The 144,179-nt window shown below is 42.0% G+C and overlaps 1 protein-coding gene across 1 annotated transcript; it reads right to left on the reverse strand.

Moving 5' to 3' along the window:
- Positions 1–11,731: 11,731 nt before the first annotated feature.
- On the reverse strand, positions 11,732–94,680 carry LOC145393812 (uncharacterized). The gene is made up of 6 exons (XM_080267857.1): positions 94,643–94,680; positions 73,149–73,293; positions 27,821–27,981; positions 27,542–27,701; positions 26,097–26,362; positions 11,732–11,735 (listed from the first exon to the last, which is right to left on the reverse strand). The coding sequence occupies exons 1-6, from the start codon at positions 94,678–94,680 to the stop codon at positions 11,732–11,734; spliced, it is 774 nt and encodes a 257-aa protein (XP_080123983.1).
- Positions 94,681–144,179: the final 49,499 nt, after the last annotated feature.

Consider the following 144,179-nt stretch of genomic DNA (forward strand, 5'->3'; position numbering starts at 1 on the left):
GAATCAAGTTCAGGAACACGAGAGCAAGATAAGTCATTGTGTATATATACACAACAGCCACCTTTAGCTTTGAAATGAGTACAGGGAAAGAAGGAGGAAAAAGAAAAGGGTTTGGTGTCAGTTGCCTCAGACAGCTGAGTCTCTGTCAGGAAGAGAAGGTGAAGTTTAGAGGAGGAGAGGTAATGTTCGACAGAAAGAAGTTTAGGGGAAGGGCCGCGAGTGTTACAGAAATGAAGTGAGTAAGGCAGTGGCTCCTGGCATCTCGATGAATCGTTACCGGGAGAGGGGCGGATGGGGGCATTTATGGTCCCCCCCCCCCTGGAGAGGCCTGATTATTGTGTGCCTTTTTTTTTTTCTTTTTTTTTTGATAAGGAAGTGTAGTGTGTACTGTGTATGTAGATAGGTGCTGACAGTTAGAGAAACATGTACTGGAGAGCATGCTGGCCTACTCTCTGTGTTACTGAAACACTGAAATAGTTCAGCAAAGGGGGATGGTCAGGAACTAGACCCGAGGGCTGATGAAACGGGAGCTCCAGCTCTGTCATCAGCTTTCCATCCACCTTGGAAGTACTGCCCTACTCGACTGACGATACAGTCTAATATATATATATATATATATATATATATATATATATATATATATATATATATATATATATCCATCATCCAATCCTACATTGCCCCATGAGGATCGTAGGAGCCCGAGACTAAGCAGTTGGTCCCAACATTAAAGTTGAGAGTGAATATAAATATATATATATATATATATATATATATATATATATATATATATATATATATATATATATATATATATATATATATACACACACACACACACACACACACACACACACGCACACACACACACACACACCTACCAACAAAGCCCCAGGCCCAGATGGAATTCCTCCAGTTGCTTTGAAAAAGTGTTCCCCAGAACTTGCCTCACTTCTAGCTATTATTCAGACTATGCATACGTACTTCTTCATTCCCTAATTCATGGATAGAAGCCAATATCCACCCAATTCTAAAGAAAGGAAGTTCCTCTGACCCCTCTGATTACAGACCAATAGCTGTCACGTCTTCTCTTTGTAAAGTATTTGAAATTTTAATTAATAAGCACATAGTTAAACATCTTGAATCCAACAACTTAATTAGTCATAGACTAGACAATATGGTTTTCTCCACGAAAGATGCACTATTGACATATTCAATCTCCTAACTCATACCATCCATCAATCAATCGACCTACACAGAGAAACTCATGCAGTAGCCCTTGATATTTTTAAAGCTTTCGATAGAGTATGACACAGTTCCCTGCTATCCAAACTCCCTTGCTATTGAGTAACATCTTTTGCTCCTCTGCTTTCCTTGTATCTCAGCGACAGAAAAATAAAGAGTAGAAGTAAATGATGTATACTCCAATTTCCACTCAAATAGTGCCGGAATGCCACAGGGATCAGTTCTGGCACCAACCCTGTTCCTCGCTCATATTAATAATCTGTTTTCTCTCACCCACACTCCCATCCATTCATATGCAGATGACTCAACACATCATAGTTCCTTCACACTCAGACTTAGTACAGCCATCTCCATAAATCGTCTTATCTACAATCAATGAATGGGGACAAAACAACCTTGTCTCAATTAATGCTAGTAAAACCAAATACAGTAGGCTCTCGATCTTCGATTAATTGCTTTGATATTTCGTACTTCGATGGGACTCGCCTGCTCCTCCGAAATTCGTGCTTCAATTTCAAAAGTTGTGCTTCGATCAATCAGACCGGGTTGTGAGCACAAGTCGATGCTCATCTGTTCATTTGTCATGCCACCTACCGGCCACTTGGTGAAGCTTGCTCTCCTTCACACGTTTGAAATCTTTTTTGTGACTGCAGTACCTGTTCTTCGCTTGCTTTCATCGAAGGTACAGTGGAAGCTACGACCAGTGGGGGTCGCCAGGGTGGTGGTGGGAAAGGGGCTGGTCACAGATAATAGCCTGAGCCCTTTAAGACTAAAGCGAAGGGACAAAAAAGGGAGTATCAGAAAGGAGTGAAGCACAACAAGTATACAGCTGAAGATAAGAGTGAGTTTTGGATTTTCTGGAAAAGGGACACAAGGTGAGTGAAATTAAGTGTCTAACAGATTTACCCCAGAGCACCATTTCTACAATGAAAAGTAAGCAGGCTGAGATTAAGAAGAACATTGTGACTGCTAAGAAATTGTTTAGTGGGAATGAGCTTGGGCAACGCAGGTTGATTTATAACTCGTCCTTTCGCAATCGACTAGTGGCCACAATGGAACATTATTTAGACAAATGGGTGCAGTGGCAAGCTAAGGAGGTAGCTAGTGTAAATGGGCCTCAACTCCATGAGCAAGCAAATATATTTTACAAGGCTGTCTGTGATAATAAGAAAATTGCTGACCTCCCACTATTCACAGCTTCTGTTGGATGGCTCCAAAAATTCAAGAAGAGGTGTGGGATACAATATGTACAATAACAGGGAGAAATTTCCTCTGCTTATAGTGAAGCAGCCGACATCTATCCAGTTTATGCCAAGCAGCTGATCGAAGAAGGTGGATATAGCCTTCATCAAATATACAAGTGTGGTGAGACTGTGTTATTTTGGCGTCATTCCCCTAAGACAACTTTTATCAAGAAAACAGAAAAACAAGCACAGGGAGTCAAGTTGTCCAAAGACAGGACAAGCTTGTTGTTTACCTATAACGCCAGCAGATCCTACAGAATGAAACCCTTAGTCATTCATAAATATAAAAAACCCAGAGCATACAAACATCAAGACATGACAAAGCTAAATGTTTATTGGATGACAAGTGCTTCAGCTTACATAACTTCTGCCCTATCAGTTGAATGTTCGACACCTGCTTTGTCCCAGATGCACAAAAGAAATGTCGCGAGCTGAACTTAGACTTCAAAGTGCTACTTTTTTTAGATAATGCCCCTGGGCATGCTAAGTTTTTGGTTGGCTGGCACCCCAGTGTCCAGGTTGTCTTCCTGCCCCCCAACACTACCTCAAAAATTCAGCCCCTTGATCAAGAATTAATAGCCAATGTGAAGCTCCTATATTACAAGCATTAGCACGACAAAGTGCGCCATGAGACCGACAATGAGCAAGAAATTGCTGATAATGCAACCCAAGAAAGTGAAAGTGACACCGACAACAAGGCAGACGAACCAGCGCCCTCCACCCCTCCACCCCCCATTTCCACCAGCCCCTCTACCAGTTCCTCTGTCACTATACAGCTCCTCTACCGACTAAGGACGTTATTTCAGTCAAGGATTTCTGGAAGATATTCACAATTAAGAACGCTGTGGACTTTACTGTTACTGCCTGGAATAATATTACACAAGCTACAATTAACCATGCATGGGAAAAACTACTGAAGCCAGAAAAACAGACAGAAACAGAAGGAGCAACAGAAATCCAACGCCAGGCAGACCTGCTCGCTGACACCATAGTGTCTATTAATCAGGCACCTGGATTCTCGAGTGTGGATGAGAGCCAAGTTTTGAGGGAACTGGTTGGTACTGAAAGTGGTGAAGGATCGAGCGCTGTTGAAGATCTCATCAGACAAGAAGAGGATAACGAAGAGACTGACATGCCCCTACCGGACCCTAAACCTGCCCCACTCACTGTCCAATAACTCTCTGAGGCTCTAGGACACCTGGCGAAGGCCATGGATATTGTCGATGGCAGGATGGACACCACCCAGATCAATAAACACCTTGACTTCGTCAGTGCACATATCATGGAGGTCTACAACACCAAGGTGAACTGACAGAGGCGACAAAAATCACCAACTTCTTCAAAGCTAGACAGAGAGTGGCCCAGGCAATAGAAAACATTGATGAGGCTGAAACAGGACAGGTTAACCCCGATGACTTAGACACCGACCTGCCTGATGTTCTCGACTTTGAGGGGTTCGATTGTGATGATGGAGGCAGTGAAAGCATCAACAGCAGTGATCATGGTGACTGGGACAAGGACAAGGAAGCTAGTGTTCAATCAAGCGAAGTTGGGGCGAGCGCGAGTGATTCCAGCGAGGGTGGCAGTGATGGCTGGCAACAGTGATTCAACCTCCGCCTCGGAACCACCACTGAACCACATAAGCTTCATTCTTTCTATTTTAAAGCTAGTGCAGCCTGTATTTCCTGCTTTTCATGCTAATAGTAAGTAAATATGTACTAAATTTAAGCAAATATATGGTTGTGTTATGATTTTGGGTTGGTATAAATGTATACATAAAAGTTGATGTAGGTTTGTCGGCGACACGCCGGACCCATTTATTTATTTTCCATAAGTTTATCAATTCACACTTCAATATAACACACTTCGATCGGTTTTTTTGGTCCCAAAACCGATCGAAGATCGAGAGCCTTCTGTTTATACAATTTACTAATAGACAGATATTGCCAAATTCGTATATTATCTTCAATGCTACTAATATTTCCATCTCCAAAAGTATTGAAATCCTCAGCATGTCCCTTAACAATGCCCTCAGCTGGACCTCTCATATCGGATCACTTGCCAAAACCTCCTCAGAGAAACTTGGATTATCGTACAGAGTCCATAACTTCTTCACTGACGAGCAGTTAGCTATAATTTATAAGAGTCATATGTGCTTTCAGCTTGAATATTGCTCTCCCTTGTGGAATGAATGTGGAGAGGTTGCATTAAAACAACTAGACAAAATTCAGAACAAAGCTGCTGGAATTATTAACCCCTACACCGCGGGCTTGTTTACCAATGACTTGCGTGTCCCGTGGGGTTATTTGGGCTCCGACAGACTCTCAAAAAATATTTGCTAAAAATCAGTTATTAGTCCTAGAATAATAAATTATATATGCTTATAGCACATACCTTCAGCTTTCTCCTGGAATGATTGTTGAGCCTTCGTCGTTTCCGTAGGACTTGTGGAGACCTCTGAAGTAGGGTAACTAAGTCTCCACTTTACACTTCCCGACAACCCGTTATATGATTACCACAGCCAGATACAAACACTATAAACACTATTCTACCATTTTCAAGTAGTTTGGGATCCATACTAAAAAAAAAAACAGTGTGAAAGCAATGGAAATTACGAGCGCGTCTGATCGCCGCACTTGCGCTAGTTCGCTCTAGGCACTCTGTCATTTATTATTCATAAAACCCCTCACACTTTATGTTTCTATTACTATATCACACTTATATATATCTGGAGTCTTTCTCCATAAGTTTCCTTCAGTCGTATTATTTTATTGTCACTGAAGTCATTCTAATTTTCAGTCAGTAAAATACGTAGAGAGCCACGGATTCACTTTCACTGTTATAACATAAATTATTTGTACTCATATTCTTATATTACTAATTACTTACATTACTATTTACATTTTCTATTCTATTTTCAATATTTACCCTTCTATTTTACTTACAATATGTTATTCACTGTCACTTTCAGTAAGATAAAACTATAATACACTGTTCAATCATATGAACTGAACATCCATTGCTTTCACCTGCTATTTACACATTATTTACACATTATTTCCAAATAATTCTGCTTCCACACTTGCACTGTTAGAACTGCTTCTGGCTGTGATAATCGAAGAAGTAGGTTACACAGAGGGGAACCTGGCATTCAGCTCACTGCCAAGAGGTGCGTTTATGCCCAGGTGTGCGGCGTGTGGTATGCGCACATACCTGACACCTGCGAATCGCAGCCTTCCTTTTCCCTGTGGCAGGCATTAGCTCAAGTCTGTGCCGATCCATATACGCCCTCTGCTCAAGTCGGTCGGGAAGTGTAACTGGATGGCGCCTTGGAGTTGCTGCTGTCACCCTACCATATTTTTCCAGCAGCTGCTGGACACAAATCCTGGCGAACAACCTCAGGGAGAAGGACTTGGGTGGCTTGACCTTCATCTTGTACAGGATGAAGGTGTTCAGCATCGTCATATCTATGAGATGCAGAAAAACTTTCCTGTACCACCTAGTATTCTTCCTGAGGCAGTCGATCTCACCAATCATCATGTCGGACTTGTCCACCAGCCGCATGTTTATATTATAGTCCAACACAGCATCAGGTTTCATCACAGGTTCGCCTGTCCTACGGTCGACCTTCCCACTGTCTCTCATCTCCCCCTTATGTACAGTGGTGAGCATGTGCACGACTCTCTTGTCATGCCACCGTATTGCCAGCATCTTCTTAGACTTGCTTAGGTGCACGTCTCCTTGCTGCGAGTTTCCCGCCTCTGGGAATTTGAGGAAGTTGGCACGATTACTTTTGACAGTGCCGCAGGAGCCAATGCCGTGCTCAGAAAGGTATTTGGCAAGTTTCGGTCCTGTATAGTAGTTGTCTGTATACAGCACATGATTCCCACCAAAATACTTTTCTAGGAGCACTTTCACTACACAGCCTGAGAAGCCAGGAGGGTGTGTTTTATCCAGATCGACAGTGCTGGCTGAATATATGACGAAATCAAGGATGTACCCCGTCTTACAGTCGCACAGTACAAAGAACTTAATTCCAAAGCGATGGCATTTGCTTGGAATGTACTGGACAAACCGAAGACGTCCTCTGAACAGAACCAAGGACTCATCAATGACAACCTTCTGAAATGGGTGGAAGAATGACATGAACTTATCCTTCATTCTGTTCAGAATCTCCCGGATCTTCCAGAGTGGGTCGGTTTGGAAGGTACATCATTATCGGCAAAGTGCAGGTTTCCCATGATGTTCCGGAAGCGATCTCTGGCCATGTACTTGTTGAAGGTCGGTGAGGGTAGTAAGGGGTCCATGGACCAGTATTCTTCCAACTCATGCTTCTTGGAGTGTGGCATAAGAAGCATGAGGGCAAAGAACACATACAGCTCCTGCACTCCCAGCATGGTCCACTGTTGCATCTTGGCTGCACCTGTACCACTAGCAGCACGTTGTGATTCGAACCTGTTGGTCTCATCACATATGTGCTGCATGACTTCGTCATCTAGGAAGGCCAAAAGGTAGTCGACACACTCAGCATTTTCGTCCATAGTGAAGGCAGGCTGAACTCCTGACGAGCTCTCATCGAAAACCAGGTTTTCGGGGACAAAATCTGACCCTTCCGTCCACGCGAAGACGTCCAGGATTCCCTGGCGTGGCGGTGGAGGGATGGTGGTGGTGGTGGTGGTGGAGGTTGGCTGAGAGGGAGGCTTATCTCTGTCAAGGTCACTCGCACTGACCCTAGGTTGCCGTACAGCACTAGCAGCCCTTACCCTACTAGCTACACTACTTTTCACTTTCTTAGATCTACCTCTACCTCTACGGCCGGCCTTCACTGTTGATGCTGGTGGTCACTGTTGATGCTGGTGGTGACTCCGACGACGAAGACTCCGGAGATAACTCAGCCGACGATGATGACGAGATGAGTAAAGCGGGGCTTGGGGAACGGGGAGGTGAATGCTCTCGTGACTCATGGCGGGCTTGGTCACGTGGGGGCATTGTTCTGGGGCTAACACGCCGCCTTTTCACTCCCTTCCCAAATTCTTGTCCTTCCTGCACTAAAGGCTCCTTTCCCTTGGAGCTAGACACAGATTCACTGGTAGGAGCACTTGTTGTCGCTGTTTCTGGCGCGATAACTTCACCCGGCTCATCACACAATTCACCGGAATCGTCAAAATCGCTGTCCATTATTATCATGGACAATTCAGCAAGTTCTCGTGCCACTGCAGAGTCACTGAGGCCTTTCCTGCTTGCCTCAACACTTTTCTTGGGGGTAGAGGTCACGGGGCCCTTTGCAATGGGCGCAGAAGTGGCAGGAATGGTGGGGCGTGAGTGCAACATGTTGTCTCTGCAGTGGAGGACAAGGAACTAAATGCCGCGGCTTATCTGAGAAGGGAAGGGTTGACAATGACACTTTAGGCTGACTGCTGCTAACTTACGGGCTAATTTTTTATAGGTAGAAAATCTCGGCAATAAATAAAGAAATAGGTAGTTCCAGGTGAATGTAAATGTCAATTAGGATTCTCCCTTCCTTTCTGATATATATTTTTATTACAGACATCGATTACAAGGCATAAATCAAAGGGGAAATTACCGTGGTAATGTAGTGAATGAATGCACGTGAGGTTTTGTCAGGTGATACTTAGGCAATTTCTGGAGTATAACACTATCACTTACCTGTTTTTTTTTTGGTATATATTATTGGGTAAAGATATTGGGCATAGGGCTTATTTCAATGGATGAAATCTGTGGAAAAAGAAGGGGGAAATTTCCGTAGCGCAGCGCGGCGTGGGAGGTGAGAGGAGAGGGTAATGGAGGGCAGGTAGGGAGGGGAGTCACGAAGGGGGTAAATTATCTGAGAAGGGAAGGGTTGACAATGACACTTTAGGCTTCCTGCTGCTAACTTACATGCTAATTTTTTATAGGTAGAAAATCTCGGCAATAAATAAAGAAATAGGTAGTTCCAGGTGAATGTAAATGTCAATTAGGATTCTCCCTTCCTTTCTGATATATATTTTTATTACAGACATCGATTACAAGGCATAAATCAAAGGGGAAATTACCGTGGTAATGTAGCGAATGAATGCACGTGAGGTGTTGTCAGGTGATAATTAGCCAATTTATGGAGTTTAACACTATCACTTACCTTTTTTTTTTTGGTATATATTATTGGGTAAAAATATAGGGCATAGGGCTTATTTCAATGGATGAAATCTGTGGAAAGAGAAGGGGGAAATTTCCGTAGCGCAGCGCGGCGTGGGAGGTGAGAGGAGAGGGTAATGGAGGGCAGGTAGGGAGGGGAGTCACGAAGGGGGTAAAATAGCTAAAATGTCAACAATGGATGGGAGTACAGATGAGATTTGGAGTGCTGACTAGTGTTGGACACTGGCAGTACTGATATATGATACAAGCCACCACTTGAGAGCCCGGGATAATTCAAAATAACGCAGAATCACAAAAGTGACGCCCCGCGGTATGATCCATTGTAGCCGAGCGTCACGAAAGTGACGCCTCGCGGTTAAGGGGTTAATAACTCTGCTACTATAAATAAACTACCTTCCCTACAGTTAAGAAGGAAAGTTGCCTCCCTTGCATAATTTTACAGATATTATTACTGCAAATGCTCAGCCGAAGTTGTGTCCATTGTGCCACCTCTCCATGCCTTCCCTCATGCTATATGGGCACCTGATAGCGCTCATGACTGGAATGTCATTCAGCCGTGTTGCAGAACTTCTGGATATCAGAAATCTTTCATTCCTTGAACTGACACTCTATGGAACTTGCTTCCCCAGGGTTGTTTCCCTCCAAACTTCAACCTACAGCTGTTCAAGTCCAAATGTTACAGATATTTTATAAATGGAGGACACCAGTAATCTGGTAAATGGATTATTTTTTTTATTCATATGTTTTTCCTTCCTCTGTTCTGTATTTGAATTATATATATATATATATATATATATATATATATATATATATATATATCCTTACAACTAATCCTTCTGCTTACACTGTTAATCTTTTCTCTCCGTTGAGCTCCTCCGATCACAACCTTATCACCATAACCTGTCCTATCGCTCAGGTACGGCCTGTGGACCCCCCAAAGAAACGTCATCTGTGGCACTTTTGAGCTGCTGATTGGGAGGCCCTCAGGCGGTACTTCTTTGATTTTCCCTGGAATGATTATTTCTTCCATGGCAGGGAGCCATCTGGGTGTGCCTTGCGCATTACGGAGGTTATTCTCTCGGGCATGGAAGCATACATTCCTTTCTCATATCCTTTGACTTAAGCACAACAGCCTTGGTTTAATCACGCTTGTTCTTATGCTGTCCACAACAAAGAGAGGGCCTATAAAAGGTACCGGAGCCAACCCACCCCTGAATCACATCTTTTATACAATTCTGCCCGGAATCATGCTAAGTCTGTTCTTCGCTCTACTAGAAATAATTTCATCCGTACAAAATGCTCTCAACTCTCTAACTCGAATTTTTCCCGCTCTTTCTGGCACCTTGCCAAAAACCTTTCTAACAACTTTACCTCATCATCCTTCCCTCCTCTTTTCTACTCTGATGGCTCTGTAGCTATTTCCTCTACTGATAAAGCAGATCTCTTCGCTCAGACTTTCTCCTCCAATTCCCCCTTAGACGATTCCAGTGCTGTTCCTCCATCACTTCCCCCCTCTGACTTCCTCATGGCTAACATTAAAATTTCTTCAGCTGATGTATTTTCTGCCATCACAGGCCTCAATACTAATAAGGCATATGGGCCTGATGGAGTCCCTCCTATTGTTCTCAAAAACTGTGCTTCTTTGCTAACACCCTGCCCAGGCAAACTCTTTCGCCTTTGTCTATCAACTTGTACCTTTCCTTCTTGCTGGAAGTTTGCTCTCATTCAGCCAGTCCTAAAGAAGGGTCACCATTCCCAACCCTCTAACTATCGTCCAATTGCTTTAACATCCTGTATCTCAAAAGATTTCGAGTCTGTTCTTAATAGAAAAATTTTAAAGCATCTTTCCTATCACAACCTTCTTTCTGATCGTCAGTATGTGTTCCATCAGCGACGCTCCACAGGCAATCTTTTCACCTACCTTTCAGACTCCTGGTCATCCTCCTTTTGGGACTTTGGCGAAAGCTTTGCCATTGCACTTGACATCTCAAAGGCTTTCGATCAAGTCTGGCATTAATCTTTAATTTCCAAACTGCCCTCTTACGGTTTCTATCCTTCCATCTGTGCCTTCATCTCTAGGTTCCTTTCTGGTCGTTCTATAACTGCTGTTATAGACAGCCATCTTTCTTCTCCTAGATCTAATAACAGTGGTGTTCCTCAGGGCTCTTTCCTATCACCAACTCCTTTCCTTTTATTCACCAATGACCTTCTAAGCTGTACATCTAACCCTATCCACTCATACGCTGATGACTCCACCCTTCACCTTTCCATTCGATTCCAGCAACGTCCATCTCACCAGTTACTTCAACAAACAAGGGATGAGGCTATGGCACATCTAATGTCTGACTTGGCTCGTATCTCTGACTGGGGTAAAAATAATCTGGTTGTTTTTAATGCATCAAAGACTCAGTTTTTGCACCTGTGAACCCGACAAAATCTTCCACAGGTATACCCACTAATATTTAATAATATTCAGCTTAATCCTGCATCATCCTTGAACATTCTTGGGGTTTCATTTACTCGGGACTTATCTCGGAAAGATCATAATACATCTCTTGTAAAATCTGCTTCTAAGAGATTAGGTGTGCTAAGCTGACTCCGTTGCTTCTTTAGCTCTGCAAAATTGTTGAATCTATACAGTGGTGTTATCCACCCCTGTGTGGAGTACAACTCTCATGTGTGGGGAGGCTCCCCACATACAGCTCTTCTCAATAGGGTGGAGTCAAAGGCTTTTCGTCTCATTAACTCTCCCCGTCTTACTGACCTGCTTTGTTTGTAACCTTTTTGTAGATATTATATAGTATGTAAATATAGTATGTAAGTAGTTGTAAGTAATTGTAAGTAGTTGTAAGTAGGATCCAAGTAGGGGTCAACGCCCAGTGTTATGTTTAGGATGAGCGGATTATTGTGTCTATCTTGAGTGATTCATGCCTCTGTGATCGGGACTACCGCCCTAGCCGGATGAGAGCCGACGATCAGTAGCTGTCTATATGGGTCTGGGGAAGAACACGGAGTTGTCCGGTGTCACTGTATATTGATTCAAGACAGTGTTTAATATACTGCCAGAAAACTACTACAAGACTTTGCATTCACCTGCAAGTGATGTAAAGGGGTCATTGACAGTTTTAACATTTGGTGGAAAACGAGTGGGATAATAGTGAATTACATCTTCTGTGGGCTGGTTTAGCTGTGTCTATCTTCCCACGCTACTGTCGCTGCTGTTCTTCCCATGACGACACACAGCCTATCTCCGCCCTAGCCTCGAGCCCTGTTTGCAGTCTTGGTTTGGAATCGTTCTGGCAGTTTTGAGGTAATTTTGGGAATTTCCTCCACATCAACGCCCCACCTATCACCACGCCACAACAACCAGTGAACCACATAAGGCTCCTGCTCCTATCAACCTACAACCTGCCTTTGCCTGCCTGTGTTCCTGTCCAGCCTGTTGTAACGGTTAGTTTCAGCCCCCACAAACTCCACCCCAGACCCCACTCCAGGAAGTAGCCCCCAACCGCCGCCCGACGCCATTACGTCATCGTTTTCCCCACCCACCACACACACTGACGTCACCCAGGGAGTGTGGCCAGTCACACCGAGCTACGTCACAGTCTCCTGCTCCTATCAGCTTCTCGTTTTCCCCAGTGGAGAGCCACACCCAGTGACGTCACAGACACTTCCACCCAATCACGAGGAGACAAGAGCCTCACTTTTTCTTCAGCCTTGGGACAGACCGCATCTCACTACAAAGTATTTCCTAGCTGCATTTTCATGCAATTCCTCATTCCATCACATTGATTAATTCCTTTCTACAGAGAAGCCAAGCTGTCTCTATAGATTGTGATATTTTCACCATTTACTCTCATCCATTCATTGCATTTTTGTCCCTTATTTTTCATTCTGTCAGAATTTTTCGTTCACTCACTCCTACTTCATCCCATTTTCTCCCACTCATACTCAGCTGTAAATAATGCATTCATTTTCACTCATATTGATTGTATATAAATCATTTCTTCACAGATTACAAATATTTTTATTTATTTATTCTCATTTATTCATCCATTTGTTCATTTAGTTTTATTTGCTACTTCCTACTCTGTTAATGTCCTTTTTTAAAATGGTAGATCTCTCACCAACTGAACCTGACGGTAACACAGATAACGCTGTATGTAGTGATAATGTAAATCTTCGCAGTGGCAGATCTTATACCAAACCAACCGTAAGTTCCCTACCTGTTTCTACTACACCTGTTACTCCTACCCTAAATCCAGATATATTAACTCCAGATACTCTATCATCTTCTCCAACTGATTCTCCTGAAACCACTCAGTCTTCTCCACAGTCTTTATTCCTTCCTACTACTACACATACACACACCACTACCGCCACGGCACTTCCCACACACCGTCTCAGTTCACTACCGTGCCTACTTCCTCACTTTCGCGGTCTCACCCTCTTCTTACGATGGCGACTCAGAACCCTCCACCTCCACAATCCATATATTTAGATGATGTGAATAGACCCAAATTTACAGAAGATAGTACTGTTTAGATTTACGATTTCCTCAGAGAGGTCGAAACCAACCTTCATAATCGCCAGATTGTAACTGAACCCTTGAAAGTTTCATATCTTCTCAGTCGACTCCATCATGGCAGATCATTAATAGGAGCTGCTATTCATGTGGGGCACTTCGAAGATTGTCAAACGTTTGACACGTTTAGCCAACGGCTTATTCAATACTGTTGCCAACATTCCAATTCTGCATCCCTTATAGGATTAACTAATCTCCTCAAGCAAATGCAGGAAGACATGAAGGTACCTCCCCAACACGCAAAAGTAATTGAGGCAGCCGCAACTATGAGGGCGACGAGTTCAGAGTTGCGCCAATTATTCAGTGGTACTCAATGGGTAACAGAACACAACGGGGAGATCATGATTACATTAAATAATTTTGCAGACTTGTTCGGTTACTTTAGATTTCTCAATTGGCTTTCGGACTCCCAAAAACAAATAGCACTACAAATTGGCTTTAAACCAGGAGACAAAATAATAGATGTTAGTAAAACAATCATTGAGAGGTCAGGAACAGACTTCACTCGCCAGGTCGATTCTTACAGTTCACCCTCTCCCTCTGCAGGTGGTACTGCAAGAGTACTACACACCAGCATCACTTCATCTGATTCCTCTCGTTCACGGCCAACTACAAGAACCAAACCTAGTAATCGGTCTCACTCACAATATCGTTCACCTTCTAGTGGTCATGAGAATTCAAGTCTGCAGAAAACAATTCTCAACTGTGTCCTGGCACTGCGGTAATGTAGGTCATAGAGAGTCTAGCTGTGCATGCAAAGAAAGACGTTTTCGCTCACGGGAACGTCCGCGTGAACCTTTGCATTCCCGACGTCTAACTTGCAAGTACCATAAGGATAGCACAACTCACTCCACAGACGAGTGTCGTTACCTTAAGAGCCGTCAGTCGGAGGAAGACGAGCGCTCAGATAGGAGAAATGTAACCTAACAGTAGAAGATCCGCTGGTGTCTGAAAATAAGGTAACAGAAAATCGACTCCCCATTCGTCAGGTAGGACCTGTAACATCTTCAGGCTTAGTCATTCTAGGATAGAGCAAAGGGGTACAAAGCTCTTTCCTTATGGACAGCGGATCTATGGTAAATCTAATCTCAGATACGTCTTTAAACAACATTAGGAAAATAACTAAAAGAGTTAGGCTCCTCGAACCACCTGACATTCGCCTATGCGGTGTGGATGGCTCAGAATTTCAGGTCAAAGGAAAGATCACACTAGAAGAATAATTTGATAAAGCCTTAAGACCTTTTGACGTAGAGTTTCATGTCACTAATGATCTTAGGTATCCAGCGGACACTCTCATTGGTTTTTCGACAATGACCCAAGAAGCCATTGCTCTCCTCCCTGCTTCTCGTTGTGTACATGTCAATGGTTTCCCAATATCTAGTATGGCATATCCACGTCCGGTACTTTCCCAAACCGACTCAGTTATTAAGTCTCATATGATTCCAACAGTAGTCAAGAGTAACCAAATACACACGCCGTTACCTGAACAGCCAGGTACACTACCATCTAGTACTACATCCTCTGAGTATTCAATTATAGATCGTATCAACCCATCTGACAGTAGCACACTCACCGACTCAGACACGTCTCATTTAACTACCTCAGATAGTGTGATTGATGTTTTACAACATGCAGAGATAAGACGTGCAGTAACAAATCAGTTCACAATTTTGTTGCCGCACAATTTTACCAAAGTCTCTGTTCGTGTTGTGGGTGCGAAAGCAGGAGTTGATGTACTAACCTCACCTGAGACGTGTTTTGATTGAATGGCTTAGCTTATGAGTCAGCACTGTGTTCGTTGCTGGAGGATGGTTTATGCTACTTGTATATTGCAAACACAACAAACGCCACTTACATCTTACGAACGGGAACTCAGATTGGCGATTTCTTAGAATACCCAGCAGCCGTACATGTGTGCCAGGACTTCCCATACCCTGTTGCTGATGTGTGCTCAGTTGCTCAGTCCACCAATATTCCATCTAATCTTGAATCTCATGTGAAACAAAGTTATTTCCCAGAACACCGACATCAATTAATTAATCTCTTGCGAGACTATCGCGAAGTAGTAACCCTACCTGGTGAGAATATGGGCAAGACAAATTTGGTAAAGTATAATATTACATTACAGCCAGGTGCTCAACCAGTATATATACCTGCCTACCGTTTATCACATAGCCAACGTCAACAAGCCGATCGTCTTATTCAGGACATGTTGGATAATGAGGTCATTGAACACTCTGATAGCCCGTGGAACAGCCCACTATTTCTGGTTCCAAAGAAAGGTGTTGAGTTACGACCAATCATAGACTACAGACGCGTGAATGCACTGACTGTCCGGGACAGATTTCCAATTTCTGTACTCATTAATTTACTGGAATCCTTAGGCGAAAACAATTGTGTTTTTTCCTCTCTAGATCTTTTAAGTGGTTATTGGCAAGTCGAGATGGAAGAATCATCTCGTCCTATCACTGCCTTCAGTACTCCATCCGGTCATTACCAATTCCGTAGACTTCCATTCGGTTTGAGAAATGCACCTTCATCATTCATGAGACTAATTCATACAGTTTTCGCCGGCATGATAGGTCACTCAGTTTTTGCTTATCTAGATGATGTCATAATCGCTAGTCACTCGGTGGAGGAACACTTAGAAAAGTTAGCCGAAGTGTTCACTAGACTCAAACAAGCTGGACTTAAGATCAAATTATCAAAGTGTGACTTTTTACGTAAGAAACTCCAATTCCTAGGACATGTTGACGCTCACAGAATTCACACATTGGATGACAAGGTTAGAGCCGTGACGAATTTCCCAACTCCAACCAACACCGACGCTGTACACAGTTTCCTCGGTCTCAGTGGGTATTATAGAAGGTTCATAAAAGGGTACTCCAAGATAGCTGCGCCGTTAACAAAATTACTAAAGAAGGATGCGTCTTTTGTGTGGGCAGATGAACAGGCAACCGCATTCACAACACTGAAGAATCATCTGCTCTAGCACAATCACCAGTTTTGGCATTCCTTGCTTATTCTAAACCATTTCTTCTCTGTACCGATGCTTCCGGAGTAGGCCTAGGTGCTGTTCTCATGCAATATGACTCCGAAGGAAAGAAACGTGTCATTGCCTATGCTAGCCGTGTGCTAAACTCCGCGGAGAAGAATTACAGTGTAACTCACTGGGAAGCCCTTGCCGTGGTCTGGTCCCTAAAACATTTCCGCGACATCATCTACGGATATTCTGTTCACATCCAAACAGACCATCTTCCCTTATGTGACTTGTTTCGGGGACGTAACCTTACCGGTCGACTTGCACGTTGGGCGGTCACTGTGACTGACTATAATCCGACATTTGAATACGTTCCTGGAAAATTCAATGTTGTAGCCGATGCCCTCTCGCGGCATGTTGCCACAGTCTCAACCGGTTGCGACATAAACTTAGCGTTCAATTATGACACACTACGTAGGTTCCAGCATGAGGACCCCGTATGGTCACAGGTCATATATTTCCTAGAGTCAGGTGATGATTCTTCTCTGCCAAAGTTACCAGTCCCTGTATCTGATTTCTTCCTCAACAATGAATTGCTCTATAAAAACTCAGTACTGAAAGGTAACAACGTACCTCATTGCGACGTTAAGCAACTACTCATTCCAACAGACTTAATTCCTGCTGCCCTCCATTTAATCCACGACACCCCTCATGCATCACACCCTGGCAAAGACAGAAGCTTACGGCAAGCACGACTGTCATATTATTGGCCCACTATGCAAAAGGATATAGAAGCACACTGCGATGCATGTTTATCATGTGCCCGTCACATGGGGACAACCAGTCAACCTGCTCCTATATTGCAGTACCCAGTACCATCAAAACCTTGGCAAACTCTCTCTCTCGATCTTCTGAAGCTGCCTCGTACAGAATCTGGCTTCGTTTATCTGTTAATGGCAGTCGATCATTTCTCTAGATTTGTTATCTTAGTTCCATTGCATGAAAAGTCTGCTAACGCAGTAGCACATGCCTTTATTAATTCAGTTATTTGCCCTTTCACAACACCAGAAGTAATTTTAACTGAAAACGGGTCAGAGTTCAATAATTCAGTTCTGGAAGAAATTTGTCTTCGATACAGAATTAAGAAATGCAATATAGTGGCCCATCATCCAGCCTCGAATGGCCTAGTAGAGTGCCAGAATAGAAAGATATTGGAGAGTCTGCATCACATAGTGGGAGATCAGACTTCCACCTGGGATGAGTGGATTCTGCAGGTAGCTGCTTCAATTTATTCATCCATCAATAAGTCAATTGGAGAAACACCATTCTTCCTCATATATGGCTTTGACAAAAGGCTACCTTATTCACTGTCGCAATCCAAACCTGATCCGATCTACGAGTACGATAACTATGTGTGAGTAAACCTTTCCAACTTCCAGAAAATTCATAAATATGTTCAGGATAATCTGGTCCTTACAAATGAGGAGATGGTACGTAACCAACATGCCGCTGCCACAGTTGTTACCATCAAAGTAGGTGACTTAGTTTTTGCTCTAGATCATGACAGAGAATCAAAACTAAACAGTAAATTCTTGGGTCACTTCCGTGTCATATCTCGTAAAGGTAATAAATTCGAATTAAGAGATCTGCACAAGGCAGAGACGACATGGGTGCATGCAGATCATCTCAAATGTGCATCAAAACGCATAGTCTTGGAGGAACCACTAAGAGAGACCACATCCCCACAGCAAATTCCTACTCACTCTTCTTCCTCTTCTCTAACCTTCCTTCTGACATTACTATTCAGCCTTCCCCTACTGTTAATGACTATCGTGCCAAGTTGCGTTCTGCCACTAGGTCTCTTGCATAACGTTATCATCTCATATTGTCGTTAACATCTGTATCAACATCACCTCTAAGATCACCTCATTTTATAGGAAAGATGCTGTGGGTCTACGTGCTGACAGTGCTGACTCTGGTTGAGTCTGGATCGGGTGAGGACGATGGTGCCGTACGGCCCGGGGCCTTGGTTGGTGCAGGAGGCGAGGTTATGGTGGTCAGAGACATCGTCTCTTTGCGCTATGACCTAGAGCCACTGGCTACCGTGACCAACGCCCTGCCTGACCTTGCACGTCAGCTAGACGACCTGCAGGAATTCTTGTCAGAAATTAGAAATCGACATCCCAATGACACATTTTTGTACGCACTCTACCTACCTATCTGCCAGAAATTAGATTATATTCGTTATCAGATCAACCATCTTCAAGATTCCTTCCCTCACCAAACGCCTGTGGGTCGCTCACGAGTGAAACGTGGACTTTTTGACCTTGGAGGAGAAATCCTCAGTGGATTATTTGGTGTAGCGACTAACCGTGAGCTTTCTGGTTAGAAACAGGACTTAATCCAATGCCATCGAATCCCAAGAAAAGGTGTTCCGTGTTCAACATTTTATGTTGCAACAGATGAGTCACCATTTACATGATGTTATTAATACTTTAAATAATTTTACGATTGTTCTTAAGCGTGAAGTATCACAGACTAATATTATTTCAGAGCTGATGTATGTTAAATTACATGTTGATAATTTGCAGGTTTCTCTGGACTCTCTTGTCTCCCAAGTTTCTACTGTAATTCGTATTTTAGTAAATGCTGTTGATAGTCGTGTGACCCTAGATTTAGTTTCTCTCTCTGACCTTCGTTCTACTTTGGAATGGGCTCACTCAACATTCGGCTTGTCTCCTATGATTCCATTTTCCTCTTTAGAACATACTACCCAATACTAGAAGCCACATTCCTTACTAAAGATATAGTTGTTCATATTCCTCTTCGTTCTTCCATTATACTCGATCTCTTTCACATCATTCCTTTTCCCTTCTGGTACAATAACTCCCTGGTACAAGCCTCTGTCTCTTCATAGTACTTTCTTCTCTCCCATGATCATCTCTATATTGCCTTCCTCTCCTCAAGTGACCTCGGTAATGTGCCCTTCTCACACCCAACTTTCGTGTTTGTGCTGCGTACCTCCTAACAAATTTTCCTGGCAGTGTTGCTCCTTACGAATCTGCCTTAGTCCGTACCTTCTCAGTACAACCTGTCTGTACCTTTGTTCTGGCTCCCAAAGGCCAGGTACACCATGCTCGTCTAAATCACATCGGCTATTTCTTCTTTAGTGTTTCAACTCCTGTCAGTCTTATTTGTCCAGGGACCCCTGTCCGTTCACTATCCGCAATTGGTTTATATAAGGCCTCTGATTACTGTACAGTAAAGTCTGAGTCTATAATAGCCCATGCCACACATTATCACTTCGCACTCCGCTCCCACAAGTATGACATCTTCAAACCTATTAATACTACCTTTCATCTACCAACAGGCAATCTTTCTATCACATTAGAAAACCTACGTATGTTGAACTATTTAAACAATTCTGGTTTTATTATGAACCAGTTCTCTTCAGCTTTTAACTTCTCCTGGTCACATCCAGTCTTTGTATTTCCTCCGGTTGTCTTATGTTTTCTAGGTTTTATTGCAATTGTTTGTATCCTGTATTGTTGTCTCAAGCGAATGGACAAAAGGTTGCATGAGATCCGTGTAGCAACAAGGTTAGTGCGACAACCAAAAGACCTGGAAAATGATAGTTCTGAGTAAAACTCATTTTGTGATTACATATATATATTTGTAAATTGACCAAACCTATATGTTTATGCTATTTTTCCAACATGGCCATGTACTGTAAATATATTAATCCTTTCTTACATCCAGCTTTGTGAATTATGTAGTAATATCTCATTTATTATTGTACTCCAATGTAGTCCTGGTTCACTGTATACTCAGACCACTTGCATTCTTGCCATATTATGACTTGATGCCCCACCACTGTGTCAGGAGACACTTTTTGATGAAGGGGAAAATTGTTTGTAATCTTTTTGTAGATATTATATAGTATGTAAATATAGTATGTAAGTAGTTGTAAGTAGGATCCAAGTAGGGCATCAACGCCCAGTGTTATGTCTAGGATGAGCGGATTATTGTGTCTACCTTGAGTAATTCATGCCTCTGTGATCGGGACTACCGCCCTAGCCGGATGAGAGCCGGCGATCAGTAGCTGTCTATATGGGTCTGGGGAAGGACACGGAGTTGTCTGGTGTCGCTGTATATTGATTCAAGACGGTGTTTAATATATTGTCAGAAATCTACTACAAGACTTTGCATTCACCTGCAAGTGATGTAAAGGGGGCCATCAACAGCTTTAACACCTTCAACCTCTGTCTCTTCGTCGCACTGTTGCATCTTTATCTTTTTTCAATCGCTACTTCAACGGTCACTGTTCCTCTGAACTGTCTGCATGCATTCCTCCACCTCTACAACTGGTGCATAGCACCCATCTTGCAGCAAACTCCCACCCCTTTTCTGTCCAACTCTCTAATGCAAGAATGAACCGTTACTCCCAGTCCTTCATTTATGCAACAGGTCAACACTGGAACCGTCTCCCTCTGTCTGTATTTCCTGCTTTCTATGATCTCCAGTCTTTCAAACGCAGTGTGTTCAGGCATCTCGAAATAAATGAATCTTGAATTTGGCTCTCTCTTGTATTTTGTTTTTCGTTTGGAAGGAACAGTTCTTCCGGGCTCGTTGCCTTTGGTTCATTCTTCCTCATATATATATATATATATATATATATATATGTATATAAGTAATCCCTCCACTATCCGACGTAAAAGAGCCAAAGGCATGTCCGGAAAGTGGTCCTGTCCGGATAGTGGGCACCAGCCTCCTGGACTTGTACTTATGGACACTAACTCAGAAAAACACCTATACAACTCCCTCTGGACATGCATAGCACCTATTTAAGACCCAAATCTCACCAATAAGGGACATAAAAGACTGAAATAGATGCAAAAGAACCATGAAATGAGGCTTCTGAGGTAGGTTTATACAATATTAAACATTCTGGGTACTTACAAGTCCCTGGCTCCTGGACTGGTAGTTATGGACCCTAACATAGCCTAACTCAGAAAAACACCTCCCTACTGCTCATGCATAGCACCTAAGACACTACATATTCACACCAATAAGGGACATAAAAGAGTGAAATGAGGTGTTAGAGGTAAGTACAGTATGGAAAATACAGTACAATACAGTATGAAACATTCTGTGTACTTACAGCAAGTCCCTGGCCATCTCGATGAATAACCGCCTCCTCTCAGACTCTGACAGTAAGAAGGATTTCCTAAAGCACTTGCAGTACACTGTTCACGAAGTCTTGCACTTAACTTAGTCATTCGCACTCAGAAGTCCATTCTCTTTACACTGTGCACTCTTGTCTTACTTAGCTCCATTGTAACTTAATAAGTGTTGCACTGTGCACTTTAAGTCTTTCCACTCATAAAACCTTTTTCTAAACAAAACACAATCAAGTTAATTTACCTTAAATTTACAGTCCAAAAATTATTTGTCTTTTCACACAGAATTCTAATTTCTTAACAATACTGTATGCACTGTTTTTCTTTCACTGCACAACACTAAATTCCCGTGTGGTCTAGTGGAGACGTTCTTGCTGTTTAATCACTGTCAGAGTCTGAGAGTAGCACGGGGAGGTGACCTAGGGGTGCGTCTCTGGGTCATGGTGATGGCGTACCCACTGCAGACGACTCTGAAGATAGGCACAAACTCACGTCAAGCGTTGACTCCACCGTGGCTGATGTGCTGGGCTGTGGCTTGGAGCATCAGGGCCTGTCTTGGGGAGGGAACGGAGTGGAGCCAGGGCTGGGCACAGCGGGGGTCACGGGCCTGAAAAAAATGTTAATCGTTCATTGACGCAAGGAACGACGATTTTGACGATTACTGCCTGAAAGCACGCACTTCCTCCACAAGTCCCAAAGGCCCCATCTCCCTGTAGCAGTCCGGGTGTTCCAGGTAGTCCAGGACGAACTCTAGGTATTCCCGGAGTGTGCTCAGCTTGGGGATGGCTGGAGTAGTGTCATGCTGAGAGGAGTCTGCATCATCGTCGCCGTCCTTGTTGGAATCTTCAAGCTGGGTACTGACACCTGCAACTGAAGATGCGATCTCGATATCAGACAGGGTCTGATACCCAGGATCGCCCTCGTCGTCATCCAACCACTCACGCACTTTGTCCACATCAACATCGTCCCCACGCGCATGTAGACATACATGGAAGTCATCCACGTCGAAACGTAGGAAATCGTGCTCCACATCTGTTCCAAGAAGCAGACGAGACCAACCATTTTCTAGAGTCTTGACAGGGACTTCCTTCTATGCACTGGACCAGTATTAAATGGCACACTTGATGTTGTAGCGGTGAAGGTTTTCCAGAGTCCATTGGCCTCGCGTGTCCCGTCCCTCCCTGCACTCGTCCTCGTCCTCAAGAACAACCATCACCTCGTCCAGGAACTTCCGTCGGTATGGCCGCTCCATTGCCACGATAACTCCTTGGTCCATTGGTTGGATGAGAGCAGTAGTATTAGGTGGCAGAAACATGTACCTAATGCAGCCATTCTCAGCCACCAAGTCCTAGTTGCGCGGGTGGGCAGGTGCATTGTCGAGGAGAAGGAAGGCCTTTACCTGGTTGCATGGGATTCTCAGTTTCTCCGTCTGGTAATATATGACCTCCTTGACGAAATGGCGGTGGAACTAGTCTTTGAAGATGCTGCCTGTGAACCATGCCTTCAAGGAATGGTACCAGATGACAGGAAGGACATCCATCACCCCACGAAGACACCAAGGCTGCTTTGCACGCTCAATAATAACGGGCTTAAGCCGGTGCATGCCGTTAGCATTAGCACAACACAAAGCAGATATCCTTTGCTTGGAGAGCTTGCAGTCAGGTACACGCTTCTCCGTCTCCTCGGCTAGAGTGTTCATAGGCAAAGAGCGATAGAATAAACCAGTTTCATCAGCGTTGTAGACTTGACCGAGAGTGAGGCACTCCCTGTCGATCAAGCCCTTCACCTTGTGCCAAAACTCCTCTACTCCCTCCTCATTAGCATCCAAAGCTTCGCCATGAGACTTACTGTTGGTAAGGCCATGTCGTAACTTGAACGCAAAGAGCCAACCCTCGGATGCCTTGAAGTCAAGGGCATTGTGAAGCCTTGCTAACATCTCAGCAGCAGCCTTCAGCTCCGTACCACGTACCATCACACCAGCAGCACGTTGCTGTCGATATCAAATCAACGTGGAGCGGTCGACTTCAGCAAACTTGGGAGTAAACATCATATTCCTCTCCATGTTGCGTTTGCTTTTCGACAAGAAGTCAGCCGTGTACTGCATGAGTTTGTCTCGGAATCTCTTGATATCAAACAAAGTAGATCGGGCCAGGTTGAACTCACAAAGGATGCGTGATGAAGACCATCCCGCATCTACTCTCTCCAATATCTCCCTCTTCTTCTCCAGAGTCAAAACCACTCTCTTCCTCTTCTCAGGCGGCGGGGCCATCATCACACACACGAAGGAGAAGCACGAGAGCAGCAGGAGAGCCTGCAGCCAGTTAGGCACCACCACCTAAACGAGCACGTTGGCAGCCATGACGACAAGCGTACACTCACGACAAGAGACGGGTGGAAAGTGGGGAGGATGCAGGGGCGCTCTAGCGGACATCGGAGGAATGACTCACCAAAACAAAGCTGTCCCACGCCGCGTGTGCCGAGTTCAAATTACGGGCGGGAAAAAGTCAGGTTTTTTTCTTTTTTTTTGTTTTTTTCAGACCATTTTGGGAAAATTGGATCCCGGGACGATTATGTCCAGTAAGTGGGGATGTCCGGAAAGTGGGCGTCTGGATAGTACAGGGGTTACTGTATATATATATATATATATATATATATATATATATATATATATACACATATGTATAAATATGTATGCACACTAATGCCTTTTATTAGAATATCGACAGCATGCACACAAACAGGAGACATGTATTAAAATTGTATATTGTAAACTAAAATCAAAGTTTAATTAAAATGCATTTCTCTGTTTTCATAGATCCTCAGTTAAAAATAGTGGCCCAGGAAGAGGTGTGCTTCCTACAAGTGATTGATAGCCACTGATATTTGGTATGAATTGTCCACTGTTGTTAGTTTCATTTCGAGTTGTGTGAAGCTTCAGTTGCCCCATTTTCATAATTCGGAAAAAGGTTTGTTTTTTGAAGCTGTAATTGGGTCAGTGTCTCATAGATGTCTGTTCAGTAATGGTTTAAATTTGCTTGTGAAATATTTTTCCTTTGATTTTCTTAATATTGGATCATCATTTTTTACTTTATAGAAGGGCATAATATTGAAGTTTGGAGAATATATATATATATATATATATATATATATATATATATATATATATATATATATATATATAAAATGGTGAACTTCAGTTCCATATCTGTTGTAGTATAACGAGTATTGCTCTTTGGAAGGAAAATGCAGGTGAGTGTCATCTCCATCCTTATTTGTCTTTAACCCGTCCCGTCCCGTCGATGTATGGGTACGTTGCAACATTTTGCATTTGCCAGTCCCGGCAACGTACTGGTACGTGGTGCAATTGGAAGGTCCCTAATTTGACAATTTTCAATTTTTGCCCGTGATTTTTCGTACGTATACACAGGACACCTTCCTCTATTCCTCTACAAGATGCCAAGCAAGGACAATGCCTTACACCGCATATCCTCCCCCCTCCCCCCCTCACGCCATTGTCTCGGCAATTCACTTGTTACCAGTGACCTGACCAGTAAAGACATTCAGGGCCAGTGATTCCCCAATCGATGACAATGTGGAGGACAAAGTTTACATAGCATTGGAGGAAGAAACAGTCAGAAATAATGATCAGGTAATGTGGCAAAAGAAGGTCAGGTATGGTGATGATCTAGTGAGTGAAACAATGCTTATAATGCCTATATTACTGTTTGATAACCAATATACTCTCGTACCACATATAAATTCGTACCAAGTAAATAAATAAATACCGTTTATGAGTGTTGTGAAATAGTTACCCTCCCATAGAACTCGTTTTCTTTGGTGCCAGCCTGTTAGAAAACCCAGTCAGGTAAGGAGGTAATGGTACCAGGATCGAGTATTTTAAACCTCAGGTGAGCGATTTCTCTATGAATTTTCGATGTTTCTCACCAAAAGTGGAGGGTTTAGCCAAAATTTTTTTTTTCAAAAATACCTCGGGACTGGGGGGCATCAGAGGTGCGAAATACCTCGGGACGTGACGGGTTAATGGATGTTATATGGCCATTGCTGATTACTATCTCTCTCTCTCTCTCTCTCTCTCTCTCTCTCTCTCTCTATATATATATATATATATATATATATATATATATATATATATATATTATTACTATGTTGAATTTGTGTATCTAGTGATTTCATGATATCTCTTGTCAATTTTTTAAATGATTATGAATTGGAACGGATTAATTTAGTCCTGGTTTATTGAGGGTGGTGTTTCATTAGACTGCAATAATCTAGGTTAAACTTAGGGTAGGTCTAGCAATGTTAGTCTGGTTTGGTTAGGTTAGGCTAATTTAAATGAATGATAATGCTATGCATTCATCAAAAGTTACATAACCTAACGTAACTAATGTAACTTATCCTAATCTCAGCTTATCCTAGATTATCACAGCCCAAGCGATGCGCAGCCTACATTAACCTACCGTAAATTAATCCATCCCAATTCACACTTATTTCACGAATAGAAGGGGGCTTTTATGAAATAACTGGTTTGACAAATTCACTGTAACATGCATATTGATATAGATAAGTATATAGATATAGCTTTGTTTCAGACAAAACATCCCAAACTGTTTCTGTGGGATTTACTTCTTCACTCACTGGCACTACCCTGCATGCTCTCACCCTACACCACAGCCCTACACACACCTCACCTTTCCACTGCTTTGAGCAGCTCCTCAGCAGTTTGAGGTGTTGGTGGCAGCAAGGGAATATTGAGAGAAGCGATGAGGCTGCCGCGATATGCCGTGCCCATCACTACACCAAACATGAGCCATGACCCCACCAGGATGTAGTTAGACCGACTGGATGAGTGGCCGTCAAACAGCCCCTGACCCAGAAAGCTGCCCACCATCTCCACCACCACTGACCCAGAGCTCAGTCGTCCGTGTTTACTTCGCCAAATCTCTGTCCTGGTAATCTGGATGAGAAGAAATGATGTTGTAGTTTTTATGACATCTGTAGTGTTACTTCAGACAATCGTACTACAGCATGGAGAAGGTAATTCTAATGTTCATTCTCTTTACATAGAAGAGGTCCGATCCTACCTAATGTGGATTCATCAGATAGTGTTATTAATCTCTCCAGTACGAGAATGTAGTTTTTATTTGGAAACTTATTGCCATCTGCATTGTGCATAAAATGTGATGTGTCAGTACCCGACCGTGGCTTTTTGGGAAGGTTTATGGTTTCTTAAATAATCTACCCAACTTTTTCTGTAGGTAAAAAGACAAATTAATTTGGCCCTGATTTTCATCCTCTTCCAGCTTATTACACGCAACACAGTCACGGAATAAAACAATATTACGTTTCTGCAATATTTCCATAGCACTTCTTCGTGACTAGCGCAACGTTCCCTTGTTAATTTCTTGCAATAGCTCAGCATTTACGATGGAGAAGTGTCAGTTTTTGGACAAGTTAATGTGAAAGGAGTTTAGTGAACCTAATGATCAGGATGACTTTGGTGTTTTACGCGAAATGGATTGACACACGTCTTTACTTACTGAAACGGTTGACGAACGGCTTGAGAATGATCTCCAGTCACTCCTGATTGATGTATATGCCCGCTGTTATTATCAAAACCAAGCAAAGCGTGAACTTTAAACAACATATGAAGTAAACCGTCATTCAGAACGATTTCCCTTTCGAAAACAACGCAAACAGCAACTAAGCTCATTGTGACCACGATAAGCTGTGTTTTTTGGGGGGATCGTATGTACAACATATTACTTATCATGAACTGTGTATATATCTATATCTAAAGACCTATCTGTCTATTTATCCATCTATCTATATCTGTCCATCTATCTCCATGTATGTATGTATGTATGTATGTATGTATGTACCTATCTATCTATCTATATCTACCTATATCTATATCTATTTCTCTCTCTCTCTCTCTCTCTCTCTCTCTCTCTCTCTCTCTCTCTCTCTAATTATTTTTATTTATTTATTTATGTGCAGTAGAATATAGGAAGGAAAAGAAATTAAAAAAAAATCCATACACCATATTACAAGTGCCCTCCATTCATTAAGAATTTGTGACAGACTTGAATTGCTGTAGGTTGAAGTTTGGTGGTGCCATGAACCCCATACTCACCCAGACCAATGTGAAGCAGATGGCCAGCGTGGAGGTGAACACTCCTGCCCACACCTGGTTGCCCAGAGGATAGTAAAAACTGAGCCAGTTGGGCTTTAACACGGGTTTGGCCATAGCGAAACTCAAAGCGTCCTGGTCAACTGAATATGTGAAGTCCACCCTGTAACATATCAGTGTGCAGATTACGTGATGTACAACTGGCCACAAATGAACCTAAGACAGGGTCTGTGGGAAGTGGATGTATAGCTACAATTTCTGACGTTCATGGATCACAGCTACTTGGTCATCTCGGCTAATATTTGACACCTCCGAACATTCATGTCAGTGCCACCAACAAATGTCATTAAGTCAAGGTTGTCAAGTGTACTAAATGCCATACCTCTGCTACACACTGATGTTGTCCCAGGTTCGTATGTTGCAAGATGTACGTGTTGTCCCAACTGTAACATATTGCACAAATTACGTACAAAATGATACTAACCGGCCATATCCAAAAATAATTTGCAAAGGAAGAGGTGTTTGGGAGATTCTGAATCCGACGAGAACGCGGAGTTTATGGACGGAGCCCAAGTGTCATTGTTAACTGTTACTGGAGCAGGTTAGCCAGGCTTCTAACTATCATTCTAACACTGGCTAACAGGCTATCCTTCACTGTGATACCCTGGACATGACTTCTATCCGATCTGCTGCACGATTAGTGGGTGAGCAAATCCCCCGGCTCACGATTGCACTATCTGATACTCATTAATTCACTGAAAATATACATTTGACATTGTTAAGAAAGTTTCTAGAGGTGTATGTAACTTTACTGATCTCGGTACAGAATGGTTAGATCGACGTCCTGCTTATTTCTCAAGACGGGTAAATATGGCCACATAAAGGAAAAGAGGTTAGTTAGTCTGCGTTAGTGTCAGTGAATCATAGTATAACCCTCAAAAGCAGAAGAACGGCTGATCTAACTGTTAGGCTTCAATTTTCAACTGAAATATAGTGGTCCTTTCTCCTTTTCTCGAGATGAAAGGGTAAGGATACGCAAAAAAGGAAACTTAATCTATATTATCATGCAGCATCACTCTTGTCCACCCTATTATAAAATAAATTACTGCCAAAGAATTGTTGATCTAACTTAGGTGGACAGTTCAAGATGGTAACACAGAAGTCTTGCTTACATCTCGAGATAATTGGATACGACCGGGTAGAAGATGCTGACAACAAAGGACTGCCTGACATGCACCTGACGAGTTATACCTGTGGAAGGTAAATGAAACTGTTTGAACTTGGCATATAGTCCCCTTCCACCGAGGATGCGTCTTACTGGCTAAGAAAATAAACCCCTGAGTTATTTCCTGATTTATCCTTGCTTCTGCCACATAAATATATTAACTGTAGGTTAGGAAAGATTTTTGGACATTATATGGCTAAGTATAGGCATAATAAACGTCTTCACTACGAGAGGCCCTCGCTAAATAATGCAAAGTATTCTGGAGATAATAAAAGTAAAATGCGCCATAAGAATAAGGGAATCAAGCAAAATTGAGATTCCCTTTAATTACTTCATACCACTTTCCCTTTAGGTTGTCCTATGTAATTTTGCATTTTAGGTTATTTGTTTGTGGTCACCCCTTATGGGGCTAATGCATATGGCAATCGATAGGAAAATAGACAGGATATTATGTGTAATACGGCACTGAAGCCACCTCAGAAATTCCACCCCTGAGAAAAATAGATGTCCCTTTACCTTTCAGGCCAATCTAGGGAATTTGATCATACTGTTATATGTAAGTGGTGACATGTGGAGGTGTAGGAGGACTACTGGGCCTTGGGATAGGTCAGTGCCCCCAAGCAATAGGCTCTGAAGCCTCTGCCCAGAGTCGGACACATAAAAAAAAAAAAAAAAAAAAATATATATATATATATATATATATATATATATATATATATATATATATATAGCCTTGTTCTCATTACTAAAGAATATATATTCAGTCTTGTATTTCAGGCTGACATTGCTCTTTGTAGCAGAAAGCGTTTTGTTGCATAAAATGTTTTGCTGCATACAACGTTTTGCAATAGCTTATATATATATATATATATATATATATATATATATATATATATATATATATATATATATATATCATCATCAATCATCATCATCACCAATCATCATCATCATCAATCATCATCATCACCAATCATCGTCATCATCAGTCATCATCATCATCAGTCATCATCATCATCAGTCATCATCATCATCATCAATCATCAACATCATCATCATCAATCATCATCATCATCAATCATCAACATCATCAGTCATCATCATTAGTCATCAATCATCATCATCATCAGTCATCATCATCATCAGTCATCATCATCATCATTATCATCATCAATCATCATCATCATCATCATCAATCATCATCATCATCAATCATCATCATCATCAATCATCATCATCAATCATCACCAATCAATCATCATCATCATCAATCATCATCAATCATCATCATCATCAATCATCATCATCAGTCATCATCATCATCAGTCATCATCATCATCAATCATCATCATCAATCATCATCAATCAATCATCATCATCATCAATCATCATCATCAATCATCATCTTCATCATCATCAATCATCATCATCATCATCTATCATCATCATCAATCAACATCAATCAATCATCATCAATCAATCATCATCAATCAATCAACATCAATCATTCATCATCAATCAATCATCATCAATCAATCAACATCAATCAATCATCATCAATCAATCATCATCAATTAATCATCATCATCATCAATCATCATCATCATCAAACATCATCATCATCAATCATCATCATCATCATCAATTATCATCATCATCATCTCATCATATCATCAATCATCATCATCATCTCATCATATCAATCATCATCAATCATCATCATGATCATCATCATCATGATCATCATCATCATGATCATCATCTTCATGATCATCATCTTCATGATCATCATCATGATCATCACGTTCAAATTTCGCTTTCACCAACATCAGACTCGATGACACCCCCTTCCACTGAATCACACACTGCTGTACTTCCGGACTCACTAACAAGGCCACACCTTCGCATACCCTTCCTCTATCAACATCTGACAATCTTCCATTCACACTTCCAAACATAGTCTCACCGTTCACTTTCATCTTCGTTTCACTCAAAGCTAACACATCTAACTTTGTTCTCACAAACTTTCTCCCATTCTCTTCCCTTTTGGCCTCAATCGTACTACATCCACGCACATTCATAGACTCAATCTTCAAGGTATGGGGATAACTCAATCTCCAATCCCTTTCTCTGGCCTGTCTCTTTATAGGAACTAAAAAACAGAGGAGGGGGTCCCTAGTCAGCACACCCTGCCCCTTTCAGTCGCCTTTTATGACACGCAGGGAATACTGTGGCAGTATTCTTCCTAACACAACCTTGCCGCAGAGTAGTAGTAGTACCACCCCATAGTGCGGCCAGATTGAGTCTTCCCCGCCACAGGGGGACGATATATATATATATATATATATATATATATATATATATATATATATATATATATATATATATATATATATATCATTTCCTGTGGCACCCCACGGGATGCATAGGGCCTCAATGAACTCTCTCCACCAATATTTGTCTCTTGCCATCTCCTTCAGGTCCCACCAACACTCCTCTCCTGCTTCTTTTTTCATTGTCCTCAACCAGGTTTCCCTCGGCTTACCTCTACCTCTTCTTCCTCTCCTGGGGCCTTACAATTCTTTAACTCCTTTATAGATTTTGCTACCTCTTCCAAAGTTATATCCCGTTTCTATCTGCAAATCTCTCTCGGCTGGCAAAATGTCCTCTTCGGCTGGGATTGGTCTATTTAGAACAGATTCAAAGTGCTCTTTCCATCTTCCTTTTATATCCAAATCTTTAGTCATCAAATTACCATTTCTATCTCGTACAGGTATTTCCTTCCTTCTCTTTTCAGTCCCAGTTAACTCCTTTATGGCCTGATACGCTGCTCTTGTGCTCTGACCGTCATTTTTACTTAATTTAATTTCTGTCTCTGTCGCCTTTGCATCATATAGTCTCCTCTTATCACGTCTAAAGAGTCTTTTTACTTCAGAATGTAAACTCCAGTAAGTTGCTCAAAGTACTTCAACTACCTGGCCATCAACATGTTGTTCTTCACTTCTTAACTTAGCCTCTTTCCTTTTCTGAATTGCATTCCATGTTTCATCTGACATCCACTTTTTCCTTCTCGCTTTTCCCTTTTTCGTAATAGTAACCTTAGCACTCACATGCAAAACCTCTTTTACCTCTCTCCACATTTGATTAATATCATTGTCTTCAGATTCCACCAAAGTCTGCAGGACTAGAAACCTGTTCCTACATTCCCACCGAAACTTTTCCTTCGTGCTCTCATCACTTCTCAGCTCATCAAAATCAAAATTATTACCTCCTGTACAATTACCATTAACGTTTCTCTTAAGTTTTATTTTAATCTTTGACACAACAAGTTGATGATCACTACCTATATCTGTCCCTCTCCTTAAGCAAACATCTCGCAAATAACTCCTATGCATTCTGCTAATTGCAATGTGGTAAATCTGGTTACAATATTTACCACATGGTGAAATCCAAGTAGTCTTATGTATTTTTCTATGCTCAAAGATAGTTCCACCAATTATAAGGTCATTTGCCAATCAAAAGTTTCCAAGTCGCACCCCATTTTCGTTTCTTAACCCGCCCCGTCCCGACCACTTTTTCACCACTGGTACCCCCCAATCCCGACCATTTTTCGACGCTTTTTTTTTTTTTTGTTAAAACTTTCGCTTTTGGTCAGAAACAATGGTCAGTGACAAAGAAACTGTTCCCCGGGGTCCATAATTACCCTAACCAAGTATGCCTTGGTCCCACCTGACCCCGTGTTCTCCGTAGGCGGTCTGAGCCTCTAACGTTTTCTATGGTATTATAAGTCTGGGAAACCAATGAAAGTAAGTAGATATGTATTTATTACAAACATAAAAACATGTGATAAAAGAATATATTGGATTTTATACAAAAATAGAGCAGAAATAAGCATTGTACCATCGTGCGAAACGAGCAAAATCGGGCAACTTGGTCGCGATGAATCGCTAACATTCGAAAATCATGATACATATCATTTTTTTTACTTACATAATACTTCTACAATAACATTATACCATTTTACATTTTATTGAACTGTTTTTACGTATTCACAGGCTTTTTGATAACATTTACCGTAATGTTAGCGCTTATTTACGTAGTGAGTGAACTCGCTGTGACTGTTGTTTCAACTCGTATTGTGTTTTTTCTACTTACATAATACTTTTCTAATAACATTATACACTTTTCAACTTTATAGAACTGTTTTGAGATAATTTCAGGCCTTACGTAAATATATAGCGTAATAATAGAGCATAATAACACACACGGTGAAGTCGCTATGACTACTATTTCAACTTACAACCTATTTTTGTACTTATATAATAATTCTCCACTAACATTGCACATGTTTACACTTGACAATTGATATCATATAATTTCAGAACTTACGATGCAACTGAGCGTCATATTAGCGTGTACTTACACAGGGAGTGTTATCACGATATCATTTGTTTCATCTTACTCTAGTATTCAACTTATAAAATACCTTACTACTAACATTACAACAAATTCCACTTTATATAATTCCTATCACATACTTACTGTCCAGAATGTGGGTGTACTCGTGACATCAATTATTACATCTTACACTATTGTTCAACTTATACGTTTTATTCATGCTAACATTACACCCGTTTCCACTTTATATTCTTGCTATCACATATTTACTGACCAGAGTGTTATACTGAGCGTCATATTTTCGCAGGTTTACACAGTGGGTGTACTCATGACATCAGTTATTACAACTTACACTATTTTTCAACTTATACGTTTTATTCATGCTAACATTACACCCGTTTCCACTTTAAATTCTTGCTATCACATATTTACCAGAGTGTTATAATGAGCGTCATATTTTCGCAGATTTATACAGTGGGTGTAGTTTTCATATCACTTCGTTCAACTTACACTATTTCTCAACTTATACATTACTTTCCTGCAAACATTACACCCGTTTCAAGTTTATATAAGACTTGGCACATACTGACTGGCCTTACCATTATACTGAGCGTCATATCGCTATCCCACACAGTTTCAGTAGTGTAGGAAGTTATGGTACTCTCTGAAACATGGCTGAAGGCACAACGCAACATTGGTGGTGGTGGGGGAGGTGGAGAGCGGCGCCTTTCATCACTCGCACTTCTCTTCCCTCTCCCTTTTCCTTTACCCTTTCCCTTCTCTTTCCTTCCTTTCCCCACATCCTGGGGCTGTGTGGAGGAAGTTTGGGAATATTGTATGGCGAAAGACGTACTGGGGAGTGGCTCCACCTCCTCTCCCCTAGGCCTACGTGCACCACGTGCTCGTGATGCCTCCCTCACACCACTTCCCTTTCACCCCGCACTCCCACCACACCACTTTCGCCTTCCCCAGACAAAACACTAGGCCATACTTTATTTGCCTTCTCGCCCCACCTTCTGATCCTCGGGGTGAGATTTTTTCCTTTCCCAACCACGAGGCAACATCACGTCCTAAGCCGCCGTCATCGTCCTCATCCTCATCCTCATCAGAATCTCTCTCTAGGGGATGGAGAGAGGTCCATGCAGGTGTTTTGGGTGCAGACTGGCCTTCCCTTGCCTTACGATACGTGACATGCCGTTTTTTCCGGGGCGAAGGGACCTCCTCATCACTGCTTGTTATTTCCTCCTCAGGCTGCACATAATCTTGATCCACCACATCATCATCAAGTGGAGAATCACTATCTCCAGTGAAGGCATCCAGGGTGGATTGTATTTCGTCGTCTGAGAGACCTTTACGCGCCATGTCTGACCTGGGTCACTGCTAAAAAGTGAGGACCGAGACAAGGGCGAGCGCAGGTCACACAGGGTCTGGGATGCTGCCTGCTTGGGGGCAGGTAGGGGAGGCTTGGGTACGTGGGCGAATCGAAAATCTTGTGCGAATTTTGAAAATTGTGGAAATTATGAACCTTGCAATTGCAGGACGTTGAAGTACGTCAACGGGATTGGCAGTGACATAACGTGAGGACGTGGAAGTACATCGAAGGGACGCCGCGGGTTAAACACCCTCCTTACCCATACAATCTTCAAAGCCATCCCTACTACTGCCAACAATCGCATTAAAATCACCAATGCAAACTAACACATCATGTCTTGCCACTCTATTCACTACATCCTGCAGCTTCTCATAAAAGTCATCCTTCATTTCATCAGCAGCCTCATTTGTCGGAGCGTACCCTACAACCATACTGACATTACCATGGTCAGATTTTAAACGAGCATAAAGCAAGCGCTCATTAATTGGTTCAAACTCACATACTGCCTTACAAGCATCTCTACTCAGCAGTAAGCCTACTCCTTGGTAATGATTTCCATCACTCCTACCAAAAACCAACATAGTAATACCATCTTCCAAATTCATTTTTATCAACTCCAAGCAACCTCGTTTCTGTAGGAGCACAAATATCCATCTTGTATTCCTTGAACACTGAAATAAGCTCTTCCATTTTACCAGCCTGATTGAGAGTTCGAACATTCCAGTTTCCTATTCTTAAGGTTCTTTTTGGATATATAAACTTATTTCTACACCGTGGGATTCTTAGCACCCCCTGCCCACTTAACCCCTTAACCGCGGGGCGTCACTTTCGTGACGCTTGGGAGCAAGGGATCATACCGCGGGGCGTCGCTTTTGTGATTCTGTGTTATTTTGAATTCACCCGGGCTTTCCAGTGGGGGCTTGTATCATCTATCAGTACTGACAATGTCCAACACTAGTCAGCACTCCTAATCTCATCTGTACTCCCATCCATTGTTGACAATTTAGCCATTTCTCCCCGTTCTTGACTCCCCTCCCTACCCCCCCTCCATTACCCTATGCTCTCGCCTGCCCGGCCATGCTACGCTAAGTAAATCTTCCCTGGAATTTTTCACTGATTTCATCCATTGAAATAAGCCCTATGTCGTATTCTTATACCAAATAATATATACAAGTAAGAAATCAGGCAAGTGAGAGTGCCATACACCTGGAATTGGCTAATTATCACCTGACAACACCTCACGTGCACTCGTTCGCTAATTTTCGCTGTTTTCCCCTTGAAATATGCCGTATAATCTATTTTCGTAATAAATATACATGTAAGGAGAGAAGGGAGAAGCCTAAATGATATTTACATTCACCTGGAACTACCTAATTTATAATGTATTGTCTAGATTTCCTGCCAATCATATCAGTGCTACACAAAGCTGTTTCAAGATTTAACATTGGTAGCTCTGATTATATATCTCCTAAGTAGGCCTCTAATCTATTTTCGTAATAAATATACATGTAAGGAGGGAAGGGAGAATATTTACATTCACCTGGAACTACCAGATTTATAATGTATTGTCTAGATTTCCTGCCAATCATATCAGTGCTAGACTTAGCTGTTTCAAGAAGTAATATTGGTAACTCTGAATAACCCCTAAAGCAGGCCTCTAGGCTGCCCCTGCGTTATCAGTGTACTCTCATCTTCCGAAGTGAGAGGACGTACGTTTCATCTTGCTGACTTCAAGGCCTTTTTTTCACCCCCATGCAAATGGCTCTGTGACCTTTACCCCCTACTAAACCTCGTGTGGAAAGAGGTAAAGGGCTGACAATTGATAAAAGAGTGACTATGATCTTTCTATTGAGTAAAACAGTGCAAGTGGAATTGTAAATAATGTGTAAATAATGTGTAAACAGGAAGTGAAAGTAATGAATGTAAATATACGTGAACAATGGAAAATAGTTTTATAAGTTATTTCAAGTGACAGTGCACAACACAGTGTAAATAAAATAGAAATGTAAATAACGTAAATAAAATAGAGAACGTAAATAGAAATGTAAATGAGTAGTATTATAAGATTACGAGTATATACCCTAGGAGTAATGAAAGTGAAAGTTTCACTCTAGCATGTCTGAATGCTATGAGTTATGAGAGTGAAGATGAAAGTGACATTCACTCTCAATGCCAGTATACAGGACGAGAAAGTGAATGCTACGTATTTTACTGAAAGAAATTGAATCCCTACAGTGACAATAAACTAATACTACTGAAGGAAACTTATGGATAAAGACTGTAGATATATATAAGTGTTATATAGTAATAGAAATATAAAGTGTGAGGGGTTTTATGAATAATAAATGACAGGCTACCATGAGCGAACTAGTGCCAGTGCGACGATCAGACGCGCTCGTAATTTCCATTGCTTTCACAGTGTTTTTTTTTTTAGTATGGATCCCAAACTACTTGAAAATTGTAGAATAGTGTTTATAGTGTTTGTATCTGGCTGTGGTAATCATATTACGGGTTGTCGGGAAGTGTAAAGTGGAGACTTCGTTACCCTACTTCAGAGGTCTCCACAAGTCCTACGGTAACGACGAAGGCTCAACAATCATTCCAGGAGAAAGCTGAAGGTATGTGCCATAAGCATATGTAATTTTATTATTCTAGGACTAATAACTGATTTTTGGCAAATATTTTTTGAGAGTCTGTCGGAGCCCAAATAACCCCGCGGCACACGCAAGTTATTGGTAAACAAGCCCGCGGTGTAGGGGTTAAGGGCTGCACGGAACTGAGAGCCATTGCTTCGTCATCAGAGTTCATCAAGATTCCTTAGGCAGAAAAATATTTTACCCTGGAGCCAATGCCAGTGACTCGCAGGAACCAGACAGTGGAGAGAGGAAATTAACTAAATGAAAGTAAAATGCAGAGGGTTTGGACAGACAAAGTACAAGGGAAAGAAAGAGCAAAAAGAATGTAGATAAAAGTGTCCCTTTTAGTCGCCTCTTACGACAAGCAGGGAATACTGGGGAAGTATTCTATCCCTCTTTCATATATATATATATATATATATATATATATATATATATATATATATATATATATATGTTATATATCAATCAATCAATCAATCATTTCCTGTGGCACCCTCGGGGATGCATAGGGCCTCGATGAACTCACACCACCACATCCTATCTTGTGCTAACTCCTCAAGATCTCCCCAACACTCATCTCCAGCTTCCCGTCTCATTGTCCTCACCCACGTCTCTTTTGGCCTTCCTCTACCTCTCCTACCAAGTGCCACCCACCCTGGTGTACCTCGTACTATTCCCTGTCTCCTATACACATGTCCTAGCCACTTCCATCGTGAGAACCTAACATATTCATCGACCGGCTGCACTCCCGTTATTTCTCTAAATCTACTATTTGGTATCCTTTCCCACCACTTAACTCCTAATATTCTTCTAAGTGCTTTGTTTTCAAACACCAAGAATTTATTTTCCATAGTCACTGTGCTGTACCAAGACTCGTGTCCATAAATTAAGATACTCCTAACCATTACCTTATAAAGTTTGATTTTTCTATGCACAGAAAAATTGTTATTATTCCAAATATTTTTAAGCATTCCCATTGCCTGATTAGCCTTCTTTAACCTATCGTCGAATTCAAAGTTTAAAGAACCATCCTTGGCTAAATAAGTACCTAAATATTTAAACCTATCAACTTGCTTTACAACCATACCTCCAATTACACATTCCTGCGCATTTTCCATATTCATATTGATTATTTCAGTTTTTCCACAATTAATAACCAAACCCACCTTGCGACCTTCACTCACCAAACAGTCCAACACTCTCTGGATCTCTTCTGGCCCATCACAAATCAAAACTATATCATCTGCATAATCTAAATCCAAAAGTTTCCTGTTCTCTCCCCAAAGTATACCTGCACCGGTTTCTGTTCCAACGCGTTTCATAATGTAAACAATGACCAATATAAATAGTAAAGGCGATAGAACACCACCTTGAATTACTCCGGACTTGACTTCAAACATATATATATATATAGAAACATATATATATATATATATATATATATATACATATACATATATATCTATATCTATATATATTTATATATATAAATCTCTCTCTCTCTCTCTCTCTCTCTCTCTCTATATATATATATATATATATATATATTATCTCTCTCTCTCTCTCTCTCTCTCTCTCTCTCATATATATATATTGTTACGGAACAGAGAAAGATAATGTACACTTTAAGTGAGAATACTAAAAATCACTACAGTCCCGTAAAGTTCCAGGTTCAAAACAAAAGAGTTAGGTAAAATTACAAGTTAAAGTTTAATGCTCAAACTAACAACAAAACATTCAGGACTCATAAGGATAATGTAATGGCAAAAAAAAGGTTAAATATATGGTTAACTGCAATAGCCTCTATTAACACGAAATTAGCATGAGTAAATTTATCTAAGTCAGCCCTGTTAAAATGAAAATACACTGGGTAATGCTCAGTAAATGTAAGATAAATTATTACAGATACAAAATATTATTAATGATGACTGACATAAAGAACCCTACATGAATTACAAAAACTTCACTAGGCCTACAAATTAAACTTATGCTATACAGTACAAGAACAAAATGCAACAACACTTATACTCAAATTACACAGCTGCTAGATGGTTGGAGACTTCCTGAGCACTCAATAATAACTGTACAGGGGAGGACAGAGATGTGAACAAAATGAGGAGCAGATCTAAGTGGCAATGATGCAGAGACTGAGCTCATTATATAGGGGCCAGCAGAGCTTGATACAACTTGTAAGAAGGACGCGCAAATGAAGCCATGGGGACAAAGAGTTGACAATCCCGCACTGAACAACAGAAAGGACGACTTACTCTACTATAACGGTAGAAGGGGGGGACTGAGGCAGAACACGCTCGTGATCAAACATGCAGCATACTGTGCGTTAAAATTACACAAAGGATGATGAAATCATAGGCTATGTAACACCTCCCCACAAAGAAAAAGAAATTTACGAAGGAAATTTCTTATTACTCTAAAACAATCTGTCTAAAGTCTAGATAAGCAATCTGCAATAACATTTTCTTTCCCCTTGACATGTTGTATGTCTAATGAATACTCCTGAAGAAGTAGACTCCATCTTGTCAATCTCTGATTTTTATCTTTAAACTTACTAAGGAATTTCAGTGGGTTATGATCGGTATAAATGACTATGGGGTCAAAACCAGAACACAAATAAAATGAAAAATGCTGTAAACCCAAAATCAAGGCCAAAAGCTCTTTCTCAATAGTTGAGTAGTTCTTTTGAGGTGGAGTGAACTTCTTACTGTAATACGATACAGGGTGTTCAATACCCTGATCATCCTCTTGCAGCAAAACAGCCCTAGCTCCTGTATCACTTGCATCAACAGCCATCTTAAAAGGCTTAGCAAAATTTGGAGTAGCGAGCACTGGCTGACTTAATAGGATAGCTTTAAGTTTGTTGAAAGAGGATTCACAGTTATCGGTCCATACAAATTCAACTCCCTTTTTCAGTAGGTCTGTAAGTGGTGATACAAGAATAGAAAAGTTAAGAACAAATCTCCTGTAATAACCTACCATTCCCAAAAATCTTTGTAGCTCTTTCCTACTTTTAGGTCTGGGAAGATCACTTATAACCTGAACCTTAGCTCCTGGTGGTGCAACATGTCCATCACCAATTACATACCCAAGGTACTGAACTTTAGCTTGACCAAACTCACACTTTGATAAATTAGCTACAAGATTAGCCTGAACTAAACGCTCAAGAAATTTACTGACATGGCATAGGTGATCTTTCCAGTTGTCACTGAAGATTAATACATCATCAGTATAAACAACACACCCTGCCAAACCCTCTGTTACAACATTCATGAGCTTCTGAAATGTGGCTGGTGCATTCTTCATACCATATGGCATTACAGAACATGCAAAAGTCTTTCCTAGTGTTACAAAACATGAGATCTCCCTAGCACGTTCAGTCATAGGTACTTGCCAGTATCCCTTTAACAAATCAAACTTACTTATGTACCTAGCCTTTCCGATCTTGTCTATGCAATCTTCCACGCGAGGGAGAGGGTAAGTGTCTGTTTTGGTTATCTGATTAACACGTCTGTAGTCGATGCAAAGCCGCTGTGACCCACCTGGCTTAGGGACTAGAGTGACAGGAGAACTCCACTCGCTCTGGCAGGGCTCAATCATCTTGTGGTCCAACAGGTAGCCAAGCTCCTTCTGGATGAGAGGAACTTTCACTGGGTTCACACGGTAAGGAGGCAATTTAATTGGCTTTGCGTCTCCAATATCGACATCATGCATCAACACAGTGGTTCTTCCTGGAGTGGCACGGAACACTTGCGGGTACTCCTGCAGTAATGCCGAAAACTCCTGCCATTCCTCGGGAGCTAGATGAGAAAGCTTAGTCTGTAGATCATTCATGATATCAGGATTCTTCCCCAAACTATCACTCAGGCTCATACTGCATGGGAGAGCTTCACTTGCAGACTCGGGTGGAACAGCTACAGTGCAGACTGGATTATTTTCGTCCCGCCTGTGATATAACTTTAGCATGTTGATGTGACAAAGTTGCTTGTTCTTTCTACGATCTGGTGTGGCGATGACATAGTTGACATCACTGAGTTTCGTCTCCACGAAATAAGGACCACTAAACTTGGCTTGAAGAGGTTACCGATGAACCAGTAGCAGAATCAAAACCTGATCTCCTGGCTGAAAGTGGCGTAACCTGGACTTCTTATCATACCAAGTCTTCATCTTCTCCTGAGCAGCTCCTAAATTCTCTCTCGCCAGCTGTAAAGCAGTGGACAGCCGTTCTTTGAACTTCATCACATACTCCAGTAGGTTAACGTTATCTTCCTCCGACAGCCAGCATTCCTTGAGTAACTTAAGGGGTCCTCTTCATGGCCAAACAGTAGTTCAAAAGGTGAGAAGCCCAGTGATTCATTTGGAGATTCTCTTGCGGCAAATACGACGAATGGAAGACTTTATCCCAGTCTTTCTGATGTTCCAAACAGTATTTCTTGAGCATCGATTTGAGTGTTTGATGATATCTCTCCAACGCTCCTTGGGTCTGGGGATGGCAAGCTGAAGACGTGATCTGGGTGATGCCCAACTCTTTCAGAGACTGCTTGAAAACATTTGACATGAAATTACTTCCCCGGTCTGACTGTACCTCCTTGGGCAGACCAAACTTTGTGAAGAACCCCAGCATTTCCTTAACCACGTTCTTTGCTGAGATATTTCTAAGTGGAATGGCTTCAGGATAACGAGTAGCCATATCAATCAGGGTCAACACATAAGAAAATCCTGAAGAAGTCTTAGGAAGAGGGCCCACAATATCCACCAACACACGGGTGAATGGCGCCTCAAAAGGAGGAATGGGAACTAGAGGTGCAACCTTTTCGGTCTGATTACACTTCCCCACAACTTGACAAGTGTGACAAGACTTACAATACCAGGAAACATCCCTGAAGATACCTGGCCAGTAGAAGTGTTTCAAAATGCGTGCCACAGTCTTCCTCACTCCAAGGTGTCCTGCCAAACTGGAATCATGAGCCACTCTAATGATATCCTGCCTACAAACACGAGGGATGACAACCTGATGTACAACCTCCCATTCACAGTCGGCTGATGCTGTTGGGGGTCTCCACTTCCTCATAAGTACTCCTGACTTTATATAATAACAAGTAGAAGCACCAGCTGACTCTTCCTCACTGCAAGCAGAGTTAGCTAGACCTTTCAACTCAGTGTCAGCAACCTGCAACTCAACCAACTCTTGACGAGACAAATTATCAACACTACAGGGTACTGCCTCATCTGGTGAGTGGTCCAAATTAGCAAGAAAAGTGTCAGCTAGGATAACATCATCATCATCATTATCCTCTAAATCACCAGTAACTTTAGACTTAGCCCTAGTGACAGCACATGCAGGGAACACATCAGGGACATCGCAATCCCGGGTCGCAGCCACTGGCTCACTAGACAACTGAGGAGCTGGACACACTTGACATCCACCAATATCATTTCCAAGTAAGAAAGTTACACCTGACATTGCGAGTGTCTCAACCAACCCAACCACAACGGAACCATTAGCAAAACCAGACTCTAAATTCACTCTGCACAGAGGGACAGAGAAGTAATTATTCCCTACAACTTGTAAGATTACAGTTTCATCAGAGGAATTAACATTAGAGCCTAGAACACTGGTCAGCATAAGGGATTGGCAAGCACCTGTATCACGATATATTTTAACTGATTTCCTGTCATTACTGTCCAGAGGACTGACAAAACCATCAGACAGGAAATTAGCACATGAACTCTTGAGAGTGTCACCCACGTTACTGCTCAAAAGAGGAGCTCCATCATAAGAATTTAAGTTACCCCTCAAAGCAGGTTCAGTTAACTCAGTTAAAGAATTCTGGGAACTCTCAAGAGTGGACACTAGACCAATTGACTGAATATTTAAAGACTCCTTTTTGTTCACATCACGCTGTGTCCTGAAACATTTCTCCGTAGTATGACCAAGCTTACTACAATAAGTACATTTACTTTTCTGAAATCTAGAGGTGGAGCTGGTATTTACTTCCTGAGAAACATCATCTTTATTCTCTTTCCTGTTACCTGTACTCTGAGTAGAGGCAACGTACTTACTCTCAGCTTTCCCTTTTTCTCTAGAATATCTCTTGTGAGTGAGAATATATTCATCAGCTAAAACTGCAGCATCAGACAAATTATCTATTCTTTTCTCATCAAGATATAGGCTTACATCTTTATAAATACACCTTTTGAAATCCTCCTGCAAAATCATCTACTTAAATTTACCAAAATCAGAATCCACATTCTTAGAATTTAACCACTGCCCTAACAGATCTTCTTTGATTTTTGCATACTCAACATGGGATTGCTTATCTTGCTTGTAAGTTGTCCTAAATTTTACTCTATAGGCTTCAGGAACAAGCTCATAGGCCTTAAGAATCAAGCTCTTAATTACATCATAATTATCAGATTGATCCTGAGGCAAAGATGCATAAGTTACTTGAGCTTTACCGGTGAGAACAGTTTGAAGGAGTACTGGCCAATACTTTTTGGGCCAATTAAAACCTGTAGCTACCCTCTCAAACAACTGAAAATACTTTGTTAAATCAGATTCATTAAAAGGAGGGACAAGTTTAACATTTTTAGCCACATCAAAATCATCAGAGCTAGATGATCCAGTTCCACCTTGTTTCATGCGATACTCATGGTCTGCCTGAATCCTAGCAAGTTCAATTTGTGCCTGAGCCTGTACCTGTGCCTCTTGAATACGAGCATTTGCCTGAAATTCAGCCTCCTGAATACGAGCCTGAGACTCCGCCTCCTTAGCATTTGCTTGAAATTCAGCATCCTTAACACAAGCCTCCTTAGCCTGAGACTCAGCCTCCTTAGCACGTGCTTGAAATTCAGCTTCCTTCACACGAGCCTCCTGCAGGGCTAGCTGTAACTTAGCTAATTCAATCTGCGTTTGCTCATTTGGAGGAGTTACATTAAACAAGCTTTTATTAATCATGCCAACAATTTGATCTTTAGAATGATGAGAGTGAACTGCAATTCCCAATTGTTGAGCAACAAGCTTAAGTTCATTCTTTGTTTTGTTTTCTACATCACACACTGTTTGCACATTTGACAAAAAATCTTTGGCTTCATCAAGTGTAGTAATAGTAGACATCATGAATAAGTAACAGTCACAAAATATCAAGCAATATCCTTATGATAATATCCTGAATATCCTGATATGAGGTCGCCAAATTTATGTTACAGAACAGAGAAAGATAATGTACACTTTAAGTGAGAATACTAAAAATCACTACAGTCCCGTAAAGTTCCAGGTTCAAAACAAAAGAGTTAGGTAAAATTACAAGTTAAAGTTTAATGCTCAAACTAACAACAAAACATTCAGGACTCATAAGGATAATGTAATGGCAAAAAACAGGTTAAATATATGGTTAACTGCAATAGCCTCTATTAACACGAAATTAGCATGAGTAAATTTATCAAAGTCAGCCCTATTAAAATGAAAATACACTGGGTAATGCTCAGTAAATGCAAGATAAATTATTACAGATACAAAATATTATTAATGATGACTGACATAAAGAATCCTACATGAATTACAAAAACTTCACTAGGCCTACAAATTAAACTTATGCTATACAGTACAAGAACAAAATGCAACAACACTTATACTCAAATTACACAGCTGCTAGATGGTTGGAGACTTCCTGAGCACTCAATAATAACTGTACAGGGGAGGACAGAGATGTGAACAAAATGAGGAGCAGATCTAAGTGGCAATGATGCAGAGACTGAGCTCATTATATAGGGGCCAGCAGAGCTTGATACAACTTGTAAGAAGGACGCACAAATGAAGCCATGGGGACAAAGAGTTGACAATCCCGCACTGAACAACAGAAAGGACGACTTACTCTACTATAATGGTAGAAGGGGGGGACTGAGGCAGAACACGCTCGTGATCAAACATGCAGCATACTGTGCGTTAAAATTACACAAAGGATGATGAAATCATAGGCTATGTAACAATATATATATATATATATATATATATATATATATATATATTTATATATATACTTATATATATATATATATATATATATATATATATATATATATTTTATATATATATATATTATCATATATAACATATATATATACATATATATATATATATATATATATATATATATATATATATATGTACCCCCTCCAGAATATGTCTACCCCCGATGTATATATGTCCCTCCCCAATGCATACATGCCCCCACTAATCTTGCTAGGTCAGCATCTTTCCCACGCCTGAAGATGGCGTTATTGCATCAGTTGATATCAGGCAGCCGAGAAGGGCAGACTATTTTACTGTGAGCTTGTAATAAACTCCTTATCTAGCTGTTTGTACACTGAGTTTCTATTACCAAAGTATTGCAAGTTACATTTGGTAGCAGCGGTGTTTCGAACCATCAGATTCTGACCGCTTCCTTGGATTTTTAGTGATACAACAAGATACACGACGTCTTGCATCTGCCAGCCTCGCCCCTCCTCCGTGCCTCTAGTGGTGTCATACCTTGGCTGTGCTTTTCGAGTGTACCATTTTTCTCACCAGTGCTCCCCTCTCAAACAACCGCACCCATACACCTTGTTCCTGACCGCACGTGTCACCGTCGCCAACCTACGAACCTGTTGCACCTGTTCCCAGCACCTATTCCGAACTCATCATAACTCCTGCCCCCACGGTGCCACTTATCACTGTCTGCCCACTGCCTGCCCACCACCATTCTCTGCATTTGCAACTCACCAGCTCTACACCTGCCTTGCGCCGACATCTGCCCTCACCACCCACCACCGGCCTCCGCCGTCGCCCGTATCTGGTCTGCATTATGGAGCCTCCTAAGACCGCCACTCCCTGCCGGTGATTCATCGCGGCATCTCTTCTCCTCTCTGCCCAGCTGTCTCTCCATCGTCGCCCCGCCCCGCCCCGCCCCGCCCCGCCCCAGCCCAGCTACGCCCAGCCACCCTGCACGTCATACATCTCGACACTCACGTTTCTACTGTGTAACTATAGTATATCTTTCCTTTCTATAGAGATTATCCTCAATTTTCTCTACAGATTGGTTATTGTAAATATTCCATCTCATTTTCATTACCCCGTTTTCATCTTCACCTACGTTATTTATAATCCATCTCATCCTTCGCATTTTATTTAAACCATCCATGCCCGCACCTTCATTCATTTTCACGCCTACTCGTGTATTCCATTCTCTCATTGTTATTTATACATTTCCACCTACGTATCCATCTTCATCCTTTCATCTTCCATTGCCGCATTAAATGTCATACTTTCCACGTCAACCGCTTACCACCAGCCCTCTCGACCCGGAAACATCACCTGATCATACTTCGTCTACCGACTCTAACACAATCACTCATTTACGAAGTGGCAAAGAGTACCACCGCCCTGTACCCGTCCTACCCTCGTAAATCCAGATACCTCCTCCTCTCCTCCTGCCTCTACACTCCCTTCTTCTTCCTCTACTCCTTACCCTGTCGTTCCCTCTCCTGCCTCCCTTCATACCCCGTCTTGCTCGCCCTTAGCTGCCACTACCTTCTCTCTCTCCCACACCTCTCCTGCCGCCACTTCTACACTTCCAGCCATGGCCAACCTTCCACAGTCTATCCACAATATGTCTATCTATCTCGACGATGCCAATCGTCCCAACTTTACCGGCCAGGACCCAACTTGGTCTGTCTATGATTTCCTCAGAGAAGTCGAAACAGAAATAAACAATAGACAAATTACCGAGGAATCGCTCAAAGTAGCTTACCTCCTCGGTCGCTTGCACCACGGTAAATCAGACATCGGATCCACGATCCGTGCAGGACATTTCGATAGCATTCGTACCTTTGCTGATTTTCGTATGGAACTCATCAGCCTTTGTTGCCAGCATTCAAATACCGCATCTCTCATGGGATTCATTAATCTCCTAAACCAACTAGATGAGGACTTGCGTGTCCCAGCGCAATATGCCAAGCTCCGCGAAGCTGCCGCCGCCATGAAAGCAACTAGTAGCGAGATGCTCCAATTACTGGTAGGCACGAAATGGTTAGAAGACAAGAATGGCGTTCCAATGCTTTCACTCACCAACTTTGCTGACTTAATTGGTTACATCAGATTCCTTCACTGGCTTACTCCTAAACAGCGAGAGCTAGCCTTGGAAATCGGTTTCAATCCAGGAGATAAAATTATTCAGGTCACTAAAGCCATTCATGAAAGAACAGGTTCGAACTACACGCGTCAGGGCACCACCCAACCCTTGGCCTCCTCAGTCTGTCACACCTCCACTACCCCAGACCAATCTCGCTCCCGTCCCACCACATGCGGCAGACCTGCCACACATCGCTCTTCTACCGCAGGTCGTGATCAATCTAGCGCTCGACGAAACAGACAATCTTCGATTCTTTGCTGGTACTGTGGTCATCCTGGACATCGAGCATCCAGTTGCAACCGTACATACAGACTTCCTCACTCCCAAACCAGACAGTGTACGCCTTCCCGCTCACGTCGTCCACACTGCAAATACCACAAATCAAGCATGACTCACACCACTGAGGAATGTCATTACTTCAACCGCCCACAGTCGGGGGAAGCGCCGCGCCCGTATCGGACCAATATCACGTAGAACCAGAAACCCAACTCCCCATCCGCCATGTAGGTCCCATAACATCCTCGGGTTTAGTCATTCTCGGAAGCAGTCATGACATACCAACGTCATTCTTCTTGGACACAGGATCTATAGTAAATCTCATCTCCGAAAATTCCTTACAAATTATTCATCGCCATCACAACCACGTCAGTTTCCTAGAACCACCAGACATTCGCCTATGTGGTGTCAATGGCTCAGAGTTTAAGGTTAAGAGAAGAGTCATCCTTGAGGTCAAACTCCACAGAGCTTTTCCCCCTATCCCCATTGAATTTCATGTCACTAATGACTTGCAGTATCCTGCAGATGCCCTTAATGGTTTCTCCACCATGGCGCAACACTCCATTGCATTATTACCTGCTTGTGGTAGTATAGACATTTCTGGATTCCTGGTTTACACTATGGCATGTCCCCGTCTTGTTCTTACGATCAAATCAGTCCTTCAGTTACCTCTGTCCCTATCACTACCAAAAAGTCCAACCCAGCCCAAACCACCACTATCATCGTCTGAGAATACAGAGATCATTCCTTTACTGACTGCGAGCAAGGACATAAATTCCTCAATGTCTCCTGATACATCATCTCAGCCTTCGAACATGGCCCTTACATCCTCTCCCGACAACACTATCGCTGACTCAGACATGTCTCAGTTACCTACCTCACACAGTCTGCATGATCTTCTCCAACACGCAGAGACGAAACGCGCAGTAATGAATACGTGCACAATTTTGTTACCGCATGAGTTCACCAAAGTCTCTGTTTGTGTTGCCGGTGCGAAAGAAGGAGTGGACGTACTAACCCTACCTGAGACGTGTTGTGTCAATGGCTTGACTTATGAGTCAGCGTGGTGTACAGTCTTAGAGGATAGTTTATGCTACCTGTACTTGCTCAATGTCACATGTGCTCCACTAAAACTTAAAAGTGGTGTAAAGATTGGAGACTTCCTAGTATACCCAGCGGCCGTAAAGGTGTGCCAGGATTCCTCAATTCCTACTATTCAGACTGATGATACGCCAATCGGTGTATGTACTATTAACTCTACGGGATCTGCGCCGACATATTCACCCGATATGCTCTCACATCTCCCTTGCACAGATTTCCCAGAAAATACGCCTCAACTTCTCGACCTTCTGACCTCGTACAGAAACGTGGTTGCCTTACCCGGTGAACCGATGGGTAGAACAGACCTCGTCAAACATACGATTGAACTACTCCCAGGAACTCAGCCGATTTACATCCCAGCGTATCGATTTCCTCACAGCCAGAGAAAGCAAACAGATCAAATGGTACAGAACATGTTAGACCAGGACATTATTGAACCCTCCGTCAGTCCATGGAATAGCCCACTTTTCTTAGTACCAAAGAAGGATGGCAACTTTAGACCAGTAGTCGACTATCGTAAGGTCAATTCTGTCACCGTTCCAGACCGTTTCCCGTTACCTGTCCTCACTGATTTGCTAGAATCCCTTGGTGACAATAACGTAGTCTTTTCATCTTTAGACCTCCTCAGCGGGTACTGGCAGGTCGAAATGGAAGAGTCCTCTCGCCCAGTCACAGCCTTTAGCACCCCTTCCGGACATTTTCAGTTTAAGAGATTCCCTTTTGGTCTGAGAAATGCTTCTTCCGTGTTCATGCGACTTATCCATTCAGTCTTCAGCGGTATGATGGGACACTTTCTTTTTGCTTACCTAGATGATATCATTGTTGTGAGTAAATCCATCCCTGATCATTTTACCAAACTCCAGCAAGTCTTTGAACGCCTCCAGCTCGCAGGCCTGAAAATGCGACTTCCTGCGAAAGAAAATCAAATTCCTAGGCCATGTCGTAGATGCACAAGGCATTCATACTAATGAGGATAAAACTAAGGCGATCATTACCTTCCCAGAACCTACCACTACCGAAGCTGTACGAAGTTTCCTGGGCCTCAGTGGCTATTATCGTCGCTTCATCCGGAATTATGCACAGATCGCCGCTCCTCTGACCCACTTACTCAAGCAGAATGTGCCCTTTGTTTGGAGTAACGACCAGTCACAGGCTTTCCAAAAGCTAAAGACAGCTGTTGTAAATGCCCCTGTTCTAGCGTTCCCTGATTATACCACACCCTTCCTTCTCTGCACAGACGCCTCAGGCACTGGACTTGGTGCCGTTTTGATGCAACTCGATGAAGCATCAAGGAAGCGCGTAATAGCGTATGCTAGTCGCACCCTTACAACCGCTGAACGTAACTACAGTGTCACAGATCTCGAAGCGCTAGCGGTAATCTGGTCTTTGAAACATTTCAGAGATATAGTCTATGGTTATCCAGTGCATATCCAAACAGACCACCTTCCACTATATGATTTGTTCAAGAATCGCAACCTAACAGGTAGGTTAGCTAGATGGTCTGTCATCATCCAGGACTTTAATCCCACTTTTCAATATGTACCAGACAAGTTGAATGTAGTCGCAGACGCATTCTCACGTCACGTAGCAGCAGCTGTAACATCACTGCAGCCTGAAGTAACTGAAAATACTACACTAATGTCAGAAGTTGTTTGAAACTTTCAACGCCAAGACCCCATGTGGTCCAAAGTCATTTATTTCCTAGAATCTGGCGATGCCTCGACCTTACCTACTCTGCCAGTATCACTAGATGAGTTCATGCTACATGATGATCTCTTGTACAGGAAAACACTGCTAACAGGCAAAGATATGCCCAATCGCGAAGTACGCCAACTTGTTGTCCCCACTGCCCTGATACCAAAGGTTCTTCATATTGTTCATAATACTCCTCAAGCTTCCCATCCAGGTAAAGACCGATGCTTGCGCCAAGCACGTCTCAAATACTATTGGCCAACCATGCGCCGTGATATCAATGCCCACTGTGACTCTTGCCTCTCCTGCCACCGCCACAAAGGATCAACCGGCTTACCAGCACCTCTCTTACAATACCCAATCCCATCACGACCATGGGAAACTGTCTCAATCGATCTCTTAAAACTACCTCTCACAGAATCAGGCGCTGAGTACTTGTTCGTAGCGGTCGACCACTTCTCCCGCTACTGTGTCCTCGTACCCCTCTCCGACAAGACCGCGAAGAGCGTTGCACGTGCCCTTGTAGATCACGTAATTTGTCCGCTCAGTACCCCTCATACCATTCTTACTGACGACGGTACAGAGTTCAACAATAGCCTTCTCGATGAGATCTGTCGCCACTTTCATATCAGTAAGTGCAATGTCGTGCCTAACCATCCGGCTTCCAATGGCCTTGTAGAACGCCACAACCGAAAAATCTTAGAGTGCCTCAGACATCTAGGCTCCCATAGTTCGTCCTGGGATGACTGGATTCCCCAAGTGGCATCCTCCATCAATAGTTCCATCAATGCATCCATTGCTGAATCTCCCTTCTTCGTCCTCTTTGGCTTTGACAAGGATCTCCCATACTCTCTCTTATCCTCAAAGCCAGAACCCATCTACAACATGGATGATTATGTTAAACTAAAATTGGCCAACTTCCAGACAATCCACCAGTATGTCCAATCCACTTTGGCTTCCTCTCAGGAGGACATGCTGCAGCGCCAACATAAGTCCGCCTCTCCTATCACTATCAATGTAGGCGATCTTGTCTTTGCTCATTCCCATATGCGTTCCTCTAAGTTGGATGACAAATTTACAGGGCATCACCGCGTCCTCACTCAACAAGGCAACAAATTTCACCTCCAGGACCTGTCCACTAGGGACACCAGATGGGTCCACGTCGATGACTTAAAGCGCGCACCCCGTGGCCTTGTGTTGGAAGAGTCACTTACACAACCTCCTGCCCCCTCTTCCCCTCCTCCCATCCCTCAGTCTACCTTGTCTCCACCTCTCCCTCAGTCTCCTTCATCTCCATCTCCACCTGCTCATTCATCAACCAATCAATATCGGTCCAAACTGCGCTCTGCCCATCAACCTCTTCACGACCTCCCCCATTAACTCTACCCTGATTTTCTAGGTACGATGTTAGCGATCTCCCTGCTGGCAGTGCTGACCCTCCTGGGGTCTGGGTCAGGTCAGGACGATGGTGGAGTACGTCCCGGGGCCTTGGTCGGCTCGGGAGGCGAGGTAATGCTTATCGATGACATCGCCTCTTTGCGCTACGATCTTGCGCCCCTGGCCGACGTAGCCATTGCCCTACCTGCCTACGCGCACCAGCTTCACGGAATCAGGAACCATCTCACGGCCCTCATGGGGACACACAACCCGAATGAGTATCTCTATAACCTTTTCCTCCCACTTTCCTGGCAATTGCAATACATAAGTAACAGATTCACTGAGCTCAATGACACATTTTCCATTCAGACACCCGTGGGTCGTTCTCGTGTGAAAAGAGGTCTCTTCGACTTCGGCGGTGAGATTCTGAGTGGCTTGTTTGGCATTGCTACAGCCCGTGACATTTCTGGCTTTAAATCTGATCTCACTCATTTAGCTTCAGCCCTTGAATCACAACGCCGAGTCATTAAAATCCAACACACTATGTTACAGAAGCTCACAACCCAACTCAATGAAGTCACGTCCACTCTAAACAGTTTCACCGATATCTTACAACGCCACCTTTCAGATCTCAACGTTATCTCTCAGTTCTTCTACCTCAAACTCAACATGGATAATCTCCAACTGGCCGTTGACTCTCTCCTGTCTCAAGTCTCTACCTTGGTTCGTATCCTGGTCGATGCTATCAATGGACGTGTCACTGCCGACTTAGTACCTGTCTCAGCTCTCCGTTCTGTCCTGGAATGGGCTCACTCCACCTTCGGTCTATCCCCAGTCTTCCGTTACTCCTCCCTTGAATATTATTATCCTGTTCTCGAAGCCACTCTTCTCACTACATACGTCGTCATCCATATTCCTCTCCGTTCTGCCATAACCTTTTACCTTTTCCACATCATTCCCTTCCCTTTCCGCCTCAACAACTCCTTGTTACAGGTATCTGTTCCTTCAGAATATTTCCTCCTCTCCCATGATCATCTTTCCGTTGCCTTCCTTTCTTCCACAGACCTCCAGCAATGTTCCTCCCTTACTCCGACCTCTCGTCTCTGTGCTGCCCACCTTTTCGCTATCTTCCCTAGCAGTGCCACACCCTGTGAGTCTGCTCTAGTTCGTAACCATTCCATCTACTCGGCCTGTTCTTTTGTCCCAGCTCCTGACCTCCCGGTCCACCATGCTCACCTCAACCATGTCCAGTATTTTTTCTTTGCTGTTCCCATCTCTGTCACCATCATGTGTCCTGGTTCTTCTGTTCGCTTCGTCCCCGCTAGTGGTCTTTACAAAGCACCTGACTATTGTACCGTCAAATCAGAGTCCGTCATCACTTACGCCACTCGCTATCACCAGGCTGTTCGTAATCACTCCTATGACATCTTTCAACCACTCGACATGCCTTCTACCCTACCATCTGCCAACATTACCATCACCTCCCCTAACTTGCGCATGCTAACCTTCCTCAATGACAGTGATTTCATTATGGATCAATTCTCTCTGGCCTTCAGCCGTTCATGGGTTCATCCAACAGTTGTGTTTCCCCCTGTGGTTATCGCTTTCATAGGTTTTCTACTCATCATCTGTGCAGTGCATTGTTGTGTCAGAAAAATGGAACGTCGACTCCAGGAAATCAGAGTCGCTACAGGCATAGTACGCCCTACACACGACGTAGAAACTCCCCGTACTTAGTGCCCTCACATTCAGTGACTTCCATTGCCATCTAACAATTAACCAAACTGTGAACAGCACTCTGCCTACTAGAAAATGATGGTATTTCTTTCACGCATTACTGAGTGACAGTGTATCCTACAGAAAATACAAAAAAAAAAAAATGAAGGAAGAACAACAATAGAACTCTCATATCTACTCCTTGTTTATCATGTCTCCAACTATTATTGTGTAATTCCAATTATGTCTTAATCCTTGTATATATTATCTGTATATATCCTTCTAATTCCCTCCCCTCAACATGGCCATGTCTCCCTTACTGCCCCTGTATCATACTTATCCCTTGTACACACCTCCCCGCCCTTCCCTTAATACTATAATCGACCACCCTTTAACTACTGGTGTCAGGAGACACCATCTCAGCTACCCGGGGGAGTAGTGTACCCCCTCCACAATATGTCTACCCCCGATGTATATATGTCCCCCCCCAATGCATACATGCCCCCACTAATCTTGCTAGGTCAGCATGCTTTCCCACGCCTGAAGACGGGGTTATTGCATCAGTTGATATCAGGCAGCCGAGAAGGGCAGACTATTTTACTGTGAGCTTGTAATAAACTCCTTATCTAGCTGTTTGTACACGGAGTTTCTATTACCAAAGTATTGCAAGTTACATATATATATATATATATATATATATATATATATATATATAGATATATAGATATATTTGATATATATATATATATATATATATATATATATATAAATCTGATCTCACTCCCCCCTGTGGCGGGGGGACACAACCTGGCCGCACTATGGGGTGGTACTACTACTCTGCGGCCAGGTTGTGTTAGGAAGAATACTGCCACCGTATTCCCTGCGTGTCGTAAAAGGCGACTAAAAGGGGCGGGGTGAGGGGACTAGGGACCCCCTCCTCTGTTTTTTTAGTTCCTAAAAAGAGACAGGCCAGAGAAAGGGATGGGGGATGGCGTTATCCCCGTACCCTGAAGATTGGGTCTATGAATGTGCGTGGATGTAGTACAATTGAGGCTAAAAGGGAGGAGATTGGGAGAATGTTTGTGAGAAGAAAGTTGGATGTGTTAGCTTTGAGTGAAACGAAGATGAAAGGGAAGGGTGAGTCTATGTTTGGAAGTGTGAATGGAAGATTGTCAGGTGTTTATAGAGGAAGGGCAAGAGAAGGTGTGGCCTTGTTAGTGAGTCCAGAAGTACAGCAGTGTGTGATTGAATGGAAGGAGGTGTCATCGAGACTGATGTGGGTGAAAGCGAAATTTGAACGTGAGTTGTGGGTGTTTGTGAGTGCATATGGGCCTGGTAGTGAAAGGGATGAACAAGAGAGGGAGTCTTTCTGGAATGATGTTGATGAGTGTCTGCAGAGTTTTGGAGCGAATGTGAATGTGGTAATGATGGGAGATCTGAATGCTAGAGTGGGAAATGTACCAGTTGAAGGCGTAGTTGGTATGCATGGTGTGCCTGGAAGAAATGAAAATGGGGAACGAATGATAGCGATGTGTGTTGAGCGAGAGATGGTGATTGGGAATACGCTGTTTGAGAAGAAAGATATTTATAAGTATACATGGGTGAGACAGGAGGGTGGAAGGGTTGTTGATAGAGCCTTGATGGACTATGTGGTTGTGTCTAGGAATGTAATAGGAAGATTGTTGGATGTGAGAGTTCTGAGAGGGGAGGGTGGAGGTATGTCTGACCACTACCTGGTGGAGGGAAAGTTAAGAGTAGGTAAGAGATGGGTGAGAGCTAGGAGGGTTAGGTGTGGCAGGGAGGTTTTGAAAGTGAGTGAGTTGGATAAAAGAGAGAAAACGATAGAGTATCAGGAGAAATTGAAAGATGAGTGGAACGCAGTGAAAGATCGGGAAAATGGCAGCGTGGAGGAGGAATGGCAGTTGTTTAAGAGTGCTGTGGTGGGGCATGCAGAAGAGGTGTGTGGTGTGAGACGTGTGGGTGGTGGTGTAAGAAAAGGAAGTGAATGGTGGTGCGAGGAAGTAAGTATGGCCGTGGCTGAGAAGAGAGGTGCATATGAAGTGTGGCTGCAGAGGAAGGATGAGATGTCATATGAAAGGTATAAGGAAAAGAGGAATAGAGCGAGAAGGGCTGTGCGTGATGCTAAAGTGGCAGCAGATGAGAGGTGGGGTAGGCGGCTGACAGAGAATTTTCAACAGAATAAGAAAATGTTTTGGAAGGAGGTGAAAAGGGTGCGAAAGGGAGAGTCTGGGAAGGAAGAACGAGTAAAAGCAGAGGATGGAAGGATGTTAATTGAGATGGATGCAGTAAGGAAGAGATGGGCAGAGTATTTTGAAAGATTGTTAAATGTAGAGGAGGAAAGGGTGGCTGAGATTCTGGCAGATAGAAGGGTGCAAGGAATAAATGTGTTGGGAGAGTTGAATGATTCTTTGATCACGAAGGAGGAAGTGCAGAAGGCAGTAAAGGAGATGAAAACAGGGAAAGCTGCAGGTATGGATGGGTGTGCTGTGGAATGCCTGAAGGGTGGTGGAGTGACTATTGTTGACTGGTTAGTAAGATTATTGAATATGTGCTTTGAGAAAGGTATGGTGCCATTTGACTAGGCAAGTGCTTGTGTGGTCCCGTTGTATAAAGGCAAGGGTGATAAGTATGAATGTACTAGCTTTAGGGGTATAAGTCTGTTGAGTGTTGTAGGTAAAGTGTATGGTAGAGTGTTAATTATGAGAGTTAGAGAGGGTACAGAGGGAGTGATTAGTGATGAGCAGTGTGGCTTTAGGAGAGGGAGGGGATGCGTTGATCAGGTGTTTGCTGTGAGACAAGTGTGTGAAAAGTATTTAGCGAAAGGCAAGGATGTGTTTTGGGCATTTATGGATTTAGAGAAAGCGTATGATAGAATTGATAGGGAAGCTTTGTGGACTGTTTTAAGATTGTATGGACTTGATGGTAGGTTACTAGAAGGGGTGAAAAGTTTTTATGTAAATAGTAGAGTGTGTGTAAGAGTGGGAAATACTGTGAGTGATTGGTTTCCCGTGAGAGTGGGGCTGCGACAGGGATGTGTGATGTCGCCTTGGTTGTTTAATATTTACATGGATGGTGTTGTAAGGGAGGTGAATGCAAGAGTTTTAGGTGGTCTGAGTCTGGTAAATGTTGATGGAGGAGAGTGGAATCTGAAGCAGCTGCTGTTTGCAGATGATACTGCACTGGTGACTGATTCAGAGGAGAGATTGAGACAGTTGGTAGAGGAGTTTGGAAGGGTGTGTGAAAGGAGGAAATTGAAAGTAAATGAGAATAAGAGTAAAGTGATGAAGTGTACGAGGTTGATAGATGGTAAGGGGATGAATATAGTTTTGAATGGTGAGTTGCTTGAGGAGGTAGATTGTTTTAAATATCTAGGGTCACATGTTGCTGTGGATGGAAGAATAGATGCAGAAGTGAAGTTTAGAATAAATGAAGTAGGAAAGGTGCTGGGAGGAATGAAAAAAGTGTTTAAATGTCGTTCGCTTAGAATGGATGTAAAGAGAAGGCTGTATGAGGGTGTTGTGGTACCGACTGCATTATATGGGGCTGAAACATGGAATATGGGTGTAGCAGAGAGGAAAAGTTTGAATGTAATGGAGATGAGATGTCTGAGGAGTATGTGTGGAGTGACGCGTATGGATCGAGTACGAAATGATGGAGTGCGAAGGAGAACTGGAGTTGTTCGGGAGATGGCTGGTAGAGTTGAGCAGAGGGTGTTGCAATGGTTTGGGCATATGGAGAGAATGGATAATGAGCGATTGGTGAAAAAGATAACTAGATCTGATGTGAGAGGTGTAAGACTGAGAGGAAGACCACGAATAGGATGGATGGACAGTGTGAAGAGAGCTGGATGCGAGAGGGATGTCTGTTGAGCAAGGAAGAGTGGCTGTGCGTGACAGAAATAAATGGAGAGAAATTGTGAATGAATAAGTGATGACGCAGCCCTGAGGGGATATTCTCCCGCATTTGGTCTGATCAGCTAGTCAGGTCAGGTGCGGGTAAGGGGATGGGTCTGTTATGATGTGGCAGGGGTAAACCAGTTCTGCTGTTGGGCCCTGCTGTGGATGTCACTGCTTGCATTGCGCAGTTGACCCTTGTGCGGTGTGATGCGGTGAGGATCTGTCCGTTCTCCCCTTTGGGGCTAAGATGCGAATGAATGTGTTTGAATGGATGAGTAAATGGAGAGTGAGTCGTCCTGTCTCGGCTACCTCCCTTTCCTTGGGGGAAGCAGCCTAGGTATATAGATATATATATATATATATATATATATATATCCCCTGGGGGTAGGGGGGTTTTCAAGAATACTCCTCCAGTATCCCTGCTTGTCGTAAAAGGCGACTAAAAGGGTTGGCGAAGGGTTAGTGCCCCTCCCCGGAAAACAACTAACTAAAAAAACAAACAAGAAGCCTCGGACAAGGACTGACCAAACGATGACGACCCAGGACAGGACAAAGGACTTAGTAATGAGTACATGGAATGTAAGAGGAGCAAATGATGAGGTGAAAGAGAGAGATTGTCCAGGTGCTTGAGGGTGCGAAAGTGGATGTATGTGGAATAACTGAAACAAAATGGAGAGGAGAAAGTGTGAGAGAATGGGAGTATGGATGGGGTATATGCGCAGGAGTAGGTGAGAATGAGAGGGCAAAGGAAGGAGTATGTATAGTTGTGAGTAAAAGATGGAAGAGGAGCATAAGACAGTATGGATCAGTTGGGTCATGGATTGTGTGAGTAAAGTTGAAAGTTGGAATACAAATGTGGGCGATTGTGTATGTGTATGCACCAACGCAAGATCGTGCTAGCAGAGTGAGAGAAGAGTTCTGGACAAATGTGGAAGTGTGCATGGAAAAGTTTGGAAGGAATGAGAGAGTGTTTTTGATTGGTGATATGAATGGTAAAGTTGGGAATGTGAAGGTGGATGGAATAGTTGGTGAATGGGGTGTGCCTGCTGAGATAGATGAGAATGGGAGTGCGTTAGTGGACATTTGTGCTGGGAGGGGGTTGGTGATAGCCAATACCCTCTTCAGGCATAAAATGATCCACAGGTATACATGGCGAGTGATGAGAAGGGTGGGTAGTGAACTGAATGAAAGGAAGGCAATGATTGATTATGTGTGTGTGGATGAAAGGATGCGAAGATGTGTAATGGATGCACGAGTGTATAGAGGTTGGGGGAGTGGACTTTCTGACCACTACCTGGTGGTGGCCAGAATTAGAATGCACGTAAGATGGAGGAATAGAAGAAGGGAAAGACTAGAGGAAGGAGTAGTTGCAAGGAGAGTGGAAAGGTTACAAGAGGATGAGAAAAAGGCAGAGTATAAGAGAGAAGTGGAGGAACGATTGGGCAACTATGAATTGGAGCAGATGGGAGACGTGGAAGGTGTGTGTAAAATATTTACAGAAGAAATATGTGCAGCATGTGATGTGGTGTGTGGGGTGAAGAGAAGACGGAGGGGCGTGCAAGGAACAGCGTGGTGGACTGAAGAGGTGAAACAGGCTGTGGCACAAAAGAAGAAAGCATACAATGAATGGATGAGAAATAGGGGCGTGGAAGAAGATGACAGGCGGAAGAGGGAGTTATATGTGGAAAGAATGAGAGGTGAAAAGATTAGTAAGAGAGAGTAAGAAGAGAGTGGATGAGGAATTTGGAAGGAATTTGAGTGTAAAGTGGAGGGACTGTAAGAAAATGTTCTGGAGAGAAGTGAAAAGAGTAAGACAGGGTGGAAGTGAAGTTAGCAGGGGAGTGAAAGATAAAAATGGTAGATTACTAGTGGAGAAGGGAGAAAAAGTGAGCAGATGAAGAGAACAATTTAAGGAATTGTTGAACGTAGAGGATGGAAGTAATGCGAGTATAAGTGGCTGGGGAATGGCTGGGAGAAGGAGGAAGGTGAGAAGACAGGAAGAAATCAGTAGGATAGAAGTTGTGGAAGCAATGAAGAAAGTAAATCGGGGAAAGCCCCAGGAATGATGGAGTGTGTGGTGAAATGCTGAAGCATGGGGGAGAGGTAGTAGTAGAATGGATGTGGAAGATGTGAAGATTGGCCTGGGAGGAAGGTAGAGTCCCGGAGGATTGGAAGTCAGGTATAATTATTCCCTTGTACAAAGGAAAAGGGGAAAAAGAAGTGTGTGGTAATCATAGGGGCATTTGTCTTCTTAGTATAATAGGAAAAATGTATGGTAGGATACTTATAGACAGAGTTAGAGAAAGAACAGAGAAATTAGTTGGAGAAGAACAGGGAGGCTTTAGGAAGGGAAGAGGTTGTGTAGATCAGATATTCATTCTTAGATCTTTAGTGGAAAAGTTTCTAGAGAAGGGAAAGAAGTTGTATGTGGCTTTCATGGATTTGGAGAAATCATATGACATGGTGGATAGACATGGATTGTGGAAAGTATTAAGAATATATGGAGTAGATGGGAAGTTGTTGAATGCTGTGAAGACTATGTACGATGGTGCGAAGGCTGCAGTGCGTGTGGATGGTGAACTAAGTGAATTTTTCTCTTTGAAAGTTGGGTTGAAACAGGGATGTCATGTCTCAATGGTTGTTCAATCTGTACATGGATGGGGTAATAAAAGAGGTACAAGGTAGGGTAGTGGATGTTGAAGTGGCCCTGGTGAGAGAGGATAGTGTTTGGAAACTCCCTGTACTGTTGTTTGCAGATGATACTGTGTTGTTGAGTGAAGATCAAGGGGAGCTGCAAGGCTTGGTGAATGAGTTTGAAAGAGTGTGTAGGAAACGGAATCTAAAGGTGAATGTAGGGAAGAGTAAAGTGATGGTCTTTGAGAGAGGTGAAGTTAATGAATGTACAGCAAGGTTGGATGGTGAGGAATTGGAAAATGTGAGTACGTTTAAGTACTTGGGTAGTGTGATGAGCAAGGATGGAGGTTTGGAGGGTTAAGTGCTTGAAAGGGTACAGCAGGGAAGAAAGGATGCTGGTTTTTTGAAAGCAGTGATAAGAAACAGGGAAGTGAGCATGGAAGTGAAAAAGTTACTACATGACAGTATTGTGATACCAACTCTAACGTACGGAAGTGAAGCTTGGACATTGTTGGAAGGACACAAGTCAAGAGTGAGAGCAGTGGAAATGAGTTATTTAAGAGGAGCCTGTGGAGTCACGTGGAGAGACAGGCTGACGAATGAGGATATAAAGGAGCGTTGTGGTGTGGATGTGGATGTGATAGGAAGCGTTATGAGGAACATACTGAGGTGGTTTGGCCATGTGGAGAGGATGGAGGGTAAAAGACTGACGAAGAGAGTGTATGTGAGTGAGGTGGAGGGGGGGAAGAGGGAGGGGGAGGCCGAGGAGGAGATGGCGGGCTGGCGTGGAGAGGTAAATGAGAGCGGGGGGGGTGAGTTGGAAGCAGGGCAGTGAAATGGCAGGGGACAGGGCGACTTGGAGGCGATTTGTTTGTGGCCACCCCAAACGGGATTGAGGCGTCTGGCAATATATATATATATATATATATATATATATATATATATATATATATATATATATATATATATATATATATATATATAAATGTATATATAAATGTATATAAATCTATCTATCTATAGCCCGACGCCCTAATCCAGCAAAGGGTGGCCGCAGACAAAACGCCTCCAAGTCGCTCTGTCACACACCATTTGATTACCCTCCCCCAACTCTCCCCCTCCCTCATATACCTCTCAATTCCATCCCTCCACCTCATCCTCGGTCTACCTCTCCCTCTCCCTCCCTCCACCTCACCTAAATACACCCTCTTAGTCAGTCTTTCATTCTCCATTCTCTTCACATGTCCAAACCACCTCAGTGTATTTCTCCTAATCTTCTCAACCACATCCACATCCACCCCACAGCGTTCCTTCACTTCTTCATTCGTCAACCTGTCCCTCCACGTCACTCCACATGCTCCTCTCAAGTAACTCATTTCCACTGCTCTAACTCTTGACTTGTTCCCCTCTTGCAAGGTCCATGCCTCGCTTCCATATGTCAGGGTAGGGATCACAATACTATCATGCAGTGACTTCTTAACTTCCATACTCACCTCCCTATTTCTCATCACTGCTTTCAGTGTACCAACAACCTTCCTTCCCTGCTGTACCCTTTCATGCACTTCATCCCCCAAAGTTCCATCCTTACTCAACACACTACCCAAGTACTTGAATGCACTCACATTCTCCATATCCTCACCATCCAACCTCACTGTACATTCTGTGACTTCATTCCTCTCAAACACCATAACTTTACTTTTGTTTACATTAACTTAACTTCCTCCTCCTACACACTGTCCCAAGTTCATTCACCAAACCTTGCAACTCCCATTCATCTTCACTCAACAGTACTGTATCATCAGCAAACAGCAACACCGGAATCTTCCAAATCTCACCCTCATTCATTAGAGCCACCCTCACATCCACTGCCCTACCCTGCACACCTGTACAACCCCATCCATGTATATATTAAACAGCCATGGAGACATCACAGAACCCTGTTTCAGTCCCACATTGAGATCAAAGAACTCACTCAGCTCACCATCCACCCGCACCGTAACCCTAGCTCCCTCGTACATACTCTTCACAGCACTCAACAATTTCCCCTGCACTCCATATATTCTTAATACCTTCCACATGTCTTGCCTATCTATTCTGTCATAAGCTTTCTCCAAGTCCATGAAGGCAGCATACACTTTCCTTCCCTTCTCTAGATACTTCTCCACTAAACATCTTAGAACAAATATCTGATCTACAAATATCTGATTCTAAATCCCCCTTGTTCTTCTCCAACTAGCTCCTCTGTCATATGCCTAACCCTATCAATGAGTATTCTACCATATATTTTACCAGTCACACTAAGTAGGCAAATACCCCTATGGTTACCACATACTTCTCTCTCTCCTTTTCCTTTGTATAAAGGAACAATTATACCAGATTTCCAGTCCTCTGGAACCCTTCCCTCTTCCCAAGCCAATCTACACAACTTCCATATCCACTCCACGACAACCTCACCCCCATACCTAAGCATTTCACCACACACTCCATCAATTCCTGGGGCCTTTCCCAACTTAATATTCTTCATCGCTTCCACTACTTCCGCCCTACTGATCTCTTCCTCCCTCCTCTCATCTCTTCTTCTCCCAGCCATTCCCCAACCACTTATACTCACACTGCTCTCACTCTTCACATTCAACAAATCCTCAAAGTGCTCCTTCCATCTCCACAGTTTCTCTCTCTTCTCCACCAACAATCTATTATTCCTATCTTTCACTCCCCTACTATTTCCCCTTTCACACTGCCTTACTTTCTTTACCTCCTTCCAAAACAATTTCTTACTCTCCCTCCATTTCACACTCAGATTCCTCCCAAACTCCTCATCCACTTTCTTTTTACTCTCCTTCACCAGTCTCTTAACCTCCCTTCTCCTGCTCACATATACCTCTCTCTTCTCTCTCTCATCTTCTCCCCTACCTCTACTCGCTAACCATTCACTATATGCCTTCTTCTTTTGTTCCACAGCTCGTTTCACCTCATCATTCCACCATGCTGTCCCTTGCACACCCTTGCATCTCCTCCTCACTCCACAAACCGCCTCACATGCTGTGCCTATCTCTTCCGTGAATATCTTACATACGTCTTCCACCCCTTCCATCTGCTCTAGCTCATACCTTCCCAGTCTTTCTTCCACTATGCTCTTATACTCTGTCATTTTCTCACTATCTTGCGATTTCTCCACTCTTCTCACAGGAGTTGCTTCCTCCTGTCTTCCCCTTCGTCTCCTCAACCACTTTCTTTGCAGCTCTACCTAGGCCATCACTAAGTGATGGTCCGAGACTCCATTCCCCCACCCTCTCCACACTCTTGCATCCAACACTTGTCTTCTCATTCGCTCATCCACACACACGTAGTCTATCACTGCCTTTCGTTCAACAAGTTTACCATCTATCCTCCTCATTACTCTCCATGTATACCGGTGGATCATCTTATGCCGAAAGTAGGTGTTGGCTATTGCCAACCCCTTACAAGCACAGATGTCCACCAAAGTACTTCCATTCCCATCTACGTCAGCTGGCACACCCCACTGACCAACCACTCCATCTACTCGTACATTCCCAACTTTGCCATTCATGTCTCCAATCAACAGCACTCTCTCGCTCCTCTCAAACTTGTCCATACACGCTTCTTCACTCGCCCAAAACTCATCTTTCACTCTTGCCACACGATCCTCTGTCAGGGCATACACACATACAATCGCCCACACTTGTATACATACTTTCATCCTCATCCATACAATCCTTGCACCCACTGTTCCATACTCTCTTATATTCTCCTTCCACTTCTTGCTTATCATCAGACATACTCCCTCCCTTGCCCTCTCATTTTCATTGACTCCCGCACATATACCTAAACCATATTCCCATTCTCTCACCCTTTCACCTTTCCATTTAGTTTCAGTCAATCCACATATATCCACTTTTGCATCCTCAAGCACCTGAACAATCTCTCTCTCTTTCACTTCATCATTCATTCCTCTCACATTCCACGTTCCCACCCTAAGAATGTCCTTCGTCCGTTCCTTAGTCGTCAACGTATGGTCCGTCCGGGTCCGAGGCACTCTGTTCGCTTTTTTAGTTCTTTTTACGGGGTGGGGCACTAACCCACCACCAACCCTTTTAGTCGCCTCGTACAACAAGCAGGGATAAATATATAAATATATATATATAAGTATATAAATATTTATGTAAATATATATATATATATATATATATATATATATATATATATATATATATATATATAGAAGGTGTCACTGTACGAAGCAAATAGAAAATGTGTTATTTAGCTTCTTATTTCAAAGACACCGTTTTATACTTAATTTTCGTCATTTTAGAAAAGAGATTGCTCAGTTCAGGAACGGCATTATTAACTGAAGGGCCTGAGAAAAGACTTCATTACTAAAAGTTTTTCGTAACTTGAACAAAATCATCTGGAGGTTGTAAGAGTCTAATGAGATGTCCTCGGTCTGAAAGACTTAAGCCCATATTCTCGTTGGTTAAGGAGGCTCCCGAACATTTCTTCCTTAGCAGCGTATTCTTCATAACTCGTTCGTAATAACTTTTGTTATTTTTGTTATTTGTTCTGGAAATGAAAAGATATTAACTATACTAGGGAGCAGGAAGGTGTAGTAAGCAAAAGAAATCGCTAAGGAAAAGGTGCTGGCTAGGGTGCCTACGTAACCGAGGAGAATACGAGCCTTAATATTTAAAATACTTAATCGTATTACTGTATATGGATGATGAACTGGATAGTATTGTCTGACTGTAGCAACAATCATATTAACACAAGCAAAATACAGGAAATGTCCAGCATAATTTTGCTCCCGTGGATAAGGACCATATTTTGAACCTCTTTATGCACGGAAACTAAACTGTGCTCGACATTTTCTTAGTTTAGAAAAGTTTTACTAAATGGTTAAAGACAGGCAAAATCAATGCCAAAACGAAGCACTATTAATTTTCCTTGATACTCCACCTCGTCCCAGTTTCTTGAAGGTAAAATATGGACTGTGAAATTGAGTGCCCTGGCCAGATACATCAGCTGGTTGTAGTCCATGCCGGAGTGTGTGGTGCTGTCGCCCACCCCTGATGTGATCCAATAGGGTTCATAGGGTAGAACTGAAACGTTCATCCTCATACCGTGGAAACTGAAAACAAGGTTATTTATTTATTTATTTACTTATTTTAAGCCAACATGGGCGTTATCTTTTATTCCACCTTGGCTTGTATTCTTATCGGTCAAGGAGGCTCCCTAACACCTCTTCCTTAGCGATTTTACTTTTGGATCTGGGTGGTTAATATCCTTTTGTATATTATTGGTGCATAGCATGGTGATGTTGGAAGGATTTATGCAACAGAGAAGAGAACAGTAAGGTGTAATAAACAAATTATTTTGCTTAGAAAATGTTGCTAAGAAGCTTCCCCAACCGTTGGGAATACAGGCCATTTTGTCACTGCTGGATATATCCACATATTTTTCACATTCTCGTGTCGTAAAAATATCACAGAAATGTTACCCGGCTTTTGCTCTAGTTATCCTCGTTCGGGTCAATTACTGTAGTATAATTACAGAATCATACAGCGCCAGAGAGGTCTGGTTTTTGTTCTCTCGTGTGGTTTATACGAATTTCCTCAAACAGCCATCCTTGTTTCATATCCCTCACGTTTAACCTGGATTCCCAGGTAGTGTTTGGGAAAGCTGTTAGGTGTGGGTGCCTATCATCCAGCCACTTAGTGTAACGGTACTCTGTATTTAGGGTAGCTCTACACTGAGTGTCAAGCCAAATGATTTCCTGTAAACCAGGAAATCATTTACAGCCCTGGGTGGTAACTTATAATTAACCAACATGTGTTCCCTGCGTGACAGCAAGTGGGTTGGTGGAAGGTTAGTGCCCCTCCCCGGAAAAAAAAAAAAAAAAAAACGAACAAGAAGCCTCGGACCAGGACAGACCAACAGGTGACGACTAAGGACCGAACAAAGAACATAATACGAATTGCGACATGAAATGTAAAGGATGAAAATGATTAAGTGAGAGAGAGAGAGAGAGAGAGAGAGAGAGAGAGAGAGAGAGAGAGAGAGAGAGAGATTGTCCAGGTGATTGAGAGTACATAAGTAGATGTATGCGGATTAAATGAAACTAAATGAGGAGGTGAGATTGTGAAAGAATGGGAGTATGGATGGGGTATATGCGCGGGAATGGGTGAAAATGAGACGGCAAAAGAAGGAGAGTGTATTGTTGTGTGCAAGAGATGGAAGAAGAATATAAGAGAGTATGGATAAGTTGGCTCAAGAATTTTGTGGGTAAGACTGAAAGTTGGAATACAAATGTGGGCAATTGTGCATGTGTATGCGCCCATGCCAGATCGTGCAAGCAAGCAGAGTGAAAGAGGAATTCTGGACAAATGTGGAAGCATACATGGAAAAGTTTGAAAGGAATGAGAGAGTGTTTTGTCTGTAGATACGAATGGAAAAGTAGGGAATGTGAAGGTGGGTGGAGTAGTGGGTGAGTGGGGTGTGTCTGCAGAAATGGATGAGAATGGCAGTGCTCTTGTAGACATTTGTGTCGGAAGAGGGTTGGTGATAGCCAATAGCCTCATCAAACACAAAATGATCCACAGGTATACAGTATGTGGCGAGTGATGAGAATGGTGGGTGGTGAACTGAATGAATGGAAGGCAATGATTGTCTATGTGTCTGTGGATGATAGAATGAGGTGTGTAATGGATGCAGGAACACATAGAGCTAGGGGAGTGGACTTTCTGACCACCACTTGGTCGTGGTGAAAGTCAAGGTTGAAATGAAGTGGAGGAATAAAAGAAGGGAAGGACAGGAGGAAGTAGTTCTTACAAAGAGGGTGGAAAGGGTACAAGAGGATGGAAAAAAGGCAGATTATAAGAGCGATTGAGTAAATATGATTTGGAGCAGATGGGAGACGTGGAAGGTGTGTGCAAGATACTCACAAAAGAAATCTGTGCAGCATGTGAGGTGGTGTGTGGGATGAAGAGAATACTGTTACGTCCTCACCCCACATTGCCACAGGCTCCAACAGCAGTAGTAGAGTACAGGAAGTACGTTGCCCAGTGAGTTGTTCTTCCTATGGTCAGCCTTAGGTGTACAGTACACAAGATCAGCTGAGGCGAAACTAAACACTGGCTCCTTAAAGTTCACTGTCTTTATTTTCCAAGTAATTCCGCTTAATGCTTTCCAACTTCACTGTTCTCACAAGCACTGAAGCTTTACACACGTTACTAACTTAACACCACTTTACTGTTAGTACACTCAATGCTTGCTAACACTTCATTAATACACAAGTGCCGATAATAATCTTCACTGACAGTAATTATACTTAATGCTTGTCAGCAACTCTTCACAAACTTCATTAACAGCACTGCACTGATACTGCACTACACTCGAACTGAACCAAAACCAATTGCACTTCACTCAAACTGAATGAAACCCGACTGAATTCGAAATAGTCTCCACAGCATCTTATATAAGCTTGCATTACTCTCGAAACTTCTACATTTTTCCACATTTCTGGTGCATTCTAGAGAAAGAGCACAGTTACCAACTCAGACACATTAAAACATGCTAGAGTTGTCCTACATTACATAACACTCTAAATCATTAACCACAGGAACCTAAATTACATAATTTAACAAGCAATCACTTAAATAAAACATTATAAAGAAAAGGACCACAAAAATCTGTGCAGTATGTCAGGTGGTGTGTGGGGTGAAGAGAATACGAACGAGGGTGGAAGGAACAGCAATGGTGGAATGAAGAGGTGAAACAGGCTGTGGCACAAAAGAAGAAACCCTATTGTGAGTGGATGAGAAACAGGAGTGTGGAGGAAGTTGAGAGAAGAGAGAGCTATATGGCGAGAGGAAGAGAGAGGTGATAATATTAGTAAGAGAGAGTAAGAAGAGAGTGGATGAGGAATCTCGAAGGAATTTTAGTGTAAAGTGGAGGGAATGTAAGAAAGTGTTCTGGAAAGAGGTAAAGAGACTTAGACATGGTGTTAAACAAGCTAGTCGGGGAGTGAAAGATAAAAATGGTAGATAACTAGTGGAGAAGGGAGCAAAAATAAGCAGATGGAGAGAACACTTTAAGGAAATGTTGAACATAAATAATGAAAGTAGTGCAAGTATAAGTGGCTGGGGAGTGGCTGGGAGAAGGAGGGATGTGAAAAGAGAGGAAGAAATTAGTAGGATGGAAGTTGTGGAAGTAATGAAGAAAGTCAAAATGGGGAGAGCCCCAGGAATTGATGGAGTGTGAGGTGAAATGCTGAAGCATAAGGGAAAGATAGTAGTAGAATGGATGTGGAAGATGTGCTGATTGGCCTGGGAGGAAGGTAAAGTCCCAAATGATTGTATGTCAGGTATAATTATTCCCCTGCCTTCATGGACTTGGAGAAAGCTTATGACAGAATAGATAGGCAAGGTATGTGGAAGGTATTAAGAATATATGGAGTGGAGGGGAAATTGTTGAGTGTTATGAAGAGTATGTACGAAGGAGCTAGGGCTACGGTGCGAGTGGATGGTGAGCGGAGTGAGTTCTTTTATCTCAATGTAGGACTGAAACAGGGTTGTGTGATGTCTCCATGGCTGTTTAATATATACATGGAAGGGGTTGTAAAGGAGGTGCAAGGTAGGGCAGTGGATGTGAGGGTGGCTCTAATGAATGAGGGTGAGATTTGGAAGATTCCGGTGTTGCTGTTTGCTGATGATACAGTACTGTTGAGTGAAGATGAATGGGAGTTGCAAGGTTTGGTGAATGAATTTGGGACAGTGTGTAGGAGGAGGAAGTTGAAAGTTAATGTAAACAAAAGTAAAGTTATGGTGTTTGAGAGGAATGAAGTCACAGATTGTACAGTGAGGTTGGATGGTGAGTATATGGAGAATGTGAGTGCATTCAAGTACTTGGGTAGTGTGATGAGTAAGGATGGAACTTTGGGGGATGAAGTGCATGAAAGGGTACAGCAGAGAAGGAAGGTTGTTGGTTCACTGAAACAGTGATGAGAAATCGGGAGGTGAATATGGAGGTTAAGAAGTCACTGCATGATAGTATTGTGATCCCTACCCTGACGTATGGAAACGAGGCGTGGACCTTGCAAGAGGGGAACAAGTCAAGAGTGAGAGCAGTGGAAATGAGTTACTTGAGAGGAGCATGTGGAGTGACATGGAGGGACAGGTTGACGAATGAAGAAGTGAAGGAACGTTGTGGGGTGTATGTGGATGTGGCTGAGAAGATTAGGAGAAAAACACTGAGGTGGTTTGGGCATGTGGAGACAATGGAGAATGAACGACTGACTAAGAGGGTGTATGTAGGTGAGGTGGAGGGAGGGTTAGACCGAGGATGAGGTGGAGGGATGGAGTTGAGAGGTATATGAGGAAGGGGGGGGGATTTGGGGGAGGGTAGTCAAATGGTGGGTGACACAGCGACTTGGAGGCGTTTTGTCTGCGGCCACCCTTTGCGGGATTAGGGCGTCGGGCTATAGATAGATAGATAGATAGATTATGTATGAGGGTGCTAAGGCTGCAGTGAGTATGGACAGTGACCTGAGTGCATTTTTCTATTTGAAGGTTGGATTGAAATCGGGACGTGTCATGTCTCCATGGTTGTTCAATTTGTATAAGAATGGGGTTGATACGAGGTACGGCATTGGATGTTGGATCAGCCCTAATGAGAGTGGGCAGTGAGAGGAAATTCCTTGTACTGTTGTCTGCAGATGGTACTGTGTTGTCAAATGAAGACAATGGGGAGCTGCAAGTCTTGGTGAATGAGTCTGGTAGAGTGTGTAAGAAACGGAATCTAAAGGTGAATGTTGGGAAGAGTAAAGTTATTGCCTTCGAGAGAAATGAAGTTACTGAATGTACAGTGAGGGTGGGTGAGGAGGCACTGGAAAGTGTGAGTGTAGTTAAGTACTTGGGTAGTGTAATGAGTAAGGATGGAAGTTTAGAGGGTAAAGTGCTTGAAAGGGTACAGTCGTGGTCATAATCAACTATCCTCCGGTACCCCCTGCCTCATGCTAGCTCCTTTATGTGCGGCAAGTCACAGTGGAGAAAGAGGGGACAGAGAGAGGAGGAAAGGTGGGTGTGGGGACAAGTGATGGTGCCGGGATGGAGTGAGGGAGGGGAAGGAAGGTAGGTAGGGGAAGGAGAATGAATGGGAAGTGGTCGTCAAATTATTCGTTTATTTTTTTTTTTTCATTCAGGGCATGATATAAAGGAGATAATATTCAGTAGATAATGTTACATTACACATTATCAGCGGCGTCAGATAATAAGCTTTAGATAGGTGGTGAAATAAAGGACTGGCTCGTGAGAGAAATATACTGACGTCCAGTCCACCAAAAACGAGTGAGAGCTGTTCAGAAGAAACCAGCAAACCATCAACAACATTGCTTCCTCGGTGCCGCAAAGACTGCAAGAGGTTATTGAGGCGGGAGGCCACTGGAGTACTTACAAAGGCTTTCCTGGTTGCTTTGGCTTGAACAGTGTCGGTAAACATTGACAAAGATATAGTTTGGGAGTTTGTATAAGATTTTGTTTCATTTTCCTTCTAACATTTTATATGAGAAATCGTTATAATATTTATCTATGTGCACAGATATCAGTTTTATTTACTTATTATGCAATTATCTTAAATAGCCTTTTCATATTGAGATGCCATAAAGTAGTTGACATGATGGTGACTGCAAAGAGGGAGTCTATACCGAGAGGCTAATCATGTTTACTGTGGGCACAGCCATGTCGAAGGTTGCATATGATATTTAAGACCAAAAATTAATTACTTGTATGGGTAGAGGACGTTTCTTACACAAATATTACGGAAGTCAGAGCCATCCAGATTCCATTCTGCGTCCGAAGTCAAAACATGCGGATAAACACAATATCTGACTCCGCATTAATGTTTGATCTGTCACGTCAGCATATTTCTCTCACGAGCCAAACCTTGATATCACCACCTAGCTAAAGTTTGTTATCTGACGCCGCTATACACGGTGTAGTGCAGCATTATCTACTGATTATTAATTCCTTTTTATCATGCCCTGAATGAAAGAATATAGAAAAATAATGTGACCACTGCCTACCCTCCTTGCCTCCCTCACTCCATCCCCTCACCATCACTTGCCCCTCCACCCACCTTCCCGTCTCTCTCTGGCCCTTCCCTGTCAGCCCCTCTTACTCCATTGTGACTTACCGCGCATAAAGGAGCCAGCCTGAGGCGAGGGGTACCGGAGAATAGGTGATTATTTATGACCACGACTGTACAACAGGGAAGAAAGGTTGCTGATTCTTTGAAAGGAGTGATAAGCATGGAAGTGAAAAAGTTACTGCATGACAGTATTGTGATACCAGCTCTAACGTATGGAAGTGAAGCTTGGGCCTTGTTGGAGGACTCAAGTCAAGCGTGAGGACAGTGGATATGAGTTATTTGAGAGGAGCATGTGGAGTCACATGCAGAGACAGACTGACAAATGAGGAAGTGAAGGAGCATTGTGGTGGGGATGTGGATGTGATAGGAGGCATTAGGAGAAACACACTGAGGTGGTTTGGCCGTGTGGAAAGGATGGAGAGCGAGAGGCTGACGAGGTGTGTGTGTGTGTGTGTGTGTGTGTGTGTGTGTGTGTGTGTGTGTGTGTGTGTGTGTGTGTGTGTGTGAGGTGGAGTGGGGGAGAGGGAGGGGGAGGCCAAGGATGAGATGAAGGGATGGAGTGGAGAGGTATAAGAGAGAGGGGGGGGGGGTGAGCTAGAAGCAGGGCAATGAAATGGCGGGGAACGGGGAGACATGGAAGCAATTTGTTTGTGACCACCCCTCACGGGGTTAAAGTGTCTGGCATTAGACAGACAGATAGACAGAAAACTACACAGACTCAATGCACTGAAGGCAACTACCTGGCCAGATTTTGGACAACAAAAAGAAACAATCTCCCTTCACTGCAAACAATTCATTAGATCAATGATGCCCCATGCCTCTCAGACGTGAGCTTCCATCCTGTCTAATATCCACTAATTACCTTGCAGTTCATACAGAACGATACCCCACGCATGAACGCTGGCTGCACCAAAACTACTCTTGCAGGCCCATTTACACTCTAAGACTTAATATCTCTCTGTCAGATGAAATCTTGATATGACAGCCACAAAATTCTCTGCAGCAGCATGTGTCAGTACGTAACACCCTTATCATTACATGACCACGACACACAACACTGTTAAGAACATAATGCAGCCACCACACAAACATTGTCAAGCCCTGTTTGAAGGTGGGATATTGCTGTAGAGGCTCTACAATATCCCACCTGCAGACAATCCAATGAAAAAATGCCTACATACTCATTTCACTCACACACGGCAATACAAGACCTCGAACACAACACCATAATCGAAGCTCCCCTCCTGACACCCACCCGTCGGAAGTGTCCTTAAACAGAGATGATCGAGTTCATTTAGCTAGACTTAGAGCTGGATATAACCCAACCCTCCTCATTTACCACCTTAGATTTGGGCTGAGTCGATGCATGCCTAGCTTGTAGATTAGGCTCACACAACATACACATAATGAAACACTGCATAACACATGCCACACACAGACACAACATATGCGGTATAGTGAATCTATGGGACAACCCTATAGGGGTAGCTGCTTACCTGCAGTCGACGGTCTAGTCGCTCAGACGGGCCGAGATTGAGCAACAACTACTAAAACAATAGTAATTGTGCCTAGGCGAAGATTTTCCTTCTTTTACAGTATCTTTTCCATAGATTAGTCATATGACAGTACAACAACTCTACTGCACATCTTTTTTCCAAAGCACATCATAGTGACTATTGCCTCATTTGATATCTTTCCACTGTTACAGCTTATCAGTAAAGAAGGAGAGATGGTAAATTAAAAAAAAAAAATAGTACAGTGACCTCCTCAAGCTAATTAGAAACAATGGATGGGGTGGAGGGGTATATTAGCGAGGGGTGTGTGAACATGAGACAGAGCAGCCTGATGGCGAAGGACATGTGATGTGGAGGCGATTTGTCGGTGGCCACTTCTTCCGGTATCAAGGCTATTGACAGACAAACCAGTTTCATTACGAACTTGCGGAATTTATCAGGAAACATGCTTCGAGACTCGAAATGGCTGAAGCCTCGAATGGGAGTCCACGAGGCCACCTGCACTACCTGAGCACCAGTTGGGGTGTACGGCAGATGTGCAAATATTCCACATCTGTAAAACAATACAAAACGAAAATCAAATAAAGGGTCATAAACGAGATATTCAACATCTGTAATACACATCATATGTTAAATGAAGGAACACTAACGACATAGTCCACACCTGTAATACACATTCAGCATTAATTAAAGGAACACTAATGACATTTTCCACATCTGTAATACAAAATAAATGTTAATTAAAGGAACACTGTATATATTCCACATCTGTAATACACTTATATCAATTAAAGGAACAATAACGATATACTCCACATCTATAATGCACAATAAATGTTAATTAAAGGAACATTAAATATATATATTCCACATCTGTAATACAATTTTCTCAATTAAAAGAACACTAACGATATCTTCCACATATTTAATACACAATGACAAATAAACGAACATGAGTTATATATTCCCCATCTGTAATACACAACAAGAGTCAAATAAACGAACATTAACATTATATTCTACATCTGTATTACACAGTAAATGTCAAATAAAAGAACAGTAACTATAGTATTCCTTCACTACAATGTAAGCAGTAATTCAACAAGTAACCATATCGTTTTTATTCTAACTTGGCCTTCTGCGTAAAACTTTGTCCAAATACGCCACATCTGCATATTCCACGTGAATATGGTGGTGTCATAACACATCGTCCTTAGCGATCCATATTCCGTGTTACACCTTCGCATTCTCCTCTTTGATTTTTGTAGTGCTGTAATATTTAGTCTGCGTGATTAACAAAAAGGAGGACCACAAAATCTCCAAATCAGCTTAGAGTGTGTTGATATCAAAACAAGGAATGTTAAAGTAACTGCATCTTTACTGCAGTGTAAGTGATGGTTCAGTAAATAATATGATAACCAATAGTGTAATACAGCCATGGATTATTGCCCATTTCCAATATTCCATGTTCAGTTTACAAGCATCAGTAATACTATGTGAATAAGCGCTGCCTGTATGTGTCTGTCCACATTTGACCCCCTCGGATTTAGACGTGCAATGCATCTTAAGTTGCGTAACGATGAGCTGACAACGATGGTGTAAATTATAACTGCATGCGGTCAGTTGAGCATGAGTCATGCGCACTTCTGGGCCCGATTTTCGCAAGGCATACGAACCCTCTATAGGTCATACTGCTGGAAGGAATGAGCTGAAATTTCGCCTGGGCATGCCCGGTAAGTCACAGCAGGTCCATGTCAAGTTTGGTGTCAGTGCGTGTCTCGGGGGCAAGTGCTCAGCAGCCCTATCTGCTAAGCACTTGTTCAGATTATCCAATCCTCTACTCAGAGTCAAGTACACTTATGTTAAAACTGCATTCTCGTTGCTGATATCTGTCACGGGGTTTTGTAGATTTATGAATTTAAAAATGCTTCAAAAGTGTTGCTTGTAAATGGGGGCAAAAATTGACTTGTGAAATCAAGCAGTAAGTTTTACTTTATGCCAGCTTACTTCGCCGATTCTCTAAGGACGAGAATTTATAAACTTTCTCAACAGTACACAGCAGACTAATTACTCACGTGTGCTGTTTGTAGTACTGTTAGTCTCTCGAGAAAGTGACTCCACCCATGACAATCAATAACTAATACTAATAGTAATAAACAGGTTCTTGCTGGTGCATTAACTCCTGGCTGGCACAACGGATTTAAGCTTAATACAAAAGGACTGGCCTAAGTACCAGTTATAAGTAATGTTAAGCGTCTGCGCAAACTAGGAGTGGCAAGCAAATAAGCTAATTGTGGAGAAATAAAACACGAGTTTAACTACATTGAGGTCAAAGAAAAAGACCTGTGAATTTATTAATCACAATGAATTAATTTTATGTTACATAGGTCTCAAAATGAATTCAAAATAACAAGGAGAATACACTCACTCATTCACTCAAAAGCTAAACTGAAACCTAGGAAAACCGAAAAGAAATACTGGTCAGTAGAGGGGGCTAAACGGAATGACTGGGCGTCGTTACATAGGACGGACACTGCAAACATGCTAAACCTCTTTGCCGATTCACCGTCTAGGTGGAGATTTCAGGAACTCGCTGCACACGAACCTTCTCTCACGATGATCAAAGCCTGACTAAGTTCGAATTATGGAAGGGGGCGAGGGATGGCCGTGCTTGCTTCAACGGTCAACGGAAAGAAAGTGAGTGACATACGTTCACAATAAATCACTCAGCGGAGGCGCTAATGTCGCGTGCAAGGATGATCACTTATGAAACAGTGAAAAATGTTCTGAAAACCGTCCCAATTGAGTGAACGCTAGGACGGTTGAACTGAGTGATACTCTGTGAGAATCCCACCAGAATTCGTGGTTTTCACACTGAAACAAAAATATCACGAACTTATAAACACGCTCGTGCCAATTCGTGACATTACGCCCTATCAAAATCAAATTTTTTCTTAAAAAAAAAAAAAATAGATAAATGTACTGTTACATAGCCTATGATTTCATCATCCTTTGTATAATTCTAACGTACAGTAAGCTGCATGTTTGATCACGATTCGCCTCGTGGCTTCCATAGTGACCAAGCTTCCGTGCTCTACCTCACTCCCCGCTTCTTCTCCCTTATAGTAGAGTAAGTCGTTCTTTCTGTTGTTCAGAGCAGGAGTGTCAACTCTTTGTCCCTTATGGCTTCATTTGCGCGTCCTTCTTACAAGTTGTATCAAGCTCGCCAGCCCCTATATAATGAGCTCAGTCTCTGCATTAATTGCCACTTAGATCTACTCCTCATTTTGTTCACATCTCTGTCCTCCCCTGTACAGTTGTTATTATTTTTGTGAGTGCTCAGGAAGTCTCCAACCATCTGGCTGCTGTGTAATTTGAGTATAAGTGTTGTTGCATTTTTTCTTGTGCTGTGTGGCATAAGGTGTTGGTTCGTGGACCTGGTGAGGTTTTTGTGGTTCATGTGGAGTTTTTGATGTCAGACATTATTAATAATATTTTGTATCTGTAATAATATATCTTGCATTAACTGAGCATTATCCGGTTTTCTCATTTTATCAGGGCTGACTTAGATAAATTTACTCTTGCTAATGTCGTGTTAATAGAGGCTATTGCAGTTAACCATATATTTAACCTGTTTTTTGCCATTACATTATCCTTATGAGTCCTGAATGTTTAGTTGTTAGTTTGAGCATTAAACTTTAACTTGTAATTTTACCTAACTCTTTTGTTTTGAACCTGGAACTTTGCGGGACAGTAGTGATTTTTAGTATTCTCACTTGAAGTGTTCATTATCTCTCTCTGTTCCGTAACATAAATTTGGCGACCTCGCCAGGATATTCAGGATATTATCATAAGGATATTGCTTGATATTTTGTGACTGTGATTTATTCATGATGTCTACTATTACTACTCTTGATGAAGCCAAAGATTTTTTGTCAAATGTGCAAACAGTGTGTGATGTAGAAAACAGAACAAAGAATGAACTTAAGCTTGTTGCTCAACAATTGGAAAATGCTGTTCACTTTCATCATTCTAAAGATCAAATTGTTGGCATGATTAATAAAAGCTTGTTTGATGTAACTCCTCCAGATGAGCAAACGCAGATTGAAATAGCTAAGTTACAGCTAGCCCTGCAGGTGGCTCGTGCTAAGGAGGCTGAGTTTCAGGCACGTTCTAAGGAGGCTGAGTCTCATTCTCGTATTCAGGAGGCACAAAATGAACTTGCTAGGATTCAGGCAGACCACGAGTATCACATGAAACAAGGTGGAACTGGATCATCTAGCTCTGATGATTTTGATGTGGCTAAAAATGTTAAACTTGTCCCTCCTTTTAATGAATGTGATTTAACAAAGTATTTTCAGGTGTTTGAGAGGGTAGCTACAGGTTTTAATTGGCCCAAAAAGTATTGGCCAGTACTCCTTCAAACTGTTCTCACCGGTAAAGCTCAAGTAACTTACGCATCTTTGCCTCAGGATCAATCTGATAATTATGATGTAGTTAAGAGCTTGATTCTTAAGGCCTATGAGCTTGTTCCTGAAGCCTATAGAGTAAAATTTAGGACAACTTATAAGCAAGATAAGCAATCCCATGTTGAGTATGCAAAAATCAAAGAAGATCTGTTAGAGCAGTGGTTAAATTCTAAGAATGTAAATTCTGATTTTGATAAATTTAAGCAGATGATTTTGCTGGAGGACTTTAAAAGGTGTATTACTAAAGATGTAAGCCTATATCTTGATGAGAAAAGAATAGATAATTTCTCTGATGCTGGAGTTTTAGCTGATGAATATGTTCTTACTCACAAGAGATATTCTAAAGAAAAAAGGAAAGCTGAGAGTAAGTACGTTGCCTCTACTCAGAGTACATGTAACAGGAAAGAGAATAAAGATGATGTTTCTCAGGAAGTAAATACCAGCTCCACCTCTAGATTTCAGAAAAGTAAATGTACTTATTGTAGTAAGCTTTGTCATACTACGGAGAAATGTTTCAGGAGACAGAGTGATGTGAACAAAAAGGAGTCTTTAAATATTCAGTCAATTGGTCTAGTGTCCACCCTTGAGAGTTCCCAGAATTCTTTAACCGAGTTAAGTGAACCTGCTTTGAGAGGTAAATTAAATTCTCATGATGAAGCTCCTCTTTTGAGCAGTAACGTGGGTGACACTCTCAAGAGTTCATGTGCTAATTTCCTGTCTGATGGTTTTGTCAGTCCTCTGGACAGTAATAACAGGAAATCAGTTAAAATATATCGTGATACAGGTGCTTGCCAATCCGTTATGCTGACCAGTGTTCTAGGCTCTAATGTTAATTCCTCTGATGAAACTGTAATCTTACAAGGTGTAGGGAATAATTACTTCTCTGTCCCTCAGTGCAGAGTGAATTTAGAGTCTGGTTTTGTTAATGGTTCCGTTATGGTTGGGTTGGTTGAGACACTCCCAATGTCAGGTGTAACTTTCTTACTTGGAAATGATATTGGTGGAAGTCAAGTGTGTCCAGCTCCTCAGTTGTCTAGTGAACCAGTGACTGCGACCCAGGATTGTGATATCCCTGACGTGTTCTCTGCATGTGCTGTCACTAGGGCTAAGTCTAAAGTTACTGGTGACTTAGAGGATAATGATGATGATGATCTTATCCTAGCTGACACTTTTCTTGCTAATTTGGACCACTCACCAGATAAGGCAGTACCCCGTAGTGTTGATAATTTGTCTCGTCAAGAGTTGGTTGAGTTGCAGGTTGCTGACCCTGAGTTGATAGGTCTAGCTAACTCTGCTTGCAGTGAGGAAGAGTCAGCTGGTGCTTCTACTTGTTATTATATAAAGTCAGGAGTACTTATGAGGAAGTGGAGACCCCCAACAGCATCAGCTGACTGTGAATGGGAGGTTGTATATCAAGTTGTCATCTCTCGTGTTTGTAGGCAGGATATCATTAGAGTGGCTCATGATTCCAGTCTGGCAGGACACCTTGGAGTGAGGAAGACTGTGGCACGCATTTTGAAACACTTCTACTGGCCAGGTATCTTCAGAGATGTTTCCTGGTATTGTAAGTCTTGTCACACCTGTCAAGTTGTGGGGAAGTGTAATCAGACCAAAAAGGTTGCACCTCAAGTTCCCATTCCTCCTTTTGAGGCGCCATTCACCCGTGTGTTGGTGGATATTGTGGGCCCTTTTCCTAAGACTTCTTCAGGATTTTCTTATGTGTTGACCCTGATTGATATGGCTACTCGTTATCCTGAAGCCATTCCACTTAGAAATATCTCAGCAAAGAACGTGGTTAAGGAAATGCTAGGGTTCTTCACCAAATTTGGTCTGCCCAAGGAGGTACAGTCAGACCGGGGAAGTAATTTCATGTCAAATGTTTTCAAGCAGTCTCTGAAAGAGTTGGGCATCACCCAGATCACGTCTTCAGCTTACCATCCCCAGACCCAAGGAGTGTTGGAGAGATATCATCAAACACTCAAATCGATGCTCAAGAAATACTGTTTGGAACATCAGAAAGACTAGGATAAATGACTTCTATTCGTTGTATTTGCCGCAAGAGAATCTCCAAATGAATCACTGGGCTTCTCACCCTTTGAACTACTGTTTGGCCATGAAGTAAGACGACCCCTTAAGCTACTCAAGGAATGCAGGCTGTCGGAGGAAGATGACGTCAACCTGCTGGAGTATGTGATGAAGTTCAAAGAACGGCTGTCCACTGGTTTACAGCTGGTGAGAGAGAATTTAGGAGCTGCTCAGGAGAAGATGAAGACTTGGTATGATAAGAAGTCCAGGTTACGCCACTTTCAGCCAGGAGATCAGGTTTTGATTCTGCTACCAGTGCATGGGCAACCTCTTCAAGCCAAGTTTAGTGGTCCTTATTTCGTGGAGAAGAAACTCATTGATGTCAACTATGTCATCGCCACACCAGATCGTAGAAAGAACAAGCAACTTTGTCACATCAACATGCTAAAGTTATATCACAGGCGGGACGAAAATAACCCAGTCTGCACTGTAGCTGTTCCACCCGAGTCTGCAAGTGAAGCTCTCCCATGCAGTATGAGCCTGAGTGATAGTTTGGGGAAGAATCCTGATATCATGAATGATCTCCAGACTAAGCTTTCTCATCTAGCTCCCGAGGAAAGGCAGGAGTTTTCGGCATTACTGCAGGAGTACCCGCAAGTGTTCCGTGCCACTCCGGGAAGAACCACTGTTTTGATGCATGATGTCGATGTTGGAGATGCAAAGCCAATTAAACTGCCTCCTTACCGTGTGAACCCAGTGAAAGTTCCTCTCATCCAGAAGAAGCTTGGCTACCTGTTGGACCACAAGAGGATTGAGCCCTGTCAGAGCGAGTGGAGTTCTCCTGTCACTCTAGTCCCTAAGCCAGGTGGGCCACAGCGGCTTTGCATCGACTACAGACGTGTTAATCAGATAACCAAAACAGACACTTACCCTCTCCCTCGCGTGGAAGATTGCATAGACAAGATCGGAAAGGCTAGGTACATAAGTAAGTTTGATTTGTTAAAGGGATACTGGCAAGTACCTGTGACTGAACGTGCTAGGGAGATCTCATGTTTTGTAACACTAGGAAAGACTTTTGCATGTTCTGTAATGCCATATGGTATGAAGAATGCACCAGCCACATTTCAGAAGATCATGAATGTTGTAACAGAGGGTTTGGCAGGGTGTGTTGTTTATATTGATGATGTATTAATCTTCAGTGACAACTGGAAAGATCACCTATGCCATGTCAGTAAATTTCTTGAGCGTTTGGTTCAGGCTGATCTTGTAGCTAACTTATCAAAGTGTGAGTTTGGTCAAGCTAAAGTTCAGTACCTTGGGTACGTAATTGGTGATGGGCACGTTGCACCACCAGCAGCTAAGGTTCAGGTTATAAGTGATCTTCCCAGACCTAAAAGTAGGAAAGAGCTACAAAGATTTTTGGGAATGGTAGGTTATTACAGGAGATTTGTTCTTAACTTTTCAATTCTTGTATCACCACTTACAGACCTACTGAAAAAGGGAGTTAAATTTGTCTGGACCGATAACTGTGAATCCTCTTTCAGCAAACTTAAATCTATCTTATTAAGTCAGCCAGTGCTCGCTACTCCAAATTTTGCTAAGCCTTTTAAGATGGCTGTTGATGCAAGTGATACAGGAGCTGGGGCTGTTTTGCTGCAAGAGGATGATCAGGGTATTGAACACCCTGTATCTTATTACAGTAAGAAGTTCACTCCACCTCAAAAGAACTACTCAACTATTGAGAAAGAGCTTTTGGCCTTGATTTTGGGTTTACAGCATTTTTCATTTTATTTGTGTTCTGGTTTTGACCCCATAGTCATTTATACCGATCATAACCCACTGAAATTCCTTAGTAAGTTTAAAGATAAATCTCAGAGATTGAGAAGATGGAATCTACTTCTTCAGGAGTATTCATTAGACATACAACATGTCAAGGGGAAAGAAAATGTTATTGCAGATTGCTTATCTAGACTTTAGACAGATTGTTTTAGAGTAATAAGAAATTTCCTTTGTAAATTTTTTTTTTTTTTGTGGGGAGGTGTTACATAGCCTATGATTTCATCATCCTTTGTATAATTCTAACGTACAGTATGCTGCATGTTTGATCACGATTCGCCTCGTGGCTTCCATGGTGACCAAGCTTCCGTGTTCTACCTCACTCCCCCCTTCTCCTCCCTTATAGTAGAGTAAGTCGTTCTTTCTGTTGTTCAGAGCAGGAGTGTCAACTCTTTGTTCCCTATGGCTTCATTTTCGCGTCCTTCTTACAAGTTGTATCAAGCTCTGCTGGCCTCTATATAATGAGCTCAGTCTCTGCATTAATTGCCACTTAGATCTGCTCCTCATTTTGTTCACATCTCTGTCCTCCCCTGTACAGTTGTTATTATTTTTGTGAGTGCTCAGGAAGTCTCCAACCATCTGGCTGCTGTTTAATTTGAGTATAAGTGTTGTTGCATTTTTTCTTGTGCTGTGTGGCATAAGGTGTTGGTTCGTGGGCCTGGTGAGGTTTTTGTGGTTCATGTGGAGTTTTTGATGTCAGACATTATTAATAATATTTTGTATCTGTAATAATATATCTTGCATTAACTGAGCATTATCCGGTTTTCTCATTTTATCAGGGCTGACTTAGATAAGTTTACTCTTGCTAATGTCGTGTTAATAGAGGCTATTGCAGTTAACCATATATTTAACCTGTTTTTTGCCATTACATTATCCTTATGAGTCCTGAATGATTAGTTGTTAGTTTGAGCATTAAACTTTAACTTGTAATTTTACCTAACTCTTTTGTTTTGAACCTGGAACTTTGCGGGACAGTAGTGATTTTTAGTATTCTCACTTGAAGTGTTCATTATCTCTCTGTTCCGTAACAATACATATAAATCCTAACTCAGTCACACAAGATTCACACTGTGGTGTGTATACTACCCTGCTACAGGAGAAAATCACGGTCACCCATGAGCGTAAAAACCTTGTATTTACGTTACTAGAAGCAAGGTTGAGGAAAAAACTCCGAGACGACGGTGAAAAATCCCGTACTCAGGTCAAATTGAGTGAAAAGTTTGCTACAGTTACATTAACAACTAATTGTTATGTAGTGTGATGTATGTAATATGCGGTGTAGGTGTGACAGTTGTGGTGTAACTGTGCCTACGTGTAAAATTATGTAATTCCAATAGTAAATAATGACAACGAGGCAGAAGAGAAGAGGCGGCAGCATGCAGCAGAGACAATCAGCTGATCTCCATGACAATGCTGCACCCGCCAGCTGCACCTGCAAAAGCAATCAAGGTGGAGCATCAAGTGTCATTTCTCTCTCTCTGCCTAGCAATCAGTACTTATGTTACAAAAAGTACACTATGATTCTATTAACCTGTCACGTCCCGAGCTATTTCGCACCTCTGACACCCCCCATCCCCCGAGGTATTTTCGAAAAAATTTTTTTTGGCTAAAACCTCCACTTTTGTTGAGAAACATCAAAAATTCATAGAGAAATCGCTCACCTGAGGTTTAACCCATCACTTCCCGAGCGATTTCGCACCTCTGACACCCCCCAGTCCCGAGGTATTTTCGATTTTTTTTTTTTTTTGGCTAAAACCTCCGCTTTTGGTGAGAAACATCGAAAATTCATAGAGAAATCGCTCACTTGAGGTTTAAAATACTTGATCCAGGTACCAGTACCTCCTTACCTGACTGGGTTTTCTAACAGGCTGGCACCAAAGAAAACGAGTTCTATGGGAGGGTAACTATTTCACACCACTCATAAATGGTATTTATTTATTTACTTGGTACGAATTTATATGTAGTACAAGAGTATATTGGTTTTCAAACAGTAATATAGGCATTATAAGCATTGTTTCACTCACTAACTCATCACCATACCTGACCTTCTTTTGCCACATTACCTGATCATTATTTCTGACTGTTTCTTCCTCTAATGCTATGTAAACCTTGTCCTCCACATTGTCATCGATTGGGGAATCGCTCTGGCCCTGAATGTCTTTACTGGCCAGGTCACTGGTAACAGATGAATTGCCGAGAAAATGGTGTGAGGGGGGGAGGGGGGAGGTTATGCAGTGTAAGGCATTGTCCCTGCTTGGCATCTTGTAGAAGAATAGAGGAAGGTGTCCCGTGTATACGTACGAAAAATCAAGCGCAAAAATTGAAAATTGTGCAAATTAGAGACCTTGCAATTGCATGATGTACCAGTACGTCGTTGGGACTGGCAAATGCAAAATCTTGCAACGTACCCATACATCGACGGGATGGGGCGTGTTAAAATACTCGATCCAGGTACCAGTACCTCCTTACCTGACTGGGTTTTCTAACAGGCTGGCACCAAAGAAAACGAGTTCTATGAGAGGGTAACTCTTTCACACCACTCATAAATGGTATTTATTTATTTATTTGATACAAATTTATATGTAGTACAAGAGTATATTGGTTTTCAAACAGTAATATAGGCATTATAAGCATTGTTTCACTCACTAACTCATCACCATACCTGACCTTCTTTTGCCACTTTACCTGATCATTATTTCTGACTGTTTTTTCCTCTAATGCTATGTAAACTTTGTCCTCCACATTGTCATCGATTGAGGAATCACTCTGGCCCTGAATGTCTTTACTGGCCAGGTCACTGATAACAGGTGAATTGCTGAGACAATGGCATGAGGGGGGGAGGGGGGAGGTTATGCGGTGTAAGGCATCTTGAAGAGGAATAGAGGAAGGTGTCCCGTGTAAATGTACGAAAAATCACGTGCGAAAATTGAAAATTGTGCAAATTAGGGACCTTACAATTGCACGACGTACCAGTACGTTGCCGGGACTGGCAAATGCAAAATGTTGCAACGTACTTATACGTTGACAGGATGGGGCGGGTTAATGGATACATTATTAACCAGGAAACATAGTCTTTGGATTGCTCAAATCTCTCAGGATCCTTGTAGTTTACTGGTTAACCTACATTATTAACCAGGAAATGTGCCAGTTCTTGGATTGCCCAAATCTCTGAGAACTGGCAGTTTACTGGTTAAACCTACCTAATTAACCAGGAAACGTGCCAGTTCTTGGATTGCCCAAATCTCTGAGAACAGGCAGTTTACTGATTAACCTAACTATACACTTACGATTAACATTGGCAAGCTGAGAATCCTAACGCAATCTCAGGCAGGTCACATTTTAACACCCACTGTGGGTGTGAACACTCATGTGGATAATGTGCATTCTCCAGGAATCCTCTGAGAGGCCTACAGCTCGAGACATTCCACAAGGTAATTCAAACACAGCCCCGGATTGTCTCTACGGGATTCTCGAACTTCCCCCTTAACTTAAGGTACATAGGTATGTACAGGTCCTGGACGTAATGTGTCCTGTGGGACCAACAGGCAAGACGTCAGGTCTGCACCCACATCACCGCTGCCTTGTCTCTCAACTGACTCTGAGATTATGGGTGTGGATTTAAACGGTGCAGGAAGGACATGTCCCTGATTAGTGGTACATTGACACACATTGCAGGAACGCATAAAACTATATATTTCTGGTCCCATCCCTGGCCAGAAAAAGTCAGCTCGGATATGGCCCTGGGTTTTCCTTTTGCCCATGTGACTCCTGAAGCTGAACAATGACCCCATTCTAACACTGCTTGGCAGTACTTTGCGGGAATGACAAACTGCTGTCGAACCTCGCCCTGGGGTGTACGTGACTCATGGTACAGCCATCCTTGTTTATGATGGAACTTGGCTTGACCTCCCCGTGAATACTTAATCACTCTACCCTTTTGTTTCTTCCGCACAGCAGCAAGTGTCAGGTCAAAATGTTGTTCTTGAACAATAACTTGGCTACACATCAGATCTTGAGGTGATGCAATGGTCACAGGGGTGACACAATTTGGGGCCTCAGCCATGGCTCGTGTTACTGCAGCCAAAGTCTGAGTAGCGTATATTTTCAGTGCAACTATACTTGGCACCTGGAATATTGCCTATGATAAGGTCAAACAAAGGTTCTGGCATGACAACTGCGACTGTCATACCAGTGTAAAATGGAGATGCCACCTGGATATGTGCCTCAGGGAACAATTTCACTGATCCATCAATAAGCTTAGCTTGGATCTGTCGACCTGTGTACTCCTCAGGCTGAACTAAACTCTGACAGAGCAACCTGAGGAACCATTGTCTCTCAGGACCTTCACAGGAATGCCTTCCACAAACCCTGGCTGAACAAGGAAGGCACTGTCACCTGTGGGAGGGCCTGTGGAGGAAGCAGCCAGCCACTGATGAGGCTGCTGAATAAACGATGCGGCAAACATGGTGCCCTGAGAATTTGATACCTGAGGGTTTATACTCACTGTCTGGGGAGATGAAGCATTGGCCTCCTGTGGCAGAGTGTTCACTGTTGCTGGGGGACTAGAGAACTGCAGGGAAGTACCCGTACTGCTAGGGATGACAACACCATGCTGCTGTTGAGGAATAAAGGCTGCGTTAGCCTCCTGCCTCCGATACACTGGGGCTGTTGCAGAAAACGATTGTCCTGACCTTTGCTTCCGTGGCTTGTCCTTGCTCTGCTGCTGCTTGAAATACAGGTACTGGTGCTGGTTAGGGTTCTGATTGTTATTCCACTTCCACTCTGGTTTCTGGGTGTTTTGCCCCTGGTCCTTCTTCTGCGGTTTGTTTGGACCTTGGCCATTATTCTGAGAACGGCCTTGTTACTGGGGTTCAGTCTGAGACGGTTTCCCAGATTTGTCAGCTTTCCTGTTCCAGGTGTGCTGCTTACGAGTTTGATACCCATATGCAGTGAAGAATGCGTCAGCCTTGTTCACCATTTGGCTGGCATCCCTTACCTGGCATATCTTAAGCTGAGCCATAAGTTCAGCAGGCCACGACTTTTCTAGCTGTGTGCGCAGCATAAGGTCAATTATCCCATCACGCGTGGAAGAAGTTTCATCTTTCTCCATCCACTCGTCTAAGTAAGCAGTAAGCCGATCAAGAAATTGAACGGCAGTCTCTTTTTCTTGTAAATGCACCCTATTAAACTGACTCTTGGCGTCGTCAACTGTGAGATCATACGCTTTGACGAGTGCAGCCTTCATCATCTCATACGTAAGATTGTCTCCACGAATTCTGTGGAGAATATCGAGGGCAGGGCCCTCAAACAAGCTAAGAAACTGAAGCCGCTTAGCTGCCTCATCCAGCTGGTATAGCTGAGCCATGTCTTCGAAACAAGCTATGAATGGCTCGATTCACTCGCCTTTCTTGTATGGAGGAAGCTTGATGTGTGGGGTCGCCAGAACATGTGTAGGGAGAGCGCTGGGGCTTGGGCCAGCTGCACCAGATTTGTCAGAAGCCAATGAGTCTCGCTTGAGCTTCAGCATCTCGAGTTCATGTTTCTCACGTGCCTCACACTCGGCATGTTTGTGTTCTCGTTCTCTCTCTCATTGTTCTAGCTCGTATTTGCGTTCTCTTTCTCGTTGTTCTCGCTCATGTTGATGTTCTCTCTCACGTTCCTCGTGCTGTTCTCGCTCATGTTCGCATTCTCTTTCACGTTGTTCTATCTCGAGTTTGCGTTGTTCTTGCTTATATTCGCGTTGTTCTCGTGTTTGCGTTGAATTCTAAACTCTTCGCTAGCATCATTCTCATGTTGCTGCTCGAACTAAACCAAGAGAGTACATATTCTCTGACTTTTTTGGGGTCGCTAAGCCCCATATCATTAGCTTCTTGTACATAGACGTTGGTAGACATGACGCTGACTCAGTCTGAGTGAACTAAAGACTAAGTACTGACTGCTATTTTGCAGAGAACTGCGAATAATCAAGAGTAAAGGGTATAGGCACAGGTTAGTAGTGACCAGTTTTATCTAGTTAAACTGGTAAAGAAAGAAAATTAAAAAAAACAACTGACTATGAAAACTATTACATAAAATTAATAGAAATAAACCAATAATCACCAGTAAGATAATGCCTGTAGACTTTAATGATAAAGACCTAAGTATGAGTGAGTATTATCTCATTAATAACTTTAACCCGCCCCATCCCGACGTTTTCTGGGCAGTGGTACGCCCCGGTCCCGACATTTTTGGACCTTTTTTTTTTTTTAGGCTCAAACATTCGCTTTTGGTGAGAAACATCGAAAATTCATAGAGAAATCGCTCACCTGAGGTTTAAAATACTCGATCCAGGTACGAGTACCTCCTTACCTGACTGGGTTTTCTAACAGGCTGGCACCAAAGAAAACGAGTTCTATGGGAGGTTAACTATTTTATCCACTCATAAACAGCATTTATTTATTTACTTGGTACGAATTTATATGTAGTACAAGAGTATATTGGTTTTCAAACAGTAATATAGGCATTATAAGCATTGTTTCACTCACTAACTCATCACCATTCATGACCGTTTTTTCCCACATTACCTGATCATCATTTCTGACTGTTTCTTCCTCTAATGTTATGTAAACTTTGTCCTCCACATTGTCATCAATTGGGGAATCACTCTGGCCCTGAATGTCTTTATTGGCCAGGTCACTGGTAACAGGTGAATTGCCGAGACAATGGCGTGCAGGGGAGGGGGAGAGGTTGTGCGGTGTAAGGCATTGTCCCTGCTTGGCATCTTGTAGAGGAATAGAGGAAGGTGTCCCGTGTATATGTATGAAAAATCACTTGCGAAAATTGAAAATTGTGCAAATTAGGGACCTTGCAATGTTGCCTCGTTAATTTACGTCTCCGGGATATGAGTACATATCATGTGAGGACGTGAATTCACGTCTCCTGGACGGGGCGGGTTAAAACTAGGAGTTAATATCCTAGAATGAGGTAGCCAGATATCACAAGGTTTTGTGATTTAAAAATTTTATAATGCTAAAAATGTTGCTTGTAAATAGGGGCAAAAATTGACTTGTGAAATCAAGCAGTAAGTTTTACTTTATGCCGGCTTACTTCGTCGATTCTCTAAGGACGAGAATATATGAATTTTCTCAACAGTACACAGCAGAGACTAATTACTCACGAATGCTGTTTGTAGTAGTGTTAGCCTCTCGAGAAAGTGACTCCACCCCTGACAATCAATAACTAATACTAATAGTAATAAACAGGTTCTTGCCGGTGCATTAACTCCTGGCTGGCACAACGGATTTAAGCTTAATACAAAAGGACTGGCCTAAGTACCAGTTATGAGTAATATAAAGCATCTGTGCACACTAGGAGTGGCACCTAAATAAGCTAATTGTGGAGAAATAAAACACGAGTTTAACTACATTGAACGCAAAGAAAAAGAACTGTGAATTTATTAATCACAATGAATTAATTTTACGTTACATAGGTCCCAAAATGAATTCAAAATAACAAGGAGAATACACTCACTCGCTCACTCAAAAGTTAAACTGAAACCTAGGAAAAACAAAAAGATATACTGGTCAGTAGAGGGGGCTAAGCAGAATAACTGGGCGTTGTTACGTAGGGCGGATGCTGCAAACATGCTAAACCTCTTCGCGGATTCACTGTCTAGGTGGAGATTTCAGGAACTCGCTGTACACGAACCTTCTCTCACGATGATCAAAGCCTGACTGAGTTCGAATTATGGAAGGGGGCGAGGGATGGCCGTGCATGCTTCAACAGTCATCGGAAAGAAAGTGAGCGACATACGCTCACAATAAATCACTCAGCGAAGGCGCTATTTGTCACGCGCAAGGATGATCACTTATAGAAACAGTGAAAAATGTTCTGAAAACCGTCCCAATCGAGTGAACGCTAGGACGGTTGGACTGAGTGATACTCAGTGAGAATTCCACTAGAATTCGCGGTTTTCACACTGAAACAAAAATGTCACGAACTTATAAACACACTCACGCCAATTCGTGACAATATCCAACAACTTATTAAACGACCTATTCTCCGAGTTGTTTCATGAGGAGGAAGAAAATATCTTTGATGAATGGCCCCTTTTAAGAAACAGAAAATAGAGATGACAGGGCAGTTTACTGGCTCTCTTCTCATTAGTTACTTATGTGACTTCTATTTTAAACTGATTTCTGTCAGACATTAACATACTTCTTCTAAACTTCATCTTCAGTTTCTTACTAAGACGCAACTGTGATGCTCCTAATAGTATCTCCCTGTCAGTATCCTTCCCCTCACCCTACACTTCTTTCCACTCCTTACGGTGGGTGTTGCATTCGTTTAGGAAGACCAAATTTGTTCTTGTGCTCCCAAACTTCCTATGCTCCCTGTCCCCACACAGATACATAAGAACATATTAGCAAAAATATTTCACACAATTGCTGTCGTTCAAAAGCCTTCTTACAAATTTAATATATGTTAATGTTTACTATACTGTTCGCGTTAGCCTGATTCTCTTGTGCCCCGTCCCCATCTGATGCCCTGCCCTCTTCCAGCTCTACTCTTGCTGATTGGCTGAGATAATTATTCTTACTGATAGAATAATGAGCCTTACCACGAAATAGTATCGTATTATTTACTTTTCCTTTGAATTCATTACTGAATCAATATCAGTCTGTAAAGAACCAACCTGCCTCCTCCCGCGACTGCAGCTGAGTTTTGGCGCCAAAAAAGTTCGGAGCTTGGCAATAACACACCGCAGCTGTGCCGCTGTTACTATTAAACATATTAAGTCATCTATCTGTCATGTCTGGTAAGTTTCCACAGTATCATAACGATACTGTAATTTTCCTTATTTATTTCCTTCATTAAGTTCCTTTATATCAGAGGGATTGAATATAGAAGTAGGAAAACGAAATGTCACTGGCTTCCCCCACACAAAACAATAGCTTACATAAATTGTATTCCACCTGTCGCATCGTAATACTGTCCTTAGGCTATAGCAAAACGATTACAGTATATGTATTTGTATTTTCCTATAATGGACACATGGGAGTCATCCAAGGAGGGGAAGGAGGGAAATGTCCCCCCACTTTTCAATCAGGGGGGTACAACATATTGATTGTGCCCTCCATTTATATATCATATATATATATATATATATATATATATATATATATATATATATATATATATATATATATATATATATATATATATATATATATATATAGACTCGGAGAGTAACTGATATTTATATTAGACAAAAGGGGTGGCCAGACTTGCTTAACTGTGGATTAATTACAAAGTAACTTTATGCCACAGTCATAACATATTCATTTGTTGCACTGAGGCATTTTGTAAACCCAAGGTTCTCATTAAAAAAAGAAAGGCTATTTTTTATTGGTTATTTTTACTTGCTGTCTGTAATGTACTGTGCCATGGTCTGTAGTGTCTGGTAAATCCTGATTAATGAAGCAATCTAATATACTATAGTAGTAGTCGTGTGTGTGTGTGTGTGTGTGTGTGTGTGTGTGTGTGTGTGTGTGTATTTTGGGCAGCCAAAACTACGGATTCAAATCGCACCAAAATTGGCACAGAAATCGCAAAAAAATCGCTGATGTGAAAAAACCTGGTCCTATCACGATTCAAAAAATTTTACTATATTTAATAAGCGATCGCATATAGACCCCCCCCAAAAAAAAACGCCGCTCCTGGCGCCCGGCATAGGATCTCCGTAGAATTTTTTGCCCACAGGTACAGCTAAAGTATTTCGGACTTGCGTTCGGACAATTTGGGTTCCATTCCCGAAGCTGCGAATAACACGATCAATTGGTTAGCTGCTTTATTCCCCTGGAGAAAATATTCACCGATGTGGTCACAGCCTTCCCCATAGATTGGATCACATGAGCTCCCTTCAAAATTACCAACCTCTGTATCTTACTGTCCCCCCTCCCCCACACACACACTTTTAGAGAGCAGATGACGCCCATGAATGGACTTAAAACTTGTAATGCTTAAAAAGTTTTCTCTTGGCATGTTTATCCCGGGACATATTTTCGGCAGACCAGTGCTTTCCCTTTAACAATGAACATTGTTATAGGTTATGATTTCCTGTCTCAATGGTCAACATTATTTACTGTAGCTTAAGATATATTATTATACTTATATAATTAACAAATAAACGGACTGAGTGTTAATTCCACTATGAACCCCTCACCAAACACAAACACTCTCGAAAGTGTTGGATTCAGCCTTTTGAAAACAGATAGTCACCTTTCATTTGGATACTTTTGAATGCAGTGTTTCCCTTCAGATTTTAACCATAAAATACAAACAAGTATTCTACGTTTAGATTTGATGCGCGCGCGCGCGCGCGCGCGTGTGTGTGTGTGTGTGTGTGTGTGTGTGTGTGTGTGTGTGTGTGTGTGTGTGTGTGTGTGTGTGTGTTGTGACGGTTGGATGGGAGGGACAGTGATACGACCGGTTGGGTGTTGCCGCAAGTCAGATGAAATTTTATATTTTTTCTTGAAGTTAGGACGACATAGCCCGCAGATTATGCCTTTCATATACATTGATGAATATGAAAGTATAAAAATCAGGGGGTCTACACTGATGTTGGAAGGACGAATACAGGATTTTTCTTTAACTTACAGAAGATTATGCTTCAACAGTATAATGAAGGTATAATTATGTATAGCCTAATGGTACCGTATTTACATGTACAGAGTATTATTATGTGTTTGTTAGGAATTTCTTTGAGAGATAAAAAGATATCAACTTGGGTGGGATAGCAGACTAAAGTAAGGACATTACAGAGAACAAAAATGGAGGTGGGCCAGACAGGACGAGGAGAGATGAAACAGAGAAGTTTGCAGGCAAAAACTAGCAGAGACTATAGGCTAACTGCCTCACTCCAACCTGTCAAAAAAAGGACCAGGCTAATATAGGTCGCGGGCCTTATAATAGGAGGGAGATACCTTTAAACAACAACTGTCAAAGATTTCCGTCCTTTCACAGCTTATATCACGTAGTTCAGTGGTAGAATCATACAAGACTGTGGCTTTAGATTCTCCCTAGCAATTTTATGACACACTGAAGTGCACTGACTGTAGCTCAATCAAGGAATTCGGAGAAGGTTTGGGGAGACTTTTATTCAGCAGTGGACTATGCATGTATGATGATGACGAGGATGATGTGCATGTTGCTTATTGTTCTTCTGGTGTCAAGGGCAACAATGAGAAACAGCAGGGATCGCTCCGATGCCAGATCCAAGACCAGAGGACGGTTGACAAGTCAATCCAGAATAATGATATCTAACATCTACAATTACTTCCGACGGCAAAATGAGCTAGAGAGTGAAATGGATTCCTGGATAAGACGGCAGTTGCTACGGAAGTATGCTCTAAAACAGTGCACAGGATAAGACAACAAACTGCACAAGGCCCGATTAAATCCCACCTTCAAGACCATCATTTTGTAGAGTTTTAGGAAGTCTTGACAGCTTCGATGAAGAGTGCACCCGGAGAAAGCTTTTATCTTTCTATGAAAGAGGAGAAATACTAACAATTAAATCTCTTTTGTTTAAGATAAAAGAACCACCAATCAACTTTAAAGGGAGACCCATATGTCCCTCAGAACAGTGCTTAAGAAACTTGGCTTTAGGTACAAGAAAGTCCAAAGTGGATGACATTTACTGATGGAAAGAAATGATATAGTAGCTGCATGACAAAAATACCTGAGGCTAATAGATGAAAACAGAAAATATTTAAATCCTAGAACAGAAATATATCTTGATGAGACTTGGGTGAACCAAAATGATAGTGTGAGTAAATGTTGGACAGTGAAAGATGGCTCTGTGCAACCAACGCTGAAGACTGGCAAAGGAGCGAGATTCATCATTTTGCATGCTGGAGGAGAGGAAGGATTTGTACCTGGTGCCCTTTTGATATTCACATCCAAAAACAGAGAAGATTACCATGATTCAATGAACAGCGAGTGGTTTCTTCCATGGTTCTGTAATCAGTTGCTCCCAAATATTCCCGCACATTCACTCATTGTTACGGACAACGCCTCTTACCACTCCAATTTTTAAAACAAGGTCCGAACAGTATCTTCGGGGAAAAATGACATACTGCCTGGCTCACACAAAACAACATCGAATTCAATCCACGCCATACCAAAGCAGAACTTCTTCAAGTGGTTGCAAAATACAAGTACAGACAAGTTTATGAAATACCATCGCACGTGAAAATGGCCATGAAGTGTTGAGATTGTCCCCATATGACTGCCAGTTCAATCCCATTGAAGTAATTTGGGCACAAGTAAAATCAGAGGTAAAAAGAGAGAGCTCCAACGCCAATCAAAATTTGAAGAGAGTGGAAGAATTAGCTAGGAGTGAAATGGATAGAGTGAGTAAGGAAGATTGCAGAAAGTGCATGATGCACACCAGGAAGGTGGAGGATGAATACAGAAGAAAAGACAGTGCAGCTGAACACTTGGTCATCAGCGTAAGTGACACAGAATCCGAAGAGGATGAAGCCTGAATGAATAATAGTAATAGAAGATAAGTCATGATAATGTTATAAATTAAATATATCTCACTTGATTTACAGCCAAGTTTGCTTTTCCTCTATATATTAATAACGAGAGAGAGAGTACGTGGGTGTAGTCTCCCTAACAAAAGTTTAAAGGCATGCTGGCTAATAATTATTTATACCAAAAATTCTGTAGGAGCAATTTCATTCTATGCACGTGAAGTCAATGAAATCTTATAGAGAGAAAAGGGTTTAGTGTGTTGATACCAAATATATGGAAAAATGACAAAACACTAAGTTCTTTATAGAATGTGTACCTTTTAATTTTCATAGAGGGAACCTTCGTTACTTTGCAAACCATTCAGGCAGTGCGTACCTGAAGGGGGCGGGGGGGGCTGTTTGAAACTGCCCCACGGGCCCCCAATTAGAGGGGCCCCCAAAAGCCTTAGAAATTAATAAGCTTTTTTATTAATATTTGAAATATATATATTTATCATCCCAACAATCCCGGCTGAAATATTAGATAAGTTTTGAGAATGAGGGGGTCTAAGTTCTTTGCGGGGCCCCCTTCCAGGAGGGGGGGCCCCGAAAGAACCTAGCCCCCCTGGGGGCCCCCCAAAGAACCTAGCCCCCTGGGCCCCCAAATCTCTAGGTACGCCCCTGCATTCAGGCCGATGACGTTCCTTGGTATTTTTTTCCACCATCCTTTACTACAAAACATTTCCTAGTTAAATGGAAAAGATGTAATTCCAGTTAAGGGGTTAAGTAAAAGTTTTGTTGCTTTGATTGGCGAGAGCGCCTGACACATTTACCCGACAGTGGCACAGCAAAGACTGGTGTCTCCTACTCGGGCTGATGGGTGAGTGAGCGGGGCCAAGAGGGCGGGGTACAAGGGATTCAGGCTAAAGCGGACAGTATAATTAATTACGAATGGTGGTGGCTAGAATCAATATGATCTTTAACATTTACTACTCTGTTCAGATTATATATGTTTCGTGTCTTACCATTGTAGTCATCATATTGGGTTGTACAACTTTCAGCATAAACTTACACGGGTGTTCGTGCAGATATATCGATGTTGATGGCCATGGTGTTCATCATGGAGAATGTCCAGTGGGAGGCGAGCAGAGCCCCGACGTCGTCCCCGGGAAGGCGAGTGAGCACCAGGAGCCTGGTGGACCACACCAGGAGGCGGCCTTTGAGGGACCAGTGGGCGAAGGTAGCGAGGAAGCCTGGGTCGTCACTCACCACCACCACCGTCACACACCATGACACCTGCCGCAGCTGATGATGTCACAAAGATACAAGTTACCTGAGTGACCTACCATCCTCAGCATTGAAGTAACAGTAGCCTATTCACCTCAGCAGCGATATGACAGTGACCTACTTGCCTCAGCGGCAATGTAACAGAGACCTACCTGCCTCAGCAGTGCGGTGACAATGACCTACCTGCCTCAGCAGTGGTGTACCGATGACCTATCCTCCTCATAAGTAATGTAACAGTGACCTACCCGTCTGACCAGTAATATAACAGTGACCTACCCACCTCAGCAGTAATGTAACAGTGACCTACCCGACGAGCCTGGCTGACCATCAAGGAGAGCTGCTGCTGCGTCAGGTTAACGTCCTGGCCACCCACACCCACACCAAACACACCCATACCCAACCACTCTCCATCATCACCCATGTACTGAAACAAAACATAGAGCCATTACCCTCCACGAATGTTGGACTAAAGAGTCCTTCCTTACAGTGAAATATGTAAGTTTCATTAGGGTTAAAAGAACAAGGAATTCAATCACAATTGCTTAAAACATGAAGCATTGGATATGAATTTCTTGGCCAACTTTTTCTTTTCTTTTTAAGAAACACACTACTTTTATGAGAGAGAGAGAGAGAGAGAGAGAGAGAGAGAGAGAGAGAGAGAGAGAATTAACCTGATTGTGACATTATGCTATACTTTATTTTCGTTGACAAGAGTGAGTACTGATGTGATGCCATCTGTCAGAAAGAGTGGGAAACACTTCTCCAGTTCTGTTTTCTTGAGTGTTGCCACCACTGCTTGACTTGTGTACTCTGCCACAGCCCACTCATCTGTTATAGAAAAAGTAAGAATCATGGCTATGATGACAATAATATATATACATATATACAATATATGGACTATTAAGGCATATTTCCTCAACTTGCACTCGTGTCCCCTTGTCGTTCAACCGTCATTCACAAACAGATCTTCTATCTCCACTTTTTTGTAATTTAAAAATAATCCAAGCTCATATTTCTCTTCTCTCATTTAAGGTATATAATTTCAGCTTCTTCAGCCTCTCGCCATATTCATAGTTCCCTCAAGCTTGATAATATCCTTGAGGCCACTCTCCATATTGATAGTTCCCTCAAGCTTGATATTATCCTTGTGGCCTCTCTCCATATTGATAGTTCCATCAAGGTTGATATTATCCTTGTGGCCATCTTCAGTAACTTTTCCACTTAATTTGTTTAATGCTATGTCAACGGGAATTTGTAATGGACCAGATGTCTAGTATGAGGATGCTTCAGTTACAATTAATTTTAGGAGTACATGAGTTCCACCTGTATCTGTTTGGAGAATGATCTTGAGAGTACCAGTAGTTTACTTACAGTTTATTAATGTCATGGCCATATCATTGCCTCCCTCAGCATTTCATTCATATAATTAACAGCAACTCTTATGTTGGTTTTCAGTGTATATGCACCTCAAATGACCCTGTTTATATGCTTTGCTGCTGATGGGTTATCCTGTATCGTTACTCCTTGGACGTTCTCTTCTTTTGCTTAACTAATCCTTCTACTTCTCATTTCCATTCTTAGCTTGATTGTGTCTTACACCCATTCCAAGTACATGGCATCTCTTTTACAGGAAATACTTTTTGCAAATTTGGTTTGTCCAAATAAAAATTCATCTCTTTTCACCTTTCATCATACTGGATATATTTCACACTTTCTGCATCACCCGCATACTCCTTTTAAGTTTTTAACCACCTTACACACGATGATGCAATACGAGTCAAAGTGCTTGCAGTCTGAAGAGTAATTGATGATGCACTATGACACAATTTCCCTAGAAATGATCATACTGTACAAACTTCTGTGGCTGAGAGTGTGTCAAATTTTGGTGAGTCATAGGTTAGGGTGGCCAGGTCTGAGGGAAATATATGGTAACATTCACAAGCCAATCACAAGGATAAGAGGCCTATTATTAGCTCAGTGTCCTCTCGGCAGTCACGCAAGGAGGTTGTGTTAGCGTGCAGCTGGCCATTTTATTCCTCGTTTTCTGTTACATCACTCATCCATATCTTATGTGTATTACAGTGATAGTGTGTTATATAGTGCAGTGTGTCAGTGAAGAAAGTGTATAAGTGTTCGTTATGGGAAAGGGTTATCTCAGGAGGAGTACCTGAAATATTTATTCAGTGAAACTGAAAGTGAGAAGGACACAGACAAAGAATCTGGGGAGAGTGATTTCCAGAATTACTTGGTTGAGGAGCAGAGAGAGAGAGAGAGAGAGAGAGTGAGGCAACGTGATAAACCTCCCCCCGCGGTCAATGCCACCTCCATTATCACCACCACTAGCACCACCACTACCACCATCACAATGGAGACAGCCTCTTATCGCCACCTCAAATACACACACACACACACACACACACACACACACACACACACTCTCTCTCTCTCTCTCTCTCATACACAAATAATTGCACACACAGGCTGTGATCGTACCTTTCCTCCTCTCTGCAACTCCATCTCTACATTCCAGAAGCATTACAACACTGCAAGGGGATGTGAGTAATCATCTTATTTGTGTAGTTTTTATACTATGTATATTTTAGGCATAAAAGTGTTTCTTTACTATATATTCTTATAGGGTGAATGTGGTACATTTCATTGCTTTTCTCTCAGGCATTTTACTTGGAAAGTATAGGTCACATCACAAATCTGAAGAAAGCATGAGCAAGTTGATGATTTTTCATGCATACTTTTGTAAAGCAAAATAACCTTTGTTAGCAAATTATTTTTGGAAAAGATGTGAAACACAAACATACTCAGCTTACAGGCACGAGCTTCCATGCTGTTACCTCTCCCAACCTGTCCTAACTTTTCAAAACTCATTTTCTCAGTAACAATAAGGGTTATAACAATGTCTATTATATCATGGAATTCCATAACCTTTGGGCTACAAATTTGTAAACATATTACATACATATTTGTTACAGTGTCAGTAATAACATGCAAAATGAGAAGCAAATAAGACATTTTTGGTGATTTTTAACCCACTGCGTCCTGGAGACGTGAATTCACGTCCTCACATGATGTGCACTCATATCCCGGAGATGTAAATTAACGCGGCAACATTGCAAGGACATTGCAAGGTCCCTAATTTGCACAATTTTCAATTTTCGCGAGTGATTTTTGGCACGTGTACATGGGACACCATCCCCTACAAGATGCCAGGCAGGGACACTGCCTTACCCAGCATGACCTCCTCCCCCCCCTCTGCATGACCTTTTCTCAGCAATTCACCTGTTATCAGTGACCTGGCCAGTAAAGCCATGTCATGCCACGGTACCAAATTCAGGGCCAGAGTGATTCCCCAATCGATGACAATGTGGAGGACAAACATTAGAGGAAGAAACAGTCAGAAATGATGATCAGGTAATGTGGCAAAAAAAGGTCAGGAATGGTGATGAGTTAGTGAGTGAAACAATGCTTATAATGCCTATATTACTGTTTGAAAACCAATATACTCTTGTACTACATATAAATTCGTACCAAGTAAATAAATAAATACTGTTTATGAGTGGATAAACTAGTTACCCTCCCATAGAACTCGTTTTCTTTGGTGCCAGCCTGTTAGAAAACCCAGTCAGGTAAGGAGGTACTAGTACCTGAATCGAGTATTTTAAACCTCAGGTGAGCGATTTCTCTATGAATTTTCTATGTTTCTCATCAAAAGCGGATGTTTGAGCCAAAAAAAAAAAAAAAAAGGTCCAAAAATGTCGGGACTGGGGCATACCACTGCCCAGAAAACGTTGGGATGGGGTGGGTTAAAAGTTTATTTTCTTCGATTTACTTGAAAACTATTGGGCGTATCAAATTGTCATGGTGCTCATTAGAAAGCTCGTGAAATTATGCATATAGATATATTCTTTGCAACTGCACATCTTACGAAAAATTTTGTGCAGTGATGTTGGGAAATTATTACAAGCTAGTTTTCGCCTAAATGAGGTTTATTCTCACTTCATTTCTGTAGAATTATTCATCTGATTTATGTTTGTTTTCTTATGGTATAAACATCAGCAAAGATGATGGGCTACGATTTATAATATAAGCATTTTCCGAGGGTAAGTTTGGCCTTAGAATTTTTTTCCTTTCTGCGCGAGTGGAGGTCTTGCTGATGCTTCCCCATATGATATATATATTCATTTATGTCTATTTTTTTTCTTTCCCTGAGATGCATTTATATAGCATAATCATGTCTCCCATTCCCCTTCTCTCCTGCAGTGCTGGCAGATTCAGTCTTTCCAGTTTTTCACCATGGCTTAGATCACTTAAGAATGGTACTCATCTTGTGGCTGCCCTTTGTACTTTTTCAGTCTTATCTATGTGTTTTTTTAGATGAGGATTCCAGACTACTGATGCATACTCGGGGTTTGGTCTGATGAATGATATTATCTTCCTCAGCATATCTTCATTTATATATTTGAATGCTATTCTCATATTAGCAAGCACTGTAATATTGTTACATACCTTCTCACTGATATGATCATCTGGAGATAGTCTGTCATTGATAATATTACTCCTAGGTCCTTCTCCCTTTCTGATATGTGTAGGGTTGATCTTCCTAACTTTTAATCCAAATACGGTCATTTCTCACTTTTACCAAATTTAATTACACAACACTCATCCATATTAAATTCCATTTGCCATTTATTGCTCCATTCATGAAGCTTGTTCAATTCCTCTTGCAGCTCTTTGCAAGAATCTATGCTAGTAATTTTCCTTTGGATTTTTGCATCATCCACAAACATATTTAGATAGCTTCCATTTCAAATGTTACTGTCTATGTCATATATACTAAAAACATAACTGGTGCCAGCACTGAGACCTGTGGCACTCTGCTGGTCACTTCCCTCCTTGATGAGTAATTTCCTCTTAATATTGTTCTCATTTCCCTTTTTTCTGAGAAAATCCTGCATCCAACAGTAGATATTGCCTTGGATACCTCTTTGATGGTACGGTTTCCATAAAACTCTTTGGTGTTGTACTCTGTCAAATGCTTTATTAAAATCTGAATAGATACTGTCCACCCATCCATCTCTTTTCTGTAATGTTTCTGTAACTCTATCATAGTAGTTTAACAGATTAGTAACACATGATTTTCCTTTCCTAAAACCAAACTGCATCACTGTTATCATACCGTGTACTTCTAGATGTTTTACACAAACTTCTGTTATCAGCTTTTCTAGTATCTTACAACACTGTTCAGTGATACTGGTCGCTAGTTGGGTGGATTCTGTCTATTCCCTTTCTTGAATAAGGGAACAATGTTTGCTCTCTTCCAAATGTCAGGTAGTTTACCTTGACCTAAGGATTCCTTAAATATTAAAGACAATGGTCTGCTTAGCTTTTCTGCACATTCATGTAGCACCCAACCTGAAACTCCCTCAGGACCATTTGCTTTTTCCTTGTCCAATTTACGTAACTCTTCCTGTACTTCTTTTTCTGATATTTGTATATCTGGTAATACGTGTGGGCATGCATATTCCATATCATCTCTCTCAAAATGTCTTTCTTTTGTAAAAACTGATTGAAAGTTTTTTTTTTAGTGCTTCACAAATATCTTTTTCTTGTGTACAGATGATCTCCTCATCCGTAATGGACTATATTTTATCTTTAACTTTGGTTTTACTTCGGATGTAGCTGTAAAAAAGCTTAGGTTGATCACTACTTTCATTTACAATGTCCTCCTCAAACTGTCTCTGAGCCTCCCTCCTTATCTTTGTATAATCATTTCTTGCCTGTTTATAGTTGTTATTATGCCCTCTCACTATTGTGTCTTCTGTATCTACTCCACAGCAAGTCCCATTTTTCTTTTGTTTTTTTACACTCTGCATTAACCCGTCACGTCACGAGCTATTTCGCACCTCTGACACCCCCCAATCCCGAGGTATTTTCGAAAAAAAATTCTTTGGCTAAAACCTCCGCTTTTGGTGAGAAACATTGAAATTTCATAGAGAAATAGCTCACCTGAGGTTTAAAATATTCGATCCAGGTAGCAGTACCTCCTTACCTGACTGGCTTTTCTAACAGGCTGGCACCAAAGAAAACGAGTTCTATGGGAGGGTAACTATTTCACACCACTCATAAACGGTATTTATTTATTTACTTGGTACGAATTTATATGTAGTACAAGAGTATATTGGTTTTCAAACAGTAATATAGGCATTATAAGCATTGTTTCACTCACTAACTCATCACCATATCTGACCTTCTTTTGCCACATTACGTGATCATCATTTCTTACTGTTTCTTCCTCTAATGCTATGTAAACTTTGTCCTCCACATTGTCATTGATTGGGGAATCACTCTGGCCCTGAATGTCTTTATTGGCCAGGTCACTGGTAACAGGTGAATTGCCGAGACAATGGCGTGTAGGGGGGGGGAAGTTTATGCGGTGTAAGGCATTGTCCCTGCTTGGCATCTTGTAGAGGAATAGAGGATGGTATCCTGTGTATACGTACGAAAAATCACGCGCAAAAAATGAAAATTGTGCAAATTAGGGACCTTGCAATTGCACAACATACCTCGTACGTCGATGGGACTGGCAAATGCAAAATGTTGCAACGTACCCATACATCGACGGGATGCCTCGGGTTAAACTATTGCTTTATTCCCATTTCTGTTGCTTTGTGCTGTGGGATGTAATTTTGGACTCCTGTTTCATAAAGATCACAGAATTTTCTATACATAACATTTAAATCATGTCCTCTAATTTTCTTTTCCCAATCTTATTTTAAGAAGTACTTCTTCAGGTCATGATAATTGCCCTTTTTGTAATTTAGACTCTTTTTGTAACTCTGATTGCTGGTAACGTCATATGGAATCCAGAGGGCACAATTTAATACTACATGGTAGCTTTTGCCGAATGGTGGAGGTGATATAATATTATATTGTCATTTTCATATCTTGCCTGGTAAATATAAGATCTAGTATGGATGGATCACCAAGTCCTTTTTTTTTTCTGGTGTTTTCCTTTACATGCTGTGTTAGGAAGAACTCCTGCACAAGATCTAAGAGCTTTTGATCCCAACTGCTTTCATGGCATTTTACATCTAAAGTATTCCAATTTATATTTGAATTGAAGTCTCCAGTTAATACAATTCTTTCAGATTCCTTTTCCATTCTATGTAATAATGTTCTTAAACTCTGAATTGTACTTTTTGCCAGGTGTTCATATTCGCCTCTTTCCCAGGTGTTTGTTTTAGGTGGCAGGTATAAATTTGCCACAATTAAGTTCCCTTCATATGTGTTAATTTCCAATACAATCAGTTCTACTTTTGAGGGTGTATCTAGTTTTAATTCTCTGACTTGTAGATTCTTCTTTGTTAAGATTATAGTTCCTCCTCCCTTTCTTAAATTTATGTCTCTTCTCATATAAAGATACTATTTATGTATAGTCAGTTGTATCCAAGAGTGGTCAGCTCAGAGTGAGGTGATACGACGTGTTTATTCTCTTACGCCCGGTGTGTGTGTGTGTGTGTGTGTTGTAATTCTTTAGTTAAAATAGAAACCAATCGATCTCTAGCCATTCTGTATATCCTTTATGACCCCCTCAACCCCGCAGCACAAGGACATGTATACATACGACCTGGCACGTAGGAAGATGTATATGAACGTTCAGCATTTTCACGTCACTTCTTGAAGTCTGGTGTTCTAGTTTTGTCTTGAACGGTACAATCTTTCTTCTCTTTTAAAGTTTCCAAGCCCAAGTCTGCCACTTCAGTCAGCCATAAGTACTTGAAGCTTGACAATATGCACTCCTGCCTTTTCTGGCTCATTTGCTGACTACTTTACCAGTAATCTGGGAACAAAAACTAAGAAATGCATAAGAAATTACTGAAGAAAAGTATTTAAGTCCTAAAAACCTTTCATCATCAATCAATGTGTTTTAGACGAGGTATGTTCAATCCAATCCACTTTGATTTAGTAGAAGCCACAATAAAAACTGAGGAGAGGTTCTCATGCCTCTTTGATGACTTAAATGGAAGCTAGCAAATGGGAACAACAATATCTTTTGTGTCTGGTATGACTGGTCCCTCTAGATATGGTGGGAGTCCCCCCCCCCCTTTTTGCCATCTCTCCACACCCCTCTACCCCACTGGATCCTCCTCTCACCCAAATCTCCCCCATACCCCCTCTCTACCATTGTGGGGGGGATGTAGCAGGTATTTTCCCTCCCTATTGGGACCACTCACCTCCCTCCACTTCCAAGGGCCCCCCCATACCCACTCCATCTCCCTCTGCTCCATTGGTTCTTCGTCTGGCTGTCACTTCCCACCCAAATCAAGCAAGCCAAACACCACGCCATTGCATCAATGACTTACAAGCTATTACCCTCGACCTGTTTTATTCAGTGGAATGTATATATTATTAGTTATTTGTGTAAGGTTATTAGCCAAACAGTATTAGTTTCTTTGTATAATTTACCCATTTTCTATCATTTTCGATGGGAAACTTTTGTGATTGTACAGTACCTGCAACTTACAATTTTTTTTTAATTATTTCTACCGATCAACCATTTACACACATAACTACAGTTTTTTTTTTTTTTTTAGCGTTTTCAATAACACATATGTGTATTTTTTTTTGTATTATTTAAATACAGGACCTAATATTTTTACACGACAAGCAATTTGTTTTTTGTACAGTTATTTCGTTTATTTATACTATCATAATAGTGTTCTTCGTTTATATATTTCAATATATTTATGATTTACGTATGCGGTGAATTGGTGAATCGATATACTTTTATCTTGCATGCGAAGATAATTGATTCCCCTTTTTATGCACACTCATAAAGCTTGTATCACGCTTGGGCACATGTTTTATATTGATTTGGGTGACTTTTTGTAAGGTTATATGGCGAAAAATAGGTATATGCTAAATTTTCCTATTTTCGTTCAGACCGGATGGGTAACTATTATAATAGTTTATGGTCGATTGTGCGGTAACCATTAGGCCTGTGGGACTGAGATTATCATTTTCAGATGTGTAAATTCAAGCTCTTCAAATCGATAAAAGTTTACCTTTGTGAAAGTTGAAAAATGGATGCTTTTTTGCGGCTGTGATGACAGTCAGGCTTGGAGATTTGTGGACTAGGGGTTAAACAAGTATGTGACAACACACACACACACACACACACACACACACAACGTGGTGCCAAGAGACGAGCTTTATAGACAGGGAAGATTCAATTTTGGGAAAGCAAATTTTACAGGACTGAGAAAATTTTTCGAAAATGCGGATTGGAGAAAATTCAGAGAAAGAAGAGAGATACAGAGGCAGTAGGATATCTTTCTAGACCTCTATAATTCGGGAGTGGAAAATAGGTGCCAAGAGTAGTGGGGAAAGAAAACGGGAGAAAGGACTGGTTTAATAGGTGTATGGTAGCAAAAAAAGAGAGAGACACGGCGTGGAACAACTGAAGAAAGAGAGGTAACAACAGAACAAATGAAGAATATAAAAGAACTAGAAATGAATATACAAGTATACGTAGAGAGGAAGAAAGGAACTTTGAAAAAGGTATAACAGACAAAAGTAAGGATGAACCCAAACTGTTTTATAGATTTGTCAATGGCAAATTGAAACAAAAGGAAGGAATCACCAAACTGAAAGTAGGAGAGGTCTATAAAGATGCGGCAATGCAAGCTGAAATAATGAACAAATGTTTCCAATCGGTTTTCACTAATGAAAAGAAGTCTGTGGAAGGGGAGGGAGTGACAAGAAATTTAGTGATAAGAGATATAAAAGTGGAAGAACAGGAAGTGTATAAATTACTGAAAACTCAAGATGTAAGAAAAACCCCAGGACCAGATGGAATCTCTAATTGGGCACTAAAGAGATGCAGAGAACAACTGACGGATAAGATTCACATATTAATTGTGTGTTCTCTGGAGGAGGGGAAAGTGCCTCAAGAATGGAAGAGGGCAAATGTGGTACCAATTTACATGGGAGGAAACAGGGAAGAACCTCTGAATTATAGACCAGTGTCCCTAACCAGCATGGTCGCAAAATTATGCGAGAGAATCCTGAAAGATAGATGGATAAAATATCTGGAAGAGATGAATATTTTGGCTGAAAGTCAGTTGGATTCAAAAGTGGAAGGTCATGTGTTTCTAACTTGTTTGAGCTTTTACTCAAGAGAGATTGACATGCTACAGAATAGAGACGGTTGGGTGACTGTATTTAGATTTGGAGAAGGCCTTCGACAAGGTACCCCATAAGAGACTAATGTGGAAACTAGATCATATAGGAGGACTGAAGGGAAACCTCCTGGAATGGATGAGAGACTTTTGAGAGAGAGACAAATGAGGACAGTAATAAAGGATAAGATGTCTGTATGGAGGGAAGTAACAAGTGGAGACCCACAGGGCTTGGTGATGGCGCAAGTAATTTCCTGATTTACGTTAACAATATGGTAGATGGAGTGAACAGTTATGCAAGTCTTTCTGCTGATGATGCAAAGATCTTGAGGAAGGTAGATGTTGAGGAGGATTGTAAAATGCTACAGGAGGATTTGGATAGGATACATGATAGGAGCCGGATGTGGGAAATGAAATTCAACGCAAAGAAATGTAAAATATTGGAAATGATTAAAAGTACCAAGAGGCCATCACTGAGTTATTTGCTGGGTAATGAACCAATCACAAAAGCGAGAGAAGAGAAAGATTTGGGAGTGCTGGTCCAGGATAGTTTGTCACCTGAAAAACATATGAACAAGATAGTTAGAGAGACGTATAAACTTTTGGCTAACATAAGAGTAGCATTTCATTACCTGGGTGAGATGATGAAAAAATTGATAGTGGCCATGATCTGCCCCAGGCTACAATATCCAGGAATAATGTGGTCCCCACACAAAATGAAAGATATAAACAAGATCGAGAGAAAACAAAGAACAGCAACCAAAATGGTTCCCAGCCTGGCAGATCTGTCGTAGAGAGAGAAAGGCTTGAAAAGCTGGATTTGCCTTCCTTAGAGAAAAGGAGAGTGTTCAGGCCCATGATGGGAGTAGATAGAACTGACAGAGAAGATCTGTTTGTACTGAAGATCTGTTTGTATGGGACAGGAGAGTAACAAAGAGGACACAGAATGAAATTGTAGAAGCCAAGCTGCTTGAAGGATGTCAAGAAATATAGTTTTCCTTATAGATGCATAGACATGTGGAATAGCCTGGACAAAGAGATCGTCCAGTCTAAAAACTTAAACGAGTTTAAAGCAAAATTTTACTTATCAAGAAACAGAGACGGGACATGACGAGCGTAGTTCATTTCCTGTATATCACAATTAGGTAAATACACACACACACACACACACACACACAAAACTGAAACAAGATTAACACCAAGGATATCCAATGACCTACTAAACTTAGAGGAATACAATATATGGAGAAGAGACAGAAATTTAAAAAAAGGAGGAGGAATTATAATATTAACTAAGAAAAATCTAAAAGTCAATGAAATAAAACTAGATATACCATCACAAGTAGAACTGATTGCAGTAGAGATCAACACATCTGAAGGGAAAGTAATTGTGGCCAATTTGTACATGCCACCCAGATCAAACACATGGGAAAGAGATGAATATGAGGACCTGGCAGAGAGTACAATTCAGAGTTTAAGATCATTACTACATAAAATGGAAGAGAAATCGGAAAGAATTATACTAACTGGTGATTTTAATACAAATATAAATTGGAATACTCTAGATATAATAAGCCAAGAAAGCTGTTGGGACCAAAAGCTCCTGGATCTCGTGCAAGAGTTTTTCCTAACGCAACATGTGAGGGAAACCACCAGAAAAAGAGGACTTGATGTACCTTCAGTGCCAGAGCTAATATTTATTAGGCAAGAAAATGATATTGACAGTTTATTATATCACCCTCCACTCAGCAAAAGTGATCATGCAGTGCTAAATTATAACTTCAGGATAGCATATGACATAATTAACAGCAATGACAGTTACAAAAAGAGCCTAAACTATAAAAAGGGAAATTATCAAGACCTAAAGAAGTATTTCTTAGAAGTTGATTGGGAAAATGAGCTTAGAGGACAAGATTTAAATGATGTTTATAAAAAATTCTATGAATTTTATGAAATAGGAGTCCAGAAGTACATCCCACAGCACAAAGAAGCAGATAAGAAAATACAGAAATGGTTCAATACAGAATGTAAAAAATCAAAAGAAAGAAGAGATTTGTTGTGGAATAGATACAGAAGTCACAATAGTGAAAGGGCGTATAATAATTACAAACAGGCAAGAAACGATTATACAAGAATAAGGAGGGAAGCCCAAAAACAGTTTGAGGAGGATATAATAAATAAAAGTAGTGATCAACCAAAGCTGTTTTACAGCTATATCAGAAGCAAAACCAAAGTAAAAGATATAATACAATCCATTTCGGACGAAGGAATCACTTATACACAAGAGAAAGATATTTGTGAAGCACTAAATAAGAATTTCCAATTAGTTTTTACAGAAGAAAAAAAATTTTGAGAGGGACTATGTGGAACATGCATGTCCACACATACTACCAGATATACAAATAGCAGAAAAAGTAATACAGGAGGAGTTAAGTAGATTAGACAGAGGAAAGGCAAGTGGTCCTGATGAAATTTCATGTTGGGTACTACGAGAATGTGCAAAGGAGTTAAGTAAACCATTATTTTTAATTTTCAAGAAATCCTTGAGTCAAGGTAAACTACCTGATATTTGGAAAAAAACAAATATTGTCCCCTTATTCAAGAAAGGAAATAGACAAAATCCACTCAACTACCGACCAGTATCACTGACCAGTGTTGTAAGCAAGGTATTAGAAAAGTTTATAAGAAAAGCTTGAGTAAATCATCTAGAAGAACACAGTATGATAACAGAAAGACAGTTAGGTTTCAGAAAAGGAAAATCATGTGTTACTAATCTGTTGAGCTACTATGACAGAGTAACAAACACAATACAGGAAAGGGAAGGATGGGTGGACAGTATCTATTTAGATTTCAAGAAAGCTTTTGACACAGTACCACACCAAAGACTTTTATGGAAATTGTACCATCAAGGAGGAATTCGAGGCAAACTGTTTTGTTGGATGCAAGACTTTCTCATAAAAAGAGAAATGAGAACAATACTAAGAGGAAACTACTCATCATGGAAAGAAGTGATTAGTGGAGTACCACGGGGTTCAGTGCTGGCACCAATCATGTTTTTAGTGTATATAAATGATATAAACAGTAACACTGGAAATGAGAGCTATCTGAATATGTTTGCAGATGATGCAAAAATACAAAGGAGAATTACTAACACAAACTCTTGTAAAGAGCTACAAGAAGAATTAAATAAACTTCATGAATGGAGTAGTACATGGCAAATGGAATTCAATGTGGACAAGTGTCATGTAATCAAGTTTGGTAACAGTGGAAAAAGACCTGATTGGGATTATAAGTTAGGAAATAAAACCCTATACACATCAGAAAGAGAGAAAGACCTAGGTGTGATTATCAATAACAGACTATCTCCGGCTGACCACATCAGTGAGAAGGTACAGAACATGTATACGCTGCTTGCAAATATGAGAATAGCATTCACATACATAAATGAAGACATGCTAAGAAGGATAATAACATCATTCATTAGACCAACCCTGGAATATGCATCAGTAGTCTGGAGTCCTCATCTCAAAAAACACATAGACAAGATTGAAAAAGTTCAAAGGGCCGCTACAAGATGGATACCAAGCTTAAGGGACCTAAGGTACGAAGAAAGACTAAATAAACTGAATCTACCAACACCACAGGAGAGAAGGAAAAGAGGTGACATGATAATGCTATATAAGTGCATATCAGGGAAGGAGAAAATAGACATAAATAATTACTTAACATATGGAGAAGCCTCAGCAAGAGGACACTGCAAAAAACTGCATAAGAAGAGAGGTGATAAAGACGTAAGGAAATTCAGTTTCCCAAACAGAGCAATTGATCAATGGAATGCACTACCGAATGAAATAGTGTGTGCCAAAACAATTCACAAATTTAAGGATATGTACGATAAATATGGTTTAAGACACGGGACAGTACGAGCTTGACTCATTCCTGTAAAGATACAATTAGGTAAAAACAATTAGGTAAGGTAAGAACAAACACACACACACACACACACACACACACACACACACACACACACACACAGCCAAAAAGGTAAAGTATTAATCAAGTTTCGCTTCAACATCACTGTATTTCCCAAACACATAAAGCCCCAGCTCAAGATAATATAAGAGTTTTCATGTCGACAGAATAAAAGAAAGTAAATAAATAAACTAGAGGCCTCCCAAGGGGGTAAACAAACATCCCTAGAGCCAATACACATCTAGCGCGGCTCGGAATATGACCTTGACCTTGACCTACTCTCATCAATTTCGAACTCGTGATCGTTTTTTCTCACTACTACACACCTGTAAAATTTTGTGATGATATCTTGAGCGATTGCGAAGTTATCGTGCTAACAAACACACAGACACACACACACAGAAATTGAAAACAGTTCCAGCTTTGCTATCCCAGCTGATAATGAAAGTGAGTGTGGACACACCTGAGTGCTGGGTAATGAAAGTGGAAGGCTGGGATCCCTTTACAGCCGCTGTCACGACCCCCATCACAAACAGGGCAGGGCGAGCAACCATCGTATCACCTTCACCCTCCTGATAAGATAAATTGGCTTAGAACAATAACTTATATTTTAATGTGAGTAATGAACACGCCATTATGTATCATTTAACCTCTTCAGTGCGATGACTACTTGGTCCCGTCACGATTTTTTTTTTCAACATGGATGTCTTCATACCTGATATTATTATTTTATGCCCCCCCCCAAAAAAAAAAAAAATCGAATGCCAATACCTATGACTGCATCAGTTTTATCCTGTTGTTTTTACTACAGATGCTCTTAAAACGATTCGCTGAGGAGCCTTGTAGTGAATAATTTTCAATCTGACCACTGCAGTTCACAGTCTAATATGATATAATTCTAGCCTGTCTGTCTGTCTGTGTAGCAAGGCGAAACTGGAAAAGAATTGCGATGAAACTTGGCAGGATGGTTGTAGTTAGGTCCCCGATGGGTCCATTTCGTATTCATGTCAGATAAAATGTTCTGAAAGACTGCTTTGGACACTGATAATTGGTCTCACTGGCTTTACAATATGCAGGGGCTGTCCAACGTAGAAGCTGCTATTTGGCGGTTTCGAGCAATGCGAGGCACGGTTGAAAAACGGCCCTCATTTGAAGTCAAATTTTGCACAAATGGTGCCAAAACTATTGCAAGCAAATGAATAGTTTTTTAGGTAGCCGGGTGTAAATGAAACAACTGATTGTGGCATGGGGACAACATGAATAGCTGAAAATTGGTCATGTTCAGCACATAGTTAGGACACTTTGGATTTAACCCGCGCCGTCCCGAGGACGTACTTCCACGTCCTCACGTTTTGTCACAGCTAATCCCGAGGACGTACTTCAACGTCCTGCAATTGCAAGGTTCATAATTTCCACAATTTTCAATTTTCGCGAGTCATTTTTGGTACGTATACACGGGACACCTTCCTCAACAAGATGCCAGGCAGGGACAATGCCTTACCCAGCATGACCTCCTCCCCCCCCCTGCATGCCCTTTTCTCAGCAATTCACCTGTTATCAGTGACCTGGCCAGTATAGCCATGTCATGCCATGGTACGAAATTCAGGGCCAGAGTGATTCCCCAATCAATGACAATGTGGAGGACAAACTTTACATAGCATTAGAGGAAGAAACAGTTAGAAATGATGATCAGGTAATGTGGCAAAAAAAGGTCAGGTATTAGTGAGTGAAACAATGCTTATAATGCCTATATTACTGCTTGAAAACCAATATACTCTTGTACTACATATAAATTCGTAACAGTAAATAAATAAATACCGTTTATGAGTGGTGTGAAATAGTTATCCTCCCATAGAACTCGTTTTCTTTGGTGCCAGCCTTATAGAAAACCCAGTAAGGTAAGGAGGCTCTCCTACCTGTAATGAGTATTTTAAACCTCAGGTGAGCGATTTCTCTATGAATTTTCGATGTTTCTCACCAAAAGCGAAAGTTTAGGATTGGGGGGTACCAGTGGTCAAAAAGTGGTCGGGACGGGGCGGGTTAAATATAAGAATACTATTATAATTTTGAACTTTGGTACCCATGCAATGTTTCACATTCAGCTGTGTGAATAGATTACCCATAAATTCAGCCATTCTGGTGCAACTGCGAGATTATTGAATCCGAGCCTGTGTAGATGCAAACGACTGAGATTCGAGGGCGAAGCTCGACAGCCCTCCACATGGGAGGGGGGGGCGGGGCAGTGGTGATACTGGATGGGGCAGAGGGCAGCAGTGAGAGGGATGAGGAGGCTGATTTGGGGTGGTGGATGCAGGAATAGGAGAGTGAGGATACGGCGACTAGTTGCTATAACATATATTACAAGTTGACAACAATGACCTAATTTTGTTATGAAGGGGAGGGGATACACAATCTGGCCGCTCTATGGGGTGGTGCTACCACGCTGTGGCTAGGTTGTATTAGAAAGAATTGGGCCACTGTATTTCCCACGTGTCATAAAAGGCTACTAAAAGGGACAGAGTGAGGGGACTAGGGACCCTCTCCTCTGTATTTTTGGTCCCTACAGTGAGACAGGGCATAGGAAAGGAAGAGGTACTGAGTTATCCCCGAGCCCTGAAGATTTAGTCTGTGAATGTACGTGGATGTAGTACGATTGAGGCTGAAAGGGAGGAGATTGGGAGAATGTGAGAAGAAAGCTGGATGTGTTTGGTATGAGTGAAACAAAGATGAAGAGGAAAGGAGAATCTAAGTTTGGAAGTGTGACTGGGAGGATGTCGGGTGTTGGCAGAGGAAGAGCGAGAAAAGGATTGGCCTTGTTAGTAAGCCTGAATGTACAGCAGTGTGTGATTGAAAGGAAGGAGGTGTCGTCGAGACTGATGTGGATGAAAGCAAAGTTTCGACGTGAGTAGTGGATATTTGTGAGTGCGTATGGGTCTGGTAGTGAATGGGATGAAGAGAGGGAGTCTTTCTGGTATGATGCTGAAGCGTGTCTGGAGAGTTTTGGAGTAAATGTGAATGTGGTAATGATGGGAGATCTGAATTCTAGAGTGGGAAATGTAGCAGTTGATGGTGTCGTTGATATGCATGGTTTGCGTAAGAGAAATGATAATGGGGATAGAATGATATGGATGTGTGGTGAGGGAGAGATTTTTTTTTATTATGAAAGATAGAAGGAACAAAAGGCCAGGGGCCCGCAAACCATTCCTTTCAAGGAAAAAAGAAAAACAGTACAAAAGAGATCCAAATTCAAGATCCGTTCATTTCAAGATGACTAGACACAATACGTTTGAAAGACTGTAGATCATAGGAAGTAGGAAATACAGATAGAGGGAAACAGTTCCAGTGTTAACCCATTGTATAAATGAAAACTGGGAGTAACGGTTAACTCTTACATTAGAGAGTTGGACAGAGAAGGGATGAGAGTTTGTTGCTAGACGGGTGCTACACGCCCGTTGTAGAAGTGGAGGGATGCACGCAGACAGTTCAGAGGAACAGCGACCTTTGAAGTAGAGATAGAAAAGAGATAAAGATGCAACAGTGTGGCGAAGAGACAGAGGTTGAAGGGAGCCAGTAAGAGATGGAAAGTTCTTCCAATATATTACCAATATGCAGGGAATCGAACCGGGGACTCCCAGGTGAGAGCCAGACAGCATACCACTACACCACAACCAGGTCACAATCTTGTAACCAATGTTCCTCCACCCCCAACTGTGGGCCTGAAGAGGATGAGATAGCCCCTTGGCACTCGGACAAGTAGATGCTTTTAATCTATCCCAAGCACTTACAGCAAGTCAGAATGAAGAGAGAAACCTGTTTTGTATTTTTCCAGTGTACAATACAGATTTCTCTGTTCATTCGGACAGCTGTACACGGAAAAATACAAAACGGGTTCCTTTCTTCATTCTGACTTGCCGTAAGTGCTCGGGATAGATTAAAAGCATCTACCTGTCCGAGTGCCAGGGGGTTATCTCATCCTCTTCAGGCCCACAACTGGAGCCGGAGGGACATTAGTTACAAGATTGTGACAATGTGAGATGACTTTTGCCTGGTCGTGGTGTAATGGTATGCTGCCTGGCTCTCACCTGAGAGTGTAGGGTTTGATTCCCAGCATATTGGTAATATATTGGATAATTTTTCCTGTGTTCAAAACAGGTTTTTCTCTTCAGAAGGAGAGTTGATGAGACGAAAAGCCTTTGACTTCACCCTACTGAGAAAAGCTGTATGTGGGGAGCCTCCCCACACATAAGAGTTGTACTATACACAGGGGCGAATAAAACCAGTGTATAAATTCAACAACTGTGCAGGGGTAAAGAAGGTGAGAAGTTGGCTTAGCACACCCAATCTCTTGGAAGCAGATTTTACAAGGCATGCAATGTGACCTTTTAAAGATAAGTCCCGAGTGAATGAAACCCCAAGCATGTTCAAGGATGATGCAGGGTTGAGCTGGATATTATTAACCCCTAACCGCGAGGCATCACTTTCGTGATGCTTGGGAGCAAGGGATCATACCGCGGAGCGACACTTTTGTGATTCTGTGTTATTTTGAATTCGCCTGGGCTTTGAAGTGGTGGCTTGTATCATCTATCAGTACTGCCAGTGTCCAACACTAGTCACCACTCCTAATCTCATCTGTACTCCCATCCATTGTTGACAATTTAGCCATTTCTCCCCGTTCTTGACTCCCCTCCCTACCTCCCCTCCATTACCCTATCCTCTCGCCTGCCCGGCCGTGCTACACTAAGTAAATCTTCCCTGGAATTTTTCACTGATTTCATCCATTGAAATAAGCCCTATGCCCTATTCTTATACCAAATAATATATACAAGAAAGAAATAAGGTAAGTGAGAGTGCCATACACCTAGAATTGGCTAATTATCACCTGACAACACCTCATGTGCACTCATTCGCTAATTTTCGCTGTTTATTTCCCCTTTGAAATATGCCGTATAATCTATTTTCGTAATAAGAATATACATAAGAAAAGAAGGGAGAAGCCTAAGTGATATTTACATTCACCTGGAACTACCTAATTATTGCAGGCCACCACACTGTATTCTACGCTAAGTAAATCTTCCCTGGAATTTTCCACTGATTTCATCCATTGAAGTAAGCCCTATGCCCTATTCTTATACCAAATAATATATACAAAAAAGAAATAAGGTAAGTGATAGTGCCATACACCTGAAATTGGCTAATTATCACCTGACAACACCTCATGTGCACTCATTTGCTAATTTTCACTGTTTATTTCCCCTTGAAATATGCCGTAAAATCTATTTTCGTAATAAATACACATATAAGAAGGGAAGGGAGAAGCCTAAGTGATATTTACATTCACCTGGAACTACCTAATTTATTATGTATTGTCTTGGTTTCCTGCCAATCATTTCATTGCTATATATTAGCAGGTCTCATAGGGCTGAAGTTGGTAGTTTTGCACCTACCCTAGCCAGGCGGCAGGAGGCCACCACTATCAGTTCACTGTCGTCTTTGAAAGTGGGAGTATGTCTGATTTGCTCCTGCTAACTTCCGCCGCTTTATAGCCCCATGCAAAGGGCCCTGTGACCTTTACCCCCTACTAAACCTCGTGTGGAAAGAGGTAAAGGGCTGACAATTGATAGAGAGTGACTATGATCTTTTTATTGAGTAAAACAGTGCAAGTGGAATTGTAAGTAAAGTGTAAATAATGTGTAAACAGCAAGAAAACAATGAATGTAAATATAAGTGAACAGTGGAAAATAGTTTTATAAGTTACTTCAAGTGACAGTGCATAACACAGTGTAAATAAAATAGAAATGTAAATAATGTAAATAAAGTAGATAACGTAAATAGAAATGTAAATGAGTGGTATTATAAGAATACGAGTATATATACTAGGAGTAATGAAAGTGAAAGTTTCACTCTGGCATGTATGAATACTATGAGTTATGACAGTGAAGGTGAAAGTGACATTCACTCTCAATGCTAGTATACAGGACGAGAAAGTGAATGCTACGTATTTTACTGAAAAAAAATTGAATCCCTACAGAGACAATGCACTGCTATTACTGAAGGAAACTTATGGATAAAGACTGTAGATATGTATAACTGTTATATAGTAACAGAAATATAAACTATGAGTGTTTTTATGAATAATAGACAACACTAGCGGCGAACGATCGGAAGTGGGATGGTCATACGCCCTCATAATTTTCATTTCTTTCACAGTGCTTTTTGGGGGGAGTATGGATTCCAAACTACTTGAGAATCATAGATTAGTGTTTCTAGTGATAATATCAGGCTGTGGTAATCATATTACGAGTTGTCAGGAAGTGTAAAGTGGAGACTTCGTTACCCAACTTCAGGGGTCTCCACAAGTCCTACGGTACTCGACGAAGGCTCAACAAACACCCAAGGAGAAAGCTGAAGTTATGTGCCATAATTATATGTAATTTTAATATTCTAGGACTAATAACTGATTTTTGGCAAATATTTTTAGAGAGTCTGTCGGAGCGCGAATATGCCCGCGGGAGCCGCAAGTCAAAGCAAAACAAGCCCGCGGTGTATGGGTTAAACATTAGTGGGTACTCCTGTGAAGATTATGTCGGGTTGATAGGTGTAAAAAATGAGTTTTTGATGCATTAAAAAGAACAAATATTATTTTTACCCCAGTCAGATACGAGCCAAGTCAGGCATTAGGCGTGCCATAGCCTCATCTCTTGTTTGTTGAAGTAACTGCTGAGATGGGCGTTGCGGGAGCCGAATGGAAAGGTGAAGGGTGGAATCATCAGCGTACAAATGGATAGGGTTAGATGTACAGCTTAGAAGGTCATTGATGAATATAAGGAAGAGAGTTGGTGATAGGACAGATCCCTGAGGAACACCAGTGTTGATAGATCTAGGAGAAGAACAATGGCCATCTACAACAGCGGCTATAGAACGACCACAAAGGAAGCTAGAGATGAAGTCACAGATAGAAGGATAGAAACCGTAAGAGGGCAGTTTGGAAATTAAAGATTTATGCCAGACTCGATCGAAAGCCTTTGAGATGTCAAGTGCGGTGGCAAAGCTCTCACCAAAGTCCTGAAAGGAGGATGACCATGAGTCTGAAAGGTAGGTGAGAAAATCGCCAGCGAAGCATGCCTGACGAAACCCGTACTGACGATCAGAAAGAAGGTTGTGATAGGAAAGATGCTTTAAAATTTTTCTGTTAAGAATTGAGTCGAAAACTATCGAGACACAGGATGTTAAAGCAATTGGACGATAGTTAGAGGGTTGGGAATGGTCACCCTTCATTGGAATTGGCTGAATGAGAGCAAACTTCCAGCAAGAAGGAAAGGTACAAGTTGACAGACAAAGGCGAAAGAGTTTACTTAGGTAGGGTGTAAGCACAGAAGCACAGTTCTTGACAAGAACAGGAGGGACTCCATCAGGCCCATATGCCTTGTTAGTATTGTGGTCAGTGATGGCTGAAAATACATCAGCTGAAGAAATTTTAATGTCAGCCATGAGGAAGTCAGAGGCGGGAAATGATAGAGGAACAGCACCGGAATCGTCTAAGGTGGAATTGGAGGAGAAAGTCTGAACGAAGAGATCTGCTTTATCAGTAGAAGAAATGGAAATACCTTGTTTGAGAAGGAAGATATTTATAAGTATACATGGGTGGGGAACGAGGGTGGAAGGGTTGTTGATAGATCACTGATGGACCATGTGGTTGTATCCAGGAATGTAAGATAAAGATTGTTGGATGTGAGAGTTTTGAGTGGGATGGTGGAGGTATGTCTGACCACTACCTAGTGGAGGGAAAGTTGAGAGTAGGTATGAGGTGGGTTTGAGCTAGGAGAGTTCAGTGTGGCAGGAAGGTTTGGAAAGTGAGTGAGTTGGACAAAAGAGAAAGAATGATAGAGTAACAGGAGAAGCTGAAAAATGAGTGGAACACTGTTAAAGATCAGGAAAATGGTGGTGTGGAAGAATGGCAGTTGTTTAAGAGTTCTGTGGTGGGATATACGCAAGAGGTGTGTGGTTTGAGATGAGTGGGTGGTGGTGTAAGAAAGGCAAGTGAATGGTAGTGCAGGGATGTAAGTGTGGCTGTAGCCGAGAAGAGACGTGCATATTAAGTGTGGCTGCAAAGGAAGCATGAGGTGTCATGTGAGAGGTGTAAGGAAAAGAGAAATAGGATGAGAAAGGCTGTGCGTTATGCTAAAGTGGCAGCAGATGAAAGGTGGGGTAATTTTCAAGAGAATAAGAAACTGTTTTGGAAGGAAATGAAGAGGGTGTGAAAGGAAGAGTTTGAGAAGGAAGAGCGAGTAAAAGCAGAGGATGGAAGGATGTTAACTGAGATGGATGTGTATAGTAAGGAGGAGATGGACAGAGCGTTTTGGAACTTTATTAAATGTATTGGAGGAAAGGGAGGCTGAGATTGTGGCACATGGAAGGGAGCAAGGAATAAATGTACTGGGAGAGTTGAATGATTCTTTAACAAAGATGGGTGTTCATGGATTTAGAGAATGCCTATCATAGAACTGATTGGGAGGCTTTGTGTACTGTTTTGAGATTGTATAGACTAAGTGATAGGTTGTCAAAAGGAGTGAAAAGTTTTTATGAAAATAGTAGAGCGGGTGTAAGAGTGGGAAATACGGTGAGTGATTGGTGTCCTGTGAGAGTTGGGCTGTTGCAGGGATGTGTGATGTCAAATTGGTTGTGTAATATTTACCCTCTCAGGCACGTTGATGCGATTAGTGTCTCATGTGTCTTTTCTAGTAAATGCACATTGACGTGAATCACGTAAAGAAGTATTAAAACAATGACCAAAAACTAAGGTTTTGGCCAATTTGCGTAAAATTTCGGTGCGTTCTAGTGGGCGTATCTCTCCTCAGAAGTAAACATTTGGCAACACTGTCACTCCTTTGGAACTGTGCGCAGCGGTAAATCTCAATACCTCATGACCAGCCAAGCTGTAGGGTTGCGCCACATGTGTCATCCCTTTAACTCCTCTAATTCTCCCCCTCCCGCCCGAGGCCGAAGCTTCTATTAACTGATTGCGATTATATATTGTCTATGAGTATATTGTGAAGTGATTGTGTCTATGCAACATAAATATATTGTTCATAAAGCAGTAAGGCCCATTATCAGCTGTCAGGCCTAGGGGCAGGACTCGTGTCTGCTGTAGCGGGATTCGTCACTTTGTTTCACCTAGCCCCAAATGTTGTGAGCATATTACGTATATAATGAAGCCAATGCCTAATCTGTATATTGTGTGAAAGATATAGTGGCTGGCTTAGTGAAATAATTGAACTAGCTGATGTTACGTACGCCATAGCTGTGGCTGGGAATAGAGCAGGCATCACATATACGCCGTAGTCAGGAAGGGAATAATAGAGGAATTAGGGATGGAATCATTGTGATTGTGATATATTTTTGTATGTTTTAGTGTGAAATATAAGTCCAACATGTTGCGAGTGTTCGTTAGAAATGTGGTGTGTGCCATATAGTGGTGTGCCGTACTCTCGAGGCAAAGCTGCATCATGTGGTACGCCGTAGTCTGGAACAGAATAATTGCGGAGGTAGGGATGGAATCATTGTGCTAGTCATGTATTTGCATACGATTTAGTGTGAAATGTTCATGAAATGTGCCGCAAGTGTTCATGAAGAAATATTTAGGGTGTGTAGCATGTGTTGGCAGAACCTTAGCGGAAGGAGGCCAGGCAACCACAGACGTCAGTGAACAGGTACTGTACCGTGCCCAGACATTTATAGAAAACTTATGGTTTATGTGAAATGTTGGTGAAATGTGCCACGAGTGTTCGTGAAGAAATTTTTATGGTGCATAGCATGTGTTAGCGGAACCTTAGCGGAAGAAGGCCAGACAACAAAACAAGGCCAGGCAACCACAGACATCAGTGAACAGGTACTGTACCATCCTCAGACATTTATAGAAGACTTATGGTTTATGTGAAATGTTGGTGAAATTTGCCGCAAGTGATTGTGAAGAAATATTTAGGGCTCATAGCATGTGTTAGCAGAACCTTAGTGGCAGGAGGCCGGACAACAAAACGAGGCCAGGCAACCACAGACGTCAGTGAATAGGTATTGTACCATGCTCAGACATTTTTTGATAACTTACTGTTTATGTGAAATGTTCATGAAATGTGCCACGAGTGATCATGAACCAATATTTTGGGTGCATAGTGTGTATTAGCGGAACCTTAGCGGAAGAAGGTCAGGGGGCAGAAGGACGCCAGGCAACCACGGACGTCACTGAACAAGTACTGTACCATGCTCAGACATTTCCCAGTAGGCAAATGTCACATTTTTCACGTAGGAAAGATGTGGACTGGAGATGTTTAAAAAATTTGAATATCTGATCTTTTTTGATAGTTCGTTTCACGAACTAGACGTGTTGAAATTCATGAGTAATACACAGTAATATCTGGTGGAATAAATCACATGCATGCAAATTAGGGAGGCTTTCTAAAAAACCAAATGCATAAAAAAAATAAACATTCACTCCTTAACTCCAACAAGTTCTTCCTATGCTGAATAAAAGTAATAATTTGGCCACATTAAATTGTCAAATTTATCAATCATCAAAGCATTGTTAGCTTATAAGTCGATTAACTCATACAGACTATAATTTATTCAGTTTGGGAAGAACTTGTGGGATCTAGGGATTGAATGTAAATTATTTTTATCCACTTGATTTCTAGAGAGCCTTCCTAATTTACGTCGTATAAACTTGTCTAATGATTGAAAAAAAAAAACTGTCAAGATGCATCCTAATCATCAACGGGTTAATTTTCAATAATGTGCAAACTATATAAACGTCCTTCAAGATTCATATACTGCATACAGTACTGTAATTACATCAGTATACCTAAGGTATAGTTAATGGTGAACGGAACCCATGAAACTTGGTTTGACAATAAGGTGCAATACATCAATAGTCTGCACAAGACTGGACACTAATGAATATAGGTATGTTTAAAAATAATACACAGAGTAGTTGTTTAATTTATAAATTGTGTATTACAGAAAAATCATTCACATTGCTATATATATTGTGTATTACAGAAAAATCATTCACATTGCTATCTTAAAAAGTTGATGAGGTGAAAAGCTTTGGATTCCACCTTCTGCAGCAGAGCTCTATGTGATAAAAAGAAAGTAATTAATCAGAGAATTTAATTAAGGCAACTAATTAGGGAAAAATAAAATGCCATAGGGGAACTTAACGGTATACTAAAGGTTAACAGGGAACAGATAGGACGGTAAGGATAGCAGACAACCAACATCCCATCAGCACATTCAGCAGTGTTCGTTTCAGTAGCCAGGCCCATTGATTCTCTTAGAGTACAAAAGAAAATATAAAGACCACAAACAATTAATCAGAAACCCTGAGAGCACTGTGAAAAACAAAACACTACTTAGGTGCTACCACCAAGAATAATAATGTACAGTGTAGGTTCTGTGTGACAAATAGAGAAGCTGTCCACCATCCTCTTAAGGAGAGTGCTGGCTGTGTAATATGTGCGGTTCTATACATGTAGGAGAATTACAGTGTTAGATTATCTGAAAGAATAAAACATAGATATTAGTTTCAAGACAACAATAAGTACAGTAAATCAGGGATTTTTTTTGTTTTTGTTTAGTTCAGTCATAGTACAGTGGGCTTGCATAGTAGGCAAGTTCACTGTACGTGAATCACATAGTATGCATGTGACCAAATATAACCAAAAAATCTTCACTGCGCGAGTTTAGCCCACAATACGCGAGGTAGAGGCAAGGAGTGGCCCAAAACCGCTATTTTCCCTGACTAAGCAACCCCCCTCCCCACACAACTTGCCCATCGCGACTTACAGGCTCTTGGGGAAGGTGCTCAAGAGGATTCTACAGTAAGATCTTGCCAATAACGACTTCGACAATAACGTTTTCGGCAATAACATTAAGTTAGAATAGAACCCAGCTTCTTTAATAATGTTTGGATTCGCTTGAATGACAGTTATTTCGCAAATGCTAGGCTGTTATACAGCAAATACGTCCATAACAAGATAAGGAATGAAGCAGACAAACAAGGAGAGATGAAGGAAATTGCCGAAAATGTGAGCAGTAGTGAGGAGGAGATGGAGGATCCTCCCCTCACCACCTCCCCCAACTCACCAGCCGCCTCCACCTCCAAAGTCCCATCTGCTTCACCTGGCATACCTGCAACCCCCACCACAATGACTTACTGCCTTCTGGAAGAAATATAAGATTCGACAGGCTGTAAATTTCTTCATCAAAGCATGGAATAATACTGTACAACACTGGCAACTGTTAAACATGTGCGGTGCAGGGGGTGGTGCAGTGGGGGCACTCTGTAGCACCAGTCAAACAGGGCAGTACTCCCGAGGTGGGTGGAAAGCTGACATTCAACTGTCTACACCACATTACACGCACATAACATATCACACCTTCAATTCACTCTCTCTAGCAATGGCCACTGCAATGTTACTATCAAATGAGGTGGTACCTCAGATTGCCACCACCGGCAGGGTAGGGCTTGCAGCACAGGGTCCTCCCGGTCGCCATCAAGTGACTGTGCTGGCAGCAACTCTTGCAATTTCCAGTGACGCTCGTCAGCAGAGAAGGGAATTTTATGCCCGATTTATAGAGCTTCAGTTTACACACCTAAAAACGCAAACCCCACCGTCCTACACCCAATAGTTACCGAGCTATGGCCCGTCAAAGTTTAGAATAGTTACCCGTCATGGCTCCGGGGAGAAAGAAAATACACTGCTCACACCTGTTTTCTTTGCAAAAATACGTACAAAAATCACCAAAATCAATTTTTTTGGTGTGTACAGATGTTATAAACCATTTTGATGTGCTTAGAAAAAAAAATTAAATGGTGACAAATCCCCCAAGTAAATATAAATAGTAAAAATTATCCTTCCCTCCTCTCCTCTCCCCATACCTCCAATCCCCTCCCTCCCCTTCCCTTCCCTTCACTCTCTCTCCCCTCCCCTCCTCTCCCCTCGCCTAACCTCCCCTCCCCTTTTCCCTCCGCCCTCCCCTCCCTGCCGAGCTGTCAAATCTAGCTAGGGAAAATGGTCATGAACCCCCCAAGAAAAATATGAAAGTAGTAAAAATTATCCTCCCCTCCTCTCCCCTCCCCAAACCTCCAGTCCCCTCCCTCCCTTCCCTTCCCTCCTCTCCTCTCTCCTCCCCTTCCCTCCTCTCCCCTCACCTAACATCCCCTCCCCCCCTCCGAGCTGTCAAATCTAGCTACTTTTCGTTTCGTTTCGTTTCGTTTTTGAAGGCTCCAACATGCTTGCATGCGTCGATATAAACTAAAATATCTTTTTCAAGTGGGTTTTGAATAAAGACAGCTAAAATAATTGTGGTGTGCATGTATGCAAATACACCAATAAATTACAGGTAATGATTCAAAAACACCGCCATAAAGTGTAAAAAATATGCAAAATTTTCGAGGCCGGGGAGGTGCTAGGGGGTGCAAGTGGGGGTGGGGGGAGGTGGGGGGAGGTGGTAAGGCCAGGAGGGGGTGTATGGAGATGGAGGGATGGGAGGAGACCACCAAAAAACACAAAGGAAGAGCCCCAGTGGAGTATGGGGACATGGAGAGAGGGTAGGGGGGATTACCCTCCCCCCAGATTACTGGGGGGGACATGGGGGGGATCCACATGGGAGGGGTGGATGCATGAGGAAGGGGTGAGAAGGGTGGTGCTGGTGGTTAAGAACGGTGGGAGGTAGGATAGTAACAAGGTACTGGGGTAGAGGGACGTGGTGAGAGGGAGGTAGGGGGTACACCCCCCACCGCCTTGTTACGGGTCCCCCTTCTGGTGTCTCCAACACTTAGTTCTGATTAATTAGAAGCCATCTACGTCACAGCTGGGGTGGAGCCAGCTGCCGCCGGTTTTTTGTGGATGTTGTACAATCAGTGTTGCTCATTCTTTTAAGAAATTGAACAAAAGGCTCGATCGATTAGCTTAGTACTTTACGGGTTAAATTGAAAAACATCTGAATACTCTCTCAATTTAAAATTCCTAGAAATCATGCAAGAGCTGTAATAAATCTAGCTAAATCTAACTTTCTTCAAAAGCAAGCATCAAAACTACTTAAGAACCCAAATGACAATTGAATATTTTGGTCAACTCTTAATTCATTCAATAATAACTTTAACAAGTCATCATCCATTCCCCCACTACAATCTTCCGATGGCAACATTACAAATGCCCCACGTGTGAAAGCAGATATTTTTTGCCAGTACATTCGCCAAAAATTCTGCCATAGACGATGCCAGCCAGAACGTCCCAGTACTAGAACCTGACTCTCCCGAAATTGTTCCACTTAAAATAAAGACAAAATACGCAAAATCCATCCTAGACAATTTACCTACAAACAAAGCTCCAGGCCCAGATGGAATCCCGCCAATTGTTTTGAAAAAGTGTTCCACTGAACTTGCCTTTGTTCTAGCTAAATTATTCAGACTGTGCATACATTCTTCTTCATTCCCAAATTCATGGCAAGAAGCCATTATCCACCCAATTCCAAAGAAAAGAAGTTCCTCTGACCCTTCTGATTACATACCAATAGCTGTCACATCTTCTCTTGGTAAGGTATTTGAAACTTTAATTAATAAGCACATTGTTAAACATCTTGAATCCAACAACTTAATTAGTGATAGATAATATGGTTTTCATCACAAAAGATCCACCATTGACATACTCAATCTCCTAACTCACACCATCCATCAATCAATTGACCTACATGAAGAAACTCATGCAGTAGCCCTTGATATTTTTCAAGCTTTCAATAGAGTATGGCACCGTTCCCTGCTGTCCAATCTCCCTTGCTATGGACTAACACCTCTTGTTCCCTTGATTTCCTCATATCTCTGTGACAGGAAAATAGGAGTAAAAGTAGATGATGTATATTCCAATTTCCACTCAATTAATGCTGGCGTGCCGCTGGGATCAGTTCTGGCGCCAACCCTGCTCCTGGTTCATATTAACCCTCTCGCACATGGTAAGTTTCAGTAAGTTTTCCAGCGCACGACTTTATCTGCGAAGCCGCCCGGCCAAGCTGCCCGCGCGCGGCAAATAACACATATTCTCCTCTTATTTTCGCCACCCAGACATTAATATACTGCCATGAAACTTATGTCATCTTATTCGTCGATGTTTGTTCTACCTGATAAGCACCACAAAAAAAGAAGGAAAACCCGAATAAAACATTAGGTGGCCGTGAATAAACATTTTGCTACGTCACGTTCACTTCCCAACATCACCATTCGAATGTTTTCCATCATACAGGGAAATGTTATTAGAAGTTTTTATAGAGAATTTCATCAGCTTTCTAAAGAGACAAATCCGGTTGTGATACGAGTTGTGGTTTTTGAGAAAATAGCCAAAAATTTAAAGCCATTTTTCAAAAAAAAATTCAAGGAGCTCAAACTCTGAAATTTTCTCGCATATGTTATGTTTTTATTGCATAATATTAAGCAGAATTTCACCAGCTTTCTAATGACCTAAAAATTATTTCGATACGCTTCATAGTTTTGGGGGGAGGCGGTGGCTGAATCGGTAGAGAGGCGGCCTGCAGTCCTGATGGACCCAGGTTCGAATCCCGGCTGGGGCAGGGAACAGTTTAAGGATTTGAATTTCATAGAAGCAGACTTTCCCAATCTACCAGATGACCCGCCGACATGTCATAAAAGTACCCCCGCTAATACCAATACACCAGTCCTGTATGAGACAGCCCTAGCATGTATTCAATATGGACGGTGGGTGTTAGCGCCGAAGTGGTACATGTAGAGGTGTAGGAGGACTACTGGGCCTTGGGATAGGCTACTGCCCCCGAGATATAGGCCCTGAAGCCTTTGCCCAGAGTCGGACAAAAAAAAAAAAAAAAAAAAAATCGTTATTGTGATGCGCGCGTAGCATACGCAATATTCCCGCCTACGTAACAACGAATTCTTATCATAGATATTACATTATGTCTTGTACATACATAGAATTTACTGCTCTTTATCATGGTTCATACAGGAAATCGATACGTCCAATAGTTTTCGAGTAATTGGCCGACAAAGTGAGATTACTCCTCCAAGCGCTTCCGAGTTTACCACTAGCGAGGAAAAAAAACAAGTCTGTTCCCCCAACTTTTCCAACAGAAAATGCTCCCAAAGGCTTATACTCTGTAAATGAATATACGTAGAATTTACTGCTCTTTATCATGGTTCGTATAGGAAATCGATAAGTCCAATAGTTTTCGAGTAATTGGCCAACAAAGTGAGATTACTCCTCCAAGCGCTTCCGAGTTTACCGTAATCGAGGGAAAAAAAAAGTCTGTTCCCCCACCTTTCCAACAGAAAATGCTCCCAAAGGCTTATATTCTGCAAATGAACATACCTAGAATTTACTGCTCTTTATCATGGTTCTTACAGGAAGTTGATACGCCCAATAGTTTTTGAGTAATAGGACGACAAAAGTAGATTACTCTTCAGGTTGGTACATAGTTTTACCGCAAGTGAAAAAAAAGAAAAAAGTTTTCTCCCCCTTTGCCTAAAGACTATGCTCCCAAAGTTTTTTTTTTTTTTTTATGTACAGACTGTAATATCTTCCAAGGTTGTATTTCTATGGTTGTAACCTACTACACATGAACACTATTTTTTCCAAGTTACTGCTAATGGAGCTTTACTTTCTGTAATATGTAGGAGAATACGGTTATTTGCTTGAAAATTATAGAGGTAATGATAATAGGTCAATATACATATCAACAAAATTTGGAGAACTCACTTCCTTCAGGGGTGTTGCTTGAGTTGTAGGACCTTGTGGGATTAGAAGATGAGGAGATATGTAGTGTGTGTCAGTGTGAGTGTGTGTGTGTGTGTGTGTGTGTGTGTGTGTGTGTGTGTGTGTGTGTGTGTCTGTATTAGTGTGTGTGTAAGTGTGTTAGTGTGTGTGTGAGTGTGTGTGTGTGTGTGTGTCTGTGTTAGTGTGTGTGTAAGTGTGGTAGTGTGTGTGTGTGTATATGAGTGTCTGTGTTAATGTGTGTGTTAGTGTGTGTGTGAGTGTGTGTGTGTGTATGTCTGTGTTAGTGTGTGTGTAAATGTGGTATTGTATGTGTGAGTGTGTGTGAGTGTCTGTGTTAGTGTGTGTGTGTGTGTGTGTGTGTGTGTGTGTGTGTGTGTGTGTACGCTGCACTAGGGAATACATCGCTCGGCATGGAACCGTTCGAAGCAATCACCCACGCACAGTTCCACATCACAAACAGGACACATGTGACTTGTGTCCCTCCTCATCTTCGCCAGGGAACACATGGTGCACCGCAGCCTCCTCCGGTTGGGGATCCTGTCCCGTCGGTGGCTCAGTGTCTTATCCAGCCGCACTCTGTCAACGATGAAATGACGATGCTTGGCTGGATGTCCTCCTGGCGTTCCCCGGTCCTGTCATCCTGGAGGTGCAGCTGCAGGCCCGGGCATGGCAGTGGCAGCAGGTTCTCCCGACGGACCAGGAACCAGTGAAGGTTCTCTCAGCACCTGTGCTGGGCCTGCAGGCGATGGTGGTGCTGACTCCTGTCCTGGCCCTCCTTCTGGAGATGGTGGTGTTGGTGCAGGAGCCGGTGGTGATGGCACCTGTGCTGGCACTGCAGCAGGTGCCACAGGTGCTGGATGTCCTGCTGGCTGTCGGGTTGGAAGGTCAAGGGCATGGTGGATGACGTGCCCTGATGCGTGCCACTCTGCTTCATCAAAGTAGAGGAGCTTGTTCACACTCTCCTCCATGAATTCAAGCAGACTTACTGACCCACGTGAGCACTTCTTGTACAGGGCGAACGTGTTGAAAATAGCCATGTGAATGAAGTAGAAGGTGATCTTCTTGGTCCATTTCACGGTCCACTGCTGGATGGGGTAGTATTGGACCATCTGGTTGAAGTGGTCCACCCCACCCATGTGTCGATTATAGTCAAATACCAAGACGGGCTTGTCCACGGTCTTCTGGACATAGGTTGTCCTCTCGTCAGGAGCCCTGGTCTTCCTTTGAACCTGCTTCTGGATGGTGCTTGTGCTGTGGAAGGTGGAGACCATGTTGACAATGAGCTTGTCCCTCCACAGCAACACCATCACGTTGTCCTTGTGCATCACTGTCATGCCCCCCACTTGCATGTTCGTGGTCCTGGCAATGTCCTACAGCTGCTTTGGTGCTCCTCTTGCCAGATTTAGTGTCTCACACATGTAGGTTCCTGCACTGAAGAAGCGTTCACATAGGGATACAGAGTTATAATAGTTGTCCATGTAAACTCTGTATCCCTGATCCTTCAGCGGTTCTACGAGGCTCCACACGGTGGTCTCCAGTGCCCTCTTCTGCCCCATATACACCTTGAAATTCCAGATGTAACTCGAGGAAGCTTCAGCCAGGATATACAGCTTGATGGAATACTTTGAGGGCTTCATTGGGTTGTAGACGCGGAAGCTTAGGTGCCCCTTCCACGTCAGTGAGCCCTGGTCCAGGCTGAGGTGCTCCTCGGGTAAGTAGGTGTTCTGGAACCGCTGAAGGAGGTACTCCATCACCGTGCGAACCATGATGAACCGATTTTCATTGTCCTGGGGTATCGCAAGTGAATTGAACGCATGGAAGTGTTTCAGGATTGCCCTGAAACGCCTTCCACTCATTGCTTGTGTAAAGAGGGGGTAGTTGTGGATACGGGATCTCATCCAGTAGTGCCGGATGCTCAGGAGATTAAACACCCCCATGAAAAAATAAAGCCCCAGGAACTTGGCCAACTCCTCTTCATTGCAGATGAACCATGCGTCCAACGCAGTCCCCAGGAATGATGCGTAGCTGTTGGTCTCGTGGGTGAAATACTTCAACAACTCCCTCGTGAAGAACAGCTGGAAGAATTGGAGAGGAGTTGTTGGTGGATCCACCTTCATTCCTGGGGATCCTGTGAAGGGCCCATTAGCTTGTGTGAAAGGGCCACTGCTCCATCCTGGATCCGTTGCGGCAACACTTCCTGCAGTGGTTGCAGTGGATCGGCATACCGACACCCTTGTTTCTCTTCGGACACCCCTTGGCTGCCCCCCATAGCCGGGCAGTGGACCACGCCGGCCTCGTCGAGGTGGTGAGGGTTCCAATGATGAGGAGGACGAGACTGTCTCCTGCTGCTGGAAAACGTCGGGGGGATGATCGCTGTTGGAGACAACGCCCTTGTCAACCGGGCAGGGGATGATGACACAGTCACCTCCTGCACCAGTTGCGCCGCAGACAATGTGCGCCATGCAGGTGCCAATGTTGTGTAACTAGGACCTGCTTCCAGTGACATAGGCTCGGCCAAGGGGGAACTAGAGGCTTGAGGTGGAGAGACCATGATGGCTGTAGGAGCGAAAGGTCCAAGCCAAGGCGATGTCTGTTGTCCAAGTGAAGACGATGATTGGACCGATAGTCCTGACACTGGTGGTGGTGGTGTCTGCTTCCGTCGTTCTTCACACGAGGGCACTGCCGCCCAAGGGAAATCCTCTGGGACCTCGTCCCATTCCTCCTCACTTGGAACATCGCTCAGCTCGTCCTCTACTTCGCTCTCGGTCTCCTCCTCAAAAAGAACCTTTTGCCACTGGTCAGAAGACAGACCTTTCTTCTCCATCTTGGCAAACACTGACACAGAAAGTCAAGTATGAGCTTTTTAGGTTCACTGCTGAAAAAGAAGAGATATTATTCACTGTCACGCAACACCTTCCACTGAGAGTAGCACTACACACGTCATGTTATATCTTTCTGTACAGCAAATTGCTGAACCTTTTACGAACAGTTCACATAAAGGATAACTTTTCAGTGTCTTTTTACGGTCTCATAACTGTTCACTGGCGTTCGTGGGTGTGTGTCATATATATATATATATATATATATATATATATATATATATATATAAAATAAAAGGTTCCCCCCAGACATGATATACTCTCTCTCTGACACACACACACACACACACATATATATATATATATATATATATATATGTGTGTGTGTGTGTGTGTGTGTGTGTGTGTTCTTGCCTAATTGTTCTTACCTAATTGTATCTTTACAGGAATGAGTAAAGCTCGTACTGTCCCGTGCCTTAAACCATATTTATCGTACATATCCTTAAATTTGTGAATTGTTTTGGCACACACTATTTCATACGGTAGTGCATTCCATTGATCAATTGCTCTGTTTGGGAAACTGAATTTCCTTACGTCTTTATCACCTCTCTTCTTATGCAGTTTTTTGCAGTGTCCTCTTCCTGATGCTTCCCCATATGTTAAGTAATCATTTATGTCTATTTTCTCCTTCCCGATATGCATTTATATAGCATTATCATGTCACCTCTTTTCCTTCTCTCCTGTAGTGTTGGTAGATTCAGTTTATTTAGTCTTTCTTCGTAGCTTAGATCCCTTAAGCTTGGTATCCATCTTGTAGCGGCCCTTTGAACTTTTTCAATCTTGTCTATGTGTTTTTTGAGATGAGGACTCCAGACTACCGATGCATACTCCAGGGTTGGTCTAATGAATGATGTTATTATCCTTCTTAGCATGTCTTCATTTATGGATGTGAATGCTATTCTCATATTTGCAAGCAGTGTATACATGTTCCGTACCTTCTCACTGATGTGGTCAGCCGGAGATAGTCTGTTATTAATAATCACACCTAGGCCCTTCTCTCTTTCTGATGTGTGTAGGGTTTTATTTCCTAACGTATAATCCCAATCAGGTCTTTTTCCACTTTTACCAAACTTAATTACATGGAAATCCATTTGCCATGTATTACTCCATTCATGAAGTTTATTTAATTCTTCTTGTAGCTCTTTACAAGAGTCTGTGTTAGTAATTCGCCTTTGTATTTTTGCATCATCTGCTATATCTAAATAGCTTTCATTTCCAGTGTTACTGTCTATATCATTTATATACACTAAAAACATGATTGGTGCCAGCACTGAACCCTGTGGTACTCCACTAGTCACTTCTTTCCACGATGAGTAGTTTCCCCTTAGTACTGTTCTCATTTCTATGTCATATGCTATCCTGAAGTTGTAATTTAGTACTGCATGATCGCTTTTGCCGAGTGGAGGGTGATATATTAAACTGTCAATATCATTTTCTTGCCTAGTAAATATGAGATCTAGCATTGAAGGTACATTGAGTCCTCTTTTTCTGGTGGTTTCCCTCACATGTTGCGTTAGGAAAAACTCTTGCACGAGATCCAGGAGCTTTTGGTCCCAACAGCTTTCTTGGCTAATTATATCTAGAGTATTCCAATTTATATTTGTATTAAAATCACCAGTTAGTATAATTCTTTCCGATTTCTCTTCCATTTTATGTAGTAATGATCTTAAACTCTGAATTGTACTCTCTGCCAGGTCCTCATATTCGTCTCTTTCCCATGTGTTTGATCTGGGTGGCATGTACAAATTGGCTACAATTACTTTCCCTTCAGATGTGTTGATCTCTACTACAATCAGTTCTACTTGTGATGGTATATCTAGTTTTATTTCATTGACTTTTAGATTTTTCTTAGTTAATATTATAATTCCTCCTCCTTTTTTTAAGTTTCTGTCTCTTCTCCATATATTGAATTCCTCTAAGTTAATATGTCATTGGATATCCTTGGTGTTAATTTTGTTTCAGTTAGGCATATTATATGTGGTTCATTTTCTCTGACATAATCATTCATCTCTAGTAATTTAGATACCATTCCATCCACATTTGAGTACATCAACTTTATCATCTTGTTTATATACTTGTCATGACATGGTTCTGCTACCTTCCTCCTTTTTATTCCTTCCTATTTATGTACCACTTTCGTACCTGCAATCCTATTACCTTGTAAAAAAAAATGTGTTCTTCTCCTCTTCTGATCTTCCCTCATTTTTTGTTTTTGCTTCCTCCCTCTTGTCTTTCAGTAACTCCAGTTCCTCTTGTGTTAGGCATCTTTTTATCCATACATTTTTGAACTCCTCTTTTTCCATAAGATTCTTTGCATTTTTTAGTATCTCCTCCACAGTGTTTACACTCTGGAAAGTTACCTTTAGCGGTCTTGTCTTGCTTTTCTCGTATTTCCTTAACCTTTTGTGTTCCTCTATGTCTTTACTACAGATTTCATCTGATACTTCTTTCAATAAGCTCATTACATTTGTCATCTCCTTTGTGTCTCTTGTGATCTTGTGTTTTACTTCTTCCTCTTCTATACCAGTGATTACTATAGATTTGTTGATATCTACTGAATCTCTGACTAACTTTGGATTGTTTTGGATTACTCTTTTCACTTCCTTTTTAATGCTTTTTTCCTCCACCCTTGTTTCTAAGTCTTTCTTTACTTTCACCATTTCAGCATACGTGGTTTCCACGTCATTTTTGTAGCTTTGCACAGCTTCATTCACCTGTGTTATCTTCAATTCTTTCCCCACTCGGTTCTCTTTTCTGTTTGAACAAGTTTTGTTTAAACTTCTTTTTCTTATTTTTTTTTAATAATAAAAAATCATTTAGTCTAACCTTGTACAGAGCTTGACTCATATAAAGATACTAATTTAGGTAATGCCACTGGCCGTGCTGGCTCGGTATGGAGCGCTGTCAGCGCACGTCTGTTCCCCTTGGTAGCTTGGTAGTGTGTGTGTGTGTGTGTGTGTGTGTGTGTGTGTCTGTGTGTGTGTGTGTGTATTTTTGTTTTCAGCCCTCCTTCCCCTAAGTTTCACGACACACATTCTCCCTCACAATATCTGAAGGTTCCCCCCACACATGATATACTCCCTCTCATATATATATATATATATATATATATATATATATATAATATATATATACACACACAAATATTTTCCCCTTCTTCCCCAAACGTACCCCCAACACATGATACAATATTTTCCACGAACACTCGTGGCACATATCACAAACATTTTAGATAAGAATAATAAATTTCAACAATTGTTTTTGAAAGGTACACTACCTGTCTACTGACGTCAGTGGTTGCCCGGTGTTGCAAGGTACAGTACCTGTTCAATGACTTCCCTCGTTCCTTGCCATCGTAACCTGTCACAGCACACCTGCCGCTAAAGTATCGCTCACCTACACCACGCACCTAAATGAACACTCGCGGCACAGTTTACATATATTTTACATAAAGTATAATTTATCACTAAATGTCAGACCAAGGTACAGTACCTGTTCAATGAAGTCCCTCGTTCCTTGCCATCATTACCTTTCACAGCACATGTGCCGCTAAAGTATCGCTCACCTACGCCACGAACCTATACTAACACTCGCGGCACGGTTCATGTATATTTTACATAAAGTATAATTTATCACTGTCAGACCAAGGTACAGTACCTGTTCAATGACGTCCCTCGTTCCTTGCCACTGTTGCCTTTCACAACACACCTGCCGCTAAAGTATCGTTCACCTACGCCACACACCTAAACAAACACTCGCGGCACAGTTCACGTATATTTTATGTAAAGTATAGTTTATCACTAAATGTCAAACGAAGGTACAGTACCTGTTCAATGATGTCCCTCGTTCCTTGCCATTGTTACCTTTCACAGCACACCTGCCGCTAAAGTATCGCTCACCTATGCCACGCACCATAATTTATGCTGTCATTAAGATACGTGGCACATTTCACTTACACTTGACACAATATCATACACAAATACATGACTACCACAATGATTCCACCCTAACCTCCGCAATTATTTCCTTCCTTACTACGGTTCAATGTGACTGTGATGCAGCATCCTTTGCCGGGAGAGTACGATCCAACTCTATTTTATTGGCACAATCCACACTCCTTCACGAACACCAGCAGCATGTTTGACGTATATTTCACACAATTCCATACACATTTTCACTATCAGAATCACAATAATTCCATCCCTAAACACCTCTAATTCTCCCTTCCCGACTATAAAAACTGTACGTGATGCCTGCCCCATTCCACACTATGGTTCATGGCGTCCATAACGCTAACTAGTTCCATAATTTCACCAAGCCAGCCACAATATCTTTCACACAAAAAACAGTTTAGGCATTGGCTTCATTATATACGTATTTGAAATCACGCCATAGGGCCTTGAGGAGGGCGAGAGGCGAAACCCCGCAACAGTGAACACGCATATCACCTCTGAGACCAACAATTGCTAATGAACACAATTCCTTTTCGTGACATATCTATGTTCCATCGACAATATCACATACAAATATGCTCACAAATACTGGATTATCACACTGGGTCCATAGGGACTTCGGCTCAGGCAGGAGGGGGAGAATTAGCAGGAGTTTAAAGGGACAGTACACGTGACGCAACCCCAACGCCTGGCTGCTTGGAAGAGACTGAGGTTTATCGTTAGGTGCTGGGTCCTGTGAGGCAGCTCAGTGTTGCCAATGCCTTACCATTAGAAAGCGCTGCACTCACTGTGACGCATCAAAATTTGACGCGAATCCGCCAGATACTTAATTTTTGGCGAATTTTTTGGTGCTTAGGAATGCAATTCGAGTGACTGAACAACTTTAGAACAATCAACATGAAACACGAATCGCGTGAGTGACCCTGAGAGGGTTAATGATCTCTTAACTGTCATCCATAATCCCATCCACTCATATACAGATCTCTCAACACTACATAGTTCATTCACATTCAGACACCCATTTACAAAGTCTAATATCTCTACCTCTCAACTCAGTACAGCCATCTCCATATATCAAGACCTATCTACGATCAGTGAATGGGGACAAAACAACCTTGTCTCATTTAATGCTAGTAAAACTAAATATATACAATTTACTAATAGACAGATATTGCCAGATTTGTATATTACCTTCAGTACTACTAATATTCCCATCTCCAAAAGTATTGAAATCTCAGTGTCTCAATTAACAATGCCCTCAGCTGGACCTCTCAAGTTAGATCACTTGCTTAAACTGCCTCAAAGAAACTTGGACTAATGTACAGAGTCCGTAACTTCTTCACTGATGAGCAGTTAGCTGTGATTTATAAGTCATGTGTGCTCTCAGCTTGAATATTGCTCACCCTTGTGGAATGGATGTGGAGAGGTTGCATTAAATCAATTAGACAAAATTCAGAACAAGGCTGTTAGAATTATTAACAACCCTGCCATTACAAATAAACTACCTCCCCTACAAGTAAGAAGGAATGTTGCCTCCCTTGCATTGTTTTGCAGATATTTTTTTTGGCAAATGCTCAAAGTTGCATCCATGGTGCCACCTCTCCATGCCTTCCCTCGTGCTACACGGGCATCTGGTAGCGCTCATGACTGGAATGTCACTCAGCCATATTGCAGAACTTCTGCCTATCAGAATTCTTTCATTCCTCGTGCTGCATCTCTTTGGAACTCGCTTCCCCAGAGCTGTTTCCCTTCAAACTTCAACCTACAGCAGGTCACTTCTAACTGTTATAGATATCTTATGAACAGAGGACACCAGTAATCTGGTGTATGGATTATTTTTGTTTATTCATTTGTTTTTCCTTCTTCTGTTCTATTTAAAAAAATAGTGTTGGCGCACCTTGCAACCCCTGTTATTTACGTCTGTCAGGCCTGTTGTCTACTGTTGTTAAGGTCACTGACCATATTTATGTTATTGTAGGCTACATCTGCAGTATACAGTATGTCTGAAAAATTTTCCCTTTATTATGTCTCTAAGGGTCAAAAAATGTCTAGGTATGAGGGAGTACCACCCATATGTAATTTTTCCATAAGTTTATGTATTCACAGTGTGCGGTTTCAAAGTGCATGAGGACCAGGACCACCCATCCACTCTTGTATTGTGCGAGCCCACACTAATTTTTTTTTTTTTCAGTATAGATAAGAAATAAACCCTATTTTGCATGATTTAGGGAACAACTTCCATCGCAAACGAATCCTAAGGCCTGTAACTCGGTGGTCAAATTCGAAATAATATCCTTAAACTGGTACTAAATATGTATATACAGTATATATATACAGTATACAAATTTATTTTTTTCTCTGAGGGGAGGATTTACTCATATTTTGATTTTAACCCGCGCCGTCCCGAGGACGTACTTCCACGTCCTCACGTTTTGTCACAGCTAATCCCGAGGACATACTTCAACGTCCTGCAATTGCAAGGTTCATAATTTCCACAATTTTCAATTTTCGCGAGTCATTTTTAGTACGTATACACGGGACACCTTCCTCAACAAGATGCCAGGCAGAGACAATGCCTTACCCAGCATGACCTCCTCCCCCCCCTGCATGCCCTTTTCTCAGCAATTCACCTGTTATCAGTGACCTGGCCAGTATAGCCATGTCATGCCACGGTACGAAATTCAGGGCCAGAGTGATTCCCCAATCAATGACAATGTGGAGGACAAACTTTACATAGCATTAGAGGAAGAAACAGTTAGAAATGATGATCAGGTAATGTGGCAAAAAAAGGTCAGGTATTAGTGAGTGAAACAATGCTTATAATGCCTATATTACTGTTTGAAAACCAATATACTCTTGTACTACATATAAATTCGTAACAGTAAATAAATAAATACCGTTTATGAGTGGTGTGAAATAGTTATCCTCCCATAGAACTCGTTTTCTTTGGTGCCAGCCTGATAGAAAACCCAGTAAGGTAAGGAGGCTCTCCTACCTGTAATGAGTATTTTAAACCTCAGGTGAGCGATTTCTCTATGAATTTTCGATGCTTCTCACCAAAAGCGAAAGTTTTAGCAAAAAAAAAAAAAAAAAAGGGTCGAAAAATGGTCGGGATTGGGGGGTACCAGTGGTCAAAAAGTGGTCGGGCCGGGGCGGGTTAACTGACAATACTTTCAACTGCAAATGATCACATACTTACCCAACCTGTCCTAACTCCCATTAAGAGGTTGAAGTCAAATATGAGATAAAAACTGTAATATCGAACAAATTATTTACCCTTTAGTATTAACCTAACCCAATGTTACCTAACCTAACCTGGCCTAATCCCTGTGCATGGTTGAAGTCATATATGAAATTTAAAAAAGGGAAATAAAACTGAACGAAGTGCTTTTTAACCCATTAACTGTGGCATTAGGTTTCGTGGTCAATTCCCCCCCCCATGCACAAAAAAAAAGGATTTTTTTTTCCCCAAAAATAATTTTTGCTCTTGTAAATGAAAGCATGCATGGAAAAGAATAAGAAACCAAATATGAGTTTGTTATTTACCTTAGTTTGGTCGTGGTACGCTATCTGTGGATATTAGGGTGAAGAATGTAGTGTGCCTTTTTAAAACAAAAAGAGCTTGCTCATATTCTGTACATTGCAGTCACACGCTATTCTTCATATGATGTATGTAGCAGCCATCGGGTTAAACTAATCTAACCTACCCAATCAGACCTAATCCAGCAAAATTTAACCTCCAACCTAACCTACATTAACTGTGAAAGCATCTTACCTAGCCTAACCTGACTTTATCCCTGTATGTGGTTGAAGTCATATTCAAAATAAGGAAAAGGAATTAAAGTCGAATGAAGTGCTTTTTAATCTAACCTAACCTACCAAATCAGACCTAATCCAACCAAATTTCATCCTCAACCTAACCTACATTAATTGTGAAATCTCATAATATTGTGGGCAGGGATGGGCTAAGGTCGCCCACCCCAAGCTGTGACTATACAGTGAGTTGTTACCGCATGAACAAAAACACCTAAAGGACATATTTGTGAGGAAAGTGTCATTGGTGAAACTTCCCCTAATTTGAGGAGTAAATATCATTGAAAAGGCTGGAATTCCCCTAGGGTGTGACTAAACAAAAACGTAATACTACCTAAATTAGCACTATACAGGTGCCTGACGGAATTAATGCCTAGCCTATAGGCTAGCCTAGGCCCTATACATCATGCCGATAGGCTAGGCTATTTAGACCGAGCCTGTGTGGTTGACCAGTTTATTTGAGACAAATTTCTTCAAAACACAACAGTCTTTATACCTAAAGGTTATATATGATTAACTTTTGATACTGAAAATTGATAGAGGACTTCAAAAATCTTCCCTTCCCTCTAAGCTTGTGCCTTTGTACGTATGGTAAATGCGGGGTTTGAATGTTTGTGCAAGGTTACCATTGAAAATACTCAAACTCGCTATAGGTAGCAAGATGGAATGGCAAAATAGCTAGAATGATGCCACAGATATTAAAATATCATTTAAAATAGCTCAGATAACTACAACATTTATAGAACGTCATTAGATGTAAAAATTTAATATTTATACATGATCAAAGTCAGTTCTTCTAAATCTAGCGAGAAGGTATAGTAGATTGTACAAGCATGGCACCACTGTTTGAAGCATGTTGTTTACGTTGATACTGGTGATCTAGTATTATTTCGTATTCGTAAAAAATATAAAAATAAAAATAAAGAAAATTACTAATAAGCACATAAAAAGTATTACTTTGAATATCATGAATATCTACTGTACCATCAATTATATCGTTTAATTAAGAGAGATGATCATTTTAGGTAACGAACTCTCTCAAATACGGAATTCATGGAGAAGGTTTGGGGAGGCCTTTGTTCAGGACACTAAATGCCTGGTGATGATATATATATATATCATCATCGTCAGCAGCATGACCTGCCCACCTCCAATTCTGTTCTTTTATAACTTTTTATGTTTTTTACTAATTTAGTCTGCTCTCTCACCAAAGATGTGTTCTGTCCCTCAAGGATATTACCAAAGAGCAATAGAAACGACAATGTTAGGAATATATGTATATATATCATCAGCTGTTTGAGTATCCACTGCAGGACCGGCCTATCCTGACCGAAGTCGGGACGATACAGCAAATGTATCTCTACTAAGTGGTTTAGGCTGTCTGGTAGAGATTATATGTAGGGTGAGAAGTGCTTGTAAGTGTAATTGTAGTGTTGGAGTGGCTTTGGATGTGTGTGTAGACTGTGGACCAAGTGTAATCGGCCCACGCAAGCCGACTGGGTACAAGCATACTTTATAGTACAGTAAGTGACACTGGTTCAACCACAGCACCCCTTGTGTCCACCAATGCAGTACGTGGCCGGGTGAGCACTCCCAAAGTTTATAACCCTGGCGGGGCACAAACCCTGGCTCTCCCGTGTACGAAATGCACACTCTACCACTGTACCACAGAGGTTCCACATATATATATATATATATATATATATATATATATATATATATATATATATATATATATATGTATATATATATGTGTGTGTGTGTGTGTGTGTGTGTGTGTGTGTGTGTATCTTAATTTCCAGACAAAAAATATTATAAAGTGCTAATAGGCAGGCAACATAATTACTTTCATATATACCAAAAAAAAAGGCATAAACTCACACTGCTCTAATGTTGCAGAATCACAATCGGGACTAATTTATTTCATGTGAATTCTGCCACATGTACAACTCATACTATTCTGAGAGAATTCACATGATTTCTTCATCCATTTTTACACGAGATCTTCTCTACAAAGTTTCCACGTGGAAAAGATGTAGAAATCTGGTGAATACTGGTGTACACGAGATTTCACCAAATATCCATGACTAAAAGATGTGGAATTCACGAGCTGTGCCCACTGGGTTGTTGATAACTTATGGTTTATGTGAAATGTTGGTGAAATGTGTCGCAAGTGTTCATTGAGAAATATTTAGGGTGCATAGCATGTGTAAGGGGAACCTTAGGGGAAAGAAGGCAGGAAAAAAAAAATGGAACAACCATGGACGTCAGCGGACAGGTATTACACTGTACTCATGCATTTTAGGTCACTTATGGTTAATGTGAAATGTTGGTGAAATATGATGCAAGTGTTCTTGGAGAAATATTTAGGGTGCATAGCATATGTAAGGGGAACCTTGGGGAAGGAGGGCAGAAAAATAATGGAACAACCATGGGCGTCTGTGGACAGGTATTATACCATGCTCATACATTAATAGGTCACTTATGGTTTATGTGACATGTTCGTGAAATGGGCCGTGAGTGTTGTGGAGACATATTTAGGGTTCATAGCATGTGTAAGGGGAACCTTAGGGGAAGGAGGGTAGAAAAAGGAAATATAGGGCACACAACCATGGACGTCAGTGGACAGATATTACACTGTGCTCAGATACTGATAAGTTATCATGTATGTGAAGTGTTCGTAAATTGTGCAGTGAGTGGTCGTATGGAAATATATCACATCACATGCATAGTGCTACTCTCGATGGCAGGTGTTGCATGACAGTGAATAATATCTCTTTTTCTTAAGCAAAGAATCATCCCTCGGACAGAACTATTGTATCCCTTTGCTTGCCACCATGGAAAGAAAGGGGTTGTCGTCTGAGGACTGGCAGAAGGTTCTTTTTGAGGAGGAGACCAAGAGCAAGGAGGAGGAGGCGCTGATCGATGATTCGAGTGGGGAGGAGGACTGGGATGACGTCCTGCACCATTCCCGTCAGGAGACTTTGCCCCAACCATTACCACCACGGGAGCAGACACCACCACCAGCAGCGGGACCCGCAGCCCACCCATCACCTCCACTAAGACTTCTCACTCCAGTGGTTGTCCCGGTCTCCCCGCCTCTAGCCTCCAGTTCCCCATTGGCCGACCCATGTCACTGGTTCCAGGGCCAAGTTATGTGACATTTGCACCTGCACATGCCGCAGTGTCTGTGGCGCAGCTGGTGCAGGATGCAACTGTGTCATCGTCCCCTGCCCAGTCAATGAGGGTGCTGTCACCAGCAACTTTCATTCCCCCCAACGTGTGGCAACAACAAGAGCCAGCCTCATCATCTTTGTCATCGGAGTCGTAACCACCATGATGAGGTCGGCGGGGGCCACGGCCTGACTACGGGGGGCGGCCAAGGGGTGGCCGAGAAGGCTGAAGGGTGTTGGTAAGCCGACCCACTGCCACCACTGTGGGAGATGTTGCCACACAGGATCCAGGGTGGGAGCAATGGCCTATTCATACCACATAAGGGGCCCTTCACAGGATCCCCAGGAATGAAGGTGGATTCACCAACAATGCCCCTACAGTTCTTCCAACTGTTCTTCACCTGGGAGTTGTTGTCATATCTTGCCTGCGAGACCAACAAGTATGCAACATTCCTGGGGACTGCGTTGGACGCCTGGTTCATCTGCAGTGAAGAGATGGCCAAGTTCCTGGGGTTTTACTTTTTCATGGGGATCATGGACATGCCAACCATCAGGCACTATTGGAGAAGTTCACCGCTTCACGACTATGCACGATTCAGGCAAGTGATGAGTGGGAAACGTTTCAGGGCGATCCTGAAACACTTCCACACATTGAACTCCCTCTCCATACCCCAGGACAATCAAGATCGGCTCATCAGAGTACACAAATTAATTGAATACCTTCAGCAGTTCCAAGACACCTACCTACCCAAGGAGAAACTCATCCTCAATGAGGGCTCACTGGGGTGGGAGGGGCACCTCACCTTCAGGGTGTACAACTCCATGAGGCCCTCGAAATAAGCCATCAAGCTGTACATTCTGGCTGAGTCTTCCTTGGGTTACATCTGGAACTTCAAGGTGTACACGGGGCACAAGAAAACTCTGGAAAACACCATTTGTGGCCTCGTAGACAGGGATACAAAGTTTTCATGGACAACTGTTATGACTCTGTATCCCTGTGTGAACGACACTTCAGTGCAGGAACCTATGTGTGTGGGACCCTACACCTGGCAAGAGGAGCACCGAAGCAGCTGCAGGCCATCGCCAAGGCTAAGAGCCTGCCAGAGGGGGGCATGACAGCAAGGCACAGGGACAATGTGATGGTGTTACTGTAGAAGGACAAGTGCATTGTCAACATGGTCTCCACCTTCCACAGCACAGACACTCTCTCAAAGCAGGTTCAAGGGAATGCCAGGGCTCCTGACAGAAGGACAGCCTATGTCCAGAAGGTCGTGGACAAGCCCATCATGGTGGAGGATTATAACCAGCTCATGAGTGGGGTGGGCCATTTTGACCAAATGGTCCAGTATTACGCCATCCAGAGGCAGACCATAAAGTGGACCAAGAAGATCACGTTCTACCTCATCCAGATGGCTATCTTCAAAGCGTTTGCCATATTTAACCCTTTCAGGCACAGTCGCGCGATTCGCGTGATGTCGGCTTGCACTCCGCCAGACACAGTCACGCGACTCGCGTCCTTAAGGCCCCTTCAAGGCCCAAAAATATTCGTCAGAAAAAAACTTATAGGCCGATTTGCGTGATTTTTTGGCGCGTCTTAGGGTAGCCAAGGCCTACTGGAGGTAAGTCATTGGCAACACTGCTTTGCCTTATCAGCCTCAGCCCGCTCCCTCCAACCTCAGTGTTTGTTGAGCAGTCAGCCAGTGATGTTTGACAGCTCGTGGTTCCCTTTAAATCGTCCATAATTCTCCTCCTCTTGCCCAAGGCAAAGACCCTATTGAATCAGTGAGATAATACATTGTATGTGAACATATAGTGATGTGATATTGTTGATGGAACATTCATATATGTATTGAAAAGCAATTCTGGCCGTTAGCAATCGTTGGGCCTTGGAGCCAGACACATGGTCAGTGTAGCGGGGTTGCACCACTCCACCCCCCCCGTAGGCCGTATGGCGTGAGTGGAAATACGTATATAAATGAAGCCAAGGCATAAATATATATTGTGTGAAACATACTGTGGATGGCTTGGTGAAATTATGGAGCCAGCAAGCGTTATGTGTGGCATGAAACAGTGTTGTGAAGGGGCAAACCTGAAGTTGGGAGGGGAGAATTACCGGTGTTTTTAGGGCTGGAATTATTGTGATTCTGATAGTGTAAATGCGTATGGAATTGTATGAAATATACGTCAAACAAGCTGCGAGTTTCCGTGAACGAGTGTGGTGTGTGCTAAAAATAGCGTTGCCTCATGCTCTCAGGGAGAAGCTGACTCACACACACACACTACATAACTCCTTATCTTCAAATCCGTGGTCTAACTGGATCAACACCCCTGGAGGAAGTGAGTTCTGCAAATTTTGTTGATATATGTAATAATCTATTACCATTACCTCTCACACTTTCAGACAAATATCCATTTTCTCCTACAGATTACACATATGAAAGAAAGTAAATCTCCACAGCAGTAACTATAGAAGAGTTATGTTTATGTGTAGTAGGTTATAACAATAGAAAAACATCCATGGAAGATGTAATAGTCTACAGATAGGGGAAAAAGAAAGTTAGTAGCATACAGTAGTCTTCAGGCCGGTGTGCGAGGAAGAAACAGTGTGTGTAAAAGTTGGTAGCGATCGGAAGAGTAACCTCACTTTGTCGGCCAATTACTCGAAAACTATTAGACTTATCGATTTCCTGTTACAACCATCATCAATACCACTAAATTCTACGTAAGATCAATACCAGAATGTAAGCCTTTGGTAGCGTTTTGGGGGTAAAAGGCGAGAGAAATGTTTTTGTTCCTAGCGGTTGTTGTGTGACATGACAAGCGCTCGGAGTAATAACATCATTTTGTCGGCCAGTTACTCGAAAACTATTAGACTTATCGATTTTCTGTTACAACCATCATCAATATCACTAAATTCTATGTATGATCAATACCAAAATGTAAGCCTTTTGTAGCGTTTTGGGGGATAAAAGGCGAGGGAAATGTTTTTTGTTCCCTCGCGTTTATCAGTGACATTCGCTCGGAGTAATAACCTCACTTTGTCGGCCAATTACTCGAAAACTATTAGACTTATCGATTTTCTGTTACAACCATCATCAATACCACTAAATTCTACGTAAGATCAATACCAGAATGTAAGCCTTTGGTAGCGTTTTGGGGGGTAAAAGGCGAGGGAAATGTTTTTCCTCGCATTTGTTATCAGTGACAAGCGCTCGGAGTAATAACCTCACTTTGTCGGCCAATTACTCGAAAACTGTTTGACTTATCGATTTTCTGTAACAACCATGATCTATACCACTAAATTCTACGTATGATCAATACCAAAATGTAAGCATTATGTTACGTTTTGTGCGATAAAAGACAGTGGAAATGAGTGTCTCTTCCCGGCTGTTACCATTGAAAAAGGCTCGTAGTAATACTCTCATTTTCTCTGCCAATTACTCGGAAACTATTGGACGTATCGATTTCACGTTTGAACCATGATGAAGAGCAGGAAATTCTATATATGTACAATACATAAAAATGTAATATTTCTCATAAGAATTCGTGGTTACGTAGACGGGAACATTGCGTACGCCATGCGCGCATCACGAAAGTCAATCACGCACGGAGTGCCTTGTACTTTTTTCGATTTACTCGAGAACTATGAGGCGTATGGGGTTTCCCGTCACAGTGGGAAAGCTGGATAATGGGGGCATATTACTATGTAATAAAAACGTTAGGTCCCTGGGAAAACTTAGCTCTCAGAGGTCAGTGAAAATTTTTCGAAAATGGCTCTCAGTTTTTGACCATTTTCTCGAAAAGTATACATCGTATCTAAACCAGATTGGTTTCGTTAGAAAGCTGATGAAATTCTCTATGAAAAAATATTAGATCATTTTCCTGTAGGATGGAAAACATTCAAACGGTGATGTTGGGAAGTCAAAAATGTTTACTCGACATGCCTTCCAGGGCTCATAACTTTCTGTGCTGTTGTTTTCCTGTGTTTTGGTCATGTTTATCAGATAGAACAAACATCCATGCATACCTAGACATAGGTTTCATGGGAATACATTGATTTTGGGGGGGCGAAAATAAGGCAAGAATGTGTTTCATTCGCTCAAATTTGCTCAAATTTGCCGCGCGCGCGCTCACCGGCCGGGCGGCTTCGTAGTCGAAATTCCGGGATCAGAAAACTTATTGAAACTTATCGTGCGCGAAAGGGTTAAGAAGTGCTTGCATGGGACAGTGACTCTTCTTGACTTCCTGGAGATCATCCTGAAGCTCCTTCAGTTCAGTGAAGCAGAGTGGCCTGCATCAGGGCATGTCATCCACCATGCCCCTGGCCTTCCGGCGCGACGGCCAGCAGGACCTCCACATGGCACTCTGCTGGCACTTCCGGCACCTGCAGCAGCACCAGCACAGGTGCCAACACCACCGTCTCCTGGAGCAGCACCAGCACAGTTGCCAACACAACTGTCTCCGGGAGCATTACCAGCACAGGTGCCAACATCACTGTCTCCGGGAGCAGCACTAGCACAGATGCCAATGCCACCGTCTGCTGCAG

Source organism: Coenobita brevimanus, chromosome 25 (assembly GCF_032717465.1).
Source record: "Coenobita brevimanus isolate Jiangsu-jjx chromosome 25, ASM3271746v2, whole genome shotgun sequence".
Classification (NCBI taxonomy): domain Eukaryota; kingdom Metazoa; phylum Arthropoda; class Malacostraca; order Decapoda; family Coenobitidae; genus Coenobita; species Coenobita brevimanus.

Bases quoted from the DNA above. Each gene is read 5' to 3' on its own strand.
- LOC145393812 (XM_080267857.1), bottom strand. From the start codon at position 94,680: ATGGCCATCAACATCGATATATCTGCACGAACACCCGT. The intron at 73,294-94,642 runs GTAAGTTTATGC...ATTGTTTTACAG, and splicing joins ATATCTGCACGAACACCCGT to ATGTGGAATATTTGCACATC. The intron at 27,702-27,820 runs GTAGCTGTGATC...GATATGTTACAG, and splicing joins ATATTAGCCGAGATGACCAA to GGTGGACTTCACATATTCAG.